At 46.3% G+C, this 109,075-nt stretch overlaps 2 protein-coding genes and 1 long non-coding RNA gene across 4 annotated transcripts in view; 1 reads left to right on the top strand and 2 right to left on the bottom strand.

Moving 5' to 3' along the window:
- The first annotated feature begins 5,275 nt into the window (after positions 1-5,275).
- glcci1a (glucocorticoid induced 1a) lies at positions 5,276-58,527 on the top strand. Of its 2 annotated transcripts, XM_056298362.1 has the most exons (9): positions 5,555-5,570; positions 5,668-6,285; positions 35,395-35,537; positions 40,644-40,733; positions 44,091-44,225; positions 44,831-44,983; positions 45,653-45,863; positions 56,195-56,315; positions 56,452-58,527. In XM_056298362.1, the coding sequence occupies exons 2-9, from the start codon at positions 5,883-5,885 to the stop codon at positions 56,777-56,779; spliced, it is 1,584 nt and encodes a 527-aa protein (XP_056154337.1). In that variant the 5' UTR covers positions 5,555-5,570; positions 5,668-5,882; the 3' UTR covers positions 56,780-58,527. The 2 variants fall into 2 exon arrangements, with proteins under 2 accessions (XP_056154338.1, XP_056154337.1); XM_056298363.1 differs by having other exon boundaries at positions 5,276-6,285; positions 44,094-44,225.
- On the bottom strand, positions 40,080-41,002 carry LOC130128680 (uncharacterized). Its single transcript, XR_008811927.1, has 3 exons — positions 40,863-41,002; positions 40,561-40,671; positions 40,080-40,367 (listed from the first exon to the last, which is right to left on the bottom strand). It is a non-coding gene; the product is annotated as an uncharacterized LOC130128680 (long non-coding RNA).
- Positions 58,528-99,349: 40,822 nt separating the features above from the next.
- The window catches only part of phf14 (PHD finger protein 14), a 204,689-nt gene continuing 194,963 nt past the window's right edge, over positions 99,350-109,075 (bottom strand). Inside the window, exon 18 of the mRNA XM_056298369.1 lies at positions 99,350-100,959. Coding sequence (XP_056154344.1) covers positions 100,882-100,959 — 78 coding nt within the window. The 3' untranslated portion in view covers positions 99,350-100,881. The remainder of the gene's footprint in view (positions 100,960-109,075) is intronic.

Genomic DNA, 109,075 nt, shown 5'->3' with positions numbered 1-109,075 from the left:
TTTGCCACAGATGTGTGTCAGTTCTGCTCGGGCGGGTGGGGATCCTTGTCTGAGACGTACGAGGTGTATTAGATATGGCTGTGGATGATGCTGCGCCTTTTTCATTTCAGCTGTTTCAAATCTTTTATATTTGTAGCAAGCAGTGCACACGGTACATGATCTGTGTTGTTTCAAGAGAACAGGAAATGCATATTTAAGTTAGGAAGTCTGCCAAGTATTTGCACCTTTTATTTGTCTATAAACACTGTAAATTTTATTTAATTGTTCATGCATCAATACATACAGTAAACTTGGCCCTGCTGTGCCTTTGATACGTGAATAACTTTTCAATGATACTTAAGGAACAAACATTGTTCATGTGACAAGTTTATAGATCCCTATTAAAAATATCCATGTCTCCATCGTGAAAGTGTCTTGTGATGTTTACAATGTGTCCGCTCTTTCATTTTTGCAGTTAATTGTACAGAACTTTCAATTTGATTTTCACTCCGAACTAATTTGAATGTGACTTGACTCCGGACTGTGCCCAAGCTGTGTTTAATGCAAGATGTTTTAACGTTTCTAGTGATCGCATTTATTTATTGAACATTTTACCTACAACTAGTGAGAACCATGCCGTGTTACTATTGATAATGCAGAAGATACATTTATCCACAGATAACAATGTCGTCCCCAATTTCTATAAATGGGGGATTCTTCAGTTAAGGGGCTTCTGTGTCCCCAGGGTAGATTTTCAAGGGGAACAAAAAGTATTGGTTAGTTAGGTTGTGTTAGCTATGAAGAACAGATTTGTGTCTCATTGATGACGTTTTAATACTTTCTCAGTATGCTGAAAATTCAAATGTGCCAGAATTTAACTGTTGTGGGCTTGTCCCCAACCCAGACTTTTTAACTTCCCCTCTATAATAAAGTCATACAAATGGTGAAATTCATTAAAGCTTTACTTTGCATTTTCTCATAATAATTTAAAAAGATATATTTCAAATTCATATGGTTTATATGAGTGCAATTTGCACATTTTTATAGTGAAATATCGCTGTCCCTCATACATGTGTCATTACATCATACCCACCATTTTAGAGCGACAACGTTATTTCAAACAACAACAATGTGGTTGCCATGGAAACAAGTGCCATAGGCACGTGAGCAGTTATGGCGGAAGCGTCACTTTTTCGTATGCACAAATGTAATGTGAAGATTTATATATCCTGATCTGACAGGATGGTTATTACACATGTAATGTGAATGTTTATATGTGCTGATCTGACAGGATGGTTATTACACATGTAGTAATGTGAAGGTTTATATGTCCTGATCTGACAGGATGGTTATTACACATGTAGTAATGTTGAGGTTTATATGTCCTGATCTGACAGGATGGTTATTACACATGTAGTAATGTGAAGGTTTATACGTCCTGATCTGACAGGATGGTTAGTACAAATGTAGTAATGTGAAGGTTTATATGTCCTGATCTGACAGGATGGTTATTACACATGTAGTAATGTGAAGGTTTATATGTCCTGATCTGACAGGATGGTTATTACACATGTAAGTCATGTGAAGGTTTATATGTCCTGATCTGACAGGATGGTTATTACACATGTAAGTCATGTGAAGGTTTATATGTCCTGATCTGGCAGGATGGTTATTACACATGTAAGTCATGTGAAGGTTTATATGTCCTGATCTGACAGGATGGTTATTACACATGTAGTAATGTGAAGGTTTATATGTTCTGATCTGACTGGATGGTTATTACAAATGTAGTAATGTGAAGGTTTATATGTCCTGATCTGACAGGATGGTTATTACAAATGTAGTAATGTGAAGGTTTATATGTCCTGATCTGACAGGATGGTTATTACACATGTAAGTCATGTGAAGGTTTATATGTCCTGATCTGACAGGATAGTTATTACACATGTAGTAATGTGAAGGTTTATATGTTCTGATCTGACAGGATGGTTATTACAAATGTAGTAATGTGAAGGTTTATATGTCCTGATCTGACAGGATGGTTATTACACATGTAAGTCATGTGAAGGTTTATATGTCCTGATCTGACAGGATGGTTATTACACATGTAGTAATGTGAAGGTTTATATGTTCTGATCTTACTGGATGGTTATTACAAATGTAGTAATGTGAAGGTTTATATGTCCTGATCTGACAGGATGGTTATTACAAATGTAGTAATGTGAAGGTTTATATGTCCTGATCTGACAGGATGGTTATTACACATGTAAGTCATGTGAAGGTTTATATGTCCTGATCTGACAGGATAGTTATTACACATGTAAGTGATGTGAAGGTTTATATGTCCTGATCTGACAGGATGGTTATTACAAATGTAAGTAATGTGAAGGTTTATATGTCCTCATCTGACAGGATGGTTATTACACATGTAAGTCATGTGAAGGTTTATATGTCCTGATCTGACAGGATGATTATTACACATGTAAGTCATGTGAAGGTTTATATGTCCTGATCTGGCAGGATGGTTATTACAAATGTAAGTCATGTGAAGGTTTATATGTCCTGATCTGACAGGATGGTTATTACACATGTAAGTCATGTGAAGGTTTATATGTCCTGATCTGACAGGATGGTTATTACAAATGTAGGTAATGTGAAGGTTTATATGTCCTGATCTGACAGGATGGTTATTACACATGTAAGTCATATGAAGGTTTATATGTCCTGATCTGACAGGATGGTTATTACAAATGTAGTAATGTGAAGGTTTATATGTCCTGATCTGACAGGATGGTTATTACACATGTAAGTCATGTGAAGGTTTATATGTCCTGATCTGACAGGATAGTTATTACACATGTAGTAATGTGAAGGTTTATATGTTCTGATCTGACAGGATGGTTATTACAAATGTAGTAATGTGAAGGTTTATATGTCCTGATCTGACAGGATGGTTATTACACATGTAAGTCATGTGAAGGTTTATATGTCCTGATCTGACAGGATGGTTATTACACATGTAGTAATGTGAAGGTTTATATGTTCTGATCTGACTGGATGGTTATTACAAATGTAGTAATGTGAAGGTTTATATGTCCTGATCTGACAGGATGGTTATTACAAATGTAGTAATGTGAAGGTTTATATGTCCTGATCTGACAGGATGGTTATTACACATGTAAGTCATGTGAAGGTTTATATGTCCTGATCTGACAGGATAGTTATTACACATGTAAGTGATGTGAAGGTTTATATGTCCTGATCTGACAGGATGGTTATTACACATGTAAGTAATGTGAAGGTTTATATGTCCTCATCTGACAGGATGGTTATTACACATGTAAGTCATGTGAAGGTTTATATGTCCTGATCTGACAGGATGATTATTACACATGTAAGTCATGTGAAGGTTTATATGTCCTGATCTGGCAGGATGGTTATTACAAATGTAAGTCATGTGAAGGTTTATATGTCCTGATCTGACAGGATGGTTATTACACATGTAAGTCATGTGAAGGTTTATATGTCCTGATCTGACAGGATGGTTATTACAAATGTAGGTAATGTGAAGGTTTATATGTCCTGATCTGACAGGATGGTTATTACACATGTAAGTCATATGAAGGTTTATATGTCCTGATCTGACAGGATGGTTATTACACATGTAAGTCATGTGAAGGTTTATATGTCCTGATCTGACAGGATTGTTATTACACATGTAAGTCATGTGAAGGTGTATATGTCCCGATCTGACAGGATGGTTAGTACAAATGTAGTAATGTGAATGTTTATATGTCCTGATCTGACAGGATGGTTATTACAAATGTAGTAATGTGAAGGTTTATATGTCCTGATCTGACAGGATGGTTATTACAAATGTAGTAATGTGAAGGTTTATATGTCCTGATCTGACAGGATGGTTATTACACATGTAGTAATGTGAAGGTTTATATGTCCTGATCTGGCTGGCAGGATGGTTATTACACATGTAAGTCATGTGACGGTGTATATGTCCTGACCTGACAGGATGGTTATTACACATGTAGTAACGGGAAGGTTTACATGTCATGACCTGACAGGATGGTTATTACACATGTAGTAATGTGAAGGTTTACATGTCCTGACCTGACAGGATGGTTATTACACATGTAGTAACGTGAAAGTTTACATGTCCTGACCTGACAGGATGGTTATTACAAGTCATTACCGAACAAGTTACTGAGGATTTTAGTTCTGAACTAAGTTTCACTTTATTCACATATAAGTCATTGTGCGTCGTATGCTAGCTAACAAGCTAGGTTAGCAAGTCTAAGACTTAGACAGCTTTTTCTCCAAATTACCATCACGTGTCATTACCAACTCATTTTGCTGTTACAACTTTGAAAAAAAAACATCACTGCAGCTTGTTTGCAGTCATGTGATTCTGATGACGCGCGAGATTCAGATGGAGGGCAGGACTCAGGAGGTGCGGTTTAATCGATGTGAGCAACCGGCATTTTGAGAGTTTGTGATAGTGCTTCCTATCTAGAAATCACCCCTGCCCTCCACCTACAGTTCCCGCGTCATATGCAAACAAGCTATATCACACTTATTTTGTAGGACGATCAACAGCTAGGCTAAGATATTTGTTCCAGACCAATTAAAAGAGCTTTTGAAAAAGGAAAAAAAACAGATTCGAGAAATTTATTTTTTATTTTTTCAGAATCTTAAAAGCCGAAAGTGCCCCAAAATTGAAGAATCACCCAAATAAAGTAATCTACTCCTGTATTTTCACAATGTGTGTCTGGTGTGTGTCTGTGTGAGAGTCTATAAACGGCCAAACTAAAGCACTTGGGGCCTTGATTCTTGTTGGAGGTTATTGGGGATGGTCAGGGGCACCTATAAAAAGAAATAGCAGAAAATTAATTAAAATTATGCATAATTAATTATGCATAAATATACAAAATATGAATTTTTATAAAAAATGGCTAAAACCACTTTTCTCGGCATTTCAGATGATTCTGAGCATCTTTGATTTTTTCACCTATAACATTTTTTTTTCTGGGACTTAGAAATGTTTTGGCATTATGCAAAATATATGCGTTTTTGCACAAATGCATTTATGATCCTCATTTTTTTGGGGAGGTGGCAGGTATTGTTCCAGAGAGGACCATAAAATTAAAACAATTATGCATAATTATGCAAAAGATGCATTTTCTAAAAATGGCTAAAAACCGCTTTTCTCGGCATTTCAGATGATTCTGGGCATTTGGGGGGAGGGAGTTGGAGTGGGGGGGGGTGTTTAGGGGCAGGGGGAAGGCGGTTAGCTGGCAGGATGAAGAGGAGGGAGCTTTAGACGGGCGGATAACCAAACCTTCTTCCAGTGTAAATCATAATTTCAACCAGCAGCCAACCTCGTATAATCTATTGGCGACTGCTTACATAATAGCCAATGAACGTTTCCAGGAAGTAATGCTTGCGAGCCAATCAGAGAGCTCCTCTGGCGACACGATCCCGCCCCCCGCCTGTCACTCGGTTATGTCAACGCCGTAAACTGTGGAGGTGTTACGAAGTCAAAGGTGTGGAGGGCCACGCGAAAGGACCGCTGTCAAGTTAGTGGTAACGTTTGGTTTCAAGCGGAAGTGGTTTTGACGTCGTCGGCGTTGTAATGACGGTCTGAATAACTTGAGGACATGTTTAACTTTGCAGGACTCGCCGGAACATCATGTAAGGAAGCCGCCGTCGAGGATTGAACCCAGTTTCACAGCTGTGAACAAACTCTGTTGGGGTCCAGCAGCGCACAGGAAGTGAGCCGCCCCGCAGAACTGAGCGCTGCCCCCCCCCGCCTCCTCTCCCCCCCCCCCCACCCCACCCCACAGTTCACACCAGCGTCCATCAACTTGTCGGACTCCGCTTCGGCGATCATGTCAGCGTCAACATCATCGAGTCAGCAGCGGGTTAAACAGAGCGGAGACGGATCTCCCTCCGCCTCCTCCTCATCCTCCTCCTCCTCCTCCTCCTCCTCCTCTTCTTCAGCTTGGAGCAACAACAGCACCGCGGTCCGGTTGCAGCCTCTCCGTGCCACGGTACCGTTCCAGCTCTTGCGTGGAAATCAGCACAGCCCAACCCGCTCCTCCTCCTCCTCCTCCTCCTCCTCGGTCGGAAACAACACAGCACCGGCGACGTCCCGTGGCTCCAGTCCCGTCAGCCCTACGCAGCTACCGCTTGCGAGCCCGGGGGGAGACGGCCCGGAGTGCAGGCTGGTGGTTGGACACAGGGTCTCTCCGCCGGACGACCAGCGCTCGCCAGAGCCGGCCGCCTGCAGAGGTAACCTCCACCCAGGCGTGAAGGGGCTCCCCGTTGGCCTTATTTATTTAGTTTGTCTTCCTGCGTCCGTCCCCGTTCGGGTAGCCCGATGCTAGGCTAGCGGACTAGCTCGCTAAATGGGTCAGATTCATGGCTGAGTGGTGGTGGTGGTGGTGGTGGTGGTGTGTATGTGGGGGGGGGGGTGTTAATGCAAAAAAAAAAAGCATCGATAACGCGGCTGCAATAACTGCTGCACATTTCAACTCCAGGGCTTTTTTTTTTTTTGCGACGTTTCAAAAAAAAATTTTTTTTTTAAATGCAAATGACGATTTCCACTGCCTTGCACACCGTGATAGGGTCAATTCCGTTTTCTTGTTTGCGGTATGTGTGTCGTTCCGATGACAGCGGCTTCTTTTCGAGGCGGCGCTTCATTGCAACTGTTACGGATGTTGTTTTGGTTCCGTGCAGAAGCGCTGATACGGATGGTGATGATGCAGCTACTGTAGGCTTGCGCCAAGCCAGCCGGAGGTAAACGCCGCTGTTGTCATCCACATGACACGCGCGATCCGGTCCGCAGCATCCCTCCAGGTTCGTGGCGTCACGCACGCCGACAGCATCGTTGCTTACCACATCCTTAGCTGTGGACTATCATCTGAAAGGGAGGGGTTTTGTCGGTCATCGGAGAGTGCTGCGTCTATGGCAACATTGGGGCCTAGCAGAAGCGCCTCTCGGACATAAACACTACACCCCCCCCCACCCACCACCACCCCTTGCAAGTAGCCTATTGTCATAACATACATACATGATGCTGTCCTGCAAACCTGCAAATATTAGGTGGATATGAGACAACGCCTGTGGTTTCTTTATGGTGGATAATGGGGTGTCCTTGCAGACGTACCAACACCTACTAGAGTACTTTTGATAACCAGCCGTCCTCCCCAAAATACCAAAGCGGCTTCATCATTCACGTCGCTCCCACATTTTCTGCGTGAAAGGCGATATGCACTATGCATTTTTTTTTTCAGGTTTCTTTTTACTGATCAGGAAGTGTCTTAAATTGCTGAGGTACGGTAGGGTAGAATGGACAAGGAAGGACACTCTTGTACTGAACCCTCATAAAGATTTCTCTATGTTGTAGATTCTTCTGCAATGCAGATTCTTCATGTTTTGGTAAGTTCCCATGATAGCTAAGTGTAGTGCAGATCCGACAGACCGCTGTGACTTTTCACCGTGCCCAGACGGCAAATGTCATATAACTTAGCCAAATGCTTGAAGCTGAGTAAGCACCTCAGCAATTCTGACAGCTATGGGGGCCTAAGTAGAACCTATTACAAATCAATAAGGACAACGTCCTAAAATGAAATATCAAGAGACTTTGGAATTCTAACAGCAGTCATTACTTTTCGAACTAACAAATTAGTATCTTTCCAAACATAGAACTCCATGAAAGAACTTAGATTACAATTACTTATATTGTGCAGTCTTTGTTGGTGTCAGTTGATTCTATAATCACTCATATCCAAAGTATGGCAGGGGTGGGAGGGGGTGTCATTCGACGGAGTAATGGAATGATTGTTTATTTCTTTAATTGCCTGTCAGGACTGCACTCTTTCTCTCATTTGGCTAATGGTAAGATAACAAGATCAGCTAGTACGACAGCCCATCACGCAACCTTTTAAGACTATGAGTTAATGACATCATGCCAGACATAAGGCAGACAGGGACACCTAAAGGCCAGGTCATGCTTCTGCATAGGTACATGTAAACGCCCTCACACAGCAGTGTGGAGATGGGGTTTTCTGGGTAACTGTGGCTGACAAAGGCTTGCAGTGTTGCATACATACACACCTCTAAAATCTCAACAGTGCATCAATTGTTCAAACAGGTTGATGTGCATAACTAATGCTGATTGGTCAAGGAGGGAAGGCTATCTGCTAGCATGACATCACATAAAACCAAACAGTAGTGGGGGCAAAGGAGCTGACCCAACAGACACAACAGCTACTACTACTACTACTACTACTTTCAGCTGCTCCCGTTAGGGGCCACCACAGTAGATCATCTGTTTCCATCTCTTCCTGTCCTCTGCGTCTTCCTCTGTCACTCCAGCCACCTGCATGTCCTCCCTCACCACATCCATAAACCTCCCCTTTGGCCTTCTTCTACTCTTGCCTGGCAGCTCCATCTTCAGCGTCCTTCTCCCAATATACCCATCATCTCGCCTCCACACATGTCCAAACCATCTCAATCTTGCCTCTCTTGCTTTGTCTCCAAACCGGCCAACCTGAGCTGTCCCTCTAATATACTCACTGCTAACCATGTCCTTCGTCACTCCCTACAAAAATCTTAGCATCTTCAGCTATGCCACCTCCAGCTTCGCCTCATGTCTTTTCATCAGTGCCACCATCTCCAAACCATACAACATAGCTGGTCTCACAACCATCTTGTAAAAATTCCCTTTAACTCTTGCTGGTACCCTTCTGTCACAAATCACTCCTGGCACTCTTCTCCACATCCACTCCACCATGCCTGCACTCACTTCATCACCTTTCTTCTGCACTCCCCGTTACTTTGAACAATTGACCCCAAGTATTTAAACTCATACACCTTCGTCACCTCTACTGCTTTCATCCTCACCGTTCCACTAACCTCCCACTCGTTAATGCGTATGTATTCCATTTTGCTCCTACTGACTTATTCTTATTCCTCTTCTCTCCAGTGCATACCTCAACCTCTCCAGGCTCTCCTCAACCTGCACCCTACTGTCACTGCATATCACAATGTCATTCGCGAACATCATAGTCCACGTAGACTCGTGCCTGATGTCGTCTGTCACCCTGTCCATCACCATTGCAAACAAGAAAGGGCTCAGAGCCGATCCTTGATGTAATCCCACCTCCACATTCAACCCATCGGTCATTCCAACCGCACACCTCACCACTGTCACACTTCCCTCGTACATATCCTGCACCCCTCATATACGTTTCGGCAACCTGGCATATGCTTTCTCTAAATCCACAAAGACACAATGTACCTCCTGACCCTCTCTATACTTCTCCATCAACATTCTCAAAGCAAACATCACATCTGTGGTGCTCTTTCGAGGCATGAAACAATACTGCTGCTCACTGATCATCACCTCTCCTCTTAACCTAGCTTCTATTACTCTTTCCCATATGTTCATGCTGTGGCTGATCAACTTTATATCTCTGTAGTTACTGCAGCTCTGCACATCACCCTTATTCTTCAAAATTGGAACCAGTATGCATCTTCTCCACTCCTCAGGCATCCTTTCACTTTCCAAGATTATGTTAAACAATCTAGTTAAAAACTCGACTGCCATCTCTCCTAAACATATCCATGCCTCCACAGGTATGGCATCTGGACCAACCATTTCTAATCTTCATCTTCTTCATAGCTGCCTTCACTTCCTCCTTGCTAATCCACCGCACTTCCTTATTCACTATCCCCACATCATCCAACTTTCTCTCCCATTTTCTTCATTCATCAGCCACTCAAAGTTCTCCTTCCACCTTCTCAACACACTTGCCTCGCTTGTCAGCACATTTCCATCTCTATCCTTGATCACCCTAACCTGATGCACATACTTACCAGTTTGGTCCCTCTGTCTAGCCAATCAAGGCCTTTTCTCTTTCCTTAGTGTCCAACCTCTCGTACACTCGCCATATGCCTTCAACTTTGCCTTCTCCACCTCTCTCTTCACTTTACGCCGCATCTCCTTGTACTCCTGTCTACTTTCTGCATCTCTATGACTATCCCACTTCTTCTTTGCCAACCTCTTCCTCTGTATACTTCACTGTACTCCCTCATTCCACCATCAAGTCTCCTTGTCTTCCTTCCTCTGTCCAGATGATGTACCAAGTACCTTCCTAGCTGTCTCCCTCATTAGTTCTGCAGCGATTCCCCAGCCATCCAGCAACTTTTCACTACCACCCAGTGCCTGTCTTAACTCCTCCCTGAACACCACACAACGATCTTCCCTCTTCAATTTCCACCATTTGATCCTTGGCTCAGCCTTCACTCTCTTCCTCTTCTTGATCTCCAAAGTCATCCTGCAGACCACCATCCATTGATGCCAAGATATGATCTCTCCTGTCACCACCTTGCAGTGTCCAATCTCTTTCAGATCGTGCCTCCTGCGTAAGATATAGTCCACCTGTGTGCACCGTCCTCCATTCTTATACGTCACCCTATGTTCCTCCCTCTTCTTGAAATTTGTATTCACCACAGCCATTTCCATCCTTTTCGTAAACTCCGCCACGATCTGTCCTTCCACATTCCTCTCCTTGACACCCTACCTCCCCTTCACCTCCTCATCACCTCTGTTCCCTTCACCAACATGCTCATTGAAGTCCGCCCCAGTCACCACTCTCTCCTCCTTGGGTACACTCTCTACCACTTCATTCAACTCACTCTAGAGCTCTTTTTCTCTCTCCCATCTCACACCCAACTTGTGGGGCATATGCGCTGACAAATTTCATCATCACACCTTCCATTTCCACTTCATAGTCATCACTCTGTCCGACACTGTCTTTACCACCATCACACTCTTGACGTACTCTTCCTTCAGAATTACCCCTACCCCATTTATCCTCCCATCCGCACCATGGTGGAAGAGTTTGAACCCACCTCTGACGCTCCTGGCCTTACTCCCCTTCCACCTGATCTCTTGCACACACAGTATATCTACCTTCCTTCTCTCCATCATATTAGGCAGCTCTCTCCCTTTACCAGTCATAGGGCAAATAATAATAATAATAATTCAAAGTTCCGATTATCACCTCCACACTCTCACCCTTCCTCCTGTCCCGCTACCTCTGGGCATGCCTTCCTCTTCTCCTTCTCCTTTGCTCAACAGTTGTATAGTTGCCACCAGCACCCTATTGGCCAACAGTAGTGGTAGCGGTTGTTGGTAACCCGGGCCTTAACCAAGCCGTTATGGAAATCTGATTTATGATCCACATATTTGATTTGGCAAAGGGTTTACACCGGATGCCCTTCCTGACGCAACCCTCCCCATTTATCCGGGCTTGGGACTGGAACTAAAAATGCAGTGTCTTCATGCATGCTCAATAACCCAGGTAAGGAAATTTTCACATCCTCCCTGGTGAACTTGATATGGAGTTAATGTGGTCGGTGAAATCTGGTATGTCCTGAAATTTAATTTTAACGTAGGTGTTGTCCATGAATCTGAACCAATGGCTAGGTGGTGTCCCTGGATAGGACATCAGGCCCCTCTTTTCCACTTCCTCCATATACAAGTTGGCCACTATAGGTGAAACTTTGGAACCCATAGCACACCCATGCTTATGCCTGTAGTACTGCCCCCTGTATGTGAAGTACGTGGACTGAAGACACAATTTCAGGAGCAGACACACTTGGTCAGTGTTAAGGGTGGTCTTATTGTTAAGGGTGGGGTTGTGTTGTAATTTCATATGAACTACATTGTTTACACAGGCCAGTGGCCACTCTTTCAAGGATGAGGATGTGCACATCTTTGGTAGGAAGGAATGCTGGGTTGAACAGGGAGTCAAAGAGGCCATCTAGTATACGTAGAGGGAATGCCCATCCCTGAACAGAGGTGTGGCCTAAGAGAACATCTGTCGCCATCTTACAATGCTGTGATTGAAACTATTCCCCAATCCTCTGTGAATTGTACACATGGCCATTGTAACTCTATTTGAACTGATTCAACTGACTTAAACTTTCTGTGATCAGTAAAGTATAATCACAATATTATCAGTGCACCGCCTTCAATTCAATATGAAAAATGTGCACACCAGCCTAGAGTTTTAAGTTCCACCTCACTTGAGAGACTCATGGCAGCCTTCTCTCACAAAATTCATCCGTTAATTTAGTCCATTTGCGAGAGCGTATAAGAAATGCTGACAGTCCTACCAGATTCTTAAAAAACACCAAGTAGATCGACAACAAGATTGTCATTAGTTCTGAATGCAGCGGCCATTGTGCTTGGTTTGCTCACAACCTGCGATAGCCTCAAGCTGAAAGTGTATGACAACATCGAGGCTAGCACCCATACATTGCAGGGCCCCTAGACTGTTCTGTCAAATTTGATCAGCTGATGATTTGCTCAGCTGATGAGTGCATTTTAACTTCTGGAGTGATTCTGAATTGCTGGTTCATCTAGTATAGAGTAAGTATCATCTTTCTTGCTTAACAAGTTGCTATTAGTATTATTCCAGCTGCTTGAGTATTAGTCCTTTTCTCTATACATCTGCTGCTGGTTCCTAGTGGGATGTTATTCTAGCTGTAGCTGTCTTATTCTATTTACTTACTTGTCTTATTTACTTATTCTAGCTGTAGCTGTTTTTCACCAAGTATGTCCTTAAATATTTCTTGTTGCCTAGCTGTTTTGACTTAGTTATCTTTTTAGCTTATAAATATATTCCTTGGTAACTTTCTGTTTGCAGTTTTAATAGTATTGTGTGAGGTTTGATAGAGTTTTACATATGTGTTCAGTTTCTGGGCAATAAGCCTATTTTCAGTGTACCTCTTTGGCCAATTGGGTGTTAAGTGGACAGGGTGTGGCCTGCACTCATGGCAGACAATTAGCAATCAGTGTTCTTTAAATCACTGCTGCTACTTAGAAAGCTTCCAAGCACCAGGCAAACAAGCGTAGGTTGAATGAAGGCTAGAGTAATAAAGGCAAGCGCGACTTTTCAAGCCAAGACTTTGTCAAGCATGGACTGCTCTTTTTAGATCCGGTCAGTCATCTGTATTTTGTGTACCTAGTATAGACTATGTGTTTCCTTCGCATTCCTGTCCTTTCCTCTTCCTGGGGCTGGCATAGATGTGCGGTCACTCCTAGGTGCTGTGACCCTACCAATCTCATCTATCCCACTCTCTCCACTCATGTTGAGCAAGGGTTGACGGGAGGGCTCTGGAATTGCCAGTCTACAGTGCCGAAAGCTGAGTTTATCTCAGGCTACGCATCCTTGCTCTCCCTCAACGTTCTTGCTCTAACTGAGACCTGGATCGTGCCAGAAAACACTACCACACCCGCAGCTCTACCTGATGTGTACTCTTCTTCTCACACTCCCAGAGCTGGGAGGCGGAGTGGTGGTACTGGGCTCCTCATCTCCCTGAAATGGAAATACTCTCTTGTTTCCATTCCACAATTTTCTCCGTCCTCTTTTGAATTTCATGCTGTTACTGTCTCTTATCCACTCAAACTCACTATCGTGGTTGTGTACCGCCCACAAGGCCCCCTTGGTGAGTTTCTGGAGGAGCTTGACACACTTGTCTCGCACTTCCCGGTTGATGAATCTGCACTTATCCTTCTCGGTGACTTCAACATCCACACTAACAAGCTAGATCCTCTTCTCTCTTTCCTCTCCTCCTTTGACCTTCACCTCTCACCCTCTGCTGCTACCCACAAGGCTGGCAACCAGCTGGACCTCATCTTTACTAGACACTGTCGTATTTCCAAACTCTCTGTTACTCCCCTCCAGCTCTCTGACCACTATTTCATGTCCTACTCTCTCTCCCTCTCTTCACCCCCCTCAGCCCCTTCCCCTACCCACGTGGTTTCCACCCGTAGACACCTCCACTCTCTCTCCGCCACTGATCTTTCTTCCTCTGTTACCTCTATCCTCCCTACACCTGAATCTTTCTCTCTCCTACCCCCTGACACTGCTACTGATCTTCTTCTCTCTACCCTCTCCTCTTCTCTGGATACTCTCTGTCCCCTCACCTCCAGGCCTGCACGCCCAACTCCAACTGCCCCTTGGTTGACCGACTCAGTACATACTGACAGACGGAGCCTGAGAGTGGCAGAGCGCAAATGGAGAAAAGGCAAACTCCCAGAGGACCTTCTCAACTTCCAGTCTCTTCTTTCCACTTTCTCCTCCTCTCTTTCTGCTGCTAAGCCTGCCTTCTATCGCTCTAAAATCCTATCCTCTGCCTCTAATCCTAAGAAACTCTTTGAAACCTTCTCTACACTTCTTCAACCCCCATCTCCTCCTCCTACTTCCACCCTTCTCCCTGATGACTTCGCTAACTTCTTTGACAAGAAGGTAAACGACATCAGAGCCTCCTTTTCTCACCACCCGGTTAGTGCTGCTTGCACTATCCCACCCTCTGCACCCTCCCTCACCTAGAGGGAGGGGATGGTGCCCCGGCTTCAGCCATCAGACCTCTGGAGCTTTTCCAGAAAGCTGCAGCTCGTCTGGTGTTCAACTGGCCCCCAGTAGCTGCTCGCATCCAGTTTAAGACTCTGGTGCTAGCCTACAGGGCAGTGAAAGGAACAGCTCCTTCTTATCTCCAGGCCATGGTCATACCCTACACCCCCGCCCGACCACTTCGCTCTGCTGCCTCGGGACGCCTGGTTGCCCTGTCGCTCAGAGCCCCGTGCTGCCGATTGACCCGGTCACGGCTCTTTTCTGTCCTGGCCCCACAGTGGTGGAATGAACTCCCCACTGATGTCAGGACAGCGGAGTCGCTGCCCATCTTTCGGCACAGGTTGAAAACTCACATCTTCAAGAACTACTACCCTGTTACTAGCCTACATGGCAGTGAAAGGAACAGCTCCTTCCTATCTCCAGGCCATGGTCAAGCCCTACACCCCTGCCTGACCACTTTGCTCTGCTGCCTTGGGACGCCTGATTGCCCCGTTGCTCAGAGGCCCTTGCTGCCGATCGACCCGGTCACGGCTCTTTTCTGTCCTGGCCCCAAAGTGGTGGAATGAACTCCCCACTGATGTCAGGACAGCGGAGTCGCTTCCCATCTTTCGGCACAGGTTGAAAACTCACCTCTTCAAGAACTACTACCCTGTTACTTCTTGTTCTTAGCACTTATTGTATTCACTCATTTAGAAAAAAAAATCTCTTTCTTGAACTTTTACTTTAGCACTGGTTTTGTTCTTAGATGCTTGTTTAGATGCACTTATGACCTCTGATGACTAGTAGTTCTCCTGATTTCCTACGTTAAATGCACTCATTGTAAGTCGCTTTGGATAAAAGCGTCGGCTAAATGACTGTAATGTAATGTAATGATGATATGGTCACTCAAAACTTTTAATCAGTTTGCGGCTTCAGGCTTCAACGAAAGGCTAGCAATATCACTAGTGCTGATCCAGGGAGCTGTGATGCGTTTAGATGACATAGGAAATCCCTGCTCAGCCCCAGGAGAAAACAAGTAATGGAATTCAGACACATTTCAGGAGGGGAAAAAATTATGATTTTGATTTTGACAGGGCCAGCAGAGAAGGCCCTGATGGCCCTGAAAGCCTACCACTGGCTATTTCCCAATCCTCTGAATAGTACAAATAGCCATTGTATCTCTAATTAATGGTCTCTAATTAATTAACTCTAATTAATTAATTCTTCTCTTGGATCGCCACCTTGTCGTGGTGGAGAAGCTTCCATGTACCATTGATCCCAGGAGCTATGCCGTCCGGAGCTTGGCTCCTCTTAGGGTCACCCAAGGCGGATAAGTCAAGGGGGAGGTTCCAGATGAAGTGCGATCCAACGAATACCTCAACAGTGGAACTGGTGGAAGATGTCTCCAGGTCACAACGGCAGTGAAGGCGGATGAAGGCTGCAACAGAGGGCGATCCCCAATCATCTTGGGTTCTCCATGCCATTGGGCTCTGGCCACCCCCTGCCAAGGACCGTGTGGTGGCTGCCGGTGCATCAGCCACTCCATGTAAAAAGCCGTCACTCGCAGGCGTCCTCCCATTATGCAGCTCCAGGATCGGCCTCTACGCCCACCTTAGGTCCCAGAGAGAGGACGGTTATACTCGACCCCGAGTGACCGCCGATGATGATGAATTAATTGGTCACGGCAATTTGCATATGAAGCCTGTATTAGATAGCCAGTTTTGGTTGTTATGCAACTACTGTTTATAAGGTTGGGGATACCTGCAGTCAGTGTGTGTGTGTGTGTGTGTGTGTGTGTGTGTGTCAGCAGTCCTTGTCGATGAATCTTGTTGAAGTCAACAATTACGAGTGCCTTCTGGTCATCAAAACAGCTGCTTTGAATTTGACTTGTCACACATTCATTTGGACCGGCAGACTTCGACGTGTGCTTTGATATCAGAAGGTTAGTAACTTGCGATTGCAGCTGCCCCGAAAAGCAAGAAAGCCACTGATAGCCAGTCTCGTACCCCGAACGAACAGAGTCTGCATGCCCCTACCACCATGGCCCTCTTTGTTTTTAGTTGTCTTTAATATGTATGAATTTGCTGGTACAGGGTTTAGCATACCACCTTGGTTAATGGGTGACTGCTGTTACGGTGTAATTTTGTTCATTTGGCATTTGTGTTGCTTTTGTTTGAGTTGATTTTGGGTTTGAAGGCTGAAGTATAGTTTTGCAATTAAAGTAACTTGAATTGGCTGTCAGTATAACAGTCATATATCATGAAAATATAACACCATTGTGGTGTCTAACGTGCGTGTTGCACCTATGTCATGACACATTGCACCTCTGATGTGGACCTCTTGTTTTACAGCCTACCTGCCAGGCCAGCTCCCCTTTGTGTCCCCAGCCCTCATCATTTAAAATCAAGCACTGGCTTTTTACTGAAAGTAACTGGTAGCTATGACCAAAATATATATTGATAAAACTATTTGAAGAATCTGAATACTTTGTTGCAATGTTTTTAATGTTTTATTTTTGTTTTATTTTGTTTTTGTTTTTTATTTTCTCCCCAATTGTACCTGCCCAATTACCCCACTCTTCCGAGCCGTCCCGGTCACTGCTCCACCCCTTCTGCCGATCCGGGGAGGGCTGCAGACTACCACATACCTCCGCTGATGCATGTGGAGTCACCAGCCGCTTCTTTTCACCTGACAGTGAGGAGTTTCACCAGGGGGACGTAGCATGTGGGAGGATCACTATTCCCCCCAGTCCCCCTCCCTCCTGAACCGGCGCCCCGACTGACCAGAGGAGGCGCTAGTGCAGCGACCAGGACACATACCCATATCTGGCTTCCCACTCACAGACAGAAACAATTGTGTCTTGAGAGATGCCCAACCAAGCCAGAGGTAACACGGGGACTCGAACTGGCGATCCCTGTGTTGGTAGATAACGGAATAGACCACTCCACTACCCGGACACCCATTTTGAATTTTTGTACACTGGTTTCGACTTGTGTTTTTCACGACTGTAGAAGCACCACCGGAAAACTGGGTCTATTGGGCCGGGGTGCAAAGTGGGGCTGGGCTGGAGTCATGGCTGGGGGAGCAGTGGCCCGCACCTCTCTGCCTGGGTCATGGAGCCCCTTCCGTCTGCAGTGCATCCGCGGTCGGGGTGTATTCACGGGGCAGTGTCCAATACCGTGCCGGAAGGTGGGCCGGTGGAGCGGACGGGGTGTGCGGCAGCAAATGTAGACGTTTGCCGAGCCCTTCTCGCAGATATCTTTGGCTACTCCTGCCTCACACATCCACCCCCCCCCCGCCCCCTCTCTCATCCCCTTGCCCACTTTTTAGCATCTTTCAAAATTATGCAGTGGGTGAAGTTTGGCTGAGACGCATTTTTTGTTGATGTGTTTTTGAGGTTTTTATATCATTCTGTGGTTCCCTGTCGTGTTCCCTGTGTATTCAAATCCAGAAATTAAATATATGGTTGACGTACTTATGGTTTTGCATCAAAATGCTATTTTCCCCAAGTCCTTCTAGAAAGGCTTCCCGTGTGACCTGGTGTAGCTTGCTGCTTCACGTCACTCTCCATGCTTCCACTGCATGTGTGTGTCTTGATGCGTGCTCAGTAATCCAGGTAAGGAAATCCCAGAAAGGTGAATCAGTTCATCTGGACTCAAGGTTTAGTGGGAGAAACGTTTCGTCATCATCTAAGTGACCTCATCGGTCTCAGCCGACTGCAGGTGTCCCCCACCCTTGTAAACATTAGAGTGGCGTAGCGACCCAAACCGGCACAGTTGCGTCACAGCCGAAACCAGCGATTGGTTTCATATGCAAATTGCTGTGACCATTAATTAGAGTTATAATGCCCATGTGTCATCACAGCATTGTATGATGGTGACAGATGTACTCTTCGACAAACACCGCATCACAGTTTCTTTCAAACCCCAAAACACGCTGTGCCAGAAGTTGCTCCACCCCAAGGATCGGGTCCCCCGGCACAAACAGAGCAATATAGCGTAGCTGTTAAGTGCCAGGAGGATTGCCGTGACTTGTGCATTGGGGAAACTAAACAGACTAGCGAAGAGGATGGCACAACACAGGGGAGCTACCACGTCAGGCCAGGACTCAGTCTACACCATCTACACAGTCTGCACCATCTACACAGTCTGCACCATCTACACAGTCTGCACCATCTACACAGTCTACACCATCTACACAGTCTGCACCATCTACACAGTGTACACCATCTACACAGTGTATACCATCTACACCATCTACACAGTCTACACCATCTACACAGTGTACACCATCTACACAGTCTGCACCATCTACACAGTCTGCACCATCTACACAGTGTACACCATCTACACAGTCTGCACCATCTACACAGTGTACACCATCTACACAGTGTACACCATCTACACAGTCTACACCATCTACACAGTCTGCACCATCTACACAGTGTACACCATCTACACAGTCTGCACCATCTACACAGTCTACACCATCTACACAGTGTACACCATCTACACAGTCTGCACCATCTACACAGTGTACACCATCTACACAGTGTACACCATCTACACAGTCTGCACCATCTACACAGTGTACACCATCTACACAGTGTACACCATCTACACAGTCTGCACCATCTACACAGTGTACACCATCTACACAGTCTGCACCATCTACACAGTGTACACCATCTACAGGCCAGTGGACACTCCTTGAAGGAGGAGGACGTGACCATCCTTGATAGGGAGGAATGCTGGTTTGAACGGGGAGTCAAAGAGGCCATCTATGTTAAGAGGGAACGACCATCCCTGAACCGGGGGGGGGGGGGGGGCTAAGAGTACATCTGTCACTATCTCACAGTGCTGTAATTGAAACTATTCCCCAACCCTCTGTGGATAGTACACATGAGCGTTATAACTCTAGTTAGCGGTCTCGGCAGTTTGCATATGAAACCTGTTGCTGGTTTCGGCTGTGACGTAGCTTTGCTTGTTTGGGTCACTATGCAGCTCTGCTGTTTATAAGGGTGGGGGCACCTGCAGTCAGCTGAGGCTGACGGTCACTTAGATGATGATGAAACGTTTCTCCCACTAAACGTTGCGTCCAGATGAACTGACATACAGGGATATGTGTGTGTGTGTGTGGGGGGGGGGGGTCAGCGCTAACCTGTGTCACTGCTTTTTGCTAATGGCTGAGTGGAGGTGTCCATTTGAACAACCCGGAAAAGAACGCAGACGGTATTGCCCTTTAACCATCTTGAACTTCCTGCTTAAACTTAACGTTACTTTTAAGTGCCGTGTCCTGGCTGAAAGAGTCTTTTAGTGGACGGGTCACCTAATATGATGGGTCACAGATTTTGGTGTAACACCGGCATTGGCAAGAAATAGCAGATAAGCAGCACAAACAGACCAGTCACCGCTTTTGCAGGGTCCACTTGGCAAGCTGGCCTGTGTAACGTCGACATGCGGCTACATCTTTAATGAGATGTGTGGCCTACGGCGGAGCCCCACGGTCACTTTGACACAGAAATAAAACGGGTGTAATGTCTCTGTAAAACAACACCGCAGCTCACATTTGAGTGTGGAGATGACTGGCTCATGTTGAAAATCTGTGTTTCTTTATAAGTGCCGTAGTAGGTTTGGATTGCCTCTCTGTTGTTGCGTGGCAGAAGGATCGTCCTGAAAAGAAAAGCAGCCTGCCTACATCACTTTTACACCATTGTACACTTTCCTCTAAGACGCAACAGTTTTGCTTATTGTAATTTCAATCCTAAGTATATTACCATTTCAGCAATTTAATACATTTTAACATGGGGATCGCCAGTTCGAATCCCCGTGTTACTTCCAGCTTGGTCGGGCGTCCCTACAGACAACTGGCCGTGTCTGCGGGTGGGAAGCCGGATGTGGGTATGTGTCCTGGTCGCTGCACTAGCGCCTCCTCTGGTCGGTTGGGGCACCTGTTCGTCAGGGGGGAGACTGAGGGGAATAGCGTGATCCTCCCACACGCTACGTCCCCCTGGTGAAACTCCTCACTGTCAGGTGAAAAGAAGCGGCTGGTGACTCCACATGTATGGGAGGAGGTATGTGGTAGTCTGCAGCCCTCCCCGGATCGGCAGAGGGGGTGGAGCAGCGACTGGTACAGCTCAGAAGAGTGGGGTAATTGGCCAAGTACAATTGGGGAGAAAAGAAAATATATGTATAAAAAAAAAGTAATACATTTTACCCAGAATGATCCATGATAAGCTTCTCAGCTCTCTTTGTGCAAATATTCAGTGACAGCGATTATTTCTGCTCTCTTGCATGATGAGGAAAATCTATAGCTCCCACAGTCTTACGTTATTACATGCTTTCCTATCATCGTTGTCAGATAAGTGACCATGTGTATAATCTTTACTTAAAAGGCAAGTTCTTGACTCAAGAATAGCCACTGGGATCAGACCAAACATTATTTTATCTTATTCTTTCCATTATTTAAGTAGTTATTTTTCCATCCATCCATTATCCAAACCACTTATCCTGCTCTCAGGGTCGCGGGGATGCTGGAGCCTATCCCAGCAGTCTTTGGGCTGCTAAAAACCATTGAAATCAGTGGAAAAGATATAATACTTAGGTCATTCCTCCCAAGCTGGAATGTGTGCCTTCTCTTCCCTTTCTTTTTTTCAGTGGAGTATTGACAGTTGTATGTTGTAGTTCTCAACGCAGACTCGGGCCATGTTACCTGACATGAAATGACAGGAAGCTGTAGGCCACCGGTATCTAGTTGAGTCGTTCAGCTGAACCACCGGGGTCGCTGTTGTGAATAAAACGAGACTCTTGATGGCAAATTAACGTGAAAGGTGGTCAGACGGGAAGCAGGGGAGCTATGATGGGTGTAGGCCTTATTCAGTCAGCCAAACACTAACGCCTTGTATAGTCAGTAAATTTCCTCTTTCAATACTGCCTTCAGTGCAGACCTTGAATCTGTTCAGATGAAATTTCAGTTATAACATTGATAGTTTAGTGAGGCTTAACTCATGAGAGTCCAGTTGAGACAAATGTCTGCATAATCTACACATTATAGCATTCTGATTGCAGACTTTGGAGACAGAGGGACTTTTCTAGGTATAGATCTTGACGTAAAGTTTCCTTTGCCACCTCTTGGACTCCAGAAGTCTGTGATGTTCATACTCGGTCCATTTTGAGTTTTGTGTCCTCTCTGCTCTGTTGCCATAGCAGTAATTCTCTTGTGGTTCACTTAACAGACATAAAAAGAAAACAAGCAAGCTTGCCTCAGTCAGGAATAGACTAGGCACAGGTAGGAAAATGTCTGGGTTCTCAACAGCATCTTTCCAAAGACTCAACCTAGTGATAGACTGATAAGATGTTATGTTCATCACTGCCTACACACAGACCTCCATGGCACATAATGGAATACCACTGCTCTTATCACTTATGTCTGCATTTGGTAGCATAACTGCTTCAGGCATCATTCACATACAGTGCTAATGTAGCCCAGGAAGGCTCTTCACTCTGTCCAGTAGCAGCACTATTCATTACTTCAGTGTGGAATACTGAGAATGTACATTAGTCATTCCATATGTTCATAGTAGCCAATGAGCAGTCATCTGCAAAGTGTATGCAGAGCTAAAAATAAACCTTTCTACTGGTGCATGTGCACTACCAACTTTCTCATTTGGTAAGATTTGGTATATATATATATATATATATATATATATATATATATATATATATATATATATATATACAGCTGATGATTGCTTATAGCATGAAACAGGCTTGTACTGTCTCATAGAAAATGAGAAAATGAAAACTTGACTAAGTGGATTGTATATATATATAGCTCCAGCCATTATCCAAGCCACTTATCCCAATTGTGGTCGTGGGATGCTGTAGCCTATCCCAGCAGTCATTGGGCAGCAGGTGGGGAGACACCCTGGACAGTCCACCGGTCCATCACAGGGCCAACACATTCACACCTCGGGACAATTTACTATTTATTGATTATTATTATATATTATAGATTATTATTATTGGAATTATTATTAATTAATGGTTATTATTTAAATACTGATGTGTCAGCCCTATGATGGATGGGCGGCCTGTCCAGGGAGTTATTGTGGAAATATACTTTTATGTTTTATTGTTTACATTTCAATTTCTTTATTTTATTGTATTTTTTACATATATTTTTACAATCATATGTGTCGCTTATTTTATATTGTATTTTAAGCTTGTGCAGCACTTTGGTTCAACTGTGGTTGTTTTAAATGTGCTATATAAATAAACTTGACTTGACTTGACTTAAGTGGCTTGGATAATGGGTGGATGTATAAATATACCAATTAGCCAAACATTAAAACCACCTGCCTAATTTTGTGTAGAACCTCCTTGTGCCACCAAAACAGCTCTGACCTGTTGAGACATGGACTAAACAAGACCTCGAAGGTGTCATCTGGTATCTTGCAACAAGACATTAGCAGCGGATCCTTTAAGTCCTTTAAGTTGCGAGACGGGGCCTCTATGGATCGTATTTGTTTTTCCAGCACATCCCACAGATGCTTGATCGGATTGAGACCTGTGGAATTTGGAGGCTAGGGCAACACTCTTTGTCATGTTCCTCAAACCATTCCTGAACAATTTTTGCAGTGTGGCAGGGCACATTATCCTGCTGAAAGAGGCCACTGTCATTACGGAATACCGTTGCCATGAAGGGGTGTCCTTGGTCTGCAACAATGTGTAGGTAGGTGGTACGTGTCAAAGTAACATCCACATGAATGCCAGGACCCAAGGTTTCCCAGCAGAACATCTCCCAGAGCATCACACAGCCTTCGCCGGCTTGCCCTCTTCCCATAGTGCATTCTGGTGCCATTTCTTCCCTAGGTAAATGACGCACACGCACCTGGCCGTCCACATGATGTAAAAGAAAACATTATTCATCAGACCAGGCGACCTTCTTCCATTACTCCATGGTCTAGTTCTGACGCTCACGTGCCCATTGTACGCGCTTTCAGTGGTGGACAGGGGTCATCATGGCTACTCTTACCAGTCTGCGGCTATGTGGGTAGCCCCATACGCAGCACGTTGAGTTGCACCGTGTGTTCTGACACCTGTCTATCATAGCCAGCATTAACTTTTTCAGCAATTTTAGCTATAGTAACTCTTCTATGGGATCGGACCAGACAGCTAGCCTTCACTCCCCATGTGCATCAGTGAGCCTTGGACACCCATGACCCTGTTGCCGGTCTTCCTTGGACCGCTTTTGATAGGCACTGACCACTGCATACCGGGACCACCCCACAAGACCTGTTGTTTTTGAGATTATCTCGCCCAGTCATCTAGCCATCATAATTTGGTCCTTGTCAAAGTTGCTCAGATCCTTATGCTTGCTCATTTTTCCTGCTTCTAACATATTAACTTCAAGACCTGAAGTTTTCATTTGCTACCTGACCTGTCTGTGGTTTTAATGTTTTGGCCATTTGGTGTATATATAATTTATTTATGGGGGGGTTAGTGAGTATCAGGGCCACTATCCAGGATGAAACAAGGAACATCCATGAGTACATCAGAAACAGGGCCCCCCAGGATGAACTCAGGTAGCAGAAGACAGAGTGGAGAGGAAGAAGAAGAGGAGGTATCATGGAAGACTACGCCCCTCCATGGGATGTACCATCAACAGATACAAGACATAGCTGATGACAAGAAATCCTGTTAGTGGCTAGAAAAAGCTGGAATGAAGGACAGCACAGAAGCTCTGCAGCACAAGAACAGGCACTCAGGACCAGATAGATTGAGGCAGGGGTTGACCACACCAGACAAGACCTAAGATGCAGGCTTGTGCAAAGACGCCCCTGAGACAGTCCAGCAGTTAGTAGCAGGGTGTGAAATGCTATCTGGAAAAGCATACACTGAAAGGCATAACCAAATGGCTGGGATACTGTACAGGATGTCTGTGAATGTTCTCATTCATCCAGGTCATGCTTATCCAAAGGAGTTAAATCAAGTGCAATTGGACTTGGTATATATCCGTGAAGATGTTTCGCCTCTCATCCAAGAGACTTCCTCAGTTCATGCCTTTCTGACTAGACCATGCTAGTCTGACTGGCTGGTGATGAGACTCAGAATTTATCCTCTTTGGAGTCGTTGTCAGAGCTATACATGTCCATGGCTCTTTGTGTTCCGATGTTTACTAATGCCCGTCGCTAACAGCCATAGATATGAGTGGCTCTTTTGTGTACCGATGTTTGGCCGCGCCCGTCGTTATCGGAGCTATTGATATGCGTGGCTCTCCTGTGCTCCGATGTCCGGCCGCGCCCGTCGCCATACGAGCTATTGATTTGCATTTGTTTAGCAGCGACGGTCGTTGGGGGTGTTAGTTTCGACTTCATTATTCAATGGTCATGAGAGTCGTTGGAGCCATTAGTGACCAACTGTTGTTCTTGGAGGCTAGGCTTCTTGAGTCTCCTGGGTAGAGATGAAAGGACGGCATTGTAAGTGCGAGATAGGTGGTGTCACAGACCTCCTCCTCTGTTGAGGGATGATTTTTCCAGTTTCGCATAGATGGCCTCCTTCACCCCTCTTTCAAACCATCTATCTTCTCTGTCCAAAATGTGTACGTTGCTGTCCTCGAAGGAGTGTGTCTTCTCCTTTAGGTGTAGATAGACTGCTGAGTCTTGTCCTGAGGAGTTTGGCCTTCTGTGTGGGGCCATCCGTTTGTGTAGTGGTTGTTTGGTTTCTCCTATGTATAGGTCAGTGCAATCCTCATTGCATTGTACAGTATACACCAGATTGCTTTTCCGAATCAACACGTTCCAAAAAAGACCAACCAGGTGAGCGATGAGGAGAAAAGGAACAGAAGGAAGAGCACAGTCATCCCGTATGTTTCTGGGGTCTCCGAGAAACTCCGGAGAATTTTCAACAAAAACCTCATCCCGGTTTACTTCAAACCCAGCAACACACTCCGACAAAGACTGGTTCATCCCAAAGACCATGTACCACGCACCCGGAAAAGCAATCTGGTGTATGCTGTACAATGCAATGAGGATTATACTGACCTATACATAGGAGAAACCAAACAACCACTACACAAACGGATGGCCCCACACAGAAGGCCAAACTCCTCAGGACAAGACTCAGCAGTCTATCTACACCTAAAGGAGAAGACACACTCCTTCGAGGACAGCAACGTACACATTTTGGACAGAGAAGATAGATGGTTTGAAAGAGGGGTGAAGGAGGCCATCTATGCGAAACTGGAAAAATCATCCCTCAACAGAGGAGGAGGTCTGCGACACCACCTATCTCGCACTTACAATGCCGTCCTTTCATCTCTACCCAGGAGACTCAAGAAGCCTAGCCTCCAAGAACAGCAGTTGGTCACTAATGGCTCCAACAACTCCCATGACCACTGAATAATGAAGTCGAAATAAAACCCCCAAGGACCGTCACTGCTAAACAAATGCAAATCAATAGCTCCGATGACGATGGGCGCGGCCGGACATCGGAGCACAGGAGAGCCACGCATGTCAATAGCTCCGATAACGACCAGCGCGGCCAAACATCAGTACATGAAAGAGCCACTCATATCTATGGCTCTGTTAGCGACGGACATTAGTAAACGTCGGAACACAAAGAGCCATGGACATGTATAGCTCTGACAACGACTCCAAAGAGGATAAAGTCTTGAGTCTCATCACCAGCCAGTCAGACTAGCTTGGTCTAGTCAGAAAGGCACGAACTGAGGAAGCCTCTTGGATTAGAGGCGAAATGTCTTCACGGATATATACCAAGTCCAGTTGCACTTGATTTAACTCCTTTGGATACTGTACAGGAATATCTGTACTGAATACAGACTGGAGGTCCCCAAGTCCAAATCGAAGACACCATCAAAGGTGGTTGAGAATGGCAGAGCTAAGCTCCTGTGGGACTTCAGGTTCCAGACTGACAAGCAGGTGCTGGCTAACAAACAAGACATTGTGGTGGTCGACAAGGAACGGAAGACAGCTGTAGTGATCGATGTAGCAATCCCGAGTGACGGCAGCATCAGGACGAAAGATCATGAGAAGCTAGATAGTTTCTGCGACAGTTTCTTAATTGTCTGATTTTTATAGCCATGTCTGTTGTGAATCCAGACCTCTGGTCAAAGACTTTTTGAATCTTATTGACACTTTTAATCTCACTCAGTTGGTGACTGGCCTGACGCATGAGAAGGGTCACACACTGGACCTTGTGTTGGCCTTTGGTTTAAGTGTATGCATCAGTGAAATATGTGACGCACGTATATCGGACCATTTGCCTGTGTTATTTACTGTGATGCTGCCTTGTTCTCGGGTTAAATTGCACGCCCCAGCACGTTCCCTGCGCACAATTAACCCTTTGACGGCGTCTCAGTTTTCTGTTGCTTTTTAAGACTCTACGCTTTACATCCTGGGTGACTCTTGTAATCTCAGTGCTGATGACATTACCACTCTTTAACTCTACCTGCACTGACATACTGGACTTGATTGCTCCTGTTGCAACCAAACGCCCTAAACCAGTGACAGAGCCGTGGCGCAAAGACACCATCCGCGCTCTTAGACACATATAGATGCACTGAGAAAAAGTGGAAGAAAGACAAACTTCAAGTCTCCTTAGGAATTCTAAGAGACTGCTTATCAGAGTACTAGAGAGCCGTTAAATCTGCAAAAACACAGTTTCTACCAAACCTTGTGTCTAACAATTGTCATAGGCCTCATGTTCTTTTTAATACTATTAACTCTTTTATAAATCCATGTGATTCTCCTAGCATTGTGCCAACACCCACGCTCTGTGAAGAATTTCTTAAAAGTTTTTACAGATGAGATCTCTGCTATTAGGGCCTCACCATATTCGGCCTCAGATCCTGCTTTTTATTTTATGTGCCCATCTGTCTTAGAGCAGTTTGAGCCCATGTCCCTCTCCTCTACATCTGAGGTAGTTAACCATTTCAGGCCTTCACATTGCCCCCTTGACAGTATTCCACCTACACTGTTAAAGGATGTTTTTACCACTGTTGGGTCTTGTATTGTAAATTTGATAAACACCTCTCTTCTCTCAGGCTGTGTTCCTGCTGCTTTCAAACATGCTGTAGTGCAGCCCCTCATGAAAAAGAGCAGTCTTGATCCCTCTGTTCTTTCCAATTTAGGCCAATTTCTAAGCTGCATTTTCTTTCAAAAGTCTTAGAGAAAACAGTTTATGTAGAATTACAAACGCACCTAGAAATTAATGGCATTTCTGAAAAGTTCCAGTCTGGCTTCAAATCACATCACGGCACTGAAACAGCCCTTTTAAGAGTTTTTAATGATCTTCTTCTTTATACTATAGACTCTGGGAACTCGTGCTGTTCTGGGGCTGTTGGACCTGACTGCTGCCGTCGACACGGTTGACCATAATATTCTTTTATCATGTCTTGAGCTGTGTATAGGCGTTAAAGGTACTGCCCTAAAATGGTTCAAGTCTTATCTGTCAAATCGAAGCTTTCCTGTCCATATAGACCAATTCTCTTCAGCTGCGGCCCCAACAGTGGGGTCCCTCAAAGCTCAATTTTGGGCCCCATTCTCTTCTCATTGTATATGCTGCCCTTGGGGTCCATTTTTAAAAAAACATATGTCTTTTCATTGTTTTGCGGATGATTTGCAAATCTATCTACCTGTAAAAACAAACAGCAGAGATTCTATACAGGCTTTGCTTAGTTGTTTAAAGGATGTCAAAACATGGATTGAGTTAAACTTCCTGAAACTAAATCAAAATAAGACTGAAATTATTGTATATGGACAACCTGATCTTCTGGTTGGTTATGACAGCACTCTTTACCCTTTAGCCCTTTAGCTTCCTACAGTCACTCTTCTGTTAGGAATCTTGGTGTGATTTTTGACAGCTCTTTTAACTTTAATAAACAAATAAGCTCAGTAGTCAAAACAAGTTTTTTTTTCAATTACGACTTCTGGGAAAAGTAAAGGCGTATCTCCCTCCAAATGATCTTGAAAGGGTAATTCATGCAATTATTTCCTCTCGTTTGGATTATTGTAATTCATTGTAAATTGGTGTAGCTCAGTTGTCACTTCATCGCCTGCAGCTTGCACAAAATGCAGCTGCTTACCTTCTGACAGGAAAGAAACGACGTGATCACATAACGCCTGTACTGGCCTCCCTTCATTGGCTTCCTGTCTGTTTTAGGATCCAGTTTAAGATTTTATTACTTGTTTTTAAGTCTTTAAATGGGCTGGCACCATCTTATTTATCTGAGCTAATACATTATCATACACCAGTCAGAGCACTCAGGTCAACAAACCAGATGCTCCTACAAGTTCCCAGATCCAGGCTTAAAGAACAGGGGTGATAGAGCCTCTGCAGTGGCTGCTGCCCCTGATCTCTGGAACAACTTACCAGTACACATAAGATCTGCTCAGACCCTAGAGACTTTTAAATCTTTGTTAAAGACCTACCTCTTCTCGCCGGAATTCAATTCAAGTTGAGCTTGACACCGTGATTTTATTGTGCAAATATACTTTTACTCTTATGTTTTATTGTTTACATTTTATATTCTTTATTTTATTATGTCTTCTTTACATATATTTTTATATTCATATGTGTCACTTATTTTATATTGTATTTTAAGCTTGTGCAGCACTTTGGTTCAACTGTGGTTGTTTTAAATGTGCTATATAAATAAAGTTGACTTGACTAGAGATATACCAAGGGCTGAGGAAATAACTAGATCAGATGTGGAAGGTGAGATCCAAAGTAGTTCCAGGGGTAATAGGAGCACTAGGGGCTGTGACCCCCCAAACTGGGGGAGTGGCTCCAGCAGATTCCAGGAGCAACATCTGAGGTCTCTATCCAGAAGAGTGTGGTCCGAGGAACAACTGAGATACTGTGCAGAACCCTCAAACTCCCAGGCCTCTGGTAGAGGACCCGAGCTTGAGGAAGACAAACACCAAACACCACCCGAAAAGGGTGAGAGGGAGATTTGTATTTTTATAGGTTTCAGACTCATCATCGAAATGCTCATGCACCAGTCTTGCTTAAGGATCGATTTGAGACTTATTACGTACTAATTAATGTGTTTGCTGATCTATTACTTTGGTCAATGATCAATTTGTCGTTGCCTAATTTTTACAAGGAGGATGGTGGGGATTGCTGTGAGGGGACAGCAGTGGGGTGTACGGTAGCAGTGACAGATGAGTTCAAGGTGGAGGTGGGATTACATCAAGGATCGGCTCTGAGCCCTTTAATGTTTGCAGTGGTGATGGACAGGTGGATGGACGAGATCAGGCAGGAGTCTCCGTGGACTATAATGTTTGCAGATGACATTGTGATCTTTGTGAGAGTAGGGTGCAGGTTGAGGAGAGCCTGGAGAGGTGGAGGTAGGCACTGGTATTTCCCCTGGCAGAAACATTATGGACACTTCCAGCTGCCGCCTCCTGGTCAAATTTAGGTATGGGTTTTGTGTGGTTAAGGTCAGGGTAATGATCTGGGAGGTTGGCCGTTGGCTGTCCCTTCAGGTGGGAGGAGTTGGAGTTGGATTTTTTTTTACTGTGTTTCTACAAAAACTATGACCTCAACTTTGATTACTGACCCTAATATCCTGACTTTGCAAAACTTTCAGACTGTATCAGTAAATCAGGTCTCGAAACCCAGTCCCTATTTTTCAATTTATTTGAGTGGCAAGAAATCCATATTTTAAAATTTGGAACTAATTTTTCTAATTTTCCAACCTAGGCCCATTACCTTATGTTTAGATGTTTAATCAGCCCATTGTATACACCCCCCCGTGCATCCTAGTGAAATTAGAACTTATATTTCATAGAAAAACAGTTGTACATGTGACCATTTTAGTCTTGATATAGAGTCCTGGTATGTATGCATAATAAGAATGCATTGTAAAAACCTGCCGTGCTGATTTCATTGACTAAACTTATTTCCACAGCGGGTCGTTTCATCTTTTGCCTTGCTTCTACTAAATAATTTAGTCCAATCATAAATTCAGTCTGTATTCTGTCTTGATTCTTCACATTTGAAAGCAACACTGCAGGCTGTCAGTCCCTCTCTTAGAACTTCTGTAACTTGACCGTCGCTGTTATTTTGATACACCTCCCATAGAGCCCCTCTTGTGTCTGTTGGCTTGGTTAGTAGATGCTTCGCTCCCTGCTGTGTGCTGTGTTAGTCACTAGGCAGATAAAGTGGTGTAGTTTCTTTGACGTCATTTTTAAATTTGCTTTACTTTTTAATTTAGTGTGCAGCTCAGGTTCTTTCACACCCATATGCAATGCAACACTGTGTGTTTGTGCAAGTGACAGCGGTTTGCAATGTTCTTGTAAACACTTCATGCATGAGTACACCCACAAAGAGTCTGTGGCATTTTTATTTGCATTTTCTGTGCCTATTGTTGATTAAGATCTGGAATTCTGCAGAATGGGTCGTTTTTCTTCTCAGGTACATAACAGCCTTTTAGTAAAATAAAATGTATTTTAGAAATTCTGACCATTTGAAATGTGTCACATCAAGATGGGCCTCCCTCAGTATTTTTCAAAATGTAGGGGGACATCACAATAGCCATTAAGTTTTACAATTTTATCATATGCATGAATGAGAGGGAGGACAGCGTAATGGTGAGGATGGAAGGAGTAGAGGTAACAAAGGTGTATGAGTTTAAATACTTGAGGTCAGCTGTTCAAAGTAACAGGGAGTGCAGAAGAGAGGTGAAGAAGAGAGTGCAGGCAGGGTGAAGTGAGTGGAGAAGAGTGCCAGGAGTGGTTTGTGACAGAAGGGTACCAGCAAGAGTTAAAGGGAAGATTTATAAGATGGTTGTGAGACCAGCTGTTTTGTTTTGTTTTTTGTTTTTGGAATTTCCCCCCTTTTGTCCCCAAATGTATCCGGCCAATTATCCGGCCACTCTTCCGAGCCGTCCCGGTCGCTGCTCCACCCACTCTGCTGATCCGGGGAGGGCTGTAGACTACCACATGCCTCCTCCGATACATGTGGAGTCACTAGCCGCGTCTTTTCACCTGACAGTGAGGCATTTCACCAGGGGGATGTAGCGCATGGGAGGATCACACTTTTCCCCCAGTTCCCCCTCCCCCCGAATAGGCGCCCCAACTGACCAGAGGATGTGCTATTTCAGCAACCGGGACACATACCCACATCTGGCTTCCCACCTCCAGACACGAACAATTGTGTCTGTAGGGACGCCCGACCAAGCCGGAGGTAACACGGGGATTCACACCGGCAATCCCCATGTTGGGAGGCAACGGGATAGACGTGCAACGCCACCTGGATGCCCCGACACCAACTATGTTATATGGTTTGGAGACAGTGGCACTGACGAAAATACAGGAGGTGGAGCTGGAGGTGGCAGAGCTGAAGGTGCTAAGATTTTTATTGGGAGTGACGAAGAAGGAAGGATTAGGAACGAGTATATTGGGGTAGCGTAGTGGTCTATTCTTTTGCCTACCAACACGGGGATCCCGGTTTGAGTCCCCGTGTTGCCTCCGGCTTGGTCGGGCGTCCCTACAAACACAATTGGCCGTGTCTGCGGATGGGAAGCTGGATGTGGGTATGTGTTCTGGTTGCTGCACTAGCGCCTCCTCTGGTCGGTCGGGGCATCTGTTCAGGGGGGAGGGGGAACTGGGGGAAATAGCATGATGCTCCCATGCACTACATCTCCCTGGTGAAACTCCTCACCGTCAGGTGAAAGGAATTGGCTGGTGACTCCACATGTATCGGAGGAGGCATCTGGTAGTCTGCAGCCCTTCCGGATCAGTAGAGCAGGTGTTTTGATAAAGATGTGTATATAGTGACGTTTAGCAGTTCCCTTTCCAAATGACTTTTTCTTTTTTAATCTATGCAAAGACCCCAAAGCTTCGAGAGTGCAGCTTAATGTGACGCAAGGCACTTTTTGGTTGTGTAAGCCCAATGTTTTGACTGTCGAGTAGAAAAACAAGAAACTAGCTTGTAATTAAGATCGTGACTGTGTCAAGTCCCCGGGTCTGTGACTTGCTAGGTTTTACGGTGAGGAAGCTTCATGGGTGCCATGCAGTGAAGAGCTTCAGTGGATATGTAAAGGTAGTGGTTTTAAAAAGTCAAAACCAACCTTGCCTTGCGAGGAAAGCCTTGTGTGCACTTGTATGTGTGAGGAAGAAGGGGGATGCATTTTGTCCCACAGTATTGCAAGGCCTGGTGACCAGGTAGAAGTACTTACATTAGACGTTGCTGTGATCTTACAAACTGAACATGTTCCCTATAATAATATACCTGTAATCCACTGGCTTAATACCAGGGAACCCAGCCCCTCTACCTTTTTTAAATGGATTCTCTTTACATGACCAGGTCTAGGAAAACACAAATTACTACTGCACAGTGCTCCTAAGTTTAAATCTCTTAATTAAGATGGGTCAAATAAATGAAGGCATCATGTACAATGTGCCTATTGGGAAGCCACATTGAAAACAAACAAACTCACAAACTTACTCTACGTACTTTAGTGCATAGTTTATACTTTGTACGTATTGTACTAAGTAAAAAACTTGTTGTGGCTTGCCCATCTATCTTAAATTCAAAAGTTTGGACATGCCTAGATAGAACACAGCCGGCGTGACTTCTCGCTTGGTGATTCTGCAGTTTTTGCTCCTGAAAACTTGTCCAGTTTGGTCTGTTTTGCAGATGCGGTGGCGCCATGTTTGCCTTTGAGATCTCTGCTTCTCATTTTAAAACTCATTCCATTTACTTTTCCACTCCCGCTGTGGGAAGATGGCGGCGCGAATTCACATTTGCGGCGGCCTGACCCAGTACCGTCCATGCAGTGTCTTTGTCCACATCTGTGTTTAAGTTTTGTCTTGATTTGATGGCTGGGAGAGCTGGCGCTGGATCGGCTGGGAGAGCTTGGTCTGCTGTGTGTTGTGGGCCCCGGGACCATGGCCCTGCCTGGAGCTGCGCCCGAGGAGGAGGTAACACTGTGGGCGGTCTGACAGGATACGGAAGCGTGGCAGGCTAAGCTAACTGCTAGCCCATGTAGCCCAACAGTTCCGATAGCACCGAGGGTGGTCTGGTGGCGGCCTTGCCTGGCGTTGACTGTGGTGTTTTTGGCTTCATCGTGTGGAGTGCAGGGAGGGGTGTCGCGGGTGTCTGGCTGGGAGAGCTGATGTTGGATCAGCTGGGGGAGCCTGGTCTGCTGCATCTGGTGGGCCCAAGGACCACGGCCCCTGCCTGGAGCTGCGCCTGAGGAGGCAGCACCGAGGGCGGTCTGACAGGATGCAGAGGCAGGGGAGGCTAAGCTAACTGCTAGCCCATGCAGACTGGCAGTTTTGACAGTCATCCTGGCTGGCGTTCGTTCTCCTGGACAGTGATTTTATTTATTCATTTATTTTTAGTTTGGATATGTGTGTTAGTTTGGATATATGTGTGTTAGTGTGGATATGTGTGTTAGTTTGGATATATGCGTTAGTTTAGATATGTGTGTTAGTGTGGATATGTGTGTTAGTTTAGATATGTGTGTTAGTGTGGATATGTGTGTTAGTTTAGATATGTGTGTTAGTGTGGATATGTGTGTTAGTTTAGATATGTGTGTTAGTGTGGATATGTGTGTTAGTTTAGATATGTGTGTTAGTGTGGATATGTGTGTTTGGATATGTGTGTTAGTGTGGATATGTGTGTTAGTTTAGAAATGTGTGTTAGTGTGGATATGTGTGTTAGTTTGGATATATGTGTGTTAGTGTGGATATGTGTGTTAGTTTAGATATGTGTGTTAGTGTGGATATGTGTGTTAGTTTGGATATATGTGTTAGTTTGGATATGTGTGTTAGTGTGGATATGTGTGTTAGTGTGGATATATGTGTGTTAGTTTGGGTATATGTGTGTTAGTGTGGATATGTGTGTGTTAGTGTGGATATGTGTGTTAGTTTAGATATGTGTGTTAGTGTGGATATATGTGTGTTAGTGTGGATATGTGTGTTAGTTTAGATGTGTGTGTTAGTTTGGATATATGCGTTAGTTTAGATATATGTGTTAGTGTGGATATGTGTGTTAGTGTGGATGTGTGTGTTAGTGTGGATATGTGTGTTAGTGTGGATATGTGTGTTAGTTTAGATGTGTGTGTTAGTTTGGATATATGTGTTAGTGTGGATATGTGTGTTAGTGTGGATATATGTGTGTTAGTTTGGGTATATGTGTGTTAGTGTGGATATGTGTGTGTTAGTGTGGATATGTGTGTTAGTTTAGATATGTGTGTTAGTGTGGATATATGTGTGTTAGTTTAGATGTGTGTGTTAGTTTGGATATATGCGTTAGTTTAGATATATGTGTTAGTGTGGATATGTGTGTTAGTGTGGATATGTGTGTTAGTGTGGATATGTGTGTTAGTGTGGATATGTGTGTTAGTTTCGATATATGTGTTAGTATGTGTGTTCTTGTAGTTTTTGGACATGTTTTTGTCTTTGTGTTGCGCTGCTGTGGGCTGGGGGAAACGGATGTGTTGCGTACATGAAATGAAATGACAAAGTGTTTCCGATTGCCGATATCTGAGTAAAGTGTATTCTTTACACCCTCCCCGGTATTGACAAAGGTGTGGAATTGACCGGTACAGTTGGACCTGGGTCTGATAAAACTGAAAGTCTCGGAAGGTGTGAATATTGTCTCTCCTAAAAACACACGCGCACACACAAGCCCGCATAGGGGAGAACTGTCAGCAGAAACCACAAGCCCTTGACCCAGTTTCTGGCATTTGCTGGAGCCAGGGGTGTTTAGGAGGTATTTTTATCAGGTGTAGGATTGCCTCACTATGACTGCGAGGTAGACCAAGAAATCATAGCATCAGTAAACAGCATCACAGCCCTGTCCTCAAGAGAAGACCGAGGTGGAGGCAGGCTTTTGTCGAGTATTTGCAGTTGAATTGCCTCTGCGCTGGCTCTTTATCTCCGGTCTGGGTGATGGCTGTGGCATTTGTTTTAACGTCCCACGGCTTATCTCTGTTCTCTTTATCTCCGCAGTTGAAAGGCCACAGGTGCGGAGTGTGGGGTCTATCCATCGGACCTCTTCCTTGGGCACCATCACAGGCCCCTACCTCACCGGGCAGTGGCCTCGTGACCCCCATGTGCAAAACCCCTCTTGTATGAAAGATAAATCCACACAGGTAAAAACCATGTCTGCCTCCTGTAAATGTGTACATATAAACACACAAACCGTTTGTACTTGTCAAGTTGTGTTTGGTCCCCTGCAAACATGAATACATGTGTAGTTTTGACAGGGTGGGAAGGATGGGCAGCTGCTTTGAGCGGTGACAATGTGGCACGTTTATCTGTTTATTTATCGGATTTTTTCCCTCTTTTTCTGCCCAATTGTACCCGGCCAATTGCCCCACTCTTCCGAGCCATCCTGGTCTCTGCTCCATCCCCTCTGCCGATCCGGGGAGGGCCGCAGACTACCACGTCTAGTATAGTGTGATCCCCCACGTGCTATGTCCCCCTGGTGAAACCCCTCACCGTCAGGTGAAAAGAAGTGGCTGCTGACTCCACATGAATCAGAGGAGACCTGGTAGTCTGCAGCCCTCCCTGGATCAGCAGAGGGGGTGGAGCAGCGACCGGGACAGTTCGGAAGAGTGAGGTGATTGGCCAGATACAACGGCGGAGAAAAGGGGGGAGGGGATAAAAAAAAGAGATAAGACAACTTGTGTTGCGCTGACTTGACAATTTCTTGGTCAGAGGAAACCTCACAATAAATGTCTTGATGCATGCTCATTAATCCAGGTAGGAAAGTGAAAGAAGGGTGAATCAGTTCCTCTGGATTCTGTCAGTAAATGTTGTATCAGAGGAACTGATTCACCCTTCTCTGACTCACGGTAAATGCCTCTGACAAGCCACGTGTCAGATATTGTGTGGCGCTAGCAACATGGCCACGGTTGTTTCCAGAATGCCGTCGTGTTAGCTGGGTTGGGTTTTAGAGAACGAGTAACCTCCTCTCAACTGTACCCTCTCAATAGTAGTGATGATTTACGTCTTACCCCACTTTATTGTGGGCCTGCGCCCTCAGCAGTAGCTCTCCTCCCTGACCCTCTCACAGTAGGCATCCCAGGTTGTCCACACAGACAGATCTATACATCCCACTTCCTCCCGGCTGTGTGACATTTGCCACCTACGTATACGTGAGCGTTAAGAGACAGTTGACCCCTCTGTTCTGAGTTTTCAGTGTATTATGAACCCGGCTCCTGAGGTGACACACAGGCGTGATGGTGAGGTATGGCTCCCACTTGACCTGCTGCTCCTGCCTGACAGATGAGCCGAACTGTTTGTATATGTCTGTGCCACCGCCGCCGCCATTTCTCTCGTTCCTATTGGACTGCCCCGCCCCTTCCAGTCACCCACACTAAGTTTCTCTTACTGTAAAAGGCATCAGTTGCCCAGGTCCGTGAGCTGTGGGCTAGCAGCCCATGCTAAGCTTGCCAGGTCAAGACGAGCCCCGTTTTAAAGATGGTCTCAAATACATAAGAATATTTCCATTGTCACGTTAGGAAAGGTCAGCAAGGAAGACCTGTGTCCACTTTTGTTTTTTGTTTGTATCCACTTGTCTTTTTTTTTAGTTTTTTCTCCCAAATTGTACCCAGCCAATGACCCCGCTGTTCCAAGTCGTCCCGGTCGCTGCTCCACCCTCTCTGCCGATCGGGGGAGGGCTGCAGACTACCACATGTCTCCTCCCATACATGTGGAGTCACCAGCTGCTTCTTTTCACCTGACAGTGAGGAGTTTCACCAGGGAGACGTAGCGTGTGGGAGGATCACGCTGTTCCCCCCCAGTTACCCCTCCCCCCTTGAACAGGCGCCCCGACCGACCAGAGGAGGCGCTAGTGCAGCGACCAGGACACATACCCATATCTGGCTTCCCACCCACAGACACTGCCAATTGTGTCTGTAGGGACACCCAGCCAAGTCGGAGGTAACACAGGGATTCGAACCGCCGATCCCTGTGTTGATAAGCAACGGAATAACCTACCACGCCAACCAGATGCCCCCCCCCTTTTTTTTTTAGACTTGATACAGCTGTTGTAGTGAAGGTGAAAGACGAAACAAACGAACTGGTTTCATTCAGCTGGAAGCCTCTGTGGAAGAGGGCTGCATCAGTGGCCCTGCTATATTTTATTTAACCACTAGGGAATTATTTATGTGTTAAAGTCTAACCAACAAAACCCTGAACTCCCCCACATGGTTTGTAAACTGACAGAAGGCATGGTGGACCCAGGGAAAGGTAGTGTCCAGTCACGCATAGTCCACAGCAAGGGGAGAGGTATGGTGTGTGTTCGTGTGACACAGCGTGTGCCATTATGTATTCAACATTGAAATATGTTTTCGCTCATATGTTTGTACAACAGAACAACAGGGATATCCCGTTTAAACTCTTAGTAAGCACATGGATTAGGGGGGAAAAAGCTGTATTCAAAGCAGTCTTCATCCTGCTGGCCTGGCATGGCGCTGAGCTTTTCACAAAAGAACAACCTTTGAAATGTGATTGTCTTACCAGAGATCAATAAGGAACCAACCTTTTACAACCACTCCTAGCAAACATTGGTGGCCCTGCACTTTCCATCATTCCATACAGTGTGTATTTTCTCTTTTTGGTCTCTCTGCCCAGCAGAAGGCACGGGTCATACTGACAGCCTTTATCAGAGCACAGACCGTCATTTAATCTCTATGCTCGGCTAGACTGCTGCTCTGGTCCTGCAGCCAGGCCTTCAGACTGTGTCCTGCTGTGCAGCAACAGTCCTGTCAATCCTTTGCCATCTAGTCTTCAGCTCCAGCAGTGAAAGGTACCTGCAGATGACATGAGGCAGCTGCTTTTTTTGCATCTGTGATTCCTTATGAATCACTTTGCCGGTGCTGTGGCTCAGGCATGTGGAGGTTCGGCCCTGCTCCCACTGTGGGGTGGAGACTCGCGGGCTATTGGAGAGCCTCAGTGCCATCACTCAACAAGGCAGAGGCAGGGCATCAGTATCAAAGCACTTCACAGTGTCACACAGTACCCAGTTCACATGGTTGCACCAGGACACAAGGAGGTTACCCTGCCTGAACACTGAGAAGCTTCCAGAAGAATCTCTTGTTAGCTGAAAGTAAAGGGACTTGAGCAAACACAAGGCTAGCTCAAGCACAAGGCTAGCTCAGACACAAGACTAGCTCAAACACAAGGCTAGCTCAAACACAAGGCTAGCTCAAGCACAAGGTAGCTCAGACACAGCGCAAGCTCAAACACAGGGCTAGCTAAGACATAAGGCTAGCTCAGATACAGGGCTTCCTCAGACACAGGGCAAGCTCAGACATAAGGCTAGCTCAAACACAAGGCTAGCTCAAGCACAAGGCTAGCTCAAGCACAAGGTAGCTCAGACACAGCGCAAGCTCAAACACAGGGCTAGCTCAGACATAAGGCTAGCTCAGATACAGGGCTTCCTCAGACACAGGGCAAGCTCAGACATAAGGCTAGCTCAAACACAAGGCTAGCTCAAGCACAAGGCTAGCTCAGACACAAGACTAGCTCAAACACAAGGCTAGCTCAAACACAAGGCTAGCTCAAGCACAAGGTAGCTCAGACACAGCGCAAGCTCAAACACAGGGCTAGCTCAGACATAAGGCTAGCTCAGATACAGGGCTTCCTCAGACACAGGGCAAGCTCAGACATAAGGCTAGCTCAAACTCAGAGCTAGCTCAAGACATAAGGCTAGTGCAAGCACAAAGCTAGCTCAGACACAAGGCTAGCTCAGACACAGGGCTAGCTCAAACACAAGGCTAGCTCAGACACAGGGCTAGCTCAGACATAAGGCTAGCTCAAACACAAGGCTAGCTCAAGCACAAGGCTAGCTCAGACACAAGGCTAGCTCAGACACAGGGCTAGCTCAGATACAAGGCTAGCACAAACACAAGGCTAGCTCAAGCACAAGGCTAGCTCAGACACAAGACTAGCTCAAACACAAGGCTAGCTCAAGCACAAGGCTAGCTCAGACACAAGACTAGCTCAAACACAAGGCTAGCTCAGACATAAGGCTAGCTCAAACACAAGGCTAGCTCAAGCACAAGGCTAGCTCAGACACAAGACTAGCTCAAACACAAGGCTAGCTCAAACACAAGGCTAGCTCAAGCACAAGGTAGCTCAGACACAGCGCAAGCTCAAACACAGGGCTAGCTCAGACATAAGGCTAGCTCAGATACAGGGCTTCCTCAGACACAGGGCAAGCTCAGACATAAGGCTAGCTCAAACACAAGGCTAGCTCAAGCACAAGGCTAGCTCAGACACAAGACTAGCTCAAACACAAGGCTAGCTCAAACACAAGGCTAGCTCAAGCACAAGGTAGCTCAGACACAGCGCAAGCTCAAACACAGGGCTAGCTCAGACATAAGGCTAGCTCAGATACAGGGCTTCCTCAGACACAGGGCAAGCTCAGACATAAGGCTAGCTCAAACACAAGGCTAGCTCAAGCACAAGGCTAGCTCAGACACAAGACTAGCTCAAACACAAGGCTAGCTCAAACACAAGGCTAGCTCAAGCACAAGGTAGCTCAGACACAGCGCAAGCTCAAACACAGGGCTAGCTCAGACATAAGGCTAGCTCAGATACAGGGCTTCCTCAGACACAGGGCAAGCTCAGACATAAGGCTAGCTCAAACTCAGAGCTAGCTCAAGACATAAGGCTAGTGCAAGCACAAAGCTAGCTCAGACACAAGGCTAGCTCAGACACAGGGCTAGCTCAAACACAAGGCTAGCTCAGACACAGGGCTAGCTCAGACATAAGGCTAGCTCAAACACAAGGCTAGCTCAAGCACAAGGCTAGCTCAGACACAAGGCTGGCTCAGACACAGGGCTAGCTCAAACATAAGGCTAGCTCAAACACGAGGCTAGCTCAAGCACAAGGCTAGCTCAGCTGCCAGAGATATGAAGAGCTTCTCTGTAGCTCAGATGTGCTGGCTGTAGTTTGCTTCATCGCTCATCCTGTCAAAGGGAGAGAGAGAGAAAGTGATGCAGGAGTGGAGGGAGGTGGCTCTCTAGTAATTGACTCGCCGTGAAGAAATAAACAAGTAGGTGTTTGAGCTGGGGCTCATTAAGATGAGCAAGGCATCTGGTGTCTCCGGTATGTGTGCGTGTTTGCGAGTGTGTCTCTCTACTCGGCCTCTCTGCAGTTCACCGTGACTCTATCTTTCACTGTGAGCAGGTGACAGCACATGCTCTGCTGACGGTAGTGTTTTGCTGTGATGTGTTCTTCTTCAGACTCCTAGATGTTGGATTGACCAAACAGCTGAAAACAGGAGCACACATCAGCGCTCGGCGTCCTGGGGCAGCGCCGATCAGCTCAAAGAGGTACAGGACACACACACACACACACACACACACACACACACACACACACACACACCTAAAGACACAGATACAGCCATCTTATCCCTGTAAGTGTTGGAACTGTAGTTAAACTAATGCCACCCACTGTACCGTCAGCATCCTCCTTCAGCTGTTCAAACGGAGTGTTTTGTCCTCAGGCTTGGGGGATGTGGCTGGAGTTGTGGATGGTTTATGCTGCGACACACTGACATTCGCAGAAGCCACAGCCTTATCTGCCCCTCTCAGCTCCACCCTGCTGGTGTTCGGCAGTAGCAGGGAGGCGGAAGATAACACTATCTCCCTCGTAACTATCCACTTCCCCTCTTTGCAATAGCAATAACCCGCTGCAATTTATAGGCGGTCGGGCCCTCTGGCTGGCTTTTCTCCACCTCCTTGTGCAGTAGAAGGAACATTAATGGCAACCTGGAGTCCCGCTTACTCCTTGGTAATGTGTGCTACAGCACGTTACATCCTCACAAGCTAAGGCGGAGGAGAGGGGGGCTGACACATGCAATAGATGTCAATGGACTGGGTACTAGGAGAGAGGGGAAGACCACATCAGTGCAGCTGCATCAAGTTGGGGTGCTGCTAGGTCTGTGGTCCAAGCGTGGAAATGATGAGAAGCTCTGTCTGTCACAAATCCGATCAATGAACTGAGCCAGTTCCATGTTTCCTATCGGCCAACAGGCTAAATTGCAGCTTGGGGTAGGTGCAGTGTTGATTTTTGCATGTTAGGTTTGATTGTTAAACCCCACTGCTTTCACTGCTTATACTCACAGTACCACAACCGTACACTATCTGTTGTGCAATAACTGCAGTACAGATTTGGCTTGTGTGCCTTAAAATGTGACGCTATCACATTAATACAAATATCTTTCAATGATGTTTTAAGTTGTGAGGCCGAAGCTCTTATGCCTCCCTTATGTTGTGCATATTACAGTCTTCTTCTTCTTCTTCTTTCGGCTTGTCCCCTGTTTTTCAGGGGTCACCACAACATTATTTTACAGTTTCCGTCAGTACCATGTGAGGGCACAGCACCAATGGCGACCTTTGTTAACCCGGGCCTTGGCTGATCCAATATGGTCTTGTCAATCTGTATACTGATTTGGCAAAATTTTACATATTACATATTTAAATTTTTTGCATATTACAATACACATCTTAATTTCTGTCACTTTCAGTGAAGTGATGTCACACGCATACTGGCACTTGCATGCTTAGGTGACTGTTTGTTGACCGATGGATGGCAGTGCTACAGAAAGCAGCATATTCCTCCGCTCTGTGGAGGCCGGTGTTTCCAGTCCTCTGCAAAGTAATCTGACATTCTCGTAGTGCGTCTCATCAGCTCAATGCACTGCGCTAGTAGAAAACCTGAGAAGTGAGTGCTTTTTGACTTGGCCCCGTGAAGGCTCAGAGGGAAACAAAAGCTGCCAGGTTTGCAGTGTGTAACAGGTCTCCCGGCCTAAGAAAGGGGATCGTATATCAGCTGGTTCAGACAGAGCCTTCTTTGATAAGAGCTCTATATGAAGCCATGTTTTTGTTTGGCCTGCTGTTGTGTTGCTATGGCAAAGCAACGTGGGAAACGGGGACCAATATCAGAGCGGCCCGAGCCTGAAAGCCCAGTTGGAGGAGCCTATGTGGAGATGTGTGAGCTTGTCTGGACATGTTCTGCGTTAATGGAGTGCAGTGGAGGAATGGAATAATCTTCATATGTCTGAAGTAGAGGGCTACGTACAGTACCTACACACACTAGTAATGTCACTGCTTATACTCACTTTTCTTTTCTCAATCAAACCCCAATCCTATGCATATAAACACCACCGTCTATCTTAAATGACATTGTTAGGGACGTCCGGGTAGAGTAGCGATCTATGCCGTTGCCTACCAACACGGGGATCGCCAGTTCGAATCCCCGTGTTACCTCCGGCTTGGTCAGGCGTCCCTACAGACACAATTGGCGGTGTCTGCAGGTGGGAAGCCGGGTGTGGGTATGTGTCCTGTTTGCTGCACTAGTGCCTCCTCTGGTTGTTCGGGGTGGGGGTGGGGGGGACTGGAGTAATAGTGATCCTCCCACGCGCTACGTCCCCCTGGTGAAACTCGTCACTGTCAGGTGAAAAGAAGCAGCTGGTGACTCCACATGTATGGGAGGAGACATGTGGTAGTCTGCAGCCCTCCCCGGATCGGCAGAGGGGGTGGAGCAGCGACTGGGACGGCTCAGAAGAGTGGGGTAATTGGCCAAGTACAGTTGGGTAGAAAAAAGGGAGTAGTAGTTAATTTGCCTTTTCCGAATGTCTCCACATGCATTTCTGTAAACGTATTTCTTTAGTATAGTTTTTAGATCAGAGACTTGAACGTTGCTCTTCCTGCTCTGTTCAAGATCTCTACATAGTCAACAGGAAGTGCCCTACAGTGCATGTGATGCCTTCATCACGTCTGTGACCAGGATGATTTTCTGGCGTGTCAGGAAACAAGTGTCACCTAGTGGCTCTTTTAGATTAGCAACTTTCAGTGTTAATTTAATCATCAAATAATTTAGCCCACTGGTTCTCAAGCCAGTCTTCAGATACCAAACATACTGCCAGGTTTCTGTCCTGCCAGGTAGATTATGACAGTCACCTGTTCAGTCTGGTCTAAACGTTCCTTGGCCAGGTGGCTGGAATGCCTGACATAGCAGGTGAATTCAGGGAAGCACTACAGAGTAGGGCCAAGCACTAAAGGTTATTCATTGTTTGAATGACATGATGGTGCATGGGTGGCATGATGGTGCAGTGGTTAGCGTGGTCACCTCACAGGAAGAAGGTCCTGGGTTCGAGCCCCCAGGGTAGTCCAACCTTGGAGGTCGTCCTCTGTGTGGAGTTTGCATGTTCTCCCCGTGTCTGTGTGGGTTTCCTCCGGGTGCTCCGGTTTCTTCCCACAGTCCAAAGACATGTAGGTCAGGTGGATCAGCCGTATTAAATTGTCCCTGGGGTGGGTGGGTGGGTGTGTGTGTGCCCTGTGATGGTCTGGTGGCCTGTGATGGTCTGGTGGCCTGTCCAGGGTGTCTCCCCACCTGCTGCCCAATGACTGCTGAGATAGGCTCCAGCATCCCCGCGACCCTGAGAGCAGGATAAGCGGTTTGGATAATGGATGGACTACAGAATACAAAACCAGCAGTACTGGTGGTACTCGGGAACTGGATTGAGAACCATTGATTTAGTCAGATGCTGTATCTTGGAGTACAGACAAAGTGCCACACACACTAATTTCACGTTCAGCCTACCTCACAGATTTTCATCTCACTTTATTTGCCCCCCCCCCCCAAATTTACCTCCCCCTCCTCTCCATCCTCTTCTCTTGCAGCAGATTGCCAAGCTCCGGCAGCAGCTCTATCGCAGTAAACAAGGAGGGCGTCATAGCAAGGACAAGGAGCGCCTCTCCCCTCTTCAGTACAGGACCATCACCATCACCCCCTCTACTGCAGCCAGCCAAGCTCATGTGGGCGCTCGGCGTGAATATTATTCTGCCCTCTTTATTAGTGTGCTGCTGATGTGAATCAAATGCCTCGTTCATGTAAAGCTTTTAAGGAACATCGTCATGAATGTGGAATGTTGAATGCTGTGGTGAATATGGAAAATAAACATCGGAATGACACGCCCCTTTCAGGGCTGTGTCATGCTTTATGGGGGTCATCAAGTCCAGGTTGTGATTGGCCATTCAATTTCACAATTTCAGTCTATATTTACAATACCTGCTACATATAAGTGGTGTCTAAATTTGCGTAACATCCATGACCTTTACATACAGTGTCTTATCAAGACTATGCTATTTTGTGAATATATATATATAAAGATTAAGACACACTTCTTATTTTACGCAGGAAAAGTAAATACTTTACAGTGAAATGACTGCAGCACATTGCAGTGGGAATTGAACCCCTAACACTGGCTAGTATGAATGCCATGCTCAAGGCACATGCTGCAACAATGCCAAGTGCTCTATTGTGAAAGCGATGGGAAGCTAAGGGTTTGTTAGCTCATTGGGCAAAAAGTTGATACTTCCAGAGATATCTTAACCCATATTACTCCCGGTTGGTATTTCAGCCGTTTTCCATGTCGAAGTCGGCTCAGATGCCGCTGTCCAACATCACAGTGCCAAAGCCCTCCATCTCCAGGGTGCCCAGCAGCATGGAGGGCATCAACCATGAGCTGGAGAAGGTCTTCATCAGAGATAATGGCGAAAAGGAGGAGTTGAAGGTGGGTTAATGTATTGTTTTCAATTCCTAGTCTGAAGAAAAGTAGCTCTCGGATTTACTCCTACACCACATGTAAGAAAGTCGTTTCTTCTGTCTGGCGCTGGTGAAGATGGATCTATTTTCAGCAGTTACCACAACTGCAAGTGTTTGTTGTGACACATACAGTTCCATGAAAAAGTTTTTGCCCCCTTCCTCATTTCCTCTATGTTTGCATATTTGTCACACTGGATGGTTTCAGATCTTCATACCAAATGTAACATGAGACGAGGGAAACCCGAGTAAACACAAAATGCAGTTGTTTAAGGGATTATTTCATTTATCAAAGAAAAAAAGCTATCCAATGGCCATATCACCCATGTGAAAAAGTAGTTGCCCCCCAGAACTTAATAACTGGTTGTGCCCCCTTTAGCAGCAACAACTGTAACCAAACACTTCCTATAATTGGAGATCAGTCTGTGGAGGAATTTTGGCCCAGTCTTCTTTGCAGAATTGCTGTAATTTAGCAACATTGGAGGGTTTTCGAGCATGAACTGCTCGTTTAAGGTCCTGCCACAGCGTCTCGATGGGGTTCAAGTCAGGACTTAGCGCAGCTGTCTCACACTTTGTTGTTCAGATATTGAAACGTGTGTAGACCTGACTCGTCTCTGTTGTGATTCTTTGATCCTTGTAGGCCCTGGAAGTGCCAGACGGACGGCGTGCACCCTTCCCCCCCCAGCAGCGGAGCAGCAGCACGCGGAGTGTGGACACCCAGACGCCTTCAGCGCCTGGCCGCTCCAGTAGCTGCTCCAGCCTGTCCCCCTGCCCTTCCCCGGCCTGCCCACCGGGCTCCCATGATGGCAGCCCCTACTCCACAGATGACTTGCTGTATGACCGAGACAAAGGTAAAGCTACACTGGCTGGAGGAACTTGCTTGTTTTGGAATTCGGATTGGATAAGCTTATATTAGGTCAGCTAAAAATTTGGAGATTTGCAGCGGCAACAAATGGACATAACTAAAAAAAAATGGGAAGAGCAAATATTAAATATATTGTATGAAATGAACAAATAAATGCACCATAAGAACATACTGAAGATACTAAAACACATAAATGAGGTTATAGCATCTGCATTTATAGATTTCCAGATCAACAGACGCATGCAGTTCCCAGTCCTACAACATACAAGCATAGTCATAGTTGCAAAATGTACAAAATATTCATCAGTGGCTGTGTGAATGTGCTTCACCAGCTGTTCACATAGGTTGGTAGTACCAATGTGTACATCCATCCATCCATCCATTCATTATCCAAACCACTTATCCCAACCGGGGTTGCAGGGATGCTGGAGTGTATCCCAGCAGTCATTGGGCAGCAGGCGGGGAGACACCCTGGACAGGCTGCCAGGCCATCACAGGGACGACACATTCACACCAGTGAGCTGTTAATGGTCTTAAATTAGGGGCATCCAGGTGGCATGGTGGTCTATTCCGTTGCCTACCAACATGGGGATCGCTGGTTCGAACCCCTGTGTTACCTCCAGCTTGGTCGGGCGTCTCTACAGACACCAGTGGCCATGTCTGCGGGTGGGAAGCCAGATGTGGGTATGTGTCATGGTCGCTGCACTAGCACCTCCTCTGGTTAGTCAGGGCACCTATTCAGGGGGGAGGGGAACTGGAGGGAACAGTGTGATCCTCCCACGCGCTACGTCCCCCTGGCAAAACTTGTCACTGTCAGGTGAAAAGAAGCGGCTGGCGACTCCACATGTATCGGAGGAGACGTGGTAGTCTGCAGCCCTCCCCGGATCGGCAGAGGGGGTGGAGCAGCGACCGGGATGGCTCGGAAGAGTGGGGTAATTGGCCGGATACAATTGACAATTGGGGGGGAAATCCCCCCCAAAAAAAAGTTTTTAAATTAAAGCTGGGGTAGGCTGGAGAGGTGAGCTCTGCTCCCAACCTCCCTCCCCTAACCCCTCCCTCCAAACCAGCTTCATGCACGCGCCTGAGTTTGCCCACTGTAACTGGAAAAAATCATATTGTTGATAAACTATGCAAGCAAAGTTTTGAAGCACTGCTTTACTTATTGGTGAGGTAGTAAAATCTATCACAGCTGTTAATCTATGCAGGTAAAAAAAAAATGTCAGCGCGTCTTAGTTACAACAACATTAATGTTTTAAAGCACTTTTGTACTGAAAGGGGAAGTATTTATTAAGACAACTAATTCTTTCCACCATAAGATCTATATAGTGACAACAAGAAGACCGATGACAAGCAGAGCAGAAATCTGTGCAAGCAAATGATTGACAAGTAGTAGAACCCAGTCCCAATGTCCACACTCACAGTCTCGTGGATTTGAGGCGTGTTCCTGCTAAATCCGTGGGGGGTTTGGACTGTCCCACTGTCAAATCGTCAAGTGCATGAGGGGTCTATCACAGACATTTTGAGCCCTTTATGCAATCTTTCCATAAATCCGCATTTCTGGAGACTTTACTTGAGAGAATTACCCACAGTTAATAGCATTATGACGTTAAAAATGGGGTTACCAGGGGAAGTCCGGAAGCTTAAAAAAAAATGTAAACAGGAATGCAAACATATGCTATATTACACACCTAGTTTATTCATCAACCATTTCCTTTTATTTTTTTCTGTTTTGACAAAAACGAGTAAATTGCTCATTGACAATGACCTCTCGTCTACTCTAACGCAAGAGCTTGGAAGACATTCAAACCAGGCAGTCGGTCCCTTGAGTAAAAAAGAGTTTATTTATATATACAATTTTAAAACAAAGTTACAAAGTGCTGCACAAGATACAGAAAAAAACAACATACATCTACAGTTATATACAGAAAAGTAAAAAATTACAGGGAAAGCAAGTCGGTAGAGATGGGTTTTGAGAAGTTTTTTTAAACCTGTTTACAGACTCAGCTGATCTTACAGAGGGGGGAAGACTTTTCCAGAGGGACAGGGCCCTTACAGCAAAAGCACAGTCACCCTTGGATTTGCAGAGCATAGTTAAGAGACCCTAGGAAGATCTGAGTGGCCTAGAAAAGAAGTAAGGATGCAAAGGTTCAGAAGTGTATAAAGGAGCAAGACCATGTAGGGTCTTATAAGCAGTATCTTGAAGTCTGTTCTATAATTTCTGGGGAGCCAATGAAGGGATTCAAGGGTTGGTTTGATGTGATGTGCTAAGATTGTATTGGTTAGCAGCCTGGCTGCAGCGTTTTGCATGCATTGCAGGCGGGACAGACGGGACAGGGCTGCTTGGCTGAGACAGGAGAAAAGATCATCTCAGTAGTCACGTTGTGAAAAAATTAGGTATAGCTTAGTAATTCAAGATCTGGTTCACAGCATTGATTTGATTTTTGCAAAGTTCCGGAGTTGGAAAAATCAGGTTTGCACAAGCTTGTTTATGTGTAGGTCAAAATTCAGATTATGGTCATAGAGTACGACCAGATTTCTTGAGGAGGGTTTAACATTGGTGGCAAGAGGGTTGAACCAAGGCTTAACTTCTGAGACCAATTAGGACCAATAAGGAGAACCTCAGTTTTGTCTGAGGAAATCGAGCTGAAGGAAATTGAGTGACATCCATTTCTTAATGTGCATTATTTTATCCTGTTGTGTATAAATAAAGAATTGTATTATTATTAATATCATTATTATCCAGCCATCCATTATCCGAACCGCTTATCCTGCTGTCAGGGTCGTGGGGATGCTGGAGCCTATCCCAGCAGTCATTGGGTGGCAGGCGGGGAGACACCCTGGACAGGCCGCCAGACTGTCATACAGGGCCAACATACACACACACACCCATACACATTCATACCTAGGGGCAATTTAGTATGGCCGATTAATTCACCTGACCTACGTGTCTTTGGACTGTGGGAGGAAACCGGAGCCAGCGGAGGAAACCCACGCAGACACCGGGAGAACATGCAAACTCCACACAGAGGACAACCCGGGCCAACCCCCAAGTTTGGAATACCCTGGGGCTCGAACCCAGGACTTTCTTGCTGTGAGGTGCCAACATGCCGCCCGTTATTATTATTATTAATAGCAGCCAGGCAGTCATGAAGGGTACCAATGTTACCCACATCAGTTGGCTTTACTGATAAATACAGCTGCATGTCATTAGTGTAGCAGCGATGAGAGATACAATTGATCTGGCTAACCAGATCGCCTAGAGGTAACATGCAGATTGAGAAAAGTATAGGACCAAGGATTGAACTCTGTGGAACTCCACAAACTATAGGGGCAGTTGAGGACAAGAAGTTGTCTATGACAATCTGAAACTTCCTGTTAGACAGATAGGACGACAGCCAACTGAGAGCAGAGCCCGAGATACGAACCCACTTATTTAAACACTCAACCAAGATGGAGTGATCAATAGTATCAATAGCAGCAGTTAAGTCAAGCAGGCCCAGGATAGAATATTTGCCATTGTCAGCTTGCATGAGGATGTCATTTGTCACTCTTAGTCGTGCTGTTTCTGTACTATGTTGATGGCAAAAGCTGGATTGGAATTTATTTAAAATATTTGGTCCTTCAATGACTGCAAGGAGCTGCTGTGCAACAATTTTTTCAAGCATTTTGGAGGTGAATGGTAGTTTGCTCTGTAGGTCTGTAGTTATTTGGTATGGTTGGCTCAAGGGCAGGTTGGGTTTTTTTCTCTCCCTTTTTCTCCCCATTTGTATCCGGCCAATTACCCTTCTTTCGAGCCATCCCGGTCGCTGCGCCACCCCCTCTGCCGATCCGGGGAGGGTTGCAGACTACCACATGCCTTCTCCGATACATGTGGAGTCGCCAGACGCTTCTTTTCACTGACAGTGAAGAGTTTCACCGGGGGACGTAGCATGTGGGAAGGGCAGGGTTTTTTTTGTTTTTTTTTTTTTAAATAGGTTTGACACTCACAATCTTAAAACCATCAGGAACACAGCCAGAGTTGAGAGAAAGATTAATAATGGAGAGCAGACTAGGACCCAGAGTAGGCAGGACTTCCAAGGAATTTTGTGGTTTGGGGATTACATCTAAAGGACAAGAGGACAGGCACATATGGAATACAGTGTCAATGAGATTGTGCAGAGATCAGGGAGAAATCAGACAAGAGAGTAGGACAGTAAACAGATGAATCAGAGGAAATACTAGCAATGTTAAAATTAGAGCGAATGTTATTTATTTTGTCAATAAAGGAAGATAAAAAAAATCACAGACTACTGGGGAGGAGGCAGATAAAGCAGGATGGTCAGGGTTTACAAACCAGTCAGTGGTTTTAAACAGGAATCTCAAATTGTGTTTATTGTCCCTAATTAGGTCAAAGTGGGCAACTCTCACCTCTTTGATGTTTTGGTTGTCCATGGACAGCAGTTATTTCAGATGGAGGAGATAGGCCCTGAGTTTGGATTTCTTCCACCTACACTCCACTCTTCTTAATTCCCTTTTCAGATGAATAATAACTTTATTCATTTATATAACACTTTTCTAAAACAATGTTACGAATTGCTTTATAAAGAAATAAAACCAGACAAGGCAAAAATAAGAATAAGACCAAGTAAGTAGGAGTAAAAATAAAAACAGTATAAATAAATAAAAATAAAATAAAAAGAGAGGTTTTAAGATGAGATTCAAAAGAAGCTAGAGACTTGGTTAGAGTTAGTTCAACAGGAAGAGAGTTCCATAGTTTGGGGGCTCTAACAGCAAAAGCCTGACCACCCTTTGTGACAAACTGAGGCTCCATTTGCGGCTCTTAATGGTCAAGAGGTTGTATACCAGGACAATAAATCAGAAATGTATGTAGGAGCAAGACCATTTAAAGCCATAAAAGTTAGCAATGAAATTTTAAAATCAATTCGAAATATAACAGGGAGCCAGTGTAGGGAGGCAAGCGCAGGAGTGATATGGTCATGCCTCTTTGTCCTGGTAATGAGCCAAGCAGCAGTGTTTTGTACCAGCTGTAGACCATGGAGGGAGCCCTTGCTGATACCAGAGTAAGGTGCATTACAGTAGTCAAGCCGAGGATAGATAAAAGCATGTACAACTTTTTACAGATTGGCAATTGATAAAAAAAATGACCTAATTTTGGAGATTAGCTTGAGCTAGAGAAAACATGACTTAACAACATGTTTGATTTGATTATCAAAACCGAGGTTAGCATCGAATATTACCCCAAGATTCCTAGCAGCCTGCAGACCACCAAGATTAGTAACAAAGGGCTGATGGAATTTTCGGGCCCAAACAGAATGACCTCAGATTTATCATCATTAAATTTGAGAACATTTTTCAGACATCTAGGATTTAATGTCAGCGAGGCAAGTTGTGAGATTTGCTAGGGTGCTAGGATCTGTGGGTTTTCGTGGCATGTATAACTGAGTGTCGTCAGCACAAAAATGGTAAAGCACATTGGGGTTTTGAATGACCTGGCCAAGGAGCAGCATGTATATAGAAAAGAGAAGGGGGCCAAGAACTGAGTCTTGAGGGACACCACAACTCAACTGAGCCATCGAGGAAGAAGAGTTACCCAGAACAACAAAAAAGCTCTGTTGGTGAGGTAAGAGCGTAATAAGCTAAGAGCCACGCCCTTGATGCCAACCTAAGTCTCTAAGCCAGCGTTTCCCAACCCAGTCCTCAAGGAACCCCTATCCTGCAGATTTTCATTGTAACCCTGCATAGGTAGCCCTGCTTGTACTTACTCAACCAATCATCTCACAGCACTTAATTATGCAAGGTGTGCAACATCTGGCACAATTCATTGCTGATTGGTTGAATAACTACAAACAGGTACCTATTCAGGGTTGCAAAGAAAATCTGCAGGATAGGGGTTCCTTGAGGACTGGGTTGGGAAACACCGCTCTAAGCGATGTAAGAGATTATTGTGATCAACTGTTTGTTAAGTCTAAATAACTAAAATTGACCAGTCACCTCTGTCTGCAGTCAGCAGTAGGTCATTAGTGACCTTAACTAGAGCTGTCTCAGTACTATGAAGTGCTCTAAAACCAGACTGGAAACTGTCTAAAACACAATTAGTGTTCATACAAGAATTCAATTCGAATGAAATTACTCTCTCCAGAACCTTAGATAGAAAAGACAATTTGGAGATTGGTCGGTAGTTACTTAAAGACAGGCGATCTAAATTAGGTTTTTTCAGCAATGGGTGAACAATGGCAGTGAATTAATGTTGTCGTTAATCCAGGGACAAGAGTTAGTTGATGAAAATGACCTGGTAGTGTAGGGAGCAGTGGTATCTAGTGCAGAAGCACACTGAGCATTAAACCAGGTTACAAGATCATTAAAATTATTAAAATTGGAGGAGTCAGGCGGGGGGGGGGGTGGATATAGGAATCACAGAAACAGGATGAAAAAGTAGCTGCGGATAGGAATTGGAGAAACAGGATGGAAAAAGTAGCTGTAGAGAAGGCATTGAAGAAGTGAGAGTGTATTGTGTGCTTCTGTGGTTGAGCAAAAGACTGACGCATGGTGTCAAAAACTGCATTTGTGATCAGACACAAAATCAAACATGGTAAGAGTTCAAAGTCAGAGTGAGGGTAAAAACAAGCTCAAGAGTGTCCCTATAATCATGCGTAGAGCTGGACACCCATTGAACAAGGTTAAAAGAGTTGGTAATATTTAAAAAGTTGGTTGCAAGATAATCTGAGAGGTTGTCAATGTGCAGATTAAAATTGCCAGCCATAATACCTTTATCATATTTTCTTCATACTTCCCCCATACTTTCTTCATGTCCGTAAAAAACAAAATAAAAGTTCCCATCCCACAATATTACGAAACGTGTTTTAGCGTCCTCAGGGTAAACGGGATATCTCACAAAGTGCTGTCCCATTCCTCTTTTTACCATTTTGAGCTGTTGCAGCCTCTCACACTCAAGCACTTACCGGGTGACGTTAATTAAGTCCGTGAGGGCTTCAGGGCTTAGGCCTTGGGGGGACATTGGGATTGGGCTTTGGACTGCCCTGTCACATAGAGCTCCCCTGATTGGTTGAGGCTTACCTATAGCTACGAGATTTTGAGAGCCTGGTTTTTAAGGGAGCAAGACCATTTAAAAGACTATAAAGTCCGCCATTGTAATAAGAGACCAGTTCGTCTGGGGTGGATAAATTGTCTTTGCTGAGGAGGTTATCAATTCCACTATAAAGAGCAGATAAGTCAATATTCTTGATGTTACGGAATGAGATGGAACGTAACACGTTTGTTTTGGATAATGTTAAGTTAAAATTGAAAGACACTAACTTGTGGTCAGAAATGGGCAAATCAGATGCACTACAATGAAGAGGCATTACACCTGAGCAGCAAATCAGATCAAGTATGTGTCCTTCGGAGTGCGTAGGAAAATCAATATATTGCTGTAATCCAAACCTGGCCAGGCATGATGTAAAATCCCTTGTGAGAGTATTGTTGACATTACCCATGTGTACATTATAATCACCGAGCCGTGTTATATTAGGGGACAAAGAACATAAGAAGGTTAGAAAAAACAGAATGTTCATTTAAGAAATTGTTATTGGGCTTGGGTGGTCGAAAAACAGTGGCTAGTATAATAGGAATTGGCCAATTGCTTTGTATGGCAATGGGCTCAATGTACACAAACCCAGGAAGAACAGCTTGATTAAGCTGTAAAAAGTCAATGGGTTGCTGTCACATCTCAGTCAAGCACAAGAAATCAAACTTGCAATCATTCAATCTGTCATGAAGTAGAGGTCCCTTGTTGATTCGTGAGCTGATGTTAAACAACCTGATGGTGAGATTGTTTTTGTTGAGTTTGACGTTAGCTGACCTGGCTAGATTAACTAGCACACCGTTTTCAACAGTGTCTGGACTTTCTTGAGGGACGAGGAATGGAAGACCAGAAGGAATGTATTGGTTTTATGCTATCGAAATTGAAGCTCCGGCAGGATATACGGTTGAATGTATTTCCGACGAAAATTACGAACGATATCCCGGTGAAGATGCAGTTCCACTGCTGTTTATTGACGACGCAACGGTGTTACTGGATGGAGTATGTAAAATAGGGTAATCCATATTCTTCTTCTTCTTCTTCTTTCGGCATCATCAGCAATGATGTTGGCCGCCGAAAAACAAGCTCAACAACTGTCCACCATTTAGCATATTTTGGGTTTTCAGCAATACAATAGACAGTGGTTTACCATTGCCTTCTGCCCGCAGTCAGTACAGGAGACCAGATACTAGAGCTCCCAGCATGCCTTCTGTTGTCCTGCAGCTATCGTTGGCCTGGCAGTTTGGCTCGCCCGCCAGCTACAGGTGCTGCTGCCCAGTGTAGAGCAGGTCTGTTTAAAGGCGACCTTCAAATGCCTTGTCACAGTGCCATTATGGGGCCTTTGCAGCTTTTTATGGGTCCACCAGTGCCACCCAATGGCCCACTGCGCCCTTGTAGCAACCGCCGCTGTTGGTCCGCGACTGCTTATTCGTAAGCCATCTTATTTCGCAGCTGTCCCCCATATTTGAGGGAGCGGTCCACTATCCGCCACCTGTGGACGCGAACCATAGCAGTACAGCCCTGCCAGAAGAAGGCAATCCAGGGCCACCATGATATATAAACAGCCTGTTGAGCCACATTGTCCTGTGTTATACCAAACGTAGGTCCTGGAGTAGAATCACAGCAGACGGGGGAGGCGAGGAATCCAGCAGCCAGTTATGAAACAAATGGTAGCCCAAATCACACAGGATTATCAGATAAAAACCGGCAGACAAGTTTCTGAAACTGTCAGCAGAATGACCTTCTGTTGATTTGGCTAAAGCAACAACAGAGACAACGACAGAGCAGAAATAAGACCGAAAACCAACAGAAAGATCCAGAGCGCAGCGGCAGCTAGTCACGCCAGCGTTCACCCTTGTGTGTTTGTGTGTGTGTGTGTGTGTGTGTGTGTGTGTGTGTGTGTGTAAGAGTAGCTAACCTGTACAGATTTTTGACCAGAATGAGCAGTGTTGGCTTGCAGTAACACAATACAAAACATTTAAAGATGTGGCGTTGTTATCAGAAGATAAGAACGTATGCATGCATAAAGGAATGAGAGATCTGGTGATATATGGAGCCAGTATACAGAGATATATGAAGAAATGTACACATTTCTTCATATATCTCTGTATATTTCTGTACACACATCGTGCATAAACCATCAGTGTTGGACAAGCGGGGCAGATATCTGGAGATACACTGGAGAAAAAAATGAGTGACTGATGACACACCCATGGTGGGACGAGGCCAGGGAAGTAGAACAGGATGCACAGTGTAGATCAGTGTTTCTCAACCGGGGGTCCGCGGACCCCTAGTGGTCCGTGTTGTAACTGCAAGGGGTCCGTGAAAATAAAATATCTTTAAAAAAAAGATCCTATGACATTTATAGAAATAGGATTATTTTACTCAAATGTGACTGAGACCTTTATCTACCTAAACTATAAAGGGTAACAGGACTTTTTTCTCTAATTACATCTGTTTCACAAGTGTAATTTATTGTATTTTAATAAGAGATCTCGCTCCCGTTTGCATTGTTAAAAGTTACTGCATAAGAATTCCGTTGTTACATCTATCTGAAAGTTACTGAATACATATTCTGTTTTGTTACATATATCTGAAAGTTACTGAATACATATTCTGTTTTGTTACATATATCTGAAAGTTACTGCATAAGAATTCTGTTTTGTTACATATATCTGAAAGTTACTGAATACATATTCTGTTTTGTTACATATATCTGAAAGTTACTGCATAAGAATTCTGTTTTGTTAACTATATCTAAGTTACAACTGAAAGCTCTTATTTTTGCCCCAAAGAGTGAATAAATGCTATAATGCAATTTAAAATGCAGTTTCTACTGTTTCTATCAAATTGCAAACCCCCTCCCCCAAGATCAGGTGGAGGGGTCCTCAGGGTAGATCAAAAATACGCAGGGGGTCCAGGACCCCAAAAAGGTTGAGAACCACTGGTGTAGATGAACAAATTAACATTTGAGTCAAACCTCTTTGTACTCTTTGGAGATGGGCCAAAGGCTGAAGGTGCTCAATAGCTGCCCCGGCTCGTCACAGAGAGTGTGAGTCATTGTCCAAGACATTGTTCACTTTGAACTTAACCCTGTCCTCTGTCAAAACCTCCAAACATGTCCGGCTCGGTCCTCTGGCGAGGCAGCCTCAAAGTGAGACGCCTGCTCTGTCATTTCATGCCTGTGTTTTCGAACCTACACAGCTGATTTTAACCCTCTGTGTCTCTTTATTCTTCAGATAGTGGAAGCAGCTCACCACTGCCCAAATTTGCCTCCTCACCCAAACCCAACAACAGCTACATGTTCAAGCGTGAGCCCCCAGAGGGCTGTGAGAAGATTAAAGCGTTTGAAGAGATGAGGTATGGCTCCCCAGGCCTTTCCTTCAGCTCACATTCTGCTGTCTGGAGTCACATCGTTACTCAGCAGCAGCCCTTATGGGCTGAGAACAACACCGTCCACACTGATATTGTCTCTGCTTCCGCTTATCTTTTCCAGCTCCAGGCAGTCCACGTCGGCATCTGTCCCTCTCTTCTCTTGCCCAGACAAAAACAAGGTCAACTTCATCCCCACAGGCTCAGCTTTCTGCCCAGTCAAGCTCCCCGGCGCCCTGCACCTCATCCCCCCCTCAGAGCCTGAGGAGGACGACCCGGAGGCTGGCCCCAGCTCAGCAGCCCAGGGGGCCATGTCATCTTACGGTGCTCCTACTCAGGTCTCAATAAGCACCAGCACGGAGGACCCCCTGGAGGAGCCTGGCACGCCCCCATCCCCCTCCCAGACCTCAGAGACTGCAGCCTCACAGACAGACAGCCTGGCCATCAGTTAGACCCGAGCAGAGCTGGCCTCTGCCCCTTGATTAATGCTAGCCACCACCGTCTACCCCACATGACCTACCAACACCTCCCTCTGGTCTGCTAAGGGAGCGCTTCCCATCTCTGCTAAACAGCCCCCTACCCCCACGCTCTCTCTCTCTCTCTCTCTCTCTCTGTCTCTCTCTCTCTCTGTCTCTCTCTCTGCATGACATAGCAGCAATGTCCTCGACAACAATGACCACGAACACCGCCACTACAAAGAATAGCCACCTTAATGTTCTTTCCTGCATATTCTCTACACACTGTTCCTGGCAGGGTCGGCCTGACGTTTCGGAGGTTGATATATGCTGGCATAGGAGGGGAGAATAGCATAGTATGGATGGGGGAGGGGCATGCATTTTAAACTGGTAGTATGTTTATGATTAAATTATGTGTTGTGTTCCATTTCAACATTCACAGTATGAATAAGCTCTATACATATAAACAAATATATCTCTATCAAAAGAAAGAAAAATGCTTGTTTTAAAAAAAAAAAATCCCAGACTGTGTATTGCTGTGTTATGTACCTAACAGGAAAGACAGCTGTACTGTTAAGGATTATGTTTACACTATCCAGGTCACATTTTTTGAACCCTCAGAAAAATGCAATGGAAGGAAAAAATCATTCTGGCAAACACAAAGACAGAACAGGCCACAATTGGATGCGCGGCGTCTGCTCCCGGCCTCGCTTCAGGTATCTCACTCGGAGTCTAAACTCAGGTAATTTGGAATGTATGTCCATACAAATATCTGCATCTCGACAAAGCAGAAGAATTTCGATTAGCAGTCGGTCACTCATGTAGTCCCATCGTTTGCTTATGTTGGGTTCTTCCAGAACATTCCATGTGCTCATAGAGAGTTACGTCCTGGACTAGAGCGGGGCTCGCTAGACCCAGAGGAGTGTAGGTTTAAACTAGACCTGCAGGCGTCCCCTGCATGAACGTAATGACAGGAGGTTGGATCCTGCAGGACCCGGGCACACAGTGACCGTGTGCACCCACCCATGGGTGTAGACTGGACAGACCCCGTATGAAGGTACCGGTCTACACGTTTCAGGCTGTGATGCTCAGATGGGTCGCCCGAGCTGCGACTGCGGAGGGGCGTTCGGAAATCTTGTAGTCTTGCAGTACTGCCACTTCAGCAGTGCACAAAACAGATAAACTAAGCATCTGATTCAACTCTGGCGGTGTCCAAACTGGGAATGTTCAGATAAAGCGGGAAAAAACACGGTCCGTAACGATTCCATCAAAATGCATTCCATGAAATTTTAGCAGCGCGGATATAAATAGACTCATTAATTCATACTCGAAATATCTCACCGCCCGTTTGATTTGGTTATTTTCCAGACTTGCTGCCTCGAGGTCTATAGTTGTCGATACCGGTGGCAGTCTCATCTGCAGCACTCGATGCACAGAAGAAGAAAAACACAGTTTCACACTGGCCTGTCTCCTCGTCACTGTCTGTCATGTCATTGTCGGTGAGTGTGATCGGCACCTTGGCGGCACCACGACCCGAGCAGAACACTTACCCACCTCTTACACACGGTCCCGTGTAAATCCGCTGTAGGCTCGACCACATTGTTACGGCATCGCTAGCTGATTATTGCAGTACTCCAGTGTAAATTATCTACAATTTTCTTTGTCGAAACAAACAATTAAGTGAAGCGATAAACATAATCAAATATTTTTATTTTGATATCTTGTGTGCTCTTGAGAATTCCTACAATGATGCTCCATTCATTTATATATATATATATATATATATATATATATATATATATATATATATATATATATATAATTATTATTTTGGTATATATGTTGCTTTAAAGGAGGATCAGTGCATTGTTGTGGTTTCTTATTGCATTTCAGCACCTTAAAAAGAGATATAGCTTCTCCAGTGTCCTACTACACAGCACTGGAAAACTAGATGTGTGCAATAATAGAAGAAAAAAAAAAAGCTCTTCTTCTGGATGCTGTCTGTTTGATTCTGGCATATAACTCATCCTCGATCATCCCTTTGGTTTGGAGTATGGAGCTGGGTCGGCACGCTGTTTCTCGCTAAAGCCATCGAACGTAACGAAAACCAGCAGTAGACCAGAGCACATCACTGGCAGGTCAGAGTCTTCATTCATTTATGACATGATACTCCTCGTGTAACCTGCAGTGTCAAAGTTCATGCACAATGGCAATAAAACTATTGATTGTTTTGTCCACTTCTTCATACTGAGTGTGTCCAGCTGAGACAGGGAGGAAGTCTGAGCATCACTAACGTTTCAGCGTTTGGGGGAAATGGAGCAAATTGCACCTTCAAAAAATGTATTTCAGAACTGCTAGTGACAAACTCACCATCGCTGTGTTGCGAAGAGCTCCCATACACAACACCATCTCCAGAGCCGGCCCTAGGAATAAACAAACTAAGGGGCAGCTTAGGCCCACCAGAGGGCCCCCAAGCAAGAATGGGAACTTTTAATTTCTATTACTGCACTTGTTTTTCTTTTGATTTTTTCACCCTTTTTTTCCTCTCAATGTCATCTGGCCAGTTGCCCCGTTCTTCCAAGTCATCCGGGTGGCTGCTCCACCCCCTCTGCCGATCCAGGGAGGGCTGCAGACTACCGCATGCCTCATCCAATACATGTGGCGTCACCAGCCTCTTCTTTTCACCTGACAGTGAGGAGTTTCACCAGGGGGATGTAGCGCATTGGAGGATCACGCTATTCCCCCCAGTTCCCCCTCCCCCCCCTGAACAGGCAGCCCAACCGACCAGAGGAGGCGCTAGTGCAGTGACCAGGACACATACCCACATCTGGCTTCCCAGCCGCAGACAAGGCCAATTGTGTCTGTAGGGACACCCGCCAAGCCGGAGGTAACACGGGGATTCGAACCTGGATCCCCATTATGGTAGGCAGCGGACCGCTATGCTACCCGGACACCCCTCTATTACTGCGCTTTTATTAGTTGATTTAGATAAACCAGGGGACAAATGAAATGGGCCAGCCCTGTTTGTTTACTTTTTTGCCGTGTCTAGACAACCGAGTAGCTATGAAAGAGCTAAGGTTCTCATTTGCCTTTGTTGCGGTGAGCCTCGTTTACAGGTCAACACAGAAATAGAGAAAAGCAGTCTCATGAGCTCAAGTTTCCATCCTTTAGTTGGCTACGCTCCTGGTATGAGTGTGATACTTTTTCTCAGCGTGTCAGCCAATGAGTTTAGCAGCGTCCATGGTTCTGCTGATGACCTCTGGTCACTGCGTTCAGCTATCTGCAGCTACAGCTATCAACCAAAACAATAAAACCACTGGCAGGTAAGTGAATAACCTTGACTTTTTTTGTTACAATAGCACCTGTCAAGGGGTGGGATATATAAGCCAGCAAGTAAACAGTCAATTTTTGAAGTTGATGTGTTGGAAGCAGGAAAAATGGGCAAGCATAAGGATCTGAGCGACTTTGACAAGGGCCAAGTTGTGATGGCTAGACGACTGGGCGGGTGGGAAGCCGGATGTGGGTATGAGTCCTGGTCGCTGCACTAGCGCCTCCTCTGGTCGGTCGGGCGAGGGGGAACTGGGGGGAATAGCGCGATCCTCCCACGCGCTACGTCCCCCTGGTGAAACTCCTCACTGTCAGGTGCAAAAAAGCGGCTGGCGACCTCACGTATCAGAGGAGGCATGTGGTAGTCTGCAGCCCTCCCCAGATCAGCAGAGGGGAGTGGCGTAATTGTCCGGATACAACTGGGGAGAAAAAGGGGGGGAGGGCACGACAACGTGCACTTTAACGTTCAGAGTCATTTGTGTAACAAATAGGATCGTTATTCCTAGTTTGTGGTTCCGGGGAGCAGTTAGAGTGTGACACGGACCGCGGACGGCGCTGGTTAGAGATGGGAGTGTAACCTATTTTTCTGGACTTAACCTGTTAGTGATTTTAAGTTCCTGTTATAAGCTGTTGCCACAGTATATGCCTTGAGCTCTTATTTTGAAGGCTGAAGAGAGAGCGGAAGTGCTGTACGCAGTGTTGTTGCTGTGGAGTTCTGTTGGGGGAAGAATCCAAATAAAGTGGTCCTCGTGTGAAAGTGGAGCCTCCGTATTTGTTATTTCATAGTTTCATACAGTATAGGCGACATCACTAACCCTCGGTTACATTGGTGGCAGCGGTGGGACCCGGAAGTGTGCAGATCCTCAGAAGTCTCTTCGGAGCGCGGGAATAACCAAGCGCGAGGGCGCGCTTCCGGGGAGGGTGACGACTGTAAACTACTAATAAGACCCGTGTCTGACCCTTTAGCCGAGCGGTTAGTGACGTCGCCTTGTGGTGCAGTACACTCGCATCGAATCCCGAACCGAGCAAGAAAATAACCGGTTTCTGGACAGGACCTATTTTTCTAACAGGCTAAGTCCAGAAAAATAGGTTACAGGAGTAACTGAACTGTATGACTTAAGGATTTCTGTAATAAAGTGATAAGTAAGCAAGTAAAGCTTTAACCGTCCCTTCTGTAGGTGTAGATCAGCGACTGTGCCGTTGCTGATGTTTATTGAGCCACTGCAGACACCGTACTGAGGAACACTCAGTTATACAGGTTACCGGGCGAGGGCCCGCGAAACGACAGTGCTGGATGCCAGCTACACGTATGTCGTCTTATTGCGTCCTCGTCGTGTTGGTTAATAAACCAGGTTATGAGAACTAACCCTGCGTCATTCATGAGAACACGAAACAGCAGGGTTAAGTAAAGAACGGAACAGAATGGACCATGGCGGCGGCGGGTCAACCGTCTCAGTTGCCGTGTGATGTGAACGAGTGTAGCAGTCAGCTAGCGAGCTAATTAGCTTCGAGGAGTCGACTGGCCAACCAACCAGCCAACGCAACGCCACGGCGGAACGACAAGAAGAAGAAAACTGCGGACGTCGGGATGGAAGGACTGAAACCTCCAGCAGCCTCCTCGCTTTGGACTCCTGCAACCTAGCAAAGGCATGGAGGAGTTGGGAGGAGGAGTTTACATTGTCCACGGACCTCGCCATGCCCGATGCAGAGGAAGTACCAGAGTCAAGCTGTTCTACCATCTCATAGGAGAGGCGGGAGAGCTGCTGAACACTGGCAGGGGACAGGACGTCAGCGGGGAGAACAGTGAGCCCAGTGGTGGCGCTGTTTGACGGGCACTGTAGTCCAAAGGTAAACGAGACTGTTGAGAGATGCAGGGTTTTTATGAGAAACCAAGGATTCACAGAAAACGTGGACAAATACGCCACAGACTTGAGAGTACTAGCCAGTAGTTGTAATTTTGGAGACATTAAAGACTCGCTAATAAGAGACCGGATTGTGTGTGGCAGAAATAGCTCTGCAATGAGGGAGAGAGATTACTCGGGGAAGAGAATCTGACACTTGAAAAATGTCTGCAAATATGTAGAGCTACAGAGCTGTCAAGAGAGAACAGCAAAACACTACAAGGACAGATAGTAGAGGACGTGCATGCCCGGAAACAGACAGCCATGAAAAGCAGAGAAAACCAGATCTGCTGTAAGTTTTGTGGTAAAACACATGAAAGAAGCAAAAACAAATGCCCAGCTTTTAGAAAAAAGTGTAGGAATCAAATCAAATCAGATCAATTTTATTTGTATAGCCCAATATCACAAATTACAAATTTGCCTCAGTGGGCTTAACAGCAACGCAACATCCTGTCCTTAGACCCTCTCATTGGATAAGGAACAACTCCCTAAAATACCTCTTTAATAGGGAGAAACAAAAGGAAGAAACCTCAGGGAGAGCAACAGAGGAGGGATCTCTCTCCCAAGACGTACAGCGTGCAATGGATGTTGTGTTCACACAATTTACATAATACAACATTGAAAGAGGATAACCGAATTATAATGGACATAACATTTATGAAGAACGTGATGCACAGGATGCCAAGCAGTGTCCACATGCCAACGGAGCAGTCCAGGACCCAAGCCACGCGACCAGCATCATCATGTAATAAAAGAAAAACTTATGTGAGGAAGGGCAGGCAGCATCCAAATGGCGACCGCCATCACCACGGAGACCTGGGAGGAGAACCGACTGCACATGCACGCAAGAGAGACTCGCATGACGCCATTCAAACACAGAAAGAGAGAAAGGAGAAGATATTCAGAGAGAGAGAAAAGGCATGTTAGAGAAGAAAACAGTTTGCAATAGTCATTAGCCATAATCAATTAAGTCATCAATTAGTCATAATCTATACTCTGTAATCTATACTCGATAATCTCGTCAGCAGAACAGTGGTTGGTAAATTCACTGAGACAGAAAACCAACCCGCCATCCAGTACAGGTTGTGAAGCACTCAATTTAAAGGCAACTAATTGTAAGCTAAGGCAAAAAGATGAGTTTTAAGTTTGGATTTAAAGGACTCAACAGACTCTGATTGTCTGATGGCAGCAGGCAGGTTATTCCACAACAATGGAGCCCGATAGGAAAAGGCCCTGCTGCCACCAGCTGACTTCTTTTTAACTTTGGGTACACACAGGAGCCCTGTATTTTGAAAACGAAGAGCTCAAGATGGCATGTACGGTTTAAGGAGATCAGACAGGTAGGATGGGGCAAATCCATTTAGGGTTTTTTAAGTCAGCAGAAGCACCTTGTATTCTGATCTAACATGGATAGGAAGCCAATGAAGGGAGGCAAGAATTGGTGTAATATGGTCAAATTTCCTAGTTTTAGTTAGGATTCTAGCAGCAGCATTCTGAACCATCTGAAGACTTTTAGTACTAGAATGTGGCAGACCTGAGAACAGAACATTACAGTGATCAAGTCTGGATGAAACAAATGCATGTATTAGAATCTCTGCGTCAGCCATGGAGAGAAAAGACCGAATTTTAGCTATGTTACGTAAGTAAAAAAAAGGCAGTCTTGGTGATTTCTTTAATGTGCTTATCAAAGGAAAAGCTGGGATCAAACGTAACACCAAGATTTTTGGCGGCCAAACTTTGTGAAACAGAGTTGTCGATTGTTATCGTTACTTGATCAAGTTGGTGTCTGTGTCTAGCAGGGCCAATGACCAGCATCTCGGTTTTATCTGAATTTCAAAGCAGAAAGTTAAGTGACATCCAGTTTTTCACAGTAGCCAAGCAGGCCTCTAAGTTAGTGATTTGAGTATGATCATCAGCCCTTATAGGCACATACAACTGAGTATCATCAGCATAGCAATGGAAATGTATTCCATAACTGCGTATAATTTGGCCAAGAGGTGTAATGTAAAGAGAGAAAAGTAGAGGGGCAAGAACTGAGCCCTGAGGCAAACCATATTTAACGTCAGAACATTTTTATATAATATTATTATAGCAGACACAATGTGTTCTTCCAGATAAGTAGGACTTAACCCAAGAGAGAGCTAAGCCAGAGACACCAAAATTACAATTTAATCTATCTAAAAGTATACGGTGATCAATTGTGTCAAAGGCTGCACTGAGGTCCCGTAGTAGATGCGCAGAAGTGGAATCAGAGTCGATAGCCAGTAAAAGATAATTTATCACTCTGGTCAGAGCAGTTTCAGTGGAGTGACAGGGCCTGAAAGCCGACTGAAAAGGTTCATATAGATGGGGTTTTTTTTATATGGGTCAAAAGTTGTTGATACACAACTCTCTCTAGCACTTTAGAGAAGAATAGAAGAGTAGAGACTGGTCGATAGTTATTAAGAGACCCTGAATCAAGGTGCGGTTTTTTAAGTAGAGGTTTAACCACAGCTGTCTTAAAACTGCTGGGAACAATGTCAGTAGTAAGAGATAAATTAACGATGTCTAGCATTGTAGGTCCAAGAAAAGGCCAAAGGTCTTTAAAAAGTTTTGCTGGTAAGGGATCAAGTAGGCAAGCAGTTGGTTTAGAAGCTGACACGAACTTAGTCAAAGTATCAAGAGAGATACTCTCAAAAGTTGTAATAACCGGAACTGTCAGTGACTCATTGTGTAGATATGAATTTAGTATGACAGGATCTGCAGGAGTAGATGGAGTTGAAGAACTAATTTTGTTTAAGATCTCACCAACCTTATTGCAGAAAAAATCTAGAAATTCATGGGCTGTGAATGGTGAGCAGCTAATAGGCGACTGCTTTTTAGTAAGTTTAGATACAGTGTCAAAGAGAAATCTGGGGTTATTTTATTAATATTTATTAAGTGAGAGAGATACAATGTTTTTGCAGTAGATAAAACACACTTGTATTTCAATAAACACTCGTGCCACAATAGGTAAAAAACTTCCAATTTTGATTTTCGCCATTTACGTTCCCGTCTCCTGCGGTCCGCTTAAGAGCGCGTGTCTTATCATTAAACCAGGGTGTAGGCCTCTTTAGTCGCCTAGCTCTGGTAGTGAGAGGTGCAACTGAATTGAGGAGACAAGAGAGGGCCACATTTAAGTCACTAGTGAAATTTTCAACAGAGTCATTTACCACAGTGAAAGGAGCCAAGACTTCAGGCAGCTGCTGGCCAAATGCAGTGGAGGGGCCAATATGGCGAGTGGCATAGGAAGTGTGGGAAAGAAAATCACTTTGCTTTACAATGCAAATCAAGAGCAGAGAACAGCAGGAAATATAAGCCAGTGCATGTTGTCTCAGAGCAGGACAGTGACACATACAAGGACATTATGACCATAAAAGAGGAGACTTTAAACCAAGTAGAATGTTGGTAGGCAAGAAACTAGTTAACTTCCAGATAGACTGTGGTGCTACCTGCAGTGTGATTCCAGTACATCTCCTAAACACAGACACACAGCTGGAGCACACAGAGAAAGTGCTTGTGATGTATAATAAAACCAGGCTGAGTCCACTGGGTAAATGTAAGATCAAGGTTAGAAACCCCAGAAACAATGAATTGTACAGACTGGAGTTTCAAGTGGTGGACCAGAAAGGCAGAATCCCTTTACTGGGCAGGAAGGCCAGCGAAGCCATGAAGTTAATAAAGGTACAGTACGAAAATATCCTGGCCATTGACAGCACAGTGAAAAAAGAACTGAGTCATGTAACATGTGAGGACAGATGTGGCAGACACATGACGATGGAGACAATCAAAACAGAGTTCGGAGATGTGTTCCCTGGGGATGGCTGTTTGGAGAGGGAATATCACATTGAAATAGACAACAGTGTACCACCACTGAAACTTCCAAAACGCAAAGTGCCCGTTGCTATGATGGCACCTCTTAAAGAGGAACTCAAGGATCTGGAGAAAAGAGGGATCATCACACCAATAGAGCAGAGCACAGACTGGATAAGTAGTGTGGTCTCAGTGACAAAACCGAATGGGAAGCCAAGAATCTGTATAGACCCAAAGCCACTGAATAGAACACTTAAAAGGAGCCATTTTCCCCTACCTAAGATAGATGACACCCTCCCACAGATGTCAAAAGCAAAAGTATTCACAGTTTGTGATGTAAAGCACAGCTTCTGGCATGTCAAATTAGAGGAAGAGTCAAGCTAACTAACCACATTCTCCACCCCATTTGGCCGGTACCGTTGGCTGAGAATGCCTATGGGTATAAGTCCAGCACCAGAAGTCTTCCAAAGGAAGCTCATGCAGGCGCTTTAGGGCTTACCTGGAGTATAAATCATAGCGGATGATGTGTTGATCACAGGTGAAGGGGCAACACAGGAGGAGGCAAACCAGGACCACAACGAGAAACAGATGCTTTCTGACCAGGTGCAGAGAGGAAAACATCAAACTGAACAAAGACAAATTCAAGCTACGACGACCAGAAGTACCCTACATGGGACACCTGCTGACGACTGAGTGACTGCGGATTGACCCAGAAAACGTACGTGCAGTCAGGCCGAGGCCGACAGATGTAAAGGGGGTACAGAGACTGGTGGGTATGATAAACTACCTGTCAAAATTCTATGATCACCTGTAAGATGACTGTGAGATTTTGAGACAACTCACACACAAAGAGAACTGTGGGAATGGACAGATGTACAGGAAGAAGCATTTCAGAGGCTGAAAGACAAAATAGCCAATGCACCGGTTCTGAAATACTACAACCAGAACGACGAGTTGACGCTACAGTGTGATGCATCAGAAACAGGACTGGGAGCAACCCTGACACAGAGAGGTAAACCAGTAGCATATGGTAGTAGGGCACTCACACCTACTGAGAGGGGATATGCCCAAATCGAGAAAGAATGCTTGGCAATAGTGTTTGGGATGGAAAAGTTTCACCAATATACCTATGGCAGACAGGTGACTACAGAGCGACCATAAGCCACTGGAGAATATTCACAGTAAGCCACTTCTCAGTGCACCAAAGAGACTGCAGCAGATGCTACTGAGGCTGCACGAGTAGGACATCAGAGTGAGCTATGTACCAGGCCGAGATATGTTGCTGGCAGATACGCTGAGTAGCGCATACTTACCAGAGAGCACTAAGGGAGAAATTACGACAGAGTTAGAGACTGAACATGGTTATCTACCTTCCCATCTCTACAGAGAGACTGAGCTCAATTAGATCTGCTATGAAAGAGGACACAAAGTTACAGAGGGTGAAAAACATGATTCTGACATGGTGGCCACAGGACAAAATTGACATCCCAGCAGACATCCAGCACTACCACTCATTCCAGGATGAACTGAGTTTTCAGGATGGCATAGTATTCAGGGGAGAGAGAGCAATGATACCTGATGCACTCAGGGCTGATATCACTCATCGTATCCACTCCTCCCATCTTGGAGTAGAAGCATGTCTCAGGAGAGCGAGGGAAAGTGTATACTGGCAAGGAATGAATGAGCACATAAAGACTTTCATCTCAAAATGTGACATATGCAAGTCAGTAGACCCTAAGCAACAAAGAGAGACACTACACCCTCATGATATGACATACAGACCCTTGGCCATGGTAGGGACAGACCTGTTCTCCTTTAATAACAAAGAATACTTGATAACTGTAGACTACTAATCCAAATTTGAGAGATAGATTATCTACCAGACACTAAGAGTAGCACAGTGATCAGAAAGCTAAAGGCCTACTTTGCACGACAGGGGATACCAGATGTTGTCATTTCGGACAACGGACCGCAATATGTGTCTCAGGAGTTTCAGCGATTCAGTCAAATGTGGGAGTTTGAACACAGGACATCCTCACCTGGATACGCCCAGAGCAATGGTAAAGCTGAGTCAGCTGTAAAAACAGCCAAGCGTCTAATGCTGAAAGCTATGGCTGCAAGACAGGATCCATACTTGGCTATACTGGACCATCGCAACACATCGAGCCAAGGTCTAAACACGAGCCCAGCACAGAGACTACTGAATAAGAGGACAAGGACCCTTCTTCCTACCACAGACACTCTGTTGGAGCCGGTGATAATGGACAACACACAAGGACTGATGTACAACAGACAGAGACAGGAGAAGTACTACAACTGCACAGCAAAGGACTTGGACCCTCTTAAAAAAGATGAGTGTGAGAGTTCAACCTTTTGAACCACATAAGAGAGTGGCAAAGGTGATAAAAGCAGTAGGCCACAGATGGTATGAGGTGGAGCTGGAGTCAGGAGGTGTTCTGAGAAGGAATCGTCGTCATCTCAGACGCAACCACTGCACATCTGCCATGTCTACACAGAGAGGGACTGAGAGACACACCAAGAGTGGAAGAGGTAGATCGGAGTCAAGCAGGGAACCAACACACTATCACTACAAGGTCGGGTCGTCAGATTATCAGACCTCACTACCTGAAAGACTTTACTCAGTGATAATGGGTTTGGGACTCTTGCAAAGACTGAGAATAGTGTAAGGTTTGGTTGAAAAAAAAGGTAAAAGAAATGAAGGTAAGACATGTGGAAGTGGAATGGTTAAAATGTTTGGTTATGGATATTTGAATAGATACTGCTGTTAATAATTATTATAAGAATACAGAGTATAATGTTAGAGTATAAATTTAGTTATTTAAAAGTGATATGTTGAGTGATTTATTCACTGATGTGTTGATAACATAATTCTTTTGTTTATTGATAATATGAACTACTTAGAGTAAACAATGTGTTGACTAAGGCAGTGGTTCTCAACCTTTTTGGGGTCCTGGACCCCCTGCGTATTTTTGATCTACCCTGAGGACCCCTCCACCTGATCTTGGGGGAGGGGGGTTGCAATTTGATAGAAACAGTAGAAACTGCATTTTAAATTGCACTATAGCGTTTATTCACTCTTTGGGGCAAAAATAAGAGCTTTCAGTTGTAACTTAGATATAGTTAAAAAAAGTCCCGTTACCCTTTATAGTTTAGGTAGATAAAGGTCTCAGTCACATTTGAGTAAAATAATCCTATTTCTATAAATGTCATAGGATCTTTTTTTTTAAAAGATATTTTATTTTCACGGACCCCTTGCAATTACACCACGGACCACTAGGGGTCCGCGGACCCCCGGTTGAGAAACACTGGACTAAGGGACTTCACTTCAAAGAAAAAAAAGAAAAGATGTAACAAATAGGATCGTTATTCCTAGTTTGTGGTTCCGGGGAGCAATTAGAGTGTGACACAGAGCGCGAGTGGCGCTGGCTAGAGATGGGAGTAACTGAACTGTATGACCTAAGTATTTCTGTTAATAAAGTGAGAAGTAAACAAGTAAAGCTTTAACCGTCCTTTCTGTAGGGTTAAGTAAAGAACGGAACAGAATGAACCAATTTGTTGATCAACTGGTCCATCGGCCTCATGTTGCTACCAGGGGGTTGTGAATTACAACAAATCACTACAAATTAATCAACGCCATGTGTCTACATAAGAGATACTTTTGGTAACTGTTTTATGGATTTGACTCTTCGTTTGTACCTCGTGACCTGTGGACAGTTTCAAGCGGGTTGATTTTTTTTTTATCAGTCAGTTTGAATCAGTTTGTTTCTTGTGTAGAAGGAGTGATCTGAAAGGGATTGGAGACTGCACGGTGGCGACAGGGCAGAAGGTAGCTAGGCAGCATCGGATGGTGGTCTGTACGATGACTTCGGAGACCAAGAAGAGGAAGAGGGTGAGGGCAGAGCCAAGGATCAAATGGCGGAAGCTAAAGAAGGAAGACTGTCGTGTGGAGTTCAGGGAGGAGTTAAGACAGTCGCTGGGTGGTAGTGAAGAGTTGTTGATGGCTGGGCAACCACTGCAGAAATAGTGAGGGAGACAGCTAGGAAGGTACTTGGTACGTCATCTGTACAGGGGAAGGAAGACAAGGAGACTAGCTGGTGGAATGAAGAAGTACAGGAAAGTATACAGAGTGTAGCTTCCCTCGATATCTTTAATAAAGACGAAAAGTGGAGAGTCTCAACGGGGGCATTTACTGCTTCAAACACCACACAGGTACATTCTTGTCGAGCACCGTGAAAACTATGAAGAACAGAATGACAGTCACATCACAATTAGGCTAACTACTTCATAGCTTCACAAAGTGATATACATTTAGAGGGATGTACTGTAACTGGTTATTTTCTTGCCCGGTGCGGGATTCGATAGGGGGTGTACTGCACCGCAAGGCGACATCACTAACCGCTCGGCTAAAGGGTCAGACCCGTTAGCTAAGGGACTAACGTGTCTTATTAGTAGTTTACAGTCGTCACCCTACCCGGAAGCGCGCCCTCGCGCTTTGTTCTTCCCGCGCTCCGAAGAGACTTCTGAGGATCTGCACACTTCCGGATCCCACCGCTGCCACCAATGTAACCGGTTATTTTCTTGCCCGGTGCGGGATTCGATACGAGGTGTACGGCACCACAAGGCCACATCACTAACCGCTCGGCTAAAGGGTCAGACTCGCTAGCTAGGGGCTAACGTGTCTTATTAGTAGTTTACAGTACCATAAAAGAAAACACATGAGCAATAGTAGGCAATACTTAGCGTAAAACATGACGAACCTCAGAACCTCATCTGAGCTTACGAGACGAAGGTGTGTCGAGTTTTAAGTATTTGGAACTCCGGTGAGTAAAGCAGGTGTTTGTGCTAGCTTGTTGCTAACCACTGAAGGGAAGAGATAACGCTGGGTCATCATATAGCTGTTAAGATACTCTTCATAAAACCAGTCGGGTTATAAGAATGTCTAATGTTTGAATAGCCCGTACTTTGGTACGTATTGTATCATAGTTATGGGAATGTTAATGTTTAGACTCTCTTTGGTGCATACTGTATCATTGTGCCATGTTGTATCATTGTGTCATACTGTATCATTGTGCCATGTTGTATCATTGTGTCATACTGTATCATTGTGTCATACTGTATCATTGTGTCATACTGTATCATTGTGCCATGTTGTATCATTGTGTCATACTGTATCATTGTGCCATGTTGTATCATTGTGTCATACTGTATCATTGTGTCATGTTGTATCATTGTGTCATACTGTATCATTGTGCCATGTTGTATCATTGTGTCATACTGTATCATTGTGCCATGTTGAATGTTCTAGAAGATCGCTCACGCCAGTAGTTAGCTGGTGCCAAGTGCTAGCTTAGTCAGTGAAGCATTGGGGAACTGTGCAGCATTAAAGATGCATGGCACTTATCCTGTTGACGTTAAAGCCATTCGGTTTAAGTGGTTAGCGCACTTAAATGGTTTGTATTGAGGCTACGCTGTGACTGCACTGATTTGTGTAACAGAATTATATATATATATATATATATATATATATATATGTAGTGATTAAGTAATGATATTGCAATTCATATACATGTTAATGGAAAGCATATTGTAAGAGGTTCTGAATGAAAAGAAATTAATGAGATCGCATGTTAGAAACAGATATAGAATGGAATACTTACTATTCTGCACTATTTGTGTAGATTGGTGTTTTTTTAACTACCAGGTAGAATTTGGAAGATTGTGATGGCGAGCCCAGCCCAGTGAGACTGTGGACCATCATAGAAGCAGTGGCCTACCGTAGGATCTGTCCCAGGAAACGTCTGGCAAGCCTGAATCCTTCATCCAGACACCAGATAAGAACCCATACACACCAGCCTATTTCCTCTACCAGGGTAGAAATAGTCATCGTGAAGTATATTCAGTACACTCACGGATCCAGAACCGAACTCTTGGACCAACACATACACTCAAGGACAAGGAACTGAACTTTTCTTTCATCTCAAACTGCTAACACTCATTGACGGTTGTGATTTGAACGAGGTTTTCTTTGGTTTAATTATTTTATTAACTTTAAAGAGCTCTATTTTGTTTTATATAAATTCTTTTATGTAAAAGTCAGCGTTGTGTATATTTTGCTGTTGTGAGGCAAAAAAGTTGTCCACTGTTCAACTACACATCAACTCCTCTCGTGAGTTAGTCAAGGCAAACCCCTCACCGAACCTAGTGTAACCGGTTACTTTCTTGCCCGGTGCGGGATTCAGATACGGGGTGTCCTGCACCACAAGGCGACATCACTAACCGCTCGGCGCCCTCGCGCTTTGTTCTTCCCGCGCTCCGAAGAGACTTCTGAGGATCTGCACACTTCCGGATCCCCCCGCTGCCACCAATGTAAGCTGTTATTATCTTGCCCGGTGCGGGATTCGATACGGGGTGTACTGCACCACAAGGCGACGTCACTAACCGCTCGGCTAAAGGGTCAGACCCGTTAACTAGGGACTAACGGGTCTTATTAGTAGTTTACACTAGTTAGACGTTAGCGCCTTTACTGCCACCCCTAGTTTGCACTGGAAGCGTTAGACATAACTCTTTTGTGGTGACTTCATAGTAATGTGCATCACAAGGTTCATGAAAATTCCTACCAGAATAAGTCAAGTCAAGTCAATTTTATTTGTGTAGCCCAATGTCACAAATTACTAATTTGCCTCAGGGGGCTTTACAGCAACACAACATCCTGTCCTTAGACCCTCTCATCGGATAAGGAACAACTCCCTAAAAACCCTTTAACAGGGAGGAAAAACAGGAAGAAACCTCAGGGAGAGCAACAGAGGAGGATCTCTCTCCCAAGACGGACAACAGGCAATGATGTTGTGTTTACACAATGCACACAATACAACACTGGCAGAGGATAACAATAATTAGAATGGGATTATAATGGAATAATTATAATGGAATAATTGTAATGGAATTTATAGTAGGAGTAAACAACGGTTTCCGAGGTACACATTTCAATGATTAAGACGTGTACTTTGAATGTAAATAAGGTGACAGAGTGCATAAAAAAGGCATCAAAATAGAGCTTGTTTCTCAGACACACATGTTTCCGGGGGAGGACCCCCCCCCTCAGACCCCCCTACAGAAGTCCAGGCTAAGCCCCGAACATCCTGAAAACGCCCCTGAGCTGGAGTATGACTTTAATTTCTTCACCCGCTTTATAATTAACAGCTGTAGCTGAATAATGACTTAATAAATGAGTAGGACACACACAACATTAGGCTTGGAAACATTGAGAGGCATCTTATTAGTACGTCTTAGTGTTGTGTCACGTGTCCTCTCCCTTGATTTTTCGTCCACCTTGTCCTCTTCCTCGTCCACCTTGTCCTCTTCCTCGTCACACGTGCCAGACTGTGTGAACCACGAGGACGCCTGCTGTTTCAGCAGCTGTTTCAAGATGTTATTCACGTTCCCGGGCCGTCTGCTACTGTTAAGTGTGTTTTGACAGCCTGTAAGCGCCCTATTACACATGTATTCATCTCTATTTTCAGCTGCTCATAACGTGTGGGAGAAATACACATCCTACCGTACATTTTATTGAACCCTTGATATAACAAATGGTGCACAAATCAAATCTGTCCTGAAGAATCGATACACGTGATTGATTGGTTTGGTGTCTGTGCTTTGTTGTGTCTACACACCACGCTGGTTATTACCTCGAGATACACACGTTACCAACCCTTATAACGTGTAAATTCAGATACTCCAAACGTATCGTGGAACGTTGGAGCGAGGTATTTCATGTAGAGGACGACATTGGCCAGCAGAGGGCAGTACAAGACCACACAGGAGATGGTTCCAGCTACGGAGTCCTGCTGGATCGATTTAATTGTTTAAACTGACGTGTCTCGGATAAATCCATCTTTCAGTACTTGCTGCTAGACATATATATATATATATATATATATATATATATATATATTATCTGATCATGTAAAACACAACAGAATTCTGTGGACACCACACAACACAACACAACACAACACAACACAACACAGCACAGGTCTCTTGCTTTTCTTGGTGTACTTTAGATGCGTGTTCCTCCCGTAGAAAAACACAGTTGGCCGTTTTTCAACTTCGACTAATCGGCTTTGTCACAAGCTCCATTCCGCTCGCTAATCCCCCCCCCCCCCACCCACCGTATCCCGGCCTGGCCGCGTCCCACCAAGGTAAGACTCTTTAAAATCAAATCAGGGAGAGAAAGGAGCCGTGTAATCCTTTGTCTTTTTAACCTCCTTACAGTAGTAATGCTGCTGTGTTCCCTCCATCCAGGGACCCGCTTCCATGTTCCATGCTCATCCCTTCATATTGTAGCGAATTCGGGGGACAACGCAACCACAGGAACTGCCGCGGCCGGGACGCGAACCCGTACCGCCCACACCGCAGGAGACATCGCTAACCGCTCGGCTAAAGGGTCAGACCCGCCAGCCAGCGGCCAGCGTGTCTACTAATCCATACACGCTACACAATCAACGAGCGGAGATAACGGATCACGTTAAACGAGTAACTGACTGGCCGCCGGTGTTGCACACATTATGTGACCCTGCCCTTAAACGCCAGAACGACCAAGGCGGTCATTTTGACCGTTTTGGATTTTCAAAGTTTAATAACTGGGGGAAAAAAAGAAGAAGATACAGACCTGCCGCTCCCTGGGCGCTCCTTAAATGGCATATATTTGCATGAAAATTAGTTTTACATCAGTTGCACTCAAAAAGTTATGATGAGATTGACCTAAAACGACCATGAGCGGTCAAAATGACCGCACGTAATTTACGCGTCACCGTGCGCGTCATGTGAGTATTAATGAGGTGTGTTGGTGGCGTCATTTCCTTCGTGAAGTTCGTTGCTCTGTCCTAGAAACACACTAGCGCCCTCCAGCGGATAGAAATAGTCTAAACTTGATGTGTGATGATGTCCAACATGTGTGGCTACAGACGCCGCTACAGAGTCACCATGACTACCACCGAGGCGCTGCAGTGTTTACAGGCGTTGGACAGCCGCCATTTCAAATTGTCTGAAAAATAGTGTTAAAGTTGTTAAAACATTAATTTAGCTGTCAGTTAGTTTCATAACAGACATACTAACATATGTAATGCATTAATATCTCAACTGGGTATTTATCCTGACAGAAAAACCGTGGCGGTCATTTTGACTTCCCATGGTCATTCTAGTAGTTTTTAAGTTCCCGTGGTTGTTTGGCACTGTTTCAATATTTATTGTCAGTTTTTTTTCTTTTTCTTTTTTACATTTCAGGTTTTATAGGCCTTATTACGTTTGTTAGATTAGCAATATGTGTTTTCCGTTTTGTTTTTCAGGTCATATTTTCCCTTTTTTAATTTTGCTATTCAATTCGACCATCTCTCTCTGAATTTTAAATTGTTTAAAAATAGTAAAATAGTTGTTAAAATGTTAATTTTGGTGTCAGTTAGTTTCATAGCAGACATACTAACATACGTAATGCATTAATATCTCAACTGGGTATTTATCTTGACACAATATAGAGTTTAAAAACCGGCCGTCATTTTGACCGCCCATGGTCGTTTTATGTAGGAGTGAACGCTCTGTTTCACCCCCCAGATCCTAATCTTACCAACACCAAGCCTACATGTAACCCACCTAAACTTAACCGTTTTGAACTTTATTCCTAAACTCAACATTTAAAATCTTAACTTTTAGAAACCCCGCTGCTGTTTCCTGGCCGAAAGAGCGTTTTAGTGGAAGGGTACACATTCTGACGGGTCATAGATTCTGGTGTAACACCTCAGCTGTTACAGGAACGCCACGTTGTTTGACCGGATGCCTCCTGCGTGCGGCGCTGAACACGTTTTGTGTTGACAAAGACTCCGTCATCATCTACACCGTCTTGACAAAGACTCCGTCATCATGTACACCGTGTTGACAAAGACTCCGTCATCATCTACACCGTGTTGTGTTGTCATCCATCAAGGCGTCCTGACCTTCAGCCCAGATTTACACCTCGGCTAATCAAGCCGAAAATTACCGGGTAGTTAGAGAGAGTTGGCCCCAATCAGAGGCCCCTCATCCAACCAATCAGCATTCAGCGGCTAAACCCACACTTCCCCGTCTGCTCTCGTAGATTGCACTCCTATCTAAAACGACCATGTGCGGTCAAAATGACCGCCGGTTTTTAAACTCTATATTGTGTCAGGATAAATACCCAGTTGAGATATTAATGCATTACGTGTGTTAGTGTGTCTGTTAAGAAACGACTGACACCAAAATTAACATTTTAACAACTTCAATATTATTGTAACATGCATGGATAAGAAGACACGCTGGCTCACGGGCCTGACCCTTTAGTCTAGCGGTTAGCGATGCCTCCTGCGGTGCGGGCGATACGGGTTCGCGTCCCGGCCGCGGCACTTCCTGTGGTTGCGTTGTCCCCCGAATTCGCTACATTATTTTTCCAACAATCTAAAATGGCGGCTGTCCAACGCCTGTAAACACTGCAGCGCCTCGGTGGGAGTCATGCTGCGTCTGTAACCAGACATGTTGGACATCATCATACATCAAGTTCAGACTATTTCTCTCCACTGGAGGGCGCTAGTGTGTTTCTAGGACACAGCAACGAACTTCACGAAGGAAATGACGCGCCAACACACGTCATAAATACTCACATGACGCGCGCCATGACGCACAAATTGTTCGTTTTAGGTAGATCTTATAACTATTTTTGTGCAATTGATCTAAAACTAATTTTAATGCAGATATATGCAATTTTAGGTGCGTTCAGGGAGCGGCAGGTCTGTATCCCCCCCCCACACACACACAGTTATTAAACTCTGAACATCCAAAACGGTCAAAATGACCGCCTTGGTCGTTGCAGTGTTTTAACGAGCAGTGGCCGTGGTTTCATGGCCGGCACTGCGAGCGTTTCACTGTCCACCGCACAGCAGGGCAGAAACCTTGGAAAGAAGAGGGCCGCGCGGCACGAGCAGAAAGCGGGGAGCCGGGGCTCTGTTTTTAAATGGGTTTATTCCCCGTGCTGCCCGCGGCTCCATCAAACCTCCCCGAACGTGTCAGATGTGTCAGATATTCAAGACTATACTCAAGGAGTCTTTTGTGAATCTGGAGGACCAGGCTGCCGGTTCGTCTTCCCTGGAGACCGTGGCCAGTAGCAGGACAGACGCAACTGTCAGATTTGTCTCTTTTGTGCGTCCGTCTCCGTCTCGTGGGTCTATTGTGCCGACTGGATGGGCTGATCCCACGGAGAGACTCTCCCCCCCTCAGATATGTACCGTATGCAAGTCAGCCTCCTCCTCTGCCTTGAAGGGATTTTATTGTCCTCCTCCCCTTTTCAAACCAGACGCCATGAATGCTACACTGATCAAGGAAAGAAAAATAATCAACTGCCCTTTGTTTCAGCAGCCGTTTTAAATGGGGGAAAATAAACTTATGGTAATGAAGCCTTATCGTGTGCAGTTCAGACGGCGGGGTGTGATGTGATTTGCCTTCTAGTCTGTCGAAGCAGTCCAGCGTGCCAAGCCTCCCTCCCGCAGCACAGGAGCTGCTGTCCAGCTGTCCTTGCTCCCGCACATTCTGACGCTCAGCTGCTGTTTCTTCTTCCACAGTGTCGCCCAAATTCTGTGGCGTAAAATCCCGCAGCCCAAACGCTAGACATCGCATAAAACAAATGGACATCACATAAAAGCACTGCGAGGGAGCACTGACGGAGACAACTGGGTGGAGACGGCAAGAAGGGTTGTGATTGTGAATTGTCCTCTGACAAAGAGGAGGATTCTCCATTCCACCCCGTCACGGCAGCAGCTCTGTCACCCTAATGTCAAAGGGTTTGGATGCTGCTGGATGGGATGAAAAACACATAAAACTAGGGGGTGGGACGATACTGGACCTAATTCGACACGGTCTTCACGGTAAGAGACGCTCCCCATTTCGCAAGATTGTGCGGGATTTCGCTTCTACCTAAAACGACCATGTGTTTTTAATCTCTATATTCTGCCAAGATAAATTCCCAGTCGAGACGGTAATGCGTTGCATATGTCAGTATGTCAGTTAGGAAACTAACTGACACCAAAATTAACATTTTCACAAATTCAGTACTGTAGCCAATAAAGGAGGCAGCTGGGAATCCGCCGCAGCCAGGACGCGAACCCGGGTCGACTGCACCAACCGGTCGACTGAAGTGTCCGACACGTTATCCAGCGGGCTAGCGAGTCTGCACATCCCTGGTCGCTACAGTCCTGTTTTTCAAACAATTTTAAATCGCCGCTGTTCAACGCCTGTAAATACTGCACCGCCTAAGTGGTAGTCCTGGTGCGTCTGAAACGGCGGCTGTACCCACACATGTTGGAAATGTCACCTGAAAAATAAAAGCACACATATCGCTGATCTAACAAACATAACTAGGCCTATAAAACGAGAAATGTAAAAAAAAGAAGGACTGAACATTGTGAATGAAATGACGTGAACAACACACGTCATAAATAGTGGTGTGACGCGCACGATGACACGCAAATTATGCGGTCATTTTAACCGCTCATGGTCGTTTTAGGTAGAGCTAATCACAACATTTTGTGCGATTGATCTACAACACATTTTAATGCAGATGTATGCAATTTCAGGAGCATCCAGGGAGCGGCAGGTCTGTATCTTTTCCCCCCACAAAGTTATTAAACTTTGAAAATCCAAAAACGGTCAAAATGACCGCCTTGGTCGTTCTAGTAGTTTTTAAAGTTTAACGTTTTAAAGTAAAGCAGTTGTGTTACACAACAAGAAAAGATGGCACAACACTTTGTTAGAACTTTTGCACGTGCATTGCGTTGGATTAGGTGCCTTGGTAATACCAAAATGTTAGGCCTGATCCTTAAAGTAAATGAAACGTGTAGAACTGCAGCGGTGGTTTGACTCTTGCTTACCAAGACATCCACCGTGTCGCACTGAATCGAAATCGTGAGTCCTGAATCGTGAGACGTATCGAACCGTGAGATCTGTGACTCGCCCCCACCCCTAAAAATACAGAAATAAGACCGAGAAGAGACAGACGTGTTGGAGACAACCGCAGAGAAGGACGTTACCACACCTTTTCCTCCACCGGCTGCTGTTTCCAACCCCACGCAGCAGCCAGCAGCAAGACGTGTGTGCGGCTTGCAGCGGTAGCCAGTCTTCGGGTGGGGTGTGTTGTGTGAGAGAGAGGGGTGACGACCCTGAAAAAGGCCTCATTTAAATGAAGCGCTACACAGCGCCAGATTACACTCCCGGGTTTGTGTAGGACACGCTCCGCTCACAGGGAGTGGAACCAGCGGAGGAGATAAAGATGAGGAAACGCAGGGATATTACAGAGCACCTCCGCGCTATCGGCCCCTGGCGGAGCTGCAGGTGAGAGATAGAAGCGCCGGGGGAACGACGCCGGGTGAAGAAGAACGACCCTTCACAGCACTATACACGCGGGGCAGGCGGAGCATCCATATCTGTCCTGCACGCCGCGCGCCACCTAAATGGATATTTTTACTCAGCGTCAGTCCAGCAAGTTTTGTGGGGACGGGACCATGGAAACAACAACAACAACAACAGCAACAACAACAACAACAACAACACAGCCACTGAACTACCTGGAATGATATTATGGTGCCAGAGAGGAAGCATCGTCTGTTGTCAGTCCTGCAGAAGCCTTGTGGGCACTGAGCTACATGATTTCTGATTTCTAAGTGTGAATGAAGCACTGCGGTGTCAGACACCCAACACAGTTACAACAGACATCCAACACTGTGATGCTTCTGATTCACAGTCAGGTACAACAGACGTCCAACACTGTGATGCTTCTGATTCACAGACAGGTACAACAGACACCCAACACTGTGATGCTTCTGATTCAAGACAGGTACAGTACACATCCAACACTGTGATGCTTCTGATTCACAGACAGGTACAACAGACGTCCAACACTGTGATGCTTCTGATTCACAGACAGGTACAACAGACATCCAACACTGTGATGCTTCTGATTCACAGAGAGGTACAACAGACATCCAACACTGTGATGCTTCTGATTCACAGACAGGTACAACAGACACCCAACACTGTGAAGCTTCTGATTCACAGACAGGTACAACAGACACCCAACACTGTGAAGCTTCTGATTCACAGACAGGTACAACAGACACCCAACACTGTGATGCTTCTGATTCACAGACAGGTACAACAGACATCCAACACTGTGATGCTTCTGATTCACAGACAGGTACAACAGACGTCCAACACTGTGATGCTTCTGATTCACAGACAGGTACAACAGACATCCAACACTGTGATGCTTCTGATTCACAGACAGGTACAACAGACATCCAACACTGTGATGCTTCTGATTCACAAACAGGTACAACAGACATCCAACACTGTGATGCTTCTGATTCACAGACAGGTACAACAGACATCCAACACTGTGATGCTTCTGATTCACAGACAGGTACAACAGACATCCAACACTGTGAAGCTTCTGATTCACAGACAGGTACAACAGACATCCAACACTGTGATGCTTCTGATTCACAGACAGGTACAACAGACATCCAACACTGTGAAGCTTCTGATTCACAGACAGGTACAACAGACATCCAACACTGTGAAGCTTCTGATTCACAGACAGGTACAACAGACACCCAACACTGTGATGCTTCTGATTCACAGACAGGTACAACAGACATCCAACACTGTGATGCTTCTGATTCACAGACAGGTACAACAGACATCCAACACTGTGAAGCTTCTGATTCACAGACAGGTACAACAGACATCCAACACTGTGATGCTTCTGATTCACAGACAGGTACAACAGACATCCAACACTGTGAAGCTTCTGATTCACAGACAGGTACAACAGACATCCAACACTGTGATGCTTCTGATTCACAGACAGGTACAACAGACACCCAACACTGTGATGCTTCTGATTCACAGACAGGTACAACAGACACCCAACACTGTGATGCTTCTGATTCACAGACAGGTACAACAGACATCCAACACTGTGATGCTTCTGATTCACAGACAGGTACAACAGACACCCAACACTGTGATGCTTCTGATTCACAGACAGGTACAACAGACATCCAACACTGTGATGCTTCTGATTCACAGACAGGTACAACAGACATCCAACACTGTGATGCTTCTGATTCACAGACAGGTACAACAGACACCCAACACTGTGATGCTTCTGATTCACAGACAGGTACAACAGACATCCAACACTGTGATGCTTCTGATTCACAGACAGGTACAACAGACATCCAACACTGTGATGCTTCTGATTCACAGACAGGTACAACAGACATCCAACACTGTGATGCTTCTGATTCACAGACAGGTACAACAGACATCCAACACTGTGAAGCTTCTGATTCACAGACAGGTACAACAGACATCCAACACTGTGATGCTTCTGATTCACAGACAGGTAAAACAGACATCCAACACTGTGATGCTTCTGATTCACAGACAGGTACAACAGACATCCAACACTGTGATGCTTCTGATTCACAGACAGGTACAACAGGATATATTTACTCAGCGTCAGTCCAGCAAGTTTTGTGGGGACGGGACCATGGAGATGACGACAACAACAACAACAACAACACAGCCACTGAACTACCTGGAAGGATATTATGGTGCCAGAGAGGAAGCATCGTCTTCTGTCAGTCCTGCAGAGGCTTCTGATTCACAGACAGGTACAACAGACATCCAACACTGTGATGCTTCTGATTCACGACAGGCACAGAGAGCCTCGCGTGGTGAGCATTTATCAGAATCAGGAACATTTATTTGTCATTTCATTTCATGCACCTGCGCACGTGAAATGAAACGAAACATGGTTCCTCCAGCTCACAGCAGAGCAGCACAAAGACACAACACATACCCAAACTACAAGAACACACATATCCAAAATACAAGATCACACATATCCAAACTACAAGAACACACACATCCAAACTACAAGAACACACATATCCAAACTACAAGAACACACACATCCAAACTACAAGAACACACATATCCAAAATACAAGAACACACATATCCAAACTACAACACACACATCCAAACTACAAGAACACACATATGCAAACTACGTGAGCTTTTTTTTTAACTGGTGAAAATGGGCTTCCATACATATGGAACCTACAAAAAGACTCACTGGCCGACCGCCAGGGGGTCGCCCCCCCGCCCCCCAGTCGAGCGGTTAGCGATGTGGCCTCACGGTGCGGTACAACCCCGGATCGACTCTCGCAGCGGGCGAGAAAATAGCTCGGTTACATTGGTGGCAGCGGCGGGATCCGGAAGTAACCGGAAGCGTGCAGATCCTCGGAAGGCTCTTCGGAGCGCGGGAATAACGAAGCGCGAGGGCGCGCCTCCGGGAGAAGGGTGGCTACTGTAACCGACAAAAACACTCGCTGGCCGGTCGCAAGGGGGCGCGCGGCCCCCTTCAGTCGAGCGGTTAGCGATGTCGCCTCGTGGTGCAGTGCACCGCCGGTTCGGATCCCGCAGCGGGCGGAAATGTGCTCGATTAAATTTATATCCAACATCTATAAAAAATCAATGCCAGAATGAGGGTCGGTGTGCAGGGCCTAGCAGTTAGCTTAGCCTGCCCCGCTATTTATTTAGAAAGGGATTTCTATAGGGGAATGTAGTTGCACCTGTGCAGGACGTGCGGCAGGAGCAGCTATAACAAGCCCCCTGGCTGCTGCTACCCGCAGATGACAGTCTCCCTAATCAGTTAATACAACAATAGCGCGCGGCTGCACCTGCAGCAGCCATCGGGCCGCTGCCTTTTTTTGGGGGGGGGGGTCTGTCATGGTCCCACTAATTCGGTGATGAATCAGAGCGATTGTGTGTTTTATGGCTGCTGGAACGAGCGCCGCGCCTGGGAAGGAGCGGCGAGGGGAACAACCCGCCCATAAACAAGCCTTCAGTGACAGATCAGCCAATTCATGGGAATGTGGGAACGCCATTACCTGCACTTGTAAAACCACCGACGACCTTTAAATATGCGCCCAGCGCCAGATATGGCCCTCTGCCGCTATAAGATTATTATAGATGCCTCATCTTTTCTGTTTCTCTTTTTTCTGAGAGAGCCGCTTTATCTGCACTGGTGGAAAAGTTGTGCTCTGCACTTTGGAGGACATTTTCCAACATCTGTCATTTTTAAGACCGTCCGCCTCCCTGAGAAAGACGGACTGGAGAAAGGACCAGCACGCAAGAACCTGCCATGACTCGAAATTGCTCTTTAATTCCGAAAGCTTTTCTTTCCTTTTGTCTTTTTTTTAGCCTGATCGGTAGCTGATAAATTTGCTTAACTGGAAGTTGATATTGTGTTTAATTAGGTCAGCCGAGGTTATGATGGCGATGACTCTTCCTCCGTAAGACACCAGCGGCTAAGCCCCTCACTTCCTAAGCGAGCTATTGGCACACTTTCTTTTCCCGCTATGCAATGCGCCGAGCAGCCTCCTCCTCCAGCGCACTCGCTCACGCCTCGTTTTCCTTCGTCTGCGTCATTTCTACTTCACTACGTCACTTCTGATTCACTACCTCATCACTTCTGCATCACTTCTGCATCACTTCTTCATCACTTCTGCATCACTTCTGCATCACTACATGACTTCTGCATCACTACTTCATCACTTCTGCATCACTTCTGCATCGCTTCTTCATCACTTCTGCATCACTTCTTCATCACTTCTGCATCACTTCTGCATCACTTCTGTATTACTACATGATTTCTGCATCACTACTTCATCACTTCTGCATCACTTCTGCATCACTACTTCATCACTTCTGCATCACTTCTGCATCACTACTTCATCACTTCTGCATCACTTCTGCATCACTACATGACTTCTGCATTACTACATGACTTCTGCATCACTACTTCATCACCTCTGCATCACTACATGACTTCTGCATCACTACTTCATCACCTCTGCATCACTACATGACTTCTGCATCACTACTTCATCACTTCTGCATCACTACATGACTTCTGCATTACTACATGACTTCTGCATCACTACTTCATCACCTCTGCATCACTACATGAATTCTGCATCACTACTTCATCACCTCTGCATCACTACATGACTTCTGCATCACTACTTCATCACTTCTGCATCACTACATGACTTCTGCATCACTACTTCATCACCTCTGCATCACTACATGACTTCTGCATCACTACTTCATCACTTCTGCATCACTTCTGCATCACTTCTGCATCACTTCTTCATCACTTCTGCATCACTTCTGCATCACTTCTGCATCACTACTTCATCACTTCTGCATCACTTCTGCATCACTACTTCATCACTTCTGCATTACTACATGATTTCTGCATCACTACTTCATCCCTTCTGCATCACTTCTGCATCACTACTTCATCACTTCTGCATCACTACTTCATCACTACTTCATCACCTCTGCATCACTACATGACTTCTGCATCACTACTTCATCACTTCTGCATCACTTCTGCATCACTTCTGCATCACTTCTGCATCACTACTTCATCACTTCTGCATTACTACATGATTTCTGCATCACTACTTCATCACTTCTGCATCACTTCTGCATCACTACTTCATCACTTCTGCATTACTACATGATTTCTGCATCACTACTTCATCCCTTCTGCATCACTTCTGCATCACTTCTGCATCACTACATGACTTCTGCATCACTACTTCATCACTTCTGCATCACTACTTCATCACTTCTGCATCACTACTTCATCACTTCTGCATCACTTCTGCATCACTTCTGCATCACTACTTCATCACGTCTGCATCACTTCTGCATCACTACTTCATCACTTCTGCATCACTTCTGCATCACTACTTCATCACTTCTGCATCACTTCTGCATCACTACTTCATCACTTCTGCATCACTTCTGCATCACTTCTGCATCACTTCTGCATCACTTCTGCATCACTTCTGCATCACTTCTGCATCACTTCTGCATCACTTCTGCATCACTACTTCATCACTTCTGCATCACTTCTGCATCACTTCTGCATCACTACTTCATCACGTCTGCATCACTTCTGCATCACTTCTGCATCACTACATGACTTCTGCATCACTACTTCATCACTTCTGCATCACTACTTCATCACTACTTCATCACTTCTGCATCACTACTTCATCACTACTTCATCACTTCTGCATCACTACTTCATCACTACTTCATCACTTCTGCATCACTACTTCATCACTACTTCATCACTTCTGCATCACTTCTGCATCACTACTTCATCACGTCTGCATCACTTCTGCATCACTTCTGCATCACTACATGACTTCTGCATCACTACTTCATCACTTCTGCATCACTACTTCATCACTACTTCATCACTTCTGCATCACTACATGACTTCTGCATCACTACTTCATCACTTCTGCATCACTACTTCATCACTACTTCATCACTTCTGCATCACGTCTGCATCACCAGGACAAGAGCAGCATGGGCTGCTGGATTAGCAACCGCACCTTGTGACTGGAGTTTGGCTCCCCCACCAATATCAAGTAAATTACAAGACCGATACATCGGTGTGTGTGTGTGTGTGTGTGTGTGTGTGTGTGTGTATGTGTGTGTGTGTGTGTGTGTGTGTGTGTGTGTGTGTGTGTGTGTGTGTGTGTGTGTGTGTGTGTGTGTGTGTGTGTGTGTGTGTGTGTGTGTGTGTGTGTGTGTTTTTTTTTCTCCCAACATCTCAACAGTAAATATACGACTACTTTGTTGTGGAGCCTTTCCGCACTCAACTGTAAATGTAAATAACATGAATAAATATAAATATAAAATATAAACACATGTAAATATAACCCCCCCCCCCCCCCCGCGACACCGCACCCCTTACAGCCGCGTCCACCCATGCCCAAATTATTCGGCTGGAAGGGGACAGTGGTGAACAACAAATCGGCCATTTACCATAAGTGTATGGACCTGCAGGGCAATGAGAACGTTATATTCTCTTTCCTCACTCGTGCTTACTCCCTGTCTCTCTCTCTCCCCTCCCTCTCTCTCTCTCCCTCCTTGTCTCTTTCTCACTCTCTCTCCCTCCTTCCCTCTCTCTCTCTCCTCTCTCTCTCTTTCTCTCCCTCCCTCCCTATCTCTTTCTCACTCTCTCTCCCTCCTTCCCCCCCCCTCTCTCTCTCTCCTCCCTCTCTTTCTCTCCCTCCCTCCCTATCTCTTTCTCACTCTCTCTCCCTCCTTCCCTCTCTCTCTCCTCTCTCTCCTTCTCTCTCTCCCTCTTCGTCCGGCTCTCTTTCTCGCTCTCTGTCCCTCCTTCCCTCTCTCTCTCTCCTCTCTCTCTCTTTCTCTCCCTCCCTCCCTATCTCTTTCTCACTCTCTCTCCCTCCTTCCCTCTCTCTCTCTCTCCTCCCCCTCTTTCTCTCTCTCCCTCCCTATCTCTTTCTCACTCTCTCTCCCTCCTTCCCTCTCTCTCTCTCCTCTCTCTCTCTTTCTCTCCCTCCCTCCCTATCTCTTTCTCACTCTCTCTCCCTCCTTCCCCCCCCTCTCTCTCTCCCTCCCTCCCTCCCTATCTCTTTCTCACTCTCTCTCCCTCCTTCCCTCTCTCTCTCTCCTCTCCCTCCTTCTCTCTCTCCCTCCTTCCCTCTCTCTCTCCTCTCTCTCTCCTCTCTCGTCTTCTCTCTCTCCCTCTTCGTCCGGCTCTCTTTCTCACTCTCTCTCCCTCCTTCCCTATTTCCCCCCCCCCCCCCCTTGTCTCTCTGTAAATGCCAGCTTCCTAACGTCGTGCTGGGGAGTGTAAAGATGGCGGTGTACCTGAGCAGTAGAAACAGGAGGGAGGACGCGGGGGGATGCTGCTGTTGCTGCTGCTGCTGCTGCTGCTGCTGTTTGGGTTAATAAAGATGTTAAGCGCTCGTTGGAAGGTAGATGTTTGGCTGGTTACATGGCTGAGGAGCCGGGAAGCGGAAGCAGCGTGTGGGGCAGTGAGGACGTGCTCTGCCGTGTGGCGGATGAGCAGCTGGTCTTGGCGAGTGTCCTGACACGATCTGGCCATGTGACGTTGCTGACCATGTTGGTCTTCGTGTTGTCATTTTGTTATCATTTTATTGTTGAAAGTCGGCATAAAAAGTCTCTCTCCCCCTCCTTGTCTCTCTCTTTCTCTCTCTCTCCCCCCTCCCTCTCTCTCTCCCCCTCCTTGTCTCTCTCTTTCTCTCTCCCCCCTCCCTCTCTCTCTCCCCCTCCTTGTCTCTCTCTTTCTCTCTCTCTCTCACGCTCTCTCCCCTCTCTTTCTCTCTCCCCTCTCTTTCTCTCTCCCTCTTCCTCCCTTTCTGTTTCTCGCTCTCTGTCCCTCCTTCCCTATTTCTCTCTCCCCTCTCACTCCATCCCTCTCTCATACAAACACACGCAAGCGCGCGCTCGCACACACACACACACTTACTTTAATTTAATTGGATTCACACCACACAGGTCACGTGACATGTATGACGTTGCACTTTGGGAGGTCAAAATTGCGATAACTGGAAGACGGAGTGAGCCCCAAGTTCTCGGACCCCCGATCTCCTCGGGAGCCGATCAGACGGTGTTCCTTCCAGAGGCGGCAGGAGCGCGGCTGTTCCAGCAGCAGATGGTCTTTGGGAGGGAGTGCGGTGCAAGTTACAGTAAACAGATTCTTTATCCTTGGCAGGTCATGGAGAGCTGCGGAGTGCTGCTGGTATAATAAGGGCTCTCCTGCACGCGCTGGCAGGATGAGGGCGGGCGGTGCAGGCCTCCCCGTGACTGGGGATGCAGAATAAACACTGAAACCACAGAATAAACCCTGGAACCACAGTATAAACCCTGAAACCACAACACAAACCTTGAAACCACGGAATAAACCCTGAAACCACGGAATAAACCCTGAAACCACAGAATAAACCCTGGAACCACAGAATAAACCCTGAAACCACAGGATAAACCCTGGAACCACAGAATAAACCCTGGAACCACGGAATAAAGCCTGAAACCACAGAATAAACCCTGAAACCACTGAATAAACCCTGAAACCACAGAATAAACCCTGGAACCACAGAATAAACCCTGAAACCACAGGATAAACCCTGGAACCACAGAATAAACCCTGAAACCACAGGATAAACCCTGGAACCACAGAATAAACCCTGGAACCACAGAATAAACCCTGAAACCACAGGATAAACCCTGGAACCACAACATAAACCTTGAAACCACAGAATAAACCCTGGAACCACAGAATAAACCCTGAAACCACAGGATAAACCCTGGAACCACAACATAAACCTTGAAACCACAGAATAAACCCTGAAACCACAGAATAAACCCTGAAACCACGGAATAAACCCTGAAACCACAGAATAAACCTTGAAACCACAGAATAAACCCTGAAACAAAGAATAACTCCTGAAACCACGGAATAAACCCTGAAACCACGGAATAAACCCTGAAACCACGGAATAAACCCTGGAACCACAGAATAAACCCTGAAACCACGGAATAAACCCTGAAACCACAGAATAAACCCTGAAACCACGGAATAAACCCTGAAACCACGGAATAAACCCTGAAACCACGGAATAAACCCTGAAACCACGGAATAAACCCTGGAACCACAGAATAAACCCTGGAACCACAGAATAAACCCTGAAACCAAGAATAAACTCTGAAACCACAGCATAAACCCTGAAACCACTGAATAAACCATGCAACCATGGAATGGACCCTGAAACCACAGAATAAACCCTGGAACCACGGAATAAAGCCTGAAACCACAGTATAAACCCTGGAACCGCGGAATAAACCTTGAAACCACAGAATAAACCCTGAAACAAAGAATAACTCCTGAAACCACGGAATAAACCCTGAAACCACGGAATAAACCCTGAAACCACGGAATAAACCCTGAAACCACGGAATAAACCCTGGAACCACAGAATAAACCGTGGAACCACAGAATAAACCCTGAAACCAAGAATAAACTCTGAAACCACAGCATAAACCCTGAAACCACTGAATAAACCATGCAACCACAGAATAAACCCTGAAACCACTGAATAAACCCTGAAACCACGGAATAAACCCTGGAACCACAGAATAAACCCTGAAACCACGGAATAAACCCTGAAACCACGGAATAAACTCTGAAACCACAGAATAAACCCTGGAACCACAGAATAAACCCTGCAACCAAGAATAAACTCTGAAACCACAGCATAAACCCTGAAACCACTGAATAAACCCTGGAACCACAGAATAAACCATGCAACCACAGAATAAACCCTGAAACCACTGAATAAACCCTGAAACCACAGAATAAACCCTGAAACCACGGAATAAACCCTGGAACCACAGAATAAACCCTGAAACCACGGCATAAACCCTGAAACCACGGAATAAACCCTGAAACCACAGAATAAACCCTGGAACCACAGAATAAACCCTGAAACCACGGAATAAACCCTGAAACCACGGAATAAACCCTGAAACCACGGAATAAACCCTGAAACCACGGAATAAACCCTGAAACCACAGTGTTGGACAGCTCTTGTGGTGTCTGCTCCGTGGTTCCCACACATGAGACGTTTTCAGCTGCAGTGTTTCGCTCATTGTTGTACATTTATCTTTTGAACAACAACAAAAAAAGTGTCTGCAGGTGGGAAGCCGTATGTGGGTATGTGTCTTCGTCGCTGCACTAGCGCCGCCTCTGGTCGGTCGGTTCGGGGGCGGAGGGGGAACTGGGGCAATAGCGTGATCCTCCCACGCGCCACTTGCGTCTGGTGAAACTTCTCACTGTCAGGTGAAAAGAAGCGGCTGGTGACTCCACATGTATGGGAGGAGGCGTGTGGTAGTCTGCAGCCCTCCCCGGACCGGCAGAGGGGGTGGAGCAGAGACCGGGACGGCTCGGAAGAGTGGGGTGATTGGCTCAGAAGAGTGGGGTGATTGGCTCGGAAGAGTGGGGTAATTGGCTCGGAAGAGTGGGGTGATCGGAAGAGTGGGGTGATTGGCTCGGAAGAGTGGGGTGATTGGCTCGGAAAAGTGGGGTGATTGGCTCGGAAGAGTGGGGTAATTGGCTCGGAAGAGTGGGGTAATTGGCTCAGAAGAGTGGGGTGATCGGAAGAGTGGGGTGATTGGCTCGGAAGAGTGGGGTGATTGGCTCGGAAAAGTGGGGTGATTGGCTCGGAAGAGTGGGGTAATTGGCTCAGAAGAGTGGGGTGATTGGCTCGGAAGAGTGGGGTAATTGGCTCGGAAGAGTGGGGTGATTGGCTCGGAAGAGTGGGGTAATTGGCTCGGAAGAGTGGGGTGATTGGCTCCGAAGAGTGGGGTAATTGGCTCGGAAGAGTGGGGTGATTGGCTCGGAAGAGTGGGGTGATTGGCTCGGAAGAGTGGGGTGATTGGCTTGGAAAAGTGGGGTGATTGGCTCGGAAGAGTGGGGTAATTGGCTCGGAAGAGTGGGGTAATTGGCTCGGAAGAGTGGGGTGATTGGCTTGGAAAAGTGGGGTGATTGGCTCGGAAGAGTTGGGTGATTGGCTCGGAAGAGTGGGGTAATTGGCTCGGAAGAGTGGGGTAATTGGCTCGGAAGAGTGGGGTAATTGGCTCGGAAGAGTGGGGTGATTGGCTCGGAAGAGTGGGGTGATTGGCTCGGAAGAGTGGGGTGATTGGCTCGGAAGAGTGGGGTAATTGGCTCGGAAGAGTGGGGTAATTGGCTCGGAAGAGTGGGGTGATTGGCTTGGAAGAGTGGGGTAATTGGCTCGGAAGAGTGGGGTGATTGGCTCGGAAGAGTGGGGTAATTGGCTCGGAAGAGTGGGGTAATTGGCTGGACACAATTGGGGAGGAAAGAGAGAAGAAGTGTGAATTGCAGTAAGGAAGTCTTGAGGTATCGTGTGTGTGTGTGTGCGTGTGTGTGTGTGTGTGGGTGGTGGTGGGTGGTGGTGGTGGGGGGGGGGGTGAGGCGGTGCAGGGTCTCCTCTGTTCATCTCGGAAGCAGCAGCCAGTGGATGAAATACGGGGTGTCACGTCCTGTGGGGCTGTTTCTGGGTGTCCACTCTCAGTAACCCGGCGAGACTCTGCAGGAAGCGCGTGATTCATAAATACAGGCCTGCGCGGGGGAGGGGGGAGGCACAGCGTTTGGACGGGAGACGGGTGGAGCCGGGGGGGAGGGGGTGGTGGAGTTAGTGATGGGTCTGTCCTTGTGGCTACGCCGCGCTCGGCTGTGTCTGCTAAAGAGGCTTTTTTATGAGACGAGGGAGGTTCGCTGGGCCAGGGACACCGCCCGCGGAGTCCATCCTGCTCCAGCCAGCACCCATCACTCACCCGCTATCAGGCAGCTGTACTGGAAGGGCCATTTACCCACCGAGCGCGCGCGCACACGCGCCCGTGGGCGCGTGTTTATCGTTGATAAGCATTGGTGTAGACAGTACATATATATATATATACGCTTTCATCCTCTTGAGGCAGCACTTTGCGTCCAAATGTGTGTTTCAAGTAGAAGCTGGTCTCCAGACTCCTCAAAGGAGAAGGAGGTGTAAGATGTATGTGCAGCTGAAGTGCCTCTGTGCTTTTATCACCGACACTATATTGTTAGACGTGTGAAAAACTCCACCTGTAGCAGCAGATAAGGTCCGGAGCAGGGGGGGGGGGGGGGGTTTCTCCTTCCGCAGGTATGGCCTGCTCGTTTTTACAGGGCAGATAATTCTCCGTTAGGGCTCACCGGTGGGTGGTGTCTGTATGAATTACACCTCCCATAAAGCCGTAATAGGAGGGACAATCAGCACCTTGTATCTGTGCAGCCTTGCAGGGGTATTTACCATTTTATGTGGGTGTAAATTTGACATGTACCAAGGACGAGCTTCCTCCAGACATCGTTTACCCTCACCGCCAGGAGGTACTGGCTCACGGACCCCCCAGCCGCGTATGAAGGGAGCAGGACAAAAGTCTGCAAAATGCGGAAGGAGGCGAAGCGAATTCGCTGCAGTCTGTAGAAGTTAGGAGGGGAAACTTTGCAGCAACACGCGGAGATCAAGAATGTTCTTTCCCACACGTTACATAAACAGGCTGTGGCAACGCACCAGACGCACGAGCCGGTCTGGAGCCGGTCTGGAGCCGGTCTGCAGAAGAGCTCCGATTGCTTCTTATTGCAGCTGTCATAACAGCGCGGGGCGGCGGAGCAAGCGCACTGCCCCCTCGGCCGTTCAGCGCGACTCCTTCCTGCAGAAAGAGCCCATCAGTTCATTACTGCGCCTACGAAACCGCAGGTCCCGATTCATCAAGACCTGCGCACTGCACGTCAATTACACGTCTGAGAGGAGAGGAAGAAAATCTTTACGTTTCCTCCTCCCTTTTCTCCCCCAATTGTACTTGGCCAATTACCCCACTCTTCCGAGCCGCCCCGGTCTCTCCTCCACCCCCTCTGCTGATCCGGGGAGGGCTGCAGACTACCACATGTCTCCTCCCATACATGTGGAGTCACCGGCCGCTAATTTTCATCTGACAGTGAGGAGTTTCACCAGGGGGACGTAGCGCGTGGGAGGATCACGCCCAGTTCCCCCTCACCCCTGAACAGGCAACCCGACCGACCAGAGGAGGCGCTAGTGCAGCGACCAGGACACATACCCACATCCGGCTTCCCACCCGCAGACACGACCAACTGTGTCTGTGGGGACGCCCGACCAAGCCGGAGGTAAAACTGGGATTCGAACCGGCGAACCCTGTGTCTTTGTAGGCAACGAAATAGACCGCTACTTTACCCGGACGCCCCAAACTTCCACAGATTTAAGTGAGTTTTGAGCTGCAAAACATAAACCTTCTCTGGAGAGAAAACATAAACCTTCTGTGGAGAGAAAACATAAACCTTCTCTGGAGAGAAAACATAAACCTTCTCTGGAGTGAAAACATACACCTTATCTGGAGAGAAAACATAAACCTTCTCTGGAGTGAAAACATACACCTTATCTGGAGAGAAAACATACATCTTCTCTTGAGTCAAAACATAAACCTTCTCTGAAGAGAAAACATAAACCTTCTCTGGAGTGAAAACATAAACCTTCTCTGGAGAAAAAACATAAACCTTCTGTGGAGAGAAAACACAAACCTTCTGTGGAGAGAAAACATAAACCTTCTCTGGAGAGAAAACAAACACCTTCACTGGACAGAAAACATACACCTTCTCTGGAGAGAAAACATACACCTTCTCTGGAGAGAAAACATACACCTGCTCTGGAGAGAAAACATAAACCTTCTGTGGAGAGAAAACATAAACCTTCTCTGGAGAGAAAACATACACCTTCTCTGGAGAGAAAACATACACCTGCTCTGGAGAGAAAACATACACCTTCTCTGGAGAGAAAACATAAACCTTCTCTGGAGAGAAAACATACACCTTCTCTGGAGAGAAAACATAAAACGTCTCTGGAGAGAAAACATAAACCTTCTGTGGAGAGAAAACATACACCTTCTCTGGAGAGAAAACAAACCTTCTGTGGAGAGAAAACATAAACCTTCTGTGGAGAGAAAACATAAACCTTCTCTGGAGAGAAAACATACACCTTCTCTGGAGAGAAAACAAACCTTCTGTGGAGAGAAAACATAAACCTTCTGTGGAGAGAAAACATAAACCTTCTCTGGAGAGAAAACATAAACCTTCTCTGGAGAGAAAACATACACCTTCTCTGGAGAGAAAACAAACCTTCTGTGGAGAGAAAACATAAACCTTCTGTGGAGAGAAAACATAAACCTTCTCTGGAGAGAAAACATAAACCTTCTCTGGAGAGAAAACATAAACCTTCTGTGGAGAGAAAACATACACCTTCTCTGGAGAGAAAACAAACCTTCTGTGGAGAGAAAACATAAACCTTCTCTGGAGAGAAAACATAAACCTTCTGTGGAGAGAAAACATACACCTTCTCTGGAGAGAAAACAAACCTTCTCTGGAGAGAAAACATACACCTTCTCTGGAGAGAAAACATAAACCTTCTCTGGAGAGAAAACATAAACCTTCTCTGGAGAGAAAACATACACCTTCTGTGGAGAGAAAACATAAACCTTCTGTGGAGAGAAAACATAAACCTTCTGTGGAGAGAAAACATAAACCTTCTGTGGAGAGAAAACATAAACCTTCTCTGGAGAGAAAACATACACCTTCTCTGGAGAGAAAACATAAACCTTCTCTGGAGATAAAACACAAACCTTCTGTGGAGAGAAAACATAAACCTTCTCTGGAGAGAAAACACACACCTTCTCTGGAGAGAAAACATAAACCTTCTCTGGAGATAAAACACAAACCTTCTGTGGAGAGAAAACACAAACCTTCTCTGGAGAGAAAACATAAACCTTCTCTGGAGAGAAAACATAAACCTTCTCTGGAGAGAAAACATAAACCTTCTCTGGAGAGAAAACATACACCTGCTCTGGAGAGAAAACACACACCTTCTCTGGAGAGAAAACATAAACCTTCTGTGGAGAGAGGGCTTTTCTTGAGCCGTAACAGAAACGCGGCTGATGAATGGTTAAAAACGAGTCTTCTTTCCATTATGGTTTTCATACAACAGTCACGTTGTGAGTCTGTTGTGAGTTTTCCCACCATAGTCATGGTGTGAGTCTGTCCCATAGCTCCTTGTGTTAGAGGAGGACCGCCAAACTGTCACGGTCAGCACCACCAGTCTAGCTGAGGCAGCGAACTCCAGCGGACCAGGAGCCTGAACATGTGTGTGTGTGCGCGCGCGTGCGCGCGCGCGCGCGTGTGCAGTGACAGTGGGGATATTAGTTGGATGCAAACAGAATAAAGACACAACAAATCCTTTTCCCTTCTTTCTGTTTGGCGGGAGGGAGGTGGCTGGTGGGCGCTGCTCCGGCTCTGCATATCGGCGTCATTAGGAGCTGTTTAGTATGCCGGGGGTGTAAGCGGGAGATTGGCGGGGTACTGGGTGGCAGAGCAGGCCACTCCGTCATTAATGTGCCCATCGCTGTTATCAGAGGCCAAATGACATCCTTCTCAGATAGCACGCTGGGAGCTCGACTGCGGGGAGCCTGGATCAGATGCTGGCAGGCACCGGCGCCTTCCATCAAAGCGCATCAATTTTACGTGTCTCTTCACCAAAATCCGAGTCCTCCAGATAATGTCTTTCACGGTTCAGCGGCCTCGCAGGGCTTCCTCCCCGCCCGGGCCTTGAAATGGGCAAATTAATACTTACTCCGAATCAAATTGGAATTACATCCCTCGATGCGCCAACGTCCGGATGCTTGTGCGTCGACGCAGTGTTTGTGAGCTGATGGAATGTAAAGATATGACATTTCAGTGGGGGGGGGGGGAGACACACACACACACACACACACACACACACACACACACACACACACACACACACACACACACACACACACACGCACACACACACACACACACACACTGCCTGACTGAGCGTGGTGCACCTCCTCCACGGCCTGCCGGACTGGGAGGAGGTGCGCAGTCTTTGGTGTCGGCTGCGCGAGGGACCCCCTGTTGACTCGACGGTACCGCTGAACGACCTCGTGACACATTACCCGCCGCGGGCGCATGTTGCCAAGCGCCCCGCGGCGCGCAGTGCTTTGTGGGAAATCACAGCTCACATCTCACGAGGCGGTTCCTCAAATCACAGAAAGAACATCCTGCCTCCAACCATCACGTCACTGACAGGAAAGTCGTCACGGCTGTAAACACGACGTGTGTGTGTGTGTGTGTGTGTGTGTGTGTGTGTGTGTGTGTGTGTGTGTTTGTGTGTTGTCGTGACCAGCAGCCCAGCTGCAGCCACGACATCACGCGTTCTGCCGTGTGTGTCTGAAACGCAGCAGAATTTGTGTCCAGGAACCAGGAACCATTTATTGTCGTTTCTTTCGTGTACCTGTAAACGAAATCCTGTCCCCCCCAGCCCACAGCAGCGCGACGCAAAACACAAAAACACACATCCCAAATTTCCCAAAAATGACACAACCAAAAACATACAAAAACAGAGAGAACAAAGCACACACACACACACACACACACACACACACACACACACACACACACACACACATAAACAGTTAACAACACAGTCCAAAAGTTCCACTGTCCAGGAGAAGAACACCAGCCAGGGTGACTGTGGGAACTTCCGGTCTGCATGGGCTAGCAGTTAGCTTAGCCTGCCCCGCTTCCGCGTCCTGTCAGACCGCCCTCGGTGTTTCCTCCTCGGGCGCAGCTCCAGGCAGGGCCGTGGTCCCTGGGCCCACAGGACGCAGCAGACCAAGCTCTCCCAGCTGATCCAGAATCAGCTCTCCCAGCTGATCCAGAACCAGCTCTCCCAGCCATCACACGAAAACAAACTTGGACGCAGACGTGGACAAAGACCCTGCATGGACGGTGCTGGGTGAGGCCGCCGCAGACGTGAATTCGCGCCGCCATCTTCCCACGAGTTCCAAAGAGTGATGTCACGAGCGAAATATCTGGGAATGTGAAACTCACACCTTACTTCTCCGACAGGCGGCGTTGTTTGGGAACATCTGAACCATGCTACACTGTACAGCTGTGTGTAGCGTTGCTGTTTAGGTTTTCTTATCCCAGTCTATCGGCAAACCACTGAGTACGTTTTCACATCCACATGGTCCACCAGTGACGTGTCTGGCTGACATACTTTGGGCGGCGTTGCAGAGACGTACAGAATAGTGCTCAGTATCGTGCTGCTAACAACATGTTACCCATAACAATATGGCACATAACAATATGCTGCTTCCGGTGTGGGAAGGTGGCGGCGCGAACTCACGTTTGGGGCGGCCTCACCCAGTAGCGTCCATGCAGGGTCTTTGTCCCCGTCTGCAGATACGTTTGTCTTCATTTGATGGCTGGGGGAGCTGATGCTGGATCGGCTGGGAGAGCCTGGTCTGCTGCGTCCTGTGGGCCCAGGGACCACGGCCCTGCATGGCGCTGCGCCCAGACAGGTAAACCCGAGGGCGGTCTGACAGGACATGGAAGCGGGGCAGGCTAAGCTAACTGCTAGCCCATGCAGACCGGCAGTTCCCAAAGTCATTCTGGCTGGTTTGTTCTCTGGACAGTGGATTTTTGTAAAAAAAATGTTTAGTTTGGATATATGTGTTAGTTTTTATATATGTGTTACTTTTTATATATGTGTTAGTTTGGATATATGTGTTAGTTTTTATATATGTGTTAGTTTTTATATATGTGTTAGTTTGGATATATGTGTTAGTTTTTATATATGTTAGTTTGGATATGTGTTAGTTTTTATATATGTGTTAGTTTGGATATATGTGTTAGTTTGGATATATGTGTTAGTTTTTAATATATGTGTTAGTTTGGATATATGTGTTAGTTTTTATATATGTGTTAGTTTTTATATATGTGTTAGTTTGGATATATGTGTTAGTTTTTATATATGTTAGTTTGAATATGTGTTATTTTTTATATGTTAGTTTTTATATATGTGTTAGTTTTTATATACACTACCGTTCAAAAGTTTGGGATCACCCAAACAATTTCGTGTTTTCCATGAAAAGTCACACTTATTCACCACCATATGTTGTGAAATGAATAGAAAATAGAGTCAAGACATTGACAAGGTTAGAAATAATGATTTGTATTTGAAATAAGATTTTTTTTACATCAAACTTTGCTTTCGTCAAAGAATCCTCCATTTGCAGCAATTACAGCATTGCAGACCTTTGGCATTCTAGCTGTTAATTTGTTGAGGTAATCTGGAGAAATTGCACCCCACGCTTCCAGAAGCAGCTCCCACAAGTTGGATTGGTTGGATGGGCACTTCTTTGAGCAGATTGAGTTTCTGGAGCATCACATTTGTGGGGTCAATTAAACGCTCAAAATGGCCAGAAAAAGAGAACTTTCATCTGAAACTCGACAGTCTATTCTTGTTCTTAGAAATGAAGGCTATTCCATGCGAGAAATTGCTAAGAAATTGAAGATTTCCTACACCGGTGTGTACTACTCCCTTCAGAGGACAGCACAAACAGGCTCTAACAGGTACTATTTAATGAAGATGCCAGTTGGGGACCTGTGAGGCGTCTGTTTCTCAAACTAGAGACTCTAATGTACTTATCTTCTTGCTCAGTTGTGCAACGCGGCCTCCCACTTCTTTTTCTACTCTGGTTAGAGCCTGTTTGTGCTGTCCTCTGAAGGGAGTAGTACACACCGGTGTAGGAAATCTTCAATTTCTTAGCAATTTCTCGCATGGAATAGCCTTCATTTCTAAGAACAAGAATAGACTGTCGAGTTTCAGATGAAAGTTCTCTTTTTCTGGCCATTTTGAGCGTTTAATTGACCCCACAAATGTGATGCTCCAGAAACTCAATCTGCTCAAAGAAGTGCCCATCCAACCAATCCAACTTGTGGGAGCTGCTTCTGGAAGCGTGGGGTGCAATTTCTCCAGATTACCTCAACAAATTAACAGCTAGAATGCCAAAGGTCTGCAATGCTGTAATTGCTGCAAATGGAGGATTCTTTGACGAAAGCAAAGTTTGATGTAAAAAAAATCTTATTTCAAATACAAATCATTATTTCTAACCTTGTCAATGTCTTGACTCTATTTTCTATTCATTTCACAACATATGGTGGTGAATAAGTGTGACTTTTCATGGAAAACACAAAATTGTTTGGGTGATCCCAAACTTTTGAACGGTAGTGTATGTGTTAGTTTTTATATATGTGTTAGTTTGGATATATGTGTTAGTTTTTATATATGTTAGTTTGGATATGTGTTATTTTTTATATATGTGTTAGTTTGGATATATGTGTTAGTTTGGATATATGTTAGTTTGGATATATGTGTTACTTTTTATATATGTGTTAGTTTGGATATATGTGTTAGTTTGGATATATGTGTTAGTTTTTAACATATGTGTTAGTTTGGATATATGTTAGTTTGGATATATGTGTTACTTTTTATATATGTGTTAGTTTGGATATATGTGTTAGTTTGGATATATGTGTTAGTTTGGATATATATGTTAGTTTGGATATATGTGTTAGTTTTTATATATGTGTTAGTTTTTATATATGTGTTAGTTTGGATATATGTGTTAGTTTGGAGGATATATGTTAGTATGGATATATTTGTTGGTTCTTGTAGTTTTTGGCTGTGTGTTTGTGTGTTTGTGTTGCACTGCTGTGGGCTGGGGAAACGACAAGTAAAGTGTATCTGATTCTGATTTCGGATCTGTACAACATGGACGTTGTGATGGTTTCCCTGTAGTAGTAAATCAAATTGTTATTACAATTATGCCCTTAAAGTGAATTGGAGCTGAACTCTATTCTGCAGCCTGTGGTGTCTTCTTTATCCTCCTTCATGGTCACGCCCCGCTGCCCTCCCGTTCACAGTCCATAAATAACCTGGTCATGTCTTCGTCACGTCTGGCAGATGTGACTGGTCACCACCACATGGCGGGGAGGAGGAATGACAGACAGGCCACCGGTTTGCAATTCAGCTTTATTGGCACTTTAAAGGATAATTCCATCTTTTGGAATGGCTTCTTATGACGGCTTTTTACTCTGACAGTCGTTGTGGACTAGGTGAAATAAAAATGCGAGTTTTGGCTCACTGGTTAAACACGGTTCATGCGGTAGTTTGAGGTGCTGCAGCTCGTTTGGGCTGCCGTGACGGGCCGCTCGTGAACTCACGTGACGGGCCGCTCGTGAACTCACGTGACGAGCCGCTCATGAATTCACGTGACGGGCCGCTCGTGAACTCACGTGACGAGCCGCTCATGAATTCACGTGACGGGCCGCTCGTGAACTCACGTGACGAGCCGCTCATGAACTCACGTGACGGGCCGCTCATGAATTCACGTGACGGGCCGCTCATGAATTCACGTGACGGGCCGCTCGTGAACTCACGTGACGAGCCGCTCATGAATTCACGGTGGCCACGTGTCTGACGTTGACTTGCGTGACGGCACGGTGCGTGACGGCACGGTGCGTGGTGACGACCAGAGAGCCGGTCACGCGTTCTATTTCACCTGGCCCACAAGCGCCGCCCGCATAAAGAACGTCCCAAAACACGGGAACAGTTACAAAGTATCTAAATACAAACTCTGATTAAAACGCCTTCCTCCAAAGCTGAAAATGGATCATTTTCTTACAAACCAAACGTAGAGATGAACTGGTGTGCAGCACTCCAACACTTTAAACCCATAGGAAAAGGGGAACTTACATACAGAAACAACAACACAACCAGAAAAGCAAAACTCCTAGAACGAGGTATCCCTAACCTTCCAAACAAAACATGATTGGGACCGTTTCCTTTTAAGAAAATAACATGAGATGTTCTTATTCAGCGACTGTTTCCAGGACAGGAAACATGTAGAAAAATAAAGCACAAAACATCAGAAGAACGAGAGATCAGGCTGGCGTGAGGGCCTCGTGAGGAGTCTCCGTGGCTTCGTGTGCTAAACAGGACGGCGGTACGGGGATGCGGAGTGTTGTTAGTGTAGGAAAATAGATCGCGCGGGAAACATCTGGTCAGACTCGTAAATACATCAGGAGTTTGGCCTTAACAGTCGGACACGTCCTACCAGACACTTCCCCATGCGTTTGGCTACGCTCGGGATAACTAGTGGTGTGTGCCCCTGAAAACACCCATCCATCAGGGGGCGCTGCACACAGAAAATGCCTCTGCATACACTGATGTGCTGCGTCAGTAAGATGTGGACAGAAGATGTGGACAGAAGAAAGCTTCCTGCCTCTACCTTCTGCCTTACACCGTGAGCCCTTTTCACTGGAAACTCTACCCGGCAACCTACCACACCACCACGTAGATACATTCTCTTCTAAAATATGCTGCGTCTCTGCTCTCTATGCTAGTGGGAGTGAACTACCTCTGCTGGTTGTCTAGAAACATCGAGACGGAGTGACACGAGGAGCAGGTTAATGTGTGCTATCTTCTGGAACAGGAATCCTGGGACCGGACCGGACTGGCATTGGCTTACGACGCCCGTAGGAACAAAACTCACATCACTCAGTTTGGATCTCGTGCTCTGCCGTTTCCTCTTTGACAGAGTCATCTTCCTCCTGGTGCTCCTCCTCTTCCTCCTGGAAATACAGGAAGCAGGGTGGAAGTGACAGGAACAATCCAGTACTGCAGTACATGAAGTACTCGCGCCAGTCTAGCAATTGAATAAGCAACAAATTCAAAAGGCAACATCAATTGTGTATGTCAGTCCAAATACCCCCCCCCCCACACACACACCCACCCCCCCCCCCCCCCACACCCACCCACTCAGGAGGCTGGTCATTTCCATAGATAGATTAAAGAGTAGAAGTCAGCAGAGGCCCACCGTGGAGCCAGCCGGTTAAGTAAAGGAGACAAAGTGAAAGTGACAGCGGTGCGAGCTGCAGCGGTGATTAAACAGCTCTGACAGATACAATTACCCCCCCTCCCCCCACCCCCCCACACACACCTTCAGAGGTTAATAAACACATCTACGAGCTATAATGTGTGGTTACCAATTCAGGATCAGCAGCTAACAACACCTCATGAATCCACATTCCTTCAGAGAGCCTGAAGGCAGCCGCTTGCCTTTATTCTCCGCCATCTAATCTAGAAATAATCACTCTGATTGAACAAATCAATTTTGGGTTTTCAACACCACATGGATTTAGCACCTCATACCGGCTACATCGCCTGATGGAGGATCTATTTCAAAAGGGAGAAAACAAACACTAGCCATGCAGTTTTGTACGGCCTTAACCACTTCAGCTGCATGGCTCTTTATCCATTTGACTGACATATGTCTGTCTGTGTCCATCTCCATGTTCACTACACCCACCCAAACAAGCCTGTTAGGAGCCTCAAAATATGCCAGTCTTGCTTAGTCGGACCTCTCGGGATCTCGCCATACATCTCCAATAGGAGGTCCTAAGGTCTCAGGAGGTTCAAAAGACCAACACAGTCAGTTCCAGGGCTTGTGGCATTAGAGCAGGAAGGCTAGAAATGCGTCTATAAATGTGTGAGAGTGTCCTCCTGCATGCTGAGTAGTCCAGGTGAGGACCCCACAGGGAAGTGAATCAGTTCACCTGGACACAACGTTTATCGAGAGAAACGCTCCATCACTCATCTAGGTGACCTCTGCAGATATCTCTTCTCTCTTCCCCTGCACCATACCGACTTGTTTTGTTACTGACTATTGTTTATAGGGCGGCAAGGTGGCACAGTGGTTAGCGCAGTCGCCTCACTCCTGGGTTCGAGCCCCGGGGTAGTCCAACCTTGGGGGTCGTCCTCTGTGTGGAGTTTGCATCTTCTCCCCGTGTCTGCGTGGGTTTCCTCCGGGGGCTCCGGTTCCCTCCCACAGTCCAAAGACATGTAGGTCAGGTGGATGGGTTGTACTAAATTGTCCCTAGGTGTGAATGTGTGTGGGCTCTGTGATGGACTGGCAGCCTGTCCAGGGTGTCTCCCCCCCGCCTGCCACCCGATGACTGCTGGGATAGGCTCCAGCGTCCTGCGACCCCAACTGGGACAAGCGGCTTGGATGGATGTCTTGTTTGTAAGGGTGGGGGTACCTGCAGTCAGTTGAGACTGAAGAGGTCACTTGGCCACAACGGTTCTCTCGATAAACGTTGTGTCCAGAGGAACTGATTCTACTTCCTGTGAATGTGAGACAGCTCGTTGTCCCGGTGCAGTGCAGGCTGGGTAAAGCAGGCCGTGCGGCAGAGCGACATGCTGCAGACTTGCACCTCTGAGCGCCAGCCTGTGGCCACGGCCTGCATCACAAACTCTGACATTTACCTGATGGTGTCTTCTGACATTTACCATATTGACGGGTCACTTTGACAGCCAGTAGGGTAATTATGGGCCGGTCTTCTGCAGCCGAACTACCGCAACAAGACATCAGCAGCAGGCCAAGACTAACCCGTCTCTCGGCGGTCCGGGCCACGCTCCCCTTCCCTGTCAGCGGAGGGACAATCAAACGCTTGGTGAATTCTGCAATTCACCTGAGGGTTTTTAGGGCCAATTAAGGATTTCTTATGGGGTATTCCCCCCAAGAATTTTTTGTCCAGTTGTACTTTGCCAATTACCCTATTTCCCGAGCAGTCCCGGTCGCTGCTCCACCCCCTCTGCTGACCCGGGGAGGGCTGCAGACTACCACATGCCTCCTCCCATACACGTGGAGTCGCCAGCCGCTTCTTTTCACCTGACAGTGAGGAGTTTCACCAGGGGGACGTAGCGCGTGGGAGGATCACGCCATTCCCCCCGGTCCCCCCACGCCCCGATCGACCAGAGGAGGCGCTAGTGCAGCGACCAGGAAACACACCCTTTTTGTCTAGAGCATCTTTCTGTGTGTGTGTGTACTTTTGATGAGGTGGTAAATGCACGTGACAGGGGAGGACGTATTGCGCTAGTTAACCATTAGAACGTCTCTGGGAACAGCAAATTCTTGAATGCAAAACGGATGGTCCATACATCATGTCTCGACTACCAGGAACCTTGTCTTTGTCTGCGGAGTGCGCGTGATATGCGGCCTCCCCTGCAGAGGAATGAGTTACTTTTTGCTGAACTCCGGTGCTCCCCTCCGCTGGCCCGTGGGGCCACATAAATCTAGCTGCGGAGTGAAACCTCATGAACTCCATCGCTGTATACACTCGTGCCATCCACCAAATCTCCCTGACAAGCCTGCCAATTTTCCAATTACCTGTGGCGCCATCCGTTATCCGAGGACCAGTCAGCTCTTAAATGGGAAACAAGAAGGGAGGAGGGGCCGGCGCATGCTAACTATCTCGTAAAGCCAGAGCGACGCCTCCCCACGTCCCCCCCCCCCTCGCCTGATTTAATGTCCGGCCCTGGGGAGCGGGGCGACACCTGTGCCCCTGGGCTCTCCGAATATTCTTCATGCCCAACTCCCCCGCCCCGACCCACCCCTCCCTCCCTCCCTCCCTTCTTGTTTCCCCCCAAGGGAAAAGAGACCGTGCATCTTGCGCGTCCTCAGCCGACCAGACAGGCGCCGTGTCACCGGCGCCCGGCACGGCCCCGCTCATCCGTCTGCCGCCCGCGCTCCAGCACACTCTCTTTAAATGGCCGCCCGGCCTCGTCTGAGCAGGGGGGGGGGAGCAGAAGCGGCGGGGGAAGGTGGGGTGGGGTGGGGGTGACGCGAGGTCACGCCATCTATCCTGCTGTTGGAGTTCCGCCGTGTTTGAGAGGAACGGCTCTCATACCACCGCATGAGAGCCGTTCGCGTCCTCCCCTCGTCATTTATCCCCCTTTATGGTCAGGCTCGTGCGGTGACACCTCAGAAATTGTGTCGAGGCCGCGCAATTTCAGACGGGACAAACGGGAGCTGTTACTCATGCTGCACATACTCTTACGGCCTGGCCGAGCACCCCGGCAGCTGTGGGGGGGGGGTGCGCACACCCCCCCCCCCGGTGCACAGGAAGCAGCGCTCTCCGTCACAGCCCGGCGCCTCCTCGGCCGGGGAGGAGGCGCCGCACGCTGCGGCGCCTCCTCCCCGGCCGAGGTGGCGGCCGGCTCAGTAACTGTTAGCTGCATCAGCCAAGGCGGACAGAGCAGAAGGGACGGCGTCCTCCTCCAGCGCTTAGCACACTTGTTTTACCGCGGCCTCTCCTCCTCCGCTACCCGCGAAGCGAGGAGGCCGAGCGGTGGAGTTTTCCATCAGGGGCCCCCTGACAGAGTGATATTTGCTTTGCGGAGAACAGAGAGGCACAGCCCCGAAGCAGATGGGACCCCCCTCCGAGGACCTGGAAGAGCTGATGCGCCCTGGCATTATGGGATATCTCCATCAATTCCCTCTGGAGAGAGGGGGGGGAGGAGAGGGGAGAAGTGGAGGCATGCCCCCCCCCGAGCCTCATTTCCCATAGAACGGCAGGCCCCTGCGGCGGTTACATATACATGTATGATAATGAAATGCCACATGCTTCATTCTAATTGAGTCAGGGGCTCTAAAGGGCACGAAAAGACCACCTCCCGCTCACCGTCTCCCCCGCGTCAGCGCAGCGTGCAGACTGACCCCTAGGTGGCAACAGAGACCATCCGGCACCGATGCTGCTGAGGCTGAGACCCCCACCGCTTTGTAGCAACGGAACCGCGGTGAAGATGAATTGAACCCCCCCCACCCCCTCACCCGCCCCCCCCCCCCCCACACACACAGCTACTAACCACATGCAGCCAACCTCATAAACTGGGATTAAAATAATGCTGTAAAAGAATTTAAATTTACAACGCTGCATGTACTTTAATAAGCTTTGGGTTCCTTTATCAAGCCCACACAGTCCTCATAAGAATTAGCGGCTAATTAGTATGACATTTTCTTATCGTGTTTCCTCGCTTATTGTATTTACTCGAGTCTGCGTGCGCTACACACAAAGTGTAGTCGGAGGGAAGCTGCTTTATCGTCCCCCTCACCTTTGATGGTTTCTGCTGCGCATCCGTGAGACTTAGAAGAACCCTGCTAGGTGGAGATGTTCTTAGAGGAACCCTGCCAGGTGCAGACGTTCTTAGAGGAACCCTGCCAGGTGGAGATGTTCTTAGAGGAACCCTGCCAGGTAGAGAGGTTCTTAGAGGAACCCTGCCAGGTGGAGATGTTCTTAGAGGAACCCTGCCAGGTAGAGAGGTTCTTAGAGGAACCCTGCCAGGTGGAGAGGTTCTTAGAGGAACCCTGCCAGGTGGAGATGTTCTTAGAGGAACCATGTCAGGCGGAGATGTTCTTAGAGGAACGCTGCCAGGTGGAAATGTTCTTAGAGGAACCCTGCCAGGTGCAGACGTTCTTAGAGGAACCCTGCCAGGCGGAGATGTTCTTAGAGGAACCCTGCCAGGTGGAGATGTTCTTAGAGGAACCCTGCCAGGTGGAGACGTTCTTAGAGGAACCCTGCCAGGTGCAGACGTTCTTAGAGGAACCCTGCCAGGTGGAGATGTTCTTAGAGGAACCCTACCAGGTAGAGAGGTTCTTAGAGGAACCCTGCCAGGTGGAGATGTTCTTAGAGGAACCCTGCCAGGTAGCGAGGTTCTTAGAGGAACCCTGCCAGGTGGAGATGTTCCTAGAGGAACCCTGCCAGGTAGAGAGGTTCTTAGAGGAACCCTGCCAGGTGGAGAGGTTCTTAGAGGAACCCTGCCAGGTGGAGATGTTCTTAGAGGAACCATGTCAGGCGGAGATGTTCTTAGAGGAACCCTGCCAGGTGGAGATGTTCTTAGAGGAACCCTGTCAGGCGGAGATGTTCTTAGAGGAACCCTGCCGGGTGGAGACGTTCTTAGAGGAACCCTGCCAGGTGGAGAGGTACTTCAAGGAACCCTGCCAGGTGCAGACGTTCTTAGAGGAACTCTGCCAGGTGGAGACGTTCTTAGAGGAACCCTGCCAGGCGGAGACGTTCTTAGAGGAACGCTGCCAGGTGGAAATGTTCTTAGAGGAACCCTGCCAGGTGCAGACGTTCTTAGAGGAACCCTGCCAGGTGGAGACGTTCTTAGAGGAACCCTGCCAGGCGGAGATGTTCTTAGAGGAACGCTGCCAGGTGGAAATGTTCTTAGAGGAACCCTGCCAGGTGCAGACGTTCTTAGAGGAACCCTGCCAGGCGGAGATGTTCTTAGAGGAACCCTGCCAGGTGGAGATGTTCTTAGAGGAACCCTGCCAGGTGGAGACATCCTCAGAGGAACCCTGCCAGGTGGAGATGTTCTTAGAGGAACCCTGCCAGGTGGAGATGTTCTTAGAGGAACCCTGCCAGGCGGAGATGTTCTTAGAGGAACCCTGCCAGGTGGAGATGTTCTTAGAGGAACCTTGCCAGGTGGAGATGTTCTTAGAGGAACCCTGCCAGGTGCAGACGTTCTTAGAGGAACCCTGCCAGGTGGAGATGTTCTTAGAGGAACCCTGCCAGGTGGAGATGTTCTTAGAGGAACCCTGCCAGGTGCAGACGTTCTTAGAGGAACGCTGCCAGGTGGAGATGTTCTCCAGCGCAGAAGAAAACACAGCGGCACGAGCCGGCGTTCCACTTACAACTATTCCTCAACTTCCCCAAACATCAAGTGTCCTCCAGAACACAGAGACTCATAAACCAGAGGGACGAGGTGGGAGAGGGTCTGCGGGGTCTCAGCCAGTTATGAAACCATCTGAATGAACGGACTCTGCGCTGGTGTTGTGTCAGTTTAGGGGCCACAGAGGACCTTCTTTTCACTACAAACAATTCAACGGTGCCCACATCAACTGTGACGATGAGGAGGAGATGGAGAAAGCATCCTGCAGCCTCGCCTCCCCGCCTCGCTCACATTTCTGCTCTGAGTGCGTGTGTGTGTGTGTGTGTGTGTGTGTGTGTGTGTGTGTGTGTGTGTGCGTGTGTGCGTGTGTGTGTGTGTGTGTGTGTGTGTGTGTGTGTGTGCATTGGTGTGATTTCAAGCTCGGGTTGGAATGTGAGTGGGTCATAAACAGCGGGTTCATTAGCCTGTGCAGACTGTGTGTTATGCGCGCTACATTTAACCACCTCTGTCCCCCACACCTCCGCCACGCGCTCACACTCCGGCGCCCGCACACCAGCCACCAGAAAGCACAATTAAATTTCATGACGGGGCATATCTGCGATTCCCGTTCCCTTTATTACAAAGGGCATTCATTAATCCCCCCGGAAAAACGGCTTTCCACTTTACTGAGGCTTGACAGATACCGAGCCCAACTTACCAGCCCAGGCCTAATTTAATCACAGGTACAACGCACAAGCAAGCTTTCTCTTATTATTGTTATTGTTGTTATTATTACTATTGTTATTATTACTATTATTATTATTGCTATTATTACTATTATATTATTGTTACTATTACTATTGTCATTATTATTACTATTATTGTTATTATGGTTATTATTACTATTATTATTATTGTTGTCATTATTACTGTTATTATTACTATTATTATTATCATTAATATTATCATTATTACTATTATTATTATTGTTGTTATTATTACTATTATTATTGTTATTATTACTATTATTAATATTATTGTTGTTATTGTTATTATTATTATTATTAGTTTCCTCGTTTGATAGGAGCAGATGCCTCCGAGACGAGAAGACGTGTCGGGGACAGGAGGACTACTTTCTCCCCATTTCCCATTGGGAGCGTTTGTATATGGTACTGAATCGTGTGAGTGCTGTGCTCTGGTGTCACAATGGTCATGTAACGGACGTCCGGGTGGCGTGGCGGTCCACTCCGTTGCCTAGCAACACGGGGGATCGCCGGTTCGAATCCCCGTGTTACTTCCAGCTTGGTCGGGCGTCCCTACAGACACAATTGGCTATGTCTGCGGGTAGGAAGCGGGGTGTGGGCATGTGTCCTAGTCGCTGCAGTAACGCCTCCTCTGGCCAGTCGAGGCACCTGTTCAGGGGGGAAATAGCGCGATCCTCCCACGCGCTGCGTCCCCCTGGTGAAACTCCTCACTGTCAGGTGAAAGAGGTGGCTGGTGACTCCACATGTATGGGAGGAGGCATGTGGTAGTCTGCAGCCCTCCCCGGATCAGCAGGGGTGGTGGAGCAGCGATCGGGACGGCTCGGAAGAGTGGGGTAATTGGCCGGATACAATTGGGGAGAAAAGGGGGGGGGAGTCATGTATCTCTGCCTGGTGAAAAGACAGAATGATATGAAATGGAAGACAAGTCGCAAGAAGAAGAAAAAACCCACATTCCCAGCACAGGGTAGAATGGATCTGGGCCGTGAGTCCGTGGTGCTGAGGTAGTATATGAGGTCGTATAGGAAGTAATATATGAGGTAGTATAAGAGGTAGTATATGAGGTAGTATATGAGGTACTATAAGAGGTAGTATATGAGGGAGTATAAGAGGTAGTATATGAGGTAGTATATGTGAGATGCTTTGTACAGGATACGTATGAGTTTTGTGTCATTTTCCAGTGGGTGATCCAGTAGTGAGAAGACTGCTGGAGAAGAGGGTCTGCAGCTCCAGGCGGAGAAGAGGGTCTGCAGCTGCAGGTGGAGAAGAGGGTCTGCAGCTCCAGGTGGAGAATAGGGTCTGCAGCTCCAGTTGGAGAAGAGAGTCCAGCTCCAGGTGGAGAAGAGGGTCTGCAGCTCCAGGTGGAGAATAGGGTCTGCAGCTCCAGTTGGAGAAGAGAGTCCAGCTCCAGGTGGAGAAGAGGGTCTGCAGCTCCAGGTGGAGAAGAGGGTCTGCCGCTCCAGGTGGAGAAGAGAGTCCAGCTCCAGGTGGAGAAGAG

Source organism: Lampris incognitus, chromosome 18 (genome assembly GCF_029633865.1).
Source record: "Lampris incognitus isolate fLamInc1 chromosome 18, fLamInc1.hap2, whole genome shotgun sequence".
In the NCBI taxonomy this organism is placed as follows: domain Eukaryota; kingdom Metazoa; phylum Chordata; class Actinopteri; order Lampriformes; family Lampridae; genus Lampris; species Lampris incognitus.
This window is presented reverse-complemented; position numbering and strand designations above follow the sequence as displayed.

What these genes read in the sequence shown, in the direction of transcription:
- glcci1a (XM_056298362.1), top strand. Translation starts at nt 5,883, where the DNA reads ATGTCAGCGTCAACATCATCGAGTCAGCAGCGGGTTAAACAGAGCGGA. An exon ending in TGAAAGATAAATCCACACAG is followed by an intron (nt 35,538 to 40,643) that starts GTAAAAACCATG and finishes GTTCTTCTTCAG; the next exon opens with ACTCCTAGATGTTGGATTGA. An exon ending in GCTGTATGACCGAGACAAAG is followed by an intron (nt 45,864 to 56,194) that starts GTAAAGCTACAC and finishes TTTATTCTTCAG; the next exon opens with ATAGTGGAAGCAGCTCACCA.